The sequence below is a fragment of the Dendropsophus ebraccatus genome, chromosome 1 (assembly GCF_027789765.1).
Source record: "Dendropsophus ebraccatus isolate aDenEbr1 chromosome 1, aDenEbr1.pat, whole genome shotgun sequence".
Taxonomy (NCBI): Eukaryota; Metazoa; Chordata; class Amphibia; order Anura; family Hylidae; genus Dendropsophus; species Dendropsophus ebraccatus.
The window spans coordinates 89,712,490-89,834,385 of record NC_091454.1 but is presented as its reverse complement, the minus strand read 5'-3'; the positions used below and the strand labels follow the sequence as shown (position 1 = coordinate 89,834,385).

Genomic DNA, 121,896 nt, shown 5'->3' with positions numbered 1-121,896 from the left:
AGCCTGGGCCTGGTGGTACAGTCACTTTAAAAAAAAAAAAAAACGCCATAAGGCATTTCCAGCTAGCATTGGACCCCTGGTGTCTTTGAAAAAAAACCACCATGGTGGTTTTCCAAACATTTCTGGCAGTGTGAAGCCAGCCTAGGAAATCTATATAATAAAAATAAAAGTCAGTCTGTCTATCCCGTATAGACTTCCAAACGCCTAAACAGTTTGACCCCAAATTTGGCCCACGGATACATTGGGTGCCCGGGAAGGTTATTGCAAAGATCCTGTCCTCGCCAGAGGTACAGGAGGGGAGGGGGAGGAGCGGCGCCCCATAGAGATGAATGGGAAAATCTCCACACTGCAAACAGGTGATATAATTAGCTGCATGTCTCCAGCAGTAAACGGCTGGAATCTGAATGGTTGCTAGGGAAGCTGCTTCACACCAGATCCACAGAAATAACTGGTAGACCCCCTACTCCACCTATACAGTACATGTATACAGGGCCCCCTACTCCATCTATACAGTACATGTATACAGGGCCCCCTACTCCATCTATACAGTACATGTATACAGGACCCCCTACTCGATCTATACAGTACATGTATATACAGGGCCCCCTACTCCATCTATACAGTACATGTGCACAGGGCCCCCTATTCCATCTATACAGTACATGTATACAGGGCCCCCTACTCCATCTATATAGTACATGTATACAGGAACCCCTATTCCATCTATACAGTACATGTATACAGGGCAGCATTACCAGCTGCTGCTGCCCTAAGCACTAAACCTGAAGACGCCCCATCCTCACTCACCAATTAGCATCAGGATAGGTAGGTAATAGCTCCACACGTCACATTTAACACCGCCACACCAAGCCTGACCAATACCGCCATACTGTGACTGGATAACACTGTCATACCACACATGACCAATACCGCCATACTGTGACTGGATAACACTGTCATACCAGACCTGACCAATACCGCCATACTGTGACTGGATAACACTGCCACACCAGACCTGACCAATACCGCCATACTGTGACTGGATAACACTGTCATACCAGACCTGACCAATACCGCCATACTGTGACTGGATAACACTGCCACACCAGACCTGACCAATACCACCATACTGTGACTGGATAACACTGCCATACCAGACCTGACCAATACCGCCATACTGTGACTGGATAACACCACTATACCAGACCTGACCAATACCGCGTGAACGTGAGGGTACTGCCCCTCTGCAAGGTGCTACCCTACGCACCAGACCATAGGTGCCTAATGGTAAATACGACCCTTCAGGTATACAGGACCCCAAAACTATACACTACAGGTGCACGGGACCTCCACCAACTATATACTACAGGTATACAGGACCCCAAACGTTACACTACAGGTATACAGGACCTCCACCAACTATATACACTTCAGGTATACAGGACCTCCACCAACTATATACTACAGGTATACAGGACCCTAAAACTATACACTACAGGCATACAGGAACTCCACCAACTATATACTACAGGTATACAGGACCCCAAACTATACACTACAGGTTTACCGGAACCCAAAACTATACACTACAAATATACAGGACCTCCATCAACTATATAATACAGGTATACAGCACCCCCACCAACTCTATACTACAGGTATACAAGGCCCCAAAGCTATACACTACAGGTATACAGGAACTCCACCAACTATATACTACAGGTATATAGGACCGCAAACTATACACTACAGGTATACAGGACCCCAAAACTATACACTACAGGTGTACAGGACCTCCACCAACTCTATACTACAGTTATACAGGACCCTCAAACTATGCACTACAGGTATACAGGACCCCCGAACTATATACTACAGGTATACAAGACCTCCACCAATTATACACTACAGGTATCCAGGACCCTCAAACTATAAACTACAGGTATACAAGACCTCCACCAACTATACATTACAGGTATACAGCACCAACTATATACTACAGGTGTACAGGACCCCCGAACTATACAGTACAGGTATACAGGACCTTCACCAACTGTACACTGCAGGCATACAGGACTTCCCTCAACTATACACTACAGGTATACAGCCCCCCCCCCCAACTACACACTACAGGTATACAGCCCCCCCCAACTATGCACTACAGATATGCAAGACCCCTAAAAACTATACATTGTGGGTATACAGAACCCCTCCAACTATACACTACAGGTATACACTAATTCCACTGATTAACTCAGATGAAACAATACCTTTAGCTTGGCCTCCTGGGCACCTTAGAACAAATCTAATTAACACACTGACACTTTATACTCGGGCAGCGCCGGGTACATTTTCTAGTGCTTATATAAAAGCTGTGGCCTATCATCACCTGCACAAAATAAAGGCGCCAACCACAGTGTAGTATAACACCGCCAGTCCACCATGTCATCGTCTATGATGAAGCCACAGGGAGGACACTTGTAACCAGAAGTTTTATGGAAAGCCACAAGTACTACATACAAGGGACTAGCGCCCAACAACCTCAGGTCTATGAAGCTCTGCTGCATCTGAGCACAAGGAAATACGTGTCACAAGTGTCCTCATCCTCTAGGCTGTGCACAGGCCCGGCTGTACAATGCCGCCGCCGCCTGCTGGTCTCCTATTACTCTCTACTGCAGTCACGCTATCAGCACTTCACTGAAATGGAGTCACACTATCAGCACTAGGAATTACAGTGCTCCTATATACCATGTGTTACGGTAATAGCCAGGACTAGTTAGTTCCAGGCTCCAGAATGTGCCAGGAAGATCATAGGGTGACACCTACATGTGAGACTAACTAAAGAATGTCAACTCTTAACCCATTCAGGTCCATTCACCCACTGTTAACCCCTTCACATCCACTACTGTTCAATTCCCCCACTGTTAACCCCTTCACATCCACTACAATCTAATTCATCCACTGTTAACCCCTTTAGATCCACAACACTTCAATTCATCCACTTTTAACCCCTTCACATCCACCACAGTTTAATTCATATACTGTTAACCCCTTCAGCTCCAGAAATATTTTATTTTTTTCTAACTATATGTAATTTTTAACACCTGAAAACCAGGCTCATTTTAATTTATTTCTCTTATTTGTCTTAGATATAGAAAAATCATTTTTACTGTAGGGATTTGGAGTAATGTGATGGTAAAGTGTCTATTTGGGGCTATATGTCGCACTATTTGAAGTCCAATAAAATCACGAAATCAAATTGTTACCCAATCACACTACCATATCTTAGAAGAGCGCTTACTCTCATACAGGTTCTGTGATTTTCAGACATTTTTACTGTACGGATTCGGAGTAATGTGATGGTAAAGTGTCTATTTGGGGTTATATGTCGCACTATTAAAAGTCCAATAAAATCACGAAATCAAATTGTTACCCAATCACACTACCATATCTTAGAAGAGCGCTTACTCTCATACAGGTTCTGTGATGTTCAGACATTTTTACTGTACGGATTTGGAGTAATGTGATGGTAAAGTGTCTATTTGGGGCTATATGTCACACATTTTGAAGTCCAATAAAATCACGAAATCAAATTGTTATCCAATCTCGTTACCATATCCTAGAAGAGCGCTTACTATCGTACTGGTTCTGTGATTTTCAGACATTTTTACTGTAGGGATTTGTAGTAATGTGATGGTAAAGTGTCTATTTGGGGCTATATGTCGCACATTTTGAAGTCCAATAAAATCACGAAATCAAATTGTTATCCAATCACACTACCATATCCTAAAAGAGCGCTTACTCTCGTACAGGTTCTGTGATTTTCAGACATTTTTACTGTACAGATTCGGAGTAATGTGATGGTAAAGTGTCTATTTGGGGCTATATGTCGCACTATTTGAAGTCCAATAAAATCACAAAATCAAATTGTTATCCAATCTCGCTACCATATCCTAGAAGAGCGCTTACTCTCGTACAGGTTCTGTGATTTTTAGACATTTTTACTGTAGGGATTCGGAGTAATGTGATGGTAAAGTGTCTATTTGGGGCTATATGTCACACATTTTGAAGTCCAATAAAATCACAAAATCTAATTGTTATCCAATCAGACTACCATATCCTAAAAGAGCGCTTACTCTCGTACAGGTTCTGTGATTTTCAGACATTTTTACTGTACGGATTTGGAGTAATGTGATGGTAAAGTGTCTATTTGGGGCTATATGTCTCACATTTTGAAGTCCAATAAAATCACGAAATCAAATTGTTATCCAATCTCGCTACCATATCCTAGAAGAGCGCTTACTCTCGTACAGGTTCTGTGATTTTCAGACATTTTTACTGTACGGATTCGGAGTAATGTGATGGTAAAGTGTCTATTTGGGGCTATATATCGCATATTTTGAAGTCCAATAAAATCATGAAATCAAATTGTTATCCAATTTCGTTACCATATCCTAGAAGAGCGCTTACTTTCGTACAGGTTCTGTGATTTTCAGACATTTTTACTGTACGGATTCGGAGTAATGTGATGGTAAAGTGTCTATTTGGGGCTATATGTCTCATATTTTGAAGTCCAATAAAATCATGAAATCAAATTGTTATCCAATTTCGCTACCATATGCTAGAAGAGCGCTTACTCTTGTACAGGTTCTGTGATTTTCAGACATTTTTACTGTACGGATTCAGAGTAATGTGATGCTAAAATGTCTATATGGGGCTATATGTCGCACTATTTGAAGTCCAATAAAATCACGAAATCAAATTGTTATCCAATCTCGCTACCATATCCTAGAAGAGCGCTTACTCTCGTACAGGTTCTGAGATTTTCAGACATTTTTACTGTACGGATTCGGAGTAATGTGATGGTAAAATGTCTATTTGGGGCTATATGTCACATTTTGAAGTCCAATAAAATCACGAAATAAAATTGTTATCCAATCACACTACCATATCCTAGAAGAGCGCTTACTCTCGTACAGGTTCTGTGATGTTCAGACATTTTTACTGTACGGATTTGGAGTAATGTGATGGTAAAATGTCTATTTGGGGCTATACACCTGATAATTTGAAGTCCAATAAAATTACGAAATCAAATAGTTCTGCATATTGTTCTTGTTGTTGGACGCTCTTGGTAGACTACTTCCAATCCTCTCCGGCAGCCACAACCCGCACAGCTCTGGGAGTCGGGTCGTGACATCACCATATTATCCAGGAAGTGACCTCACCTTGTTATTCAGGAAGTGAAGCCCTGATGCAGTAGTAAGTGCAGAGAAAAAAGCCTTTCTAAGCATTTCCCGTAATAGGTGTATATTGGGGATTTGTATAACTTTTGGGTGACAATACAATAACAATACAAAAATGTTTTAGCCAGACTTCTTCTATAAAAGCATAGAAGTCGGCACAGGGGAGGGGCATCAGCAGGCACCAGCAGCTCACACAGGCCCCTCAGCACTCTTTATTAGGTGGCAGAGACAAGACCGCTAGGGCGGTAAGTAGCTGTCAGTCAGTGGCAGCTGCATGGCCCTATAATGCAATGGGGTAGAATAGTAAGGGTGCTTTCACACACTGCGGATTTGATGCAGATTTTCTACAGCAGATTTGAAACTTCAGGTTGACTTTGGTTTGGCAACAGACAATCTGCTGCAGAAAATCTGCCTAAAATCTGCAGCATGTGAAAGCAGCTTTAGTCTAGTGGGGCTCCTTGATGGCTCGATGTCCAATCTTCAATGAGGTATAAGTAGATATCTTTTACCGTTGAAAACTAGAAGAAAAAAAATAGGCAAGAAATATCGTAAGCTCGCAAGCCACATCAAGGGTCCTCATTCTCCGGCCAGTCCCAAACCTAAACCTAAAAGGAACAAAGACTTATTAAACTAGAATAGAAGAACAGTCCTGAAAAAAGTCTCTTAATGGTTATCTTCCATCAGCCATGAAGCTGGTCCCTCCTGGGATTGGAAGTCGTCTACCAAGAGCGTCCAACAAGAACAATATGGAGAACTATTTGATTTCGTAATTTTATTGGACTTCAAATTATCAGGTGTATAGCCCCCAAATAGACACTTTACCATCACATTACTCCAAATCCCTACAGTAAAAATGTCTGAAAATCACAGAATCTGTATGAGAGTAAGCGATCTTCTAGGATATGGTAGTGTAATTGGATAACAATTAGATTTTGTGATTTTATTGGACTTCAAAGTTAGCGATATATAGCCCCAAATAGACACTTTACCATCACATTACTCCGAATCCGTACAGTAAAAATGTCTGAAAATCACAGAACCTGTACGAGAGTAAGCGCTCTTCTAGGATATGGTAGTGTGATTGGATAACAATTTTATTATGTGATTTTATTGGACTTCAAAATGTGACATATAGCCCCAAATAGACATTTTGACATCACATTACTCCGAATCCGTACAGTAAAAATGTCTGAAAATCTCAGAACCTGTACGAGAGTAAGCGCTCTTCTAGGATATGGTAACGAGATTGGATAACAATTTGATTTCGTGATTTTATTGGACTTCAAATAGTGCGACATATAGCCCCAAATAGACACTTTACCATCACATTACTCCGAATCCGTACAGTAAAAATGTCTGAAAATCACAGAACCTGTACGAGAGTAAGCGCTCTTCTAGGATATGGTAGCGAGATTGGATAACAATTTGATTTCGTGATTTTATTGGACTTCAAATAGTGCTACATATAGCCCCAAATAGACACTTTACCATCACATTACTCCGAATCCGTACAGTAAAAATGTCTGAAAATCACAGATCCTATACGACAGTAAGTGCTCTTCTAGGATATGGTAGTGTGATTGGATAACAATTTGATTTCGTGATTTTATTGGACTTCAAATAGTGCGACATATAGCCCCAAATAGACACTTTACCATCACATTACTCCGAATCCGTACAGTAAAAATGTCTGAAAATCACAGAACCTGTACGAGAGTAAGCGCTCTTCTAGGATATGGTAGTATGATTGGATAACAATTTGATTTTGTGATTTTATTGGACTTCAAATAGTGCTACATATAGCCCCAAATAGACACTTTACCATCACATTACTCCGAATCCGTACAGTAAAAATGTCTGAAAATCACAGATCCTGTACGACAGTAAGCGCTCTTCTAGGATATGGTAGTGTGATTGGATAACAATTTTATTTCGTGATTTTATTGGACTTCAAATAGTGCTACATATAGCCCCAAATAGACACTTTACCATCACATTACTCCGAATCCGTACAGTAAAAATGTCTGAAAATCTCAGATCCTGTACGACAGTAAGCGCTCTTCTAGGATATGGTAGTGTGATTGGATAACAATTTTATTTCGTGATTTTATTGGACTTCAAAATGTGACATATAGCCCCAAATAGACATTTTACCATCACATTACTCCGAATCCGTACAGTAAAAATGTCTGAAAATCACAGAACCTGTACGAGAGTAAGCGCTCTTCTAGGATATGGTAGCGAGATTGGATAACAATTTGATTTCGTGATTTTATTGGACTTCAAAATATGCGACATATAGCCCCAAATAGACACTTTACCATCACATTACTCCGAATCCGTACAGTAAAAATGTCTGAAAATCTCAGAACCTGTACGAGAGTAAGCGCTCTTCTAGGATATGGTAGCGAGATTGGATAACAATTTGATTTCGTGATTTTATTGGACTTCAAAATATGCGACATATAGCCCCAAATAGACACTTTACCATCACATTACTCCGAATCCGTACAGTAAAAATGTCTGAAAATCACAGAACCTGTACGAGAGTAAGCGCTCTTCTAGGATATGGTAGCGAGATTGGATAACAATTTGATTTCGTGATTTTATTGGACTTCAAAATGTGAGACATATAGCCCCAAATAGACACTTTACCATCACATTACTCCAAATCCGTACAGTAAAAATGTCTGAAAATCACAGAACCTGTACGAGAGTAAGCGCTCTACTAGGATATGGTAACGAGATTGGATAACAATTTGATTTCGTGATTTTATTGGACTTCAAAATGTGAGACATATAGCCCCAAATAGACACTTTACCATCACATTACTCCAAATCCGTACAGTAAAAATGTCTGAAAATCACAGAACCTGTACGAGAGTAAGCGCTCTTCTAGGATATGGTAGTGTGATTGGATAACAATTTGATTTTGTGATTTTATTGGACTTCAAATAGTGCTACATATAGCCCCAAATAGACACTTTACTATCACATTACTCCGAATCCCTACAGTAAAAGTGTCTGAAAATCACAGAACCTGTACGAGAGTAAGCGCTCTTCTAGGATATGGTAGTGTGATTGGATAACAATTTTATTATGTGATTTTATTGGACTTCAAAATGTGACATATAGCCCCAAATAGACATTTTGACATCACATTACTCCGAATCCGTACAGTAAAAATGTCTGAAAATCTCAGAACCTGTACGAGAGTAAGCGCTCTTCCAGGATATGGTAACGAGATTGGATAACAATTTGATTTTGTGATTTTATTGGACTTCAAAGTGTGCAACATATAGCCCCAAATAGACACTTTACCATCACATTACTCCAAATCCCTACAGTAAAAATGTCTGAAAATCACAGAATCTGTATGAGAGTAAGCGCTCTTCTAGGATATGGTAGTGTGATTGGATAACAATTTGATTTTGTGATTTTATTGTACTTCAAAAATGCGACATATAGCCCCAAATAGACACTTTACCATCACATTACTCCGAATCCGTACAGTAACAATGATTCTTCTATATGTAAGACAAATGAGAGAAATAAATTAAAATGAGCCGGGTTTTCAGGTGTTAAATAATATGTGGGGAAATTTAATGCATCACAAGAACCGGAACCCGATTGACCTTCACAGTACAAGGATTCACAGCAAATTTCACTGCAAACTGGCAGCTACTCTAAGGCGGTTATACGTGCAGGAATGAAGCAAAATACATTTATTTTCTTATAGGTGTTAATAAAAATAATAATAATAATAATAGTAAATAATAATAATAATTTTTTATTTATATAGCACCAACAGATTCTGCAGCACTTTAAAATTTTAGGATTGTTTTACATATAGTTAGAAAAAAAAAAATATTCCCGGAGCTGAAGGGGTTAACAGTATATGAATTAGATTGTAGTGGATGTGAAGGGGTTAACAGTGGGTGAATGGATCTGAAGGGGTTAAGAGTTGACATTCTTTATTTAGTCTTACATGTAGATGTTACCCTATGATCTTCCTGGTACATTCTGAAGCCTGGAACTAACTAGTCCTGGCTATTACCGTAATATATGGTATATAAGAGCACTGCAATTCCTAGTGCTGATAGCGTGACTCCAGTTTTGTAAAGTGCTGATAGCGTGACTGCAGTTACTCTCTCTAGAGATCACTGTTTACCAGCGCACTCTCACTACAATCCCCCAGTCAGCAGACGCGTCCCCGGGTACACAGCCGTTACCAGCAGCAGCCGCCACCACACACCACTATAATCCCAAGGCACGGGGACGCCGGAAGACGCCCTGTGATTGGTGCCGCCACTCCCAGGGCTGTTAGCAGTGCGCAGGCGCGCTGAGAGCTGGACGCGGAGTGGCCTTTACCTAGGTAACGTGTTGTGTTTACAGGTCTGTGACACGACGGGCGGCGGTTCCAGCGCTGAGGAGACTACGGGGCTGCGGAGATGCCGGTCAGATTTAAGGTGCTGCCGGGTGGGACATGTTCACACTGCCTGACTCTACTGTCTGCTAGCTTTGTGCGGTATTACTCGTAGTTAGCTGTGTACACTGTGTAGCAGGTGCGGAAATGAGTAAGTGAAAGTATGATTGCTGCTGTCAGCTGTAAGATGGTGGGATAGGAGGGAAAGAAGGTGTACACCTATATAGTGACATCTTACATACAATATATAGTGTATAGGTGACTGCAGAACCACAGGGAGGATACCATACCATGGACAGAGGCAGCTGTGCCTATAGGAAGGATGCACCCAGTGCACTATAGTGGTGGTGCGTATGCTGAAGGAGGGCACTGTACACACAGGGCAGATTTATCGCATAATCACAGGATATGCCATAAATGTTGACAGAAAAGAGATCTCACCTCTCACATCTTGCTTTTTCCCTTGTTAGAAGTATACACCAGAAGTTGTCCCCTATGTATACCTCCCCTACAAGGCTGCACTTTATGACATATTTACAGATAACAGAATATGACAGGTCAGATGGTGCACATGTGTGTAAAAACACGCAGGCCTAAATTTAAAGGGACACTCCGGCGAAAATCTTTTTCCTTCAAATCAGCTGGTTTCAGAAAGTTATATAGATTTGTCATTTACTTCTGTTTAAAAAATCTACAGTCTTCCCGTACTTATCAGCTGCTGTATTCAGCCTGATACAGTGCTCTCTGCTGACAGCTCTGTCCCAGGAACTGTCCAGAGTAGGAGAGGTTTTCTGGTTCAATGTTTTTTAAGAACAAATTACAAAAGAGAAAATCTATAAGCACTGACTTTAGTGCCAACAGTATAGTTACAACAGGAATAACATTCGGTAGAGGTTTTCTATGGGCATTTGCTTCTGCTCTGGACAGTTCCTGTCATGGACAGAGGTGTCAGCAGAGAGCACTGTGTCAGACTGAAAAGAATACACCACTTCCTGCAGGACTTACAGCAGTACTGGATAACATGAGATTTTTAAATAGAAGTAAAATACTAATCTATATAACTTTCTGAAACCAGTTGATTTGAAAGAAAAAGATTTTCGCCGGAGTACACCTTTAACCCCTTAGCGACCCATGACGTATCTGATACGTCATGGTGCCGCTCGGGGTGTCTAGTGGGTCGGATCTCCCCCCCGCGATGCAATCGCGGGGGGGAGATCCGTTCTTCTGCCCGTGCCGGGCCTCAGTGTCGGAATGACGCTGATCCCGGCTCGGCAATAGATTGCTATGGCCTGCAGCAGGCCATAGTAATCTATGACCGATCTAATCGATCTTTGCTGTGTATATACACAGCATTGATCTCTATGAGAGATCAGTGCTGTCTATATACAAGTCCCCCAGGGGGGCTTCTAATTACAGTAAAAAAAAAAGTAAAAAAGTGTTTTTATTAATAAAAAATCCCCTCCCCTAATAAAAGTCCAAATCACCCCCCTTTTCCCATTTTATAAATATAAATTAATAAATAAATAAATAAACATATTTAGTATCGCCGCGCGCGTAATCGCCCGAACTATTAATTAATCACATTCCTGATCTCGCACGGTAAACGGCGTCAGCGCAAAAAAATTCCAAAGTGCAAAATTGCGCATTTTTGGTCGCATCAAATCCAGAAAAAATTTAATAAAAAACAATCAAAAAGTCGTATATGCGCAATCAAGGTACCGATAGAAAGAACACATCATGGCGCAAAAACTGACACCTCACACAGCCCCATAGACCAAAGGATAAAAGCGCTATAAGCCTGGGAATGGAGCGATTTTAAGGAACGTATATTTGTTAACAATGGTTTGAATTTTTTACAGGCCATCCGATACAATATAAGTTATACATGTTATATATCATAGTAATCGTAACGACTTGAGGAACATGCATAACAAGTCAGTTTTACCATAGGACGGACGACGTAAATGCAAAACTCCCCGAAATCAAAACAAATTCGGTTTTTTTTCAATTTGACAGCGCAAATGATTTTTTTCCGGGTTTCGCAGCATATGTTATGGAAAAATAATGCCTGTCATTGCAAAGTACAATTGGTTTCGCAAAAAATAAGCGCTCATATACGTCTCTAGGTGAAAAAATGCAAGCGCTATGGACTTTTAAACTTAAAATGGAATAAGCAAAAGCGCAAAAACGAAAATAGGCTTTGACCTTAAGGGGTTAACAAACTGTGTAAAATAGAAGCCGGTGTAAACTGACCACAAAAACCAATCATAGCTCAGCTTTAGTGCTGGTAAAATGAAAGCTAAGCTGTCATTGGCTGCTGTGCACAGCTTACACCAGTTTCTTTTGTACAGTTTGGTAAATTTCAACCAAAGTGGAAAACTCAGTCATGGAATATAATCACTTAGGCTACATACACATGTCTACAGTTTTGCGGACGTTACGGACAGGGAAGGTAAGTAATGGATTCCTTTCCCGCCCAGCATGATGTGTCAATATCATGCCAGCAGCGGGCAAACTCTTTGAATCGCTGCGGCACTGTAGTTACAGCCTCGGCGATACAAAGAGTTTCCCCGCTGTCGGCATGATATTGACACAAGGGCTGTGGAGTCAGAACTAGTTTTGGCAGGAGTCGGAAAAAATGTACCGACTCCAGCTTTAAAAGAAGTCTTAGAACAATTTAGAATTGAGTTTTGATATGAATTTTACAAGTTTTGCTTATTAATATATATTATGAGCAACATTCTAATAGGACACTGGCCGTATTACATAAGGGTGGTCAGGGAAAAGTTGTAGGTCACTATTTGGCAGTTTGTTTCTGAGCTGGAAGAGTCCATTGTGTGGAGGGAGATCTGTGCTGGTCTCTCCCTGGATGCTGGATGACTGTATATGAGCAGCAGTGTAATATTAAGATATCCTGTGTAATATAGAGGAGGAGAAGACATAAGTAATGCAGCAGTAACCTTTGTCCTCAGTGTGGTGTTTTTCTTTAGTTTTCTATGGCTGTAGCTGTGTTTGTGAATGCTATGGCTGCAGCAGGCTGTGTGTGTGTATGCTATGGCTGCAGCAGGCTGTGTGTGTGTGTGTGTGTGTGACTTTGTGTGCTATGGCTGCAGCAGGCTGTGTGTGTGTGTGTGTGTGCGCCCCGGCGTACCCCCACAACCCCCACACATCGTTCATGTCGGCCGATCGTTGCAGTCGTTTGTTTTTTAACATGTTGAAAAACAAGCGACTGATATAGCAGCGATCTGCTGCCATCGCTCCGTGGAATAGGGGCGGCGGCAGCAGACCTCCGCTATCCTCTATGGGCTGCCCGGACGATCTAGCGATCACCTGGGCAGCCCTTCGCAGCTCCTCGCAGCCCCTCCCGCACTCACCCGATCGCTGCTGCTGTGTGGAATAGTGGTGGCAGCGAGCAGGGAACGAGGAGCAAACTAGCACTTATAGCGCTCGTTTACTCCTCATAGTCGCCCTGTGGAATAGGGGCTTGAGCCATTCACTCCCCAGATCCCTGCAATCGGCAATGAAGGATCCTTTTTAGGAATGCTTCTTTACCCAATAATCAGCCCATGTAACAGAGCCAACAAGCCATCGGCTGAAAAAATCATTTGAGCAGCCATATAAATTATTGTTATCGGCCGCACATCTCTCTGTCTAAGCATGGGATGTGTAGCAGATAACAATGTGTTTTATCTTTCTATGTGGCCTGGGGTCTGTCATTTCCTGTCTCATTTCCTTCATTGTGCCATGTAATAGGCCCTAATATATCTGTGTAACCATTTAGCATGCATATCATACAGAATATGACCACAGCTTTATGCCTTTTGTTGGTCTTTTTTCCCAGTAACATCACATTATTTCAGATTATTTACAGATTTGGATTAAAATGTAATTTATGCGACATGGGGGTTTGTAACATTTGATTTAACTTTTTAATATAGGGTTTATCGGAGTATGACCGAAATTTCAAGTGGAAATCCTATGATGGAGCTCATACTGAAATCTCTCGATGGGCAGGCCTTCCTTCTGATGAACTTGGTGAGAAAAACAAAAACACCATATATTATAGATTATAACCTAAGATTAGGTTCACTTGGTCTAAAACCACCTCAAATTAGTGCAGAATCTGTTGCGTTGTTTATGGTGCTGATTTGGGCATGGTTTTAAATGTGGCTTTTGTGAATTTCCATTTAAAGGGGTTATCCAACGCTACAAGAACATGGCCACTTTCTTCTAGAGACAACACGACTCCTGTCTCCCGTTTGGTGGGGTTCTGTAATTCAGTTCGATTGAAGTGAATGGAGCTTAAAGGGGTTATCCAGCGCTACAAAAACATGGCCACTTTTCCCCCTACTGTTGTCTCCAGTTCAGGTGCAGTTTGCAATTAAGCTCCATTTACTTCAATAGAACTGAGTTTCAAAACCCCACCCAAACTGGAGACAACAGTAGGGGAAAAGTGGCCATGTTTTTGTAGCGCTGGATAACCCCTTTTTAATTGCAAACCACACCTTAACTGGAGACAGGAGTGGTGCTGTTGCTGGAAGAAAGTGGCCATGTTTTTGTAGTGCTGGATAACCCCTTTAAAGCTAATGAGCCATTAGGTACATTGCTTTGGGTTTTTTACATGAATAGACCAGTGTCGGGGCAGGAATGCCAGTTCCGCAGTCCTTTTTTAAGAACCACCGCCTTGTACACACGCACTACGCCAGTGTATTGCCAAGCACCTGCCCAGCATGAAGCACTGGAGGTGAGCCTTCCAGGCCCCAGTGTGACGAAATCCCCTCCCTTCTGTGAAGCGGCTCCATTAGAATCAATGGAGCCCCGTCTCAGAGGGAAGGGGAGATTGTCACACCGGGGGCCAGCAGGCCTGCCTCCACTGCTTAATGCCGGGCCGGTGCTCAGCAATACACTGGCGCTGTGAGTGGGAACCAGGCGGTGGTTCAAAAAAAAAGACTGTTGCACCGGCATCTCCAGGCCGGTCTATTCATGTAAGAAACCCAAAGCAATGTACCTAGTGGTTCATTTGCTTTAAGACTGATGTGAGAGCTGCTTTACATGTATTTTAGAGGAAATCCCTGAATCATCTATGCAGCTCTTCACTTATATCTCTGTTGGCTGGACATCCCCTGTTTACACAGGAGATATGTGGTGCCTGACTAACAATGATTTTCAAGAATTTCAACTATCAGATGGCAAATGAGCTGCTGATCGCTGGGTGTTCAGCAAAAGGTAATAATCGCCCTCTATAAAAGGCTCTTGGAAAACCTTGTTATGGGACTAAAAGCTGTGTCTCGGATGTTATCTATAATTGATGATCCACGTTCTGTTGAGTACAATACTGTGTACATTCTTATTAGGGATGAGCGAACTTTTGAAAACCTAAAACGAACCTTGCAATAACGGCTGAATAATTGCAGCTACAATAGTGGGAGTCTGATAGGGTATAGTTTTGTTTAAGTACAGTTTTTATTACAATAAAAAAGGGTAAAAAATCTAAGTGCAAAATAGTGAAAAAAAGTTAGCCAAGGTGTAATTGATTACACGGGAAATAGGACACAAAGTTCCTTGGACCCAGTAGGTGAAAAACAGACATTTGACAGTGGAACCAGCAGCAGTAATAGTACTGTATTGGACCCAGTGTGGAGGAGGGGGAGGAGGAGGCGGTAGCACTTGATTGCAAACAGCCCAGTATTGTTGAAAAGAGACTATTGGAGGAGGCGGCACCACTTGATTGCACCAAGCCCAGTATGATTGGGAACAGACTATTGGAGGAGGAGGAGGCAGTACCTGATTGCACCCAGGCCACTATGATTGCGAACAGAGTTTTCATGGAGGAGGATGGTCAGCCTTGGAGTGGTGGCCTGAGATTCCTCGCTCATGATGTTGGTTACCGCACTTTCCAGAATACAGACGAGTGGGATGATGTCCTTGATGCCTGCCCACAGAGTCGCTTCCTCAAAAGGGATCAACAATTGGCATGACATGTTCGAAGAAACCTGTGCATTATGAGGTTTATCACATGTGCCATACAAAGTGTATGACGCAGCCCTCCCTGCTGCACTGCAGAAACAATGTTCCTCCCTTTGAGGGCTACAACACTTCACTCGTTATATGAATGGCTGAGCCAAGGTCAACTATCTCCTACCTGATGGTCCGGAGGAGCTCCTGCCCACTGTGGCTTCGTTCACCCAGGCTCACAAAATGGATGACAGCCTGAGAGCGCCAGGCCTGACATCGTTGGTAAGACACCGGGGCAGGTTGGACTGCAGTCAAAGTGGTGGATGGTTGCAAGCTGGTGGAGGCAGAACTTGTGCAGAACTGGCCCCCTAAAACACCGGGGAGGTGACAGTGGCAAGAATGGGCTAACTTTCTGGTGGTCTTCTGGGGGAATGTTGACCCAATGGGCAGGAACAAACATGTACTGCCGTTGCCCATAATTAAAGGACCAGACATCAGCACTGGGGTGCACGGTCTTGGACACCAAGATACCCAATGAGTCGCCAACATTTTTCTACACAACTGTGCAGTGATGGGACAGACAATGGGACAGCTGATGGGACTTTTTTTTGGACTTTTTTTGTTTCTGGGACAGTGATGAGACTTTTTTTTGGACTTTTTCTGTTTCTCAGGATACAAACCCACACACCGTATACACAGCAGGTGCGCAACAAATACGCAGCAAATACGCAGCAGATTTGTTGGTACAGATTTGATGCTATGTTCAGTTATTTAGATCTAATCTGCTGCGTATTTGCTGCGTGTTTGCTGCGTATTTGCTGCGTATCGCAGCAGTAAATACGCTGCTTATACGGTGTGTGGGTTTATACCCTCAGACAAGGATGGGACTTTTTTTTGGACTTTTTTTTTAACTTTTTGTTGTTGCAGCTAAACGGGGTTCTTCTATTTTTTTAACCTGATTTTAAAGATGTGAACTGATGTTACCTTAATAAATTCGATAAGCTTGAACATTGAAGTTGCTTTCATGTGTCTTGGTTAATACTCACAGACAGCTGTCACATTACATTTTTGATTAGGCAGCACCCAGGTATATCTGAGGAGACTAATTTAAGCTCTCACCCTAACAGGGGTGACGTCACACATCTTGATATTCACAGAAAACCTGGATACAAGGTATTATAGGAGTAATAATCCCTTGTATCCTGGTCTATTCTGTGACAAAAGTACAATTTTGCATCACCTTTGTTATTTTTACCAGATTCGTAACAAACGGTCCCGAACCGAACTTTTCCCAAAGTTTGTAACGAAACTGGTTCGTAGCGGTTCGGTTCGCTTATCTCTACTTCTTATATTAGGTACAGTAACTTAATTCCTTAATATGTCAAATGTTGGATAACCAAAGAGAGCTTTGGTAATCATTTGTCTACTTTAATATTATATGTCCTTCCTTCTAAAGGTATTACAAGGGAGCCCAACTTTCCTTCAAAACGAAGAGTTCCATATTATAATCCCCAGATTGCAAAAACCTTTCATTGGAAAGAAAGGGATGACTTAAATGCAGAAAGGTCAAACTTGGATCAAGAAGAAAAGAAGTATTCCATAGATGAAGGGAAATTACACACACCCGATGCACCAAGGTTGCCAAGAAAATCTAGATCTCAGTCAGCAGTACCTAGGATGGTCACCGACAATGGCAGCTCTGTAGCTCCTGGCACTCAGTCAGTTGATGATATTGTAGCAGAGCCTGTACAGCAACCCACAAATGTAACTGCACCCAAGAACAGAGAAATGGAAAGAAGCAAAAGACAAACAGTGTCTGTTGATGTTAGTCAACCAAAAAACGCAAAAGGTGTAAGTAGAGAAAATCAGCATATCTTGACAATGATGTATATGATTGTCTCTGTTCTTAAATGTGAACCAGATGCATTATAGTGGTCCCAAATAGGGCAGCTGCAGTAAGGGGGCATTCACACGTCCACAATTTGCGGACCTTATGGACAGGGAAGGAATGTAGTGGTTTCGTTCCCCGCCCGGCATGACTTGTTAATATCATGTCAGCAGCGGGGAAATTCTTAATATCGCTGCAGCAAATTTGTGGACGTGTGAATTGCCCCTTAAGATCTGAGAGTTTGCCCAAAGTTCATTTATACAGAATACAAACTAAGGCTATGTTCACGCAACCTTTCTGTGTTTTCTGTCCACTCCTGGTTTTGGTTGCAAAATACTGCTCAAAATACTGAGCAAAAATACTGTGTGGGAACATAGCCTTATGCAGATCAATAAATCTGGGCCAGTATCTGTTTTAGGGCCCATGTACATAATCATATTTTGTATCTTCCTCTAAAGTATGGCTCCCATGTATAAGCCTTTACTAAACAAACATTTCTGCCATGTATGTGATCTCTGAATTTATTTTGAAATGGATTTTACTTGTAAATACTTTAAGAAGTGGACAGCATAAAGATTGATAAAGTTATGTTCTATGTAAAGTTTCACAGGGTTCTCCAGAAGAAGGCTGGTATGAATGTCGCACCTTCACATCATCCACTTAGGTTATCTGAGTATCGAAGGCAGTTTGAAAGAAAGAGTCCCACAGAAAACTCACCATTGCTTGCTGCGGAACAGGTACATATTTATTTCCGTATTTATTTGTTTGACTGTTAACAATACAGTGGCAAAGATATAACATATGCATGATAAACTTTGATATAAATGCATTGAATTTTTGGTTTTAATTCAGTGGGTAACTAGACAGCCTTCTTACCATATGTTATAACTATAGCATTTACTTAATGCCAACATTTTATTGCTAATTTATCCTAGTTTATCGATGTGTAATTAAAGAGGGTTAAGCAGATCTTTAAATGCATCCCCCCTTCTGTTTAACCACCTAGGTGGCATGGTCAACATTGACTGTGGCATTTAGGGGGTTAAGCAGACGTTCCATTACATAGATAGGCTATGTTCACATTACATTGTTTCTTCTCTATTTTAGAAAAGAAAAAATGTGTCCGTCATTTTGAGTTCAAAATGTCGTCCGTTACCTTGCTCTTTGACCACCCGTCATGACAGTGATGGCCGTTGGTACGTTATTCTAGTTTAGGTGAACTGATTGCCCTTTGAGTGGGTCTTTAATTGGAAAGTTCATTGAGTTGAATAGTAAAAACAGAGAAAGGGCGATGATGTCTTGATCTTTATTTTGACATCTGTGCAGACAACTTCCATTATTTAATACACTGTGTGCATTGGACGTCCGTCATTCTATTGACTTTGATGCATTGTATTGACATCACGGCAATAATGGACGTCTTTTCTAAATAGAAAAAGCAGACACATTTTCTGTATTTTAAATGTAGTGTGAACATATTACAAAAGTCAAAAAAGAAAAAAGAAGATACAGCTCAAGATCTGTGGAAACTCAGAAGTAACAACGAGGATTGTGGATGGAGGGTGCACAAGCTTCTGGGCGTTGGCCAGACGCCAAATGCATGAAAGAGCTGGAAAAAAAGGGGGTTGAAGCCGGCACTCCAGGACGTCTTGGCAGCTAAAACATAACTTTTATTTGTATGTTAAGGCTATGTTCACACTACGTAAGAGAACCGTCACGGAACGGCCGTCACGGAAACGTCACGGAACGGCCGGTCTCTGGCCGGATCATCTCGGGCATCAGATCTTGCCATAGCACACAGTGAAGCGAGCGGCTGGAGCCGCTCGCTTCACTGTGTGAACTGGCAGGTCTTTCTGCGGCCGGAATTCACTGAATTCCGGCCGCAGAAAACTGACATGTCAGTTGTTTGCGGCGGCGTATGGGATCCCAGCCAGAGTGCACACGATGTGTGTACGCTCCGGCCTGGATCCCATAGAACAACAGGCATTGTTCCACCGCGGTAAAAGTACGGCCGTTGTTGCCATCAGCAACAACGGCCGTACTTTTATGTAGTGTGAACATAGCCTAAAAACGTCTAAGATGCATAGTAGGACTTACGGGTTTCGCACAATGGAGCTTAATCATGGTCCATGGTCAAGGACCATGATTAAGCTCCATTGCGCGAAACGTGTAGGTCCTACTATGCATCTTAGAAATTTTTAATATACAAATAAAAGTTATGTTTTAGCTGCCAAGACATCCTAGAGTGCCGGCTTCAACTTCCTTTCTTCCAGCTCTTTCTAGTGTGAACATAGCCATATACTGTATAATGCATCTCTATGTATGCATGACACAAAGCCTGTGGAGGGAAGAGGGGACATCCGTGTATTGTGGCACACAAGTTCAAACACATTCAAAATTTAACATTATGAATAATATTATGTAATGTGTGAGAACCCACAAGTGCCACAATATATGCATGCTCCCACTCTCACTGGCACTGTGTTCTGCATGAAAAGTAAAATGTAGATCACTATAGATTAGTTGTAGACTATACAAGTGGAGCACTCTGATTTCCCCATCCCAAGTATCTCCAGCCCACTCAACCCTCTTTGAGTAGCTCCAGTGAATATTAAAAAATGCAGCACTATGCAGGATAGTGATTTCTAATGCTGGGTTTACACAAAGCGATAATTCGCCCGATCGTACGATTAACGATTTCGAAGTAACGATTTTTTTTATAACAAACAGCGTTTAGACGGAGCGATATATCGTACGGAAAAATCGTTTTGCGATCGCTTAAGCCTATCTCGCACATAGGTTAAATTGGTGAACGACTGTTTACACAGAACGATCTGCAAATTTTTAGTGAACGATTTGAGAACATGTTTAAAGATCTTAATGAACAATTTCTCGCTCGTCGCTTGATTGTTTGCTGCGTTTACACGTACGATTATCGTTCTAATTCGATCGTTATTGTGCAAATTCGCACAATAATCGTTCCGTGTAAACACAGCATAATATGCATCAATTTGAATTCTGTGCTGGAATATGTTTCCGAGTGCTGATGCTTCTTTTCCCTGTCCAAACTTTCAGCTTTGTATCTTAACAACATACACAGCTAAGCACAGCATTAAGTGCATGAGCATTACAAGGCCTGGCAGGCTTGGGCTGCTTAACCCCTTAAGGACCTATGCCTTACTGGTACATCATGGCAGCTTGTCACTTAAGGGCCCATGACATACCAATATGCGAGAGGGTCTGTGGGCTCTAAAAAGCTAGCTGAGGCGCTGATCTTGCTTCATAGAGGGTGAGTACCAGCTGCGATCGAGCTGCTGCCCTTTATATTAAGTGTCAGTGACAGGATCTTCTCATAGGGGGAGATTTATCAAAGGGTGTAAAATTTTGACTGGTGCAAACTGGCCACAACAACCAATCACAGCTCAGATTTAGGCAGTGCTGAAAGGAAAGCTGAGCTGTGATTGGTTGCTGTGGGCAGTTTGCACCAGTCTAAATTTTACACCCTTTGATAAATCTCCCCCATAGTGTCTGGCTCAGGCAGATTTGATGAGAGGATTGCAGATGACACTGGTCAATGCTATGCATTGATTGATTAAAGGTTTTTAAAAATATGAGATAGCCCCTCCCCAAATAAAAGTTTAAATTACCCCCTTTTACCATTTTATATAAAAATACATACCAATAAAAACTAGAGATTGTGGAGCAAAACATGACACCCAAACTGCCCTGTAGGTTGAAAAGTAAAAGCCCTATGGCTCTTAGAAGGCCAGAAGGAAAAAACAAAAGTTCAAAAATTAAAATTGGCCTGGTCCTCAAAGAAGTCGTTCAGATAAAAAAAAAATTCAAATCAACTGGGGAAAGAGATTTGTAATTTACTTCTATTAAGAAAAATCTTCTAGAACTTATCATCTGCTATATGTCCTGCAGGAAGTGGTGTATTATTTCCAGTCTGAAGAGCAGGAGAGTTTTGCTATGGGCATTTGCTACTGCTCTGCATAGTTCATGTCTCAGACAGAGATGTCAGCAGAGAGCACTGTGTCAGACTGGAAAGAATACACCACTTCCAGCAGGACATACAGCAGCTAATAAGTACTGGAAGTCTTGAGTTTTTTTTAAATAGAAGTAAATTACAAATCTCTGGCTCTTTCTGGCACCAGTAATTTAAAAGTTTTTTTTTTTGTGAGCTACCCATTTAAGGCCCTTAAAAGAGTCATCCAGTGCTACAGAAACATGGCCTTTTTCTGTCAGAGACAACACCACTCTTGTCTCCAGTTCAGGTGTGGTTTGCAATTAAGCTCCATTCCCTTCAATGAAACTGAGCAGCAAAACCCCACCCAAGCTGGAGACAAGAGTGGGGCTGTCTCTGGAAGAAAGTGGCCATGTTTTTGTAGCGCTAGATAACCCCTTTAGGGTGCCTTCACACCTACCGTATTGCAGTAGAAAATCCGCTGCGGATCCGCAGCGGATTTAGCTAAATGAATGGACACAGCACTAAATCCGCACTTACAAATCTGCTGCAGATCCGCAGCGGATTTGACAGTGCGTATTTAATGCTGTGTTCATTCATTTAGTTAAATCTGCTGCAGATCTGCTGCGGATCCGCAGCGGATTTTCTACTGCGATACGGTAGGTGTGAAGGCACCCTTAAGTAGTTAATGGCCCATGTCCTGTAGCCATTGCTATGGTGGTAGTTCTACCTCTGAGCGTGGTTTTTCTATGTGGTTAGGCTATTAGATGTAGTGCATGAAAGTAATGGCTGTTTGTTAGTGGAGTACCTGACATGATCTGAACATAAGGCCTGGGTGCTGTGGTTGTATTGCTGCTATATCGTTTATTTGAATGTGGCTTAGATGATACTTTTTTATATAAGGATTCCATATAACTCATATAAAATGGTGTGACAAACAAAATTCATACATAAGGCGAGCCATTTCAGAAGATTAAGAAGAGAGAATAGAGAGATTTCTTCTTTATGGGTGCCAAACTGGTTTTCATATGTTAAATGACTGCTATTATTTCCTTATAAGGTGATACATAATAGAAATCAAACAGTCCCCCCATTTAAGACCATTAAAGTCCAGACAGATACGGAATATAAAAGTCAGTTTAAAGGATCACCCCCTGCAAAAGGACCAAAGTTAAGAAAAAACTGGGAAGACAAACATATTTTACAGTATGACCAAGAACGTCATTCTACTAAGAGGAAGGTAAGGAGGATTTGTGGATGGGACTCAACTGCTTTTTAAAGAGTTTGTCCAAGAAAAGTAAAACTTTCCCCTATTCCAACCTCTGTACCCCCCGGCGATCTCCGTATCTGGCCCCCGGCTTTTCTATTATAAATAGAGCTATGGGTACGGCACGTGACCTGCAGCTTTATTTATTCCTACTGAGCTCCCGGAAAGAGCCGAGTAAACACTCTTCTGGCTTAAGGCCCTATTCCACGGAACGATTATCGTCCGTATTCGGCCGATATCGGCCGCTACGGACGATAATCGTCCCGTGGAATAGAGTGCAACGATCAGCCGACATCGTTCATGTCGGCTGATCGTTGCAGTCGCTTGTTTTTCAACATGTTGAAAAACAAGCGACTGATATAGCAGCGATCTGCTGCTGTCGCTCCGTTGAATAGGAGCATCGGCAGCAGACGCTGCTGTATCCTATGGGCTGCCTGGACGATCAGCGATCCTCCGAGCAGCCCCCCCGGAGCTCCCCGCTGCCCCTCCCGCACTCACCCGCTCATTGCAGCCGTGTTGAATAGCGGCGTCAGCGAGCGGGCAACGAGGAGCAAACGAGGGCTGAGAGCGCTCGTTTGCTCCTCTTAACGACCCGTGTAATAGGCCCTTTACTCGGCTCTCTCTCGGTTGCTCAAAAGGAATGAATAACAGAGAAGTTAGGGGCCAGATACAGATAGGTGAGGGGAGACAGAGGTCATTCTCTTTGACAATTGCTGGAGATAGCTAAATGCTTTACTTTGCAATCTCTGTCAGCTGAAAGTGAATGGGGCATGCATGAGTGCGACTCCAATGTGACAGGCGACTCTAGTCCATGTTCTTCACATGGGGGGAGGGGAGGGGGGGGCTAACTACTTTCCCCCCATCTTAAAGGGAACCTGTCACCCCCCGTGCCGGGGTGACAGGCTCCCGACCCCCCGTTAGAGCCCCATATACTTACCTAATCCCGCCGGGTCCCGCTTCTGGAGGTGGTCGGGTGACGGAGATCTCAGCCGCTGCAGCCCGGCGCGCGCGCTGAGAGATGAGTCCAACACCCATAGAGAATGACAGGAGAGTCCAGCGCTCCGTCATTCTCTATGAGTGTTGGACTCATCTCTCAGCACGCGCGCCGGGCTGCAGCGGCTGAGATCTCCGTCACCCGAAGGGATCCAGAAGCGGGACCCGGCGGGATTAGGTGAGTATATGGGGCTCTAAAGGGGGTCGGGAGCCTGTCACCCCGGCACGGGGGGTGACAGGTTCCCTTTAAGAACTGGGACCGGAGTCTCCGGTTAGATCAGACAGTGATCCCTTGTCCTGTGGACCAACCCCTTTACAAAGTTGTCTTTGATAATTTGACTGTAGACTGTTTTATAAGATATAAGCAGAATTTTAATTGAGATCTAATTGAAAGTGTCCCAGTTATTATAAAAAAACACTTTTCACTTGCCACAGATACATCAGTCAGGGTCAGACACAGTGTTCAGAGCAACAATCCCCCAGCTCCCTGCAATCTTTGTCTCGCTACAAGCAATATGCAATAAAAAAGTTTTATTTCTTCAAAGTGGTAAAACATTATATATATATATATATATATATATATATATATATATATATATATATATAGAAAATAAGAAAGTCCTGCAGCACTCCTCAATGTATAAGAAGGTAGGTGCCAAGCGGTCAGCACACGGGACCAATGGTGCGTAGTATATAAACAGGTAGACAACCGCAGCACTCGAAGTACAGTCAAAAAAGCGTTAAGTTTATTCCACCCAAAACTTGCGACGTTTCGCTCCCACACTGGGAGCTTTTTCAAGCATTATGTGTGTATATATACACACATAACTTTGTCATTGCTGTAATCATCATCATCAGAATAAAGTTAATATGTCAGTATTACTGCACAGTGGATGGTGTAGATGCTAACCCTCCACAAAAGAATAGTTTCTTGTGCATGTCATTGGGGGACACAGCACCAGTGGGTATAGGCTACTGCCACTAGGAGGCCACACTAGACAGGAAAAGAAGTGACTCCGCCTGGCAGGCTATACCCCTCCTACAGACACCAGGCTAACTCAGTTTTTAGTCTAGTGTCCGTAGGAGGTAGATACAGGTGCCATGCACCTCTTTATTATTTTAGTTTTATTTCTTTTTCTTCCTTCCTAGATTATCAGGGGGACCGTCAGCGTGGGCTGCCACACCAGACGTAGCTTCCCCCTGGGGGTGCACTGGAAGTTTTTCGCTTCCCATGCGCCGGTCACCAGTCCCCCAACACCCGCTCCCTACGGCAGGATACCGGTGCCCCACCAAGGTGCGAGGTGACCGAAGGGGTGACCCTGCGCGCACCTGAAGACGCCGGACAGGTGAGTACCCTCCTTTGGGTCTCTTAGTGGGGGGGGGGGGGATCATCCTACCAGGACACCCAAGTATTCTAGTATCCTCTTCCCTGCAGCACAGCTCTCCATCCCCCCCTGCCTCTCCCCTCCTTCCCTGCCTCTCTCCTCCTTCCCTGCCTCTCTCCCTCCCTGCCTTCCCTCTCATGCAGCTTGAGGCAAGCCCCTCTTTCTTCAGGGAGAGGGGGTGGAGGGCGTCTCTGTGAGCTCCTTAGGGGACGGCCAGGGGGTTTACCGGGTTCTTTTCTCTTCCTTTCTTCCGGCAGCCGCGTTTTTCGGCTCTCCGCGCCGCTGTCTCGTTGCCGCCGGCCTGCCCATAAATTTAGCCCCCTGTGACGTCACAGGGGCGGAACGCCCGCCCATTTTCGGCCCTTCCCGCCCGCTGGCTTGCCTCTCATTGGCTACTCCTGTAGCCCCCACCTTTCCTCTTTGTGCCCCCTCCTCCTCCTCTTCTCTGCAGCGCAGCAGCTCGTGGCCACCTGCTGTTCTCACTGTCTGTCACTGCCCCACACCAGTACAGCAGCCTCAGCTTCCTGTGCCACAGCAGCAGCTCAGCATCCAGTGCAGCAGCTCCAGCATCCAGTGCAGCTCCAGCATCCAGCGCAGCTCCAGCATCCAGTGCAGCTCCAGTGTGCTCCAGCATCCAGTGCAGCCCCAGCGTGCTCCAGCATCCAATGCGGCTCCAGCGTGCTCCAGCATCCAGTGCAGCAGCAGCTCCAGGGTCGGGTAGGCTCACCCAGTGGTTGATATCCCCCTCCTCCACTCCCCAGGCTAACAGCCCTAGCTACCATGTCTGGTCCCTGGGACAACCCCCCTAGGCAGCTCGCTCCCGCGGCTGTGGCGACACACTTTGCGTGTGCTCGTTGCAATAAGAAGTTCCCCTGCGGTCAGCCTGGCCCCCTCTGCCTACTGTGCCTTAAAACTGGTGCCACCTCCCAGGAGGCCCCCCCTCTAGGTTCAGATGTAGCCTCTCCTGACTGGGCTAGGTCCCTGTCCCAGGCAATCGGGGACCTCTCTAAGCTGTCTCAGGTCATGATTCATGCCATTGAGCGGTTGCCTTCCCAGGCACGTCCAGCAGCGGGACCCCCGAGGGTATCTCCTGACTCCCCTTCCAGAAGACGGTCTCATAAGAGATCTAGACTCTCTGTCTCACGGTTACCCTCTAGGTGTTCCTCAGACCTTTCTCCTCCCAGATCCACTGCAGGCGGTTTCGCTTCCCAGCGGCCCCTCTTCGCCACCTCGGGGGACTCCTCTGACTCTGCCTCAGAGTCTGACAGGGAGGATCAGCTGGCCTCTGCAGTGCAAGCCTTGATCCGTGCAGTGCGGGACACATTGCATATTGAGGAAGAGCCCCCTTCTACATCCAAGAGTGAAGTCTCCTTCAGTCGCCATATGCGACAGCCCTTGGTTTTTCCCAGCCATAAGGATGTTGAGGATCTTCTAGCCAAGGAGTGGAAACACACTGACAGGCGGATTCTATCCTCTAACGTTTCAATATATTTATTGAAGGGTTTTTTTTTTGTATTTTATCAACACAGACAAGTAACAGATAGCATGCCCCTTAATGGGGAAAAGGTAGCAATTAAACGAGTAGAGAATGCAGACATTATCAAATGTAACATGCAGTAGAGGTGCAAATAGTGATGCAAATAAGTGACAAACAACACACAACTTATCAACAAACAACAGACAATACACATGAATGCGTCCGACCGGGCCACTAGTAATGCATGTGGCTAATGAGATTGGTCTATGCAGGGCCAGAGATCTAGGCAAGTATGTTCAGGGGAGATACGCTATATATATAACCTGTTGCTCTTAAATCATGTGAAAGCTTGATAAAACCTGAGTGAGTCTAATATTATCTAGATATACCCGAACCTTACAGCTTTGAAAAAGGGTCTTGACGCTAAGCTATGAATACACATTATAGAATTATAAGCATAACTATATAATGCAAAAACATCTAAATAACAACATAAAAGGGACGCAAATGAGGTTATAGTAACTGTTGCACATAAGAAAACATAAAAGAACCTTTGATTTCACACGCATTAACATACGGTAATCATCACTGAGTAACATGGTAGTGAAAAGGTTAAGGAAAAGGCGTGACAAGATGGTACAAACGCGCCTATGGGGGGTTGGGGGGTACACAGTCCAGCCTATGTCAAGGGTCTAAAAGGAGATTCATAAGTGTAGGGGCTCAAGCAAAAGTCCAGGATTTTATTAGCTGGTGACCTTCATCCGGGGTGGCAATAAGGTGTTTTGTGTCCTGACGATAAATCAGCATACGAGCAGAAGACACCCACTTGTATGGGATACCTTTCCCCCTTAGAAATTTGGTAATGTCAGCAAATGTCCTGCGTCGTTTCAAAGTTTCAGAGGACAAGTCGGCAAACACTGCGATATTATGATGTCCATCAGAAGTTATTCCAGACCTCCACGTTGCTGCTAGAAATTGGGACTTCACCCGAAAACAGTGTATCCTGGCCACAACGTCTCTTGGTGCCTCTGAAGGTATATGGTTAGGCTTGGGAATCCGCTTCACCCAATCAATCACCAAATCGGTTTGCGTAGTGGTGGGCAATACCTGTTTAATAGTCTTTTGAATGTATGACGGCAGCTCTGCAGTGGTGATAGATTCAGGAACATTACGGAGCTTAATATTGTTGCGCCTGTTGTAGTCATCTGTCTCAGCAAGTCTATTCCGCTGTATACTGACTTCCTCTGTCAGTCGGTTATTAGCTTCAAAGAGAGCATTTTGGGCATCAATAACCTCGTTCATTTTCAATTCCAGCCTCAAAGCTCGGTCCTCCGCCACTGACACCGCTGAGGCAAGAGAGGTAAACAGATGTTCCATGCCCGTGAGAAGTGAATTCCTAATAGATAATACCATCTCTTTTACCAAGGCAGAGGAAAGCTGAGTGGAGTCGTTTAACAGAATATCAAGGTGGGTTTCAGAGTCTTTTTTCAGACGCGACATCAAAAAAGGGAGTGAAGGGAGAGGAAGCTGAGAGGTATGCTTTAAAGACTGTGGACGTGTTGATGGTATTGTAAGCGAGGCAGAGTCCCGAGAGGTAAAATCATGGCAGGGAGAGTCATTAAGCTGAGGATGAGAGTTGCTGGTAAATGCTGGAGCCGTGGGTGAGAGAGTGCTAAAGCCATGGGCTGCTCTGGTTGATGGCAGAGTCTGTGACTGTATATCGGCAATATCAGCTGCTTGATCAGCAACAGTCTCCAGTGAATCAGCAGGCAATTCGTCTGTGTATAGGTCCGGGAGACACAAGCTTGAGAGTGAGCTCGAGGCTCGAGATGCTGCTATAGAGAAGGGAGGGGGAGTCAGGGAGGGAGCTGCACCAGGAGAGAGAATAGTCTGTTCAGCTGTAGATTGTGCAGAACGCAGCCGATATGAATGTGTGCTATGCGCTCTGTTCTTCCTGCTCCTCCGTTTAAAAGCTTTAGTAGGCACGTAATTGTCAGTAGTGTCTACCTTCGGGTGATCCGCTTGTGCGGGCGCCGAGGTCTCCCACCACTCTTCCCCAGCGTCAGCGAAAAAGGCAGCCATGAGGCGGTCCTGAAGCGCGGCGGCGCCATCTTGTGCAGCCGCGGCCGTAGGGAGAGATGATTGTATCTTTCTCCGCGCTGCCGCCGTTGCTTTCTTAGATGTAGAACGCATACCGGCAGGTACAGGGAGGGTTCCGGTATCTTCTGGTGCCAATCAAGCAGAGTTACAGACCCGGTGGAAGGCTGTAGGTCGCTATGTGAACGGAGCTCCTCTGCCGCGCGTCTGGTCCCTTAGACTGCAGGCCACGCCCCCGGATTCTATCCTCTAAGCGTGCCGAGGCTTTGTTTCCCTTCTCACCTGACTTGGTCTCTACATGGACGGTGCCTCGATCTGTGGACCCTCCGGTTTCACGACTTTCCAAGTCTACTACTCTGACTCTGGCAGATGGTGCTTCACTCACTGACCCAGTAGATAGGAAAATCAACGCTTTTTCAAAGTCTGTCTTTATTGCAGCTGGTTCGGCCCTGCGTCCTACCTTTGCTGCATCCTGGGTCAGCAAGGCTTTTTTCTTTTGGGCCAGGCAGTCTCTAGCCTCGCAGATTTTGCATGCGTCCAAATACTTGTGCGACGCTTTTCAGGAAGCCGCTCGTTTGTCTGCGCAGGCCCTGGCAAACTCTGTAGCCATCCTTCGCTCTGTCTGGTTAAAATCCTGGTCAGCTGACGCCGCCTCCAAGAAGGCTCTGACTTCTCTTCCCTTTGCAGGAAACAGACTTTTTGGGGAGCGGCTGGATAAAATAATCTCGGATGCTACAGGGGGAAAGAGCTCCTTGCTCCCTCAAAACCGGTCCCGGCGCCCTCAGCCTCCTAGGCGTTCCAGCCGCTTTCGCTCCTTTGAGCCTCCGGAACATCATCGCCCGGCTAAGGATACGCCTCCAGCTCCTTCTAGGAAGCCCTCCTTCAAACCCCGTCCCTCCTGGCAACCCCGTTCTTGCCCTTCTAAGGGTCCTGCCCCCAAGTCCTCTTCCTGAGGGTCTTTCCCCACCCAGGCCTCTCCCTCAAGTAGGGGGTCGTCTGCTCTCCTTCAAGGAGATTTGGCTCGCCCATGTGTCCGATGTGTGGGTTTGGGAAGCGGTGTCTTCAGGATACAACATCCAGTTTGTGTCCATTCCGCCTCCTCGCTTTTTTCCATCAAATCTCCCACGCTCTTCGGCATGGCTTTCCGAGCTTTTTCGGGTGGTTCAGAGTCTCTTAGCTCAAGGAGTTGTGGTCCCAGTCCCTCCCTCCGAGCGCTTCCAGGGATTCTTTTCCAATCTGTTCACAGTTCTCAAAAAGGACGGTTCGGTCAGCCCTATCGTGGATTTGAAGTGGCTGAACAGGTTTGTTCGCCTTCGGTGGTTCCTCATGGAATCCTTACGATCGGTGGTCACGTCTCTAGAGCAGGACATAGACATCCGCGACGCTTATTTGCATGTTCCCATCGCAGCCAGTCATCAACGTTTCCTACGTTTCGCCGTTGGTTCTGGACATTTCCAGTTCATTGCCCTGGCCTTCGGGCTCGCCACGGCGCCTCGGGTCTTTACCAAGATCCTTGCACCTTTGATGGCTCTGCTTCGGTCAAAGGGGGTGGCTATCTTGCCATACCTGGATGACCTCTTGGTAAAGGGCCGCTCCAAACAGGACACTCTGTCCAGTCTCCAGATCACACTCGATCTCCTGATCAATTTCGGTTGGGTGATCAATTACCAAAAATCTTCCCTAATTCCCTCCCGCTCTATGGAGTTTCTCGGGATGCTATTCAACACCGAGTCGGCCCGCATTCTCCTTCCTCCCAACAAGGTTGCCTCCCAGTCGCTCAGGCTCCCCCTGTTCGATTCTCCTTTGCATGCGAGTCCTGTGCAAGATGGTCTCCTCCGAGGCGATCCTCTTTGCTCAGTTTCATTTGCGCCCTCTGCAGCGAGCAATTCTGTCTCAGTGGGACAGGTCCCCTCTGTCTCTCCACAAGAAGATCCTCCTGTCCCCTACTGTTCGCAGGGAGCTTCTTTGGTGGTTGACGTCTCTGGTGGTCCTTCTCGGCCACTCGTTTCTCCCCCTCAATTGGCTGGTCATCTCTACGGATGCCAGCCTGTCTAGGTGGGGGGCTGTCTTCGGGAGCCACACGGCTCAGGGCTCTTGATCGCTGATGGAAGCTTAGCTTCACATCAATATCCTGGAGCTCCGGGCCATCTTCCTCGCCCTGTCTCAGTGGACCGATCTCCTGAGGGGTTACCCGCTCTGTGTTCAGACCGACAACGTCACTGCCGTTGCTTATCTGAACCATCAAGGCGGCACCAGGAGCCGCTCTGTCATGACTGAGGCCGCTCGCATTCTCCATTGGGCGGAGTGGTTTGTTCCGGCTCTCTCGGCAGTCCACGTTCCTGGCAGCGCTCTCTTGTCGCTCACCTTATCTGGTCCTTCACAAGGACAAAGTTGTGCTTCGCCCTCTTTCTCCCTTCTTTTTGCCCTGCACCCTCCCATCCTAGGGAGCGATCCCTGCATTGTTTGGACCTTGTCCGGGCCATACGGATCTACTTGTCCGTCACTGCTTCCTTCCGCCGTTTGGATTCCCTGTTCGTGGTCCCGTCAGGTCCGCGCAAGGGGCTGGCTGCCTCCAAGACCACCATTGGGTGTTGGATCAGGGCGGCCATCGCAGAGGCCTACCGCGTTCGTGGCAGGGCTCCTCCTTTTCGGGTCACCGCTCATTCTTCTCGGGCTGTGGGGGCCTCTTGGGCCATTCACCATCAGGCCTCAGTGTCCCAGGTCTGCAAGGCTGCCACCTGGGCTTCAGTTCACACTTTTTCACAGTTTTATCAGGTCCATATGCTGGCTTCCTCTGACGCCAGTCTGGGCCGCAGGGTTCTGCAGGCCGCCACGCGTTAGGCAGGCCACATGGGGATTGTCATTTTTCTTCCCCACCCTCTAGGACTGCTTTTGCACGTCCCACTGGTGCTGTGTCCCCCAATGACAGGCACAAGAAAAGAGGTTTTTTTTGTACTCACCGTAAAATCCCTTTCTTGTGGCTTCATTGGGGGACACAGCTCCCACCATGTCGTTTTGAGGTTGTTGCTCCCGGGGATTGTTCCGTTCTTGGATTTTCGTTCCTGGGACCAGCCTGGTTTTTTGCCTGTTGTTTTCTTTACTTTTCCTACTGCTTGTGACTAAACTGAGTTAGCCTGGTGTCTGTAGGAGGGGTATAGCCTGCCAGGTGGAGTCACTTCTTCTTCTGTCTAGTGTCGCCTCCTAGTGGCAGTAGCCTATACCCACTAGTGCTGTGTCCCCCAATGAAGCCACAAGAAAGGGATTTTACGGTGAGTACAAAAAAACCTCTTCTTTTTTTTAATTCCATCCCACAATTGTTTTTTTTGTTTTGCGCTGCATTATATGGTAAAACAAGGGTGCCATTAAAAAGGACAGCTTGCCCTGCAGAAAGAAAAAAAATACTATAATTGCTTATATGGCTCTCTAAAAAATAGACTAATTGCTCTGTCCTTAGGCCTTTTTCACACAAGTTTTTGTAGAACATAATACTGCGCTAATGATAATCTATAGGGCTATTCACATGGACCCCTCCGTGTCCTTCCTAGAAGACAGCACCTGAGCATTTACTGTAATGATGCAATACTGATGAAATACAGATGCCTTGTATCTTTATAACCCCTTAATATGAATAATGATTTTATCTAGGATACAAAGAAAGACATTAGTACAGTGGAAAGTGGCGTTCCTGGCATGGAAACATCTGAGAACGCGCATGAAAAAATACTTAATAGAAAAATTCTTAAAGAAAAAATTGTTCAACAGCTCAAAACTTCCAAGTATTATAGGTATGAGTTACTTTTGTTATATAAGTATATAAAGTTATAAAGCTTTTTATTTCTGGAGTATTTAATATCTTGTATTTGCTTTCTTGTAGATTAGCCATTAATTCACTCTAAACTTGAACCATAATTCCTGACATCTGAATCCTAGAATCAAGATGACCTTTTGGGTCTCCTGACTTCTGAAATCTGCTATATTGTGCTGTCTAAGCCCTGCAGTTCCTGGACCCCTGCTCTAATCAAGCGCTGCCGCACAGTGATATACAGAACAGGGTCCCATCCTGTCCCTCTCACCCTCATGTATTGTATATACCTTTATATGAATTACCTGGGGGGGAAGGCTGCCATGCTAACTTATAGCGATGGGCAGCTTCCACAGTGAGCAAAGATTGCAAAGGGCAGCCTCCCCCGAGTACTGTATATAATAAAAGAATGCAGTTCATTGAACTGGGGACACCCTGCCCTATATAGTGCTCTGCTTAGACAGCAATTCCCGACGCAAACATTGGTGGCAGCAGCGCGGCCCTGGTCACCCATTACTACTGCCACTTAATGGAAGTATGTATAAACTCCTCTTTTTGTGCATTGCCTAAACAGTATTTTGTAAACGACTTTTCATGAACCACTTTTCTTACTTTTCCTAAATAGTAGTTGTCATAATGTATAATAACTAGCTATTATATACCATGCCTAGGGAAACTATATAGCATATTTAAATAAAACCATATTCATACTAAAAAATATCAGACATTCTATAGAATTTCTAGGCGTTTTCATTGCCTGCATTTAACACTTGACTGTAACCTATATAGAACATGTTAAATATATGTCTGATAACAATTTCTTGCTTTCTAGGAAAATAAAAACTGAGTATTCTGCAAACTTTTTATCACCTTCAGACTATAAATACAAGAATGGTGCATGGGTGAGGGCAAAAAGCCAAGAACTTGATCAGGTGAGTAACATTGATAAGGAAGAACAGTTGTTGTTCCTAATAAGGTTAAAAGAGAACTCCGGGCTTGGGTGATTTTTAGGAAGGAGGAGGAGGATGAAAGAAGTAATATGCTCTTACCTCCCCCGGTGCAGCACTGATGCCTGTATCCCGCAGCTCTGGTCCCCTGGTCTGAACACTTCTGGGTCTGTGTGGGGAACCTGGGACATGACGTTCCAGGCTGCTCAGCCAGTCAGTGGCCGTAGCGGTCCCACCTTGGCCGCTGACTGGTTGAGCAGGCCTAACACGTCACATTCCAGGTCCCCACCGGAGCTGTGGAATACTTGCGGCAGCACTGCATCCTCCCCCTCCCGAGCACTCAGCCAAAAATCACCCTAGGTGTTCTCCTTTAATATCTGCATGTTCATAAAAACTATTTGCAAAGAACTGTTTCTGTCATAAAACATTATAAACTTCAAGGAAATGGTTGGCACTAGCTGCTGCTGATAACCCCCACATGTTCCTTTTTTAGGAACATGAAAACATTTTTTTTATTTAGGACAAATTACATTTTTTGGATATTCCTGGTGTAATATTCTTAAACCACAGAGGATTATCATATAACATTTCACAGTGCACAGACTTGGTTAGGTGGTCTTGTAGGGTTTTATCAAAGATACAGTCGTCTGCTGATTATGCAGTAATTATGTCCCGTTCTCTATATATAAAGTTGTCTTCCTCTCTGACATGGGCACCAAAGATACGTAAGAGTGGAAAGTGTTGCTAGAACAACAGTGCTACTGTTATAATCAGGGATTTCTCTTTGCCCCCATTATTTATAATACCTCTAATTCCATTTATTCTCTACAGTGAGACCACAAGCTCTGTTTACCTTCAACAGTGAGGTATAGTTACACAAATATATCCACACAAGGTATAAAATCGCTAGCCCACCTGTAGCGTGTCTTCATACATGGAAAGGTGATGAACCACATCAGTAGTCATCCAGTAGTTCAAAAGAAAATAGATACAGCAAATAGGTATCCCATAATACTCTTTATTTTTTCATAGTAAAAACATGTCCAGGATATACAGTATTTTCTATTTAAAATGTTTCATTGTATTTATTAAAATTCACAAAAACATAAACTGAGTATCATGGCTACATGCCAATTCAATGTGACAGGGAACCTAGAAAGCATTATAGTAAACAGAAGAGCTCTAGTATGAATATTGTTATATTCATTACCCCATAGTGTAGAGTGAAAAAAAAAAAAGTTCACACTTGGCAACAAGTGTGTGCAGGATTGCAGAACATTGCTAGGGCTTATACTTTTCCTGTTTTTGAACAACTCCTGGTTTAGTTGAAAAATACTGAAAAACTGTACCAAACTGTACTGTGTGGACAAGAAGTAGGGAGTAGGGATGGTCCGAACCTGCCGAGGTTCGGGTTCGTATGAACCCGAACGCTCGGCAGCAGGTTCCCGCTGTCCGTGGAGCGGGCGGATACAGCGGTAGTAACGCCTGGAAAACTGGGATACAGCCTATGGCTATGGCTGTATCCCAGTTTTCCAGCCGGTCCTCCCGCTGGATCCACCCGCTCCACGGAGCGGGCAGACAGCGGGAATCATTACCAAGGGTTCAGGTTCGTACGAACCCGAGCCGAACTCGGTTCGGACCATCCCTAGTAAGGAGGTATCCTTATTTGGGACACCTATCGCATATCCACTGGAAATGCCATAAGTGTCCCTTTAGATGTGAATCCCACCTGCACCTATCTTTAGATCATCCGTAGTTAGGTAATGCTTATTGACTTTAAAGCGACTCTGTACCCACAATCTGACCCCCCCAAACTAGCTTCAGATAGCTGCTTTTAATCAAAGATCTGTCCTGGGGTCCGTTCGGCAGGTGATGCGCTTATTGTCCTAAAAAACTACTTTTAAACTTGCAGCCTGCGCCAAACAGGAGTATCTGTGCCCTAACTTTGCACCACCCCTCCATCCCTCCTCCCCACCCTCCTCATCATTAGGAATGCCACTGGAACATTTTCTCCATGCTGAACATTACACAGCTGTTTAATGATCCAGCCCATGTGCCGGGCTGGCACAGGTGGGAAATAGGAGGCAATCTGCCTGGAGCATTCCTAATGATGAAGAGGGTGGGGAGGAGGGACGGAGGAGTGGTGCAAAGTTATGGCACAGATACTCTCGTTTGGCACGGGCTGCAAGTTTAATGGTTGTTTTTTAGGACAATAACTGCATCACCTGCCAAACGGACCGCAGAATTAAAAGCAGCTATCCAAAGGTACAAGTGGTTTTGGGGGGTCAGATTGTGGGTACAGAGTCCCTTTAATTGGAGTTGCACAAATAGCATAACCCAACAAGCTATGCCATTTGTGTAGCTCCTGTAGTTACATAAACAGTGTAGCTCATGGGCTACGCCATTTGTGCAACTCCCATTACAGTCAATGAGAATTGTGCAAATTGCATAATCTCCAGATTCTGTAGCTTTTAGAGCACATTTAACTTGACGAGCCCTACAAGTTCAGCTATAGTGGTTGAGAAGGGAATACCTCTTTAGCTTATGCATTGTACAAGTTACTTTTAATTTCACCTAGTATTACAGGTGCCAGAATTTGCTATTTAGAAGGAATTCAGTATAGTAGTACAGTTTGTTACAGTATAGTAGGAACAAGTCTGATCGCGGCCAATTTGTTGTGTGAGCGTAATATATTGTGTTTGTTCACGCTGCCAAAAGTGGTTCTATGTGCTCAGACAGTCCTCAAGGCTTCCAGTTTAGCCTCTTTCACTTATGCGATTACTACCATATCCTGGAGCACACGATAATACTTATTTCCATACGATGGTATGCCCAAGTAGATACAAACATAAATCATCAGAGATAGACTCACTTTTTTAATAAATTCCACTTGATACATGTTCCAGTTTCTGTGATCGCAGCCATCAACATGCTATAAGTGACAGATATAGAGAAGAACGATACATTTGGTGTACAAAAGATTCATTACAGCTTTGTTATTTACTTTATTTAAACAGAATGATTGATTGTTTTAACAGTCAGTTCTTACAGATGTATGGAAAAAAATAATAGTTCAAAAATTCTGTGTGTGCTTTTGTCCAACCACACTAACCACACATTACAGTAGTTCAGGTGTGTGTGTTAGGGGGGGGTGTAGTAATGATAAAAGGGTGGATGATAAAAGATTTTTTAAAATACTTTATGGAATAAAGTTTTATTTTTGCTGTGTTATTGAATTTACATGAACAGCTAGGTGGCAGCAATAAACTGTTTTGTTGTTTTCACCATGAATTATGTTATAGCATATTATATATTGACTTGTTTTCTGTTCCTCTTCTTAGGGTTCCTCTCTCAGTGTAGGCTCCATGTGGGTTGCTGAGGTTGGTTCCTAAGCACTATTTATTCATCGAACATTGCCTAATTGCATTTGTAGTATTGACACTTACTGCAAAGTAGTGCAAATGCATTGTCTCTACAAGCTAGAGACAAGCTAGACTTTTACATATAGGATACAGTCTTAAACAAAGCACCACCCCCTTTTTCCCGGCCTCCACCTTTTACAAACCATTTAGGTGCCTGTTTTAGGGCGTAAAATGGCTGGTTTTGGTGTTATCTCTTATCATTGCAGCAGGGGGGGTCAAATGTAATTTACATAGGTACAGCTCCTGAGTCTGTGTCGCACATTTACAGAACTGGATTCTACCAAACACCTAAATTTATGGCATAGGGCATGTTTAGTGAAAGTTGTCTGCAAATCACTTTTATTTAAAGAAGCACTGTTATTTATTGGCTCCCAATGCACGCTTGCATGTATGCTCACCCATGATGATTGCTTTCCCAATCATCATGTTATTCTGGTGCTATGGCGTGGCACCTCCTTAGTCAAACACCGCTTTATGCGTTAATATTTTTACATATTGTAAAGCAAGTTATTTATATATAATAGAAGATTATCTTGCAACTGTTTTTAATCCAACTAGGTAAAAGAATTGCGAGAAAAAGCTGAGTACTATAGACGTCGTGCAGAGGGAACTCACTTCTCCCGTGATCATCTAAATCAAATAATCTCTAATAGCAACAGACTGTGGGAGGTGTCTACAAACTCTAGCAGTGAGGAAGATCTAAGCAGGAATATCAAAGCTCTAGATCTGGCTGGGTAAGTTTTATATTATTGATTCTTAAAAAAAACATTTAAAACCTGATTTTGTTCAAATTCGGTGTACCTCAATTGGAGTGGCTTGCGCAGATTTGTGCTTATAATTCAGTACCCCAGAACCTCAGTGACCTGAGACCTGCCCTTCAAGAAGATTGGGATGCCTCAGCAGACAAAAAGTGGTGTGTAAATAGCATGAGTCATTGTTGTAAAGCTAGAACTGGTGTTCAAGGGATGCTCAAGGACAAGACACTGACATTTTTTGTTGGGATATACCCACCACTGCTGTTGGTTTTTATTTCAATAACCACTGCATGCTTCTACTTAAAGGGAACCAATCAGCACGGTATATGCAGCAAACTGCGCTCCTACACAGCTCCCCTACCATATGTGGCGTGTTCGTCCGTAACTGTAGTTAGTCGTAAAACATCTTTTATTCCGACATGCGAAGAGGGGAGAGCCAGCTACTAGTCATCTAGGAGGTGCACAACTAGTAATGGCTCTCTGCCTGTCAGTGTGCTTTGCAGGGGTGATTGACAGGAAGAGAGAGACTTGTTAGTTGTCTCTCTGCTTGTCAATCACCCCTGTCTTGTGCGCCGGAGTAAAAAAAGTTTTCAGAATAACTAGAGTTACGGGTGAAAACACCACACATATGCCAGGGGAGTAGCCACTGTATGTATATATATATATATATATATATATTCCACTGAAAAAATAGAAATTTTTAGATTTAAAAATTACCTTTTATTTTCTTACGTTAAAAAATATTGTTTCAAAAAATCACCAGATGCTTAAGTATTTAATTTCTAATTACATGGCCATCACCAATAATTTAGCTTTGTACAAAAAATTTAAAAAAGTTCTTTTTACTTTTTTTACAATAAATATCCGTATTCTTTTATTTATTATATTCAGTCCTCTTGTATTATTTTGTATTTTTATGTGTCCCTTTCTTTGTGTGTCCTTTTTTGTCCTTTTTGTAATGTGAGTATTCAGATCACTGCGTGTTGTACACAGACATTTGTTTGCAAAAAAGAAGTGAAGATTTACTTTCCTTGTTTCTTTTCTCGGACTCTCTTCACATCACATAACTTGCAGCCCAACGCGTTTCCTGTTACCACACATCTTCAGGGGCTATGGGGTTAAACTCACATGTTACCAGGGACGTTGATTTTCTCCTCTGTACAGCTCTGGTGATGGCCGTACCATATATATATGAAATCAGAATGAACGCAGCACTCAAGTAGCAGTAGATGTGATGCCAGGCAGTATATACCGGTGACCACCTGGTATATGGTAATATAAAAATCTGAAGAATACCACAGCACTCATAGGGTAGAATTCAACACAACGTGTTTATTTCCCCAATCCGCTGGCAGATTGGGGAAATAAACACGTTGTGTTGAATTCTCTACCCTATGAGTGCTGCAGTATTCTTCTGATATATAAATAAATATTTATGTACGCACAGATGATTTGATGGAGGGGGTGGGGCCTAGGGTGCCGATGTGGCTGGGTGTGTTAAGCCCCACTGCTACAACGCTGTCCACCAACAATAACATGCATTTTTGAGGGGAGAATATATGCTTAAGAAGGGTGCTTATATGAAAGGGGGTGACAATATCACTTTAAAGAGAACCAATCACGGAAGATTTTTTTTTTTTTTATTCCTTAATTCTATTTAAATTACTTTTTTATTAATATTTGTAAATAGAATTAATGAATTTTCTGTCCGCGTTTTTAATTTATTCATGTCTCTCTTCACTGTCACGCGCCGGCTCTTTTCAAAAGAGCCGGCGCGTGACAGGAAGCTCCCGGCATGCAGAGCGGCAGGAAGAGCTCCCATGAGCCCTTGCCCGCCGCTCTGTAAATACACAGCGATCTCGCGCTATACAGCGCGAGATCGCTGTGTATATCTGTCCTAATTAAACCTATTAGTTTTCTCATGAAGATACAGACTGCATTTGCAGTCTGTATCTTATACTTTACCTAATCCTATGTAGCAGTGTAGTAAGCCGGGCGCCATCTTGATGACTGGAACGCACCGCTGGAACGCAAATGACGTCATCAAGGTGGCGCCCGGCATTACTGCACCGCTACAAAGGAGTAGGTAAAGTATAAGATACAGACTGCAAAGGCAGTCTGTATCTTTATAAGTAGACTTTATGGAGATACAGACTGCCTTTGCAGTCTGTATCTTTTACTTTACCTACTCCTTTGTAGCGGTGCAGTATTCCCGGGCACCGCCATCTTCATGACGTCAGTTGCGTTCCACTGCTGGAACGCACCGCTGGAATGCAAGTGACGTCATCAAGATGGCGGCGCCCAGCAATACTTACACTACTATACAGGATTGGGTACAGTATAAGATACAGACTGTAAATGCAGTCTGTATCTTCAGGAATAGACTTAGGCTAGGTTCACACTGCGTTTTCAGCATCCGTTTAACGGATCCGTTTTTTTTAACGTCCAGAAAAATAGGGTCATCAACGTTTTTTTGTCCGTTTTGGTCCGTCAAAAAAAACGGATCCGTTTTTTTTAATAATGGAAGTCAATGGAAAAACGGATGCACACAAATGAATGCGTTTTTTGCAATCCGTTTTTCATGCGTTTTTTGCAAAAAACGGATGCGTTAAACGGATGCTGAAAACGCAGTGTGAACCTAGCCTTAGGGAGAGAGAAACTTTTATTATAGGGACAGTTAATTTTAGGTGATTGTTTGAGATAAGGGAATAACCACTGTGTGCCTAAAGAGAACCAGTCTATTGAAATAAAAACCAACAGCAGTGGTGGGTATATCAAAAAATGTCACTGCCTTGTCATGGGCATCAATTATATGTCTCATGCTGTTCACGCATTATTTATATATATATATATATATATATATATATATATATACAGTGGTACCTTGGTTTAAGAGTAACTTGGTTTAAGAGCGTTTTGCAAGAAGAGCTCACAGTTTTTCAAAATTGTGACTTGCTTTAAGAGCATTGCTTTGGTTTAAGAGCTCCTGGTATTGGGTGAGAGCGTGAGTGGGGGAGGGGCATGGCCTGCATAGCGGGGTCTACAGCCCTGTACTCTGACCCAGGAAGTCTCTCTCACCTTCCAATTTATAGCAGATCCACTTCAGGCTGGGGCTTGCATCAGGGGACAGAACTGTGGGGGTAATCTCTTTATAGCTGTAACCCCTCTCTCCCCGGACAGAGAGTGCTGCTATACTGTGTCCACATCTGCCCTGCTCATTCCTTCATACTCCCTGCAGTCTCTGTCAGTCCTTGTGTTTCCCATCCTCTCCATTCCTGCTATAATGTGCTTGCACTCACACTCAGCTATACACACTGCTGCTATAATGATTATAAAATGATTTTTGGGGTGTGGAACCAATTGTCTACATTTCAATGATTTCTTATGGGAAAATTTGCTTTGGTATAAGAGTGGATTTGGATTACAAGCACAGTCCCGGAACAAATTATGTTCGTAATCCAAGGCACCACTGTATATATATATATATATATATATATATATATATATATATATATATATATATATATATATATATACAATATTACAAACAGACATTTTTATAATTCTTTTATTACTTGATTTTTTTTGCACTGGTTATATAGATTGCAAACTTCTTCGATAAAAGAAAAGTTACCAGCAAGAGTTAAAATGCCATTTGATTCTGGGAATGGAGGAGTTGCAGATGCTTCCACACTGCCAGTTAGAAGAAAATTAGTTTGGGATGAATATGATGATGATGTTGCACCAATAGAAAACATAGAACCTTTGAGAATTGAGGATGAAGCTGATGAAAATGAAGAGCGAGACCATGACAAAGAAGAAGAAGAAAACACAACGGAACAGCCCTTAGAAAACAACGCAGCAAGTACACAGAAGTAGGTGTTTATTAGTTGTGTTACCGATGTATATTTGAAAGTTGTTCTTGTATGTTGTATAATTTGATGAGTGACAGATTTGGTACTTGACGGTACGGTTTTACGATTGAAGGAGTCTGCAGAATGCAAATGGAGGAATTAATTTACTACAAAGAATCATTTATTTATTTATTTATTTTTTCTCCTCTTTATTTTTGTAACAGTTTTTGCACATTTTATGTACTGTGCTTTATTTCTTTGTGTTATTTTGTAACTGTTAAGTATTAAACCTCTCTAAAATTGTAAGACTTTAAAGGGAATCTATCTTCTTTGAAATTGTCTAAAACTTCTTTAAAAAAATTGTCTAAAACTTCTCTAAAATTGTAAGACTTTAAAGGGATTCTATCATCAGGTTAATTGGGTAGGGGACTGGGAGGCTGCATGTATACTACTTTTATTACCTTGGTGCACTGTGGTGTTATTGAGAAGTCTTAACTATAAGTCTTTACTATAAAATGTGAATGAAGGCATTTGGTGCATTGTTGGCGGTCCTATAGCCCTCTGCAGTAAAGTCACTTTACTCAGCCGTTCACTGCAGAAGGCTAGATGTATATTTATAAGTAAGCGTTCTTCAGGAGCCAGTGTGTGGATGAATTGGTGCACAGATGGCTAATAGCCCGCCACCAGAGCACCAAACACACTCATTTAAATATTAGTTAAGATGATTATATCCTCTGCTGCAACATTATTGAGTGAAGGTACGTGCAGCCTCCCTGTCTCCTGCCCTATTAGAATCTATCAGCAGGTTAGGATCATTTTACTTGCCAATATATTGCCTTTAACCCCTTAAGGACCAGGCTAATTTTCGTTTTTGCATTTTAGTTTTTTCCTCCTTCTGTATAAAAGGCCATAGCAGTTGCATTTTTACAACTACGGACCCAAATGAGCCCTTATTTTTTGCGTCACTAATTGTACTTTGCAATGACAGGCTGAATTTTTGCATAAAATATACTGCGAAACCAGAAAAAATTACATGCGCAGTGAAATTGAAAAAAAACACCTCAATTATTTTTCTTTGGGGGGGCTTCGTTTTTACGCCAAGTGTCCTATGGAAAAACTGGTTGGTATACATGTTCCTCAAGTCAGTACGATTAAAAAGATATGTAACATGTATAACTTTCTTATTGATTGATGGCTCGTAAAATTTTTTAACCTTTTACAGAAAATAAACGTTCCTTAAAATCGCCAAAAATCGCCAAATTCCCATGCTTATAGCGCTTTTATCCTTGGGTCTGTGGGGCTGTATGAGGTGTCATTTTTTGCGCCATGATCTGTATTTTCTATCAGTACCTTGATTGCGCATATGCGATTTTATACTGGATTTGATGCGACCAAAAATGCGCAATTGTGCACTTTTGAATTTGCTTGCGCTTACGCCATTTACCTTGAGGGATCATGAATTAAATAAATTAACATGTAATAGAGGTAAAGATGATGCGGCACACGTCCAGTACTTGCTAGTGGTTGTTTATTGTTCACATGCTCGTGGATACAAACAAGAAATAGGCTACGATCGCTCGCGCTCTCACCGCGCTTCCTCCTGGCCCATACGTCATCCACTACACCCACCCCCTCTATATATGTGAGTGCAGTTAAAGGGACAGTATAGTTATTTACAACAACTATATACAAACACCATAAATAGTGATAATGTAAAAACAATGATAATGCAAACATTAGGATATAATAGAAAAAGCAATTACACTAAACATTACATCATAAAGTGCCGTCATAGAGTCCATTCATAATATTGCTTGTAAATCTGTACGGTCATTCAGACCCAGCGGGCCCAAGGCTCCTGTGCGTAGGATGAATTCCATCTCTTTTTTCAATAATAAAGCATGTTTATCTCCACCTGTTTTAGGATTATTAACCCGCAATAAACCCATAAATTTCATGTGTGATACATCACCCTGATGTTTTTCACGGAAGTGTTGAATCAATTTGGGACATCCCTTCCCCGTTCTGATTGAACGCAGGCGTTCCGAAAAACGTTTAAATAAAGGTCTAATCGTTTTACCTATGTAAAAAAATTTACAGTTACAGGTGATAGTATACACAACATAGGGTGTTCTGCACGTTATAAAATCATTTATAAAAATATCATGACCACCCAAACGGATCCATTGAGTATTATTTATGTAGCTACAATAACTGCAGCTACCACATTTGTGGTTACCTTTTGGGAGGTCACGATTCAGCCAAGTACTGGGATTACTGTCTACTGTTACACGTCCGTGAACCAATTCATCCCTAAGGTTAGTACATCTTTTAAAAGCCACTATAGGACGTTCACCTGTAACACCTTCCAAGAGTTCATCATCACACAAAACATGCCAGTTCTTATTAATCGCTGTTTTAATGATGTTGTTCATAGGACTATGTCTAAAACTGAACACCGTCCTATTAGGTTGATCCTTTTTATTCTTTCTCGAGTAAATCAATTTCCTACGTGTTAGACCTCTTGCTCGCTCCAAGGCCCTATGTTGTGTATACTATCACCTGTAACTGTAAATTTTTTTATATAGGTAAAACGATTAGACCTTTATTTAAACGTTTTTCGGAACATCTGTGTTCAATCAGAACGGGGAAGGGATGTCCCAAATTGATTCAACACTTCCGTGAAAAACATCAGGGTGATGTATCACACATGAAATTTATGGGTATATTGCGGGTTAATAATCCTAAAACAGGTGGAGATAAACATGCTTTATTATTGAAAAAAGAGATGGAATTCATCCTACGCACAGGAGCCTTGGGCCCGCTGGGTCTGAATGACCGTACAGATTTACAAGCAATATTATGAATGGACTCTATGACGGCACTTTATGATGTAATGTTTAGTGTAATTGCTTTTTCTATTATATCCTAATGTTTGCATTATCATTGTTTTTACATTATCACTATTTATGGTGTTTGTATATAGTTGTTGTAAATAACTATACTGTCCCTTTAACTGCACTCACATATATAGAGGGGGTGGGTGTAGTGGATGACGTATGGGCCAGGAGGAAGCGCGGTGAGAGCGCGAGCGATCGTAGCCTATTTCTTGTTTGTATCCACGAGCATGTGAACAATAAACAACCACTAGCAAGTACTGGACGTGTGCCGCATCATCTTTACCTCTATTACATGATATTCAGAGACTTTTTCTGAGTTTGCTGAGCACCGTCTATATGTGTCCGGTGGCAGGATTAAGCCAACCAGCTAACCCCCGAGTTGATTAAGCCGTGTTCGGGCAGGTCTCATTGGAGTTATTAAATAAATTAATATTTCGATTACGCACGCAGCGATACCAAACATGTTTGTTTATTTATTTATTTATAAAATGGGAAAAGGGGGGTGATTTGGACTTTTATTAGGGGAGGGGCTTTTTATTAATAAAAACACTTTATTTTTTTACATACAGTTATTAGAAGCCCTCAGGGGGACTTCTATATACACAGCACTGATCTCCCATTGAGATCAATGCTGTGTATATAACAGAGCACCGATCCATCAGATCGGTGCTCTATTATAATGGTCTGCTGCAGACCATCTGAATGGATTGCCGAGTCGGGATCAGCGTCATTCCGACGCTGAGCCCTGGCCGGCTCAACGGATCTCCCCTCCGCGATCGCATCGCGGCGGGGGGGAGATCCCACACTAGACACCAGGGACAGGGGGCACAGATACTATACAAATGCAGCTGTCAGCTTTGACAGTTGCATTTGAATAGTTAATTAGACGTCCACGGCGATCGGCCTCGCCGGCTAATACCTGCGTTCCCTGGCTGCACATAGCAACCGGAGACCGCGGGCGGCAGAGAGGGCTCACGTCGGGAGCCCTCTCTAATCCCCCTTTACGGCCGCATGACGGGTACTCCCGTCATGCGTCGTTAAGGGGTTAAAGTATTATCATTTTATACAAAAAGGTGGAACACTAAAATCTTACAAAAATAAAGCATCCTATAGCCTTGAAGATTTTCCTATTAGCCATAAAGAAACCTAAGCATTAAAGAGGTTGTCCAGGCAAAATTAACTTTTCCCCTATCCAAAGCATAGGGCATAATTAAGAGATTATGGGGGGGTCCAACCTCCGTATGGAGCCGCCAGAAAGAGCTGAGCAAGCACTTTCTGGCGGCTCCATAGGATTGAATAGAGTCGGGGGTCACGTGCCATACTCGTGTCTTTGTACATAACAAAGAAGCCGGGGCCTGGTACATAAGTCGGACTCCCCTGTCAATAGTGGACAAGTTAATTTTGCCCGGAAAACCTCTTTTAAGACTTGGAACTTTTCTACATTACTTGTTTAATGTGCAGTTGGTATCTGTGTGTATACTGTGTGTGGTGTTGGGACTTATTGGCCACATTTATGCTTAGTTTGTAGTGATGGGTGAGTGTCAGATGGAGCAATGAGGCAGTGTTTACCCCTTATGATTGCACCCAATGATGATTGGGTATGATTTAGGTGGTGAAGTGGCCTTTTCTGTGACACGTCTGTCCTATGGTTTAGTTATGCCTATCTATAACTTAAGTGGAATGAAGTAATTGATTTTCCTTTGCTGAGACAAAGATGCAGAAAGCCAAGGGGCATTCTTAATTGTTCTCACAATTTCCAACAATCACCATAGCGTAACCTTTACTTTGCCAGTATCAGTGTTACTGTGCACAGCTAGTATAACAGCATTCTTGGAGTGGAGCAGAGAAGTGACTCAGCAGGAAGTTGTGAGCTCAGCATTCACCATAACACGTAGTGGAACAGGTCTTCTAGCCACAAACGTTTCTCTAGTGTCATAAGGAATCTGGAGGTTTTTTTTTTTCTTTTGTGAGTTCCACGTTTCTTTGGTTAGCAAGATATGAGGTCAGTATTCTCCATGATACGTAGAGAAACAGCCCTTTTGACCACATTACTCTATTGTATTTTTTTTTCTTATTTCTAGGTATCTAAAGTGTGTGGAATGCTGTTAAGTCTAAGGACGAATGAGAGTTTATTATTTATTTTTTTCCCCCTGGGTGTTTGCTTATTACTCAGTTGAAATATTAAAGTGTAGAACCCTTCAGCTCACTTCCTTTCACATTCTTACATACAAACTATAAGTATAGGTAGACTATTTTAGGCTATATTCACACGTTGTAATACAATGGCCGTTGTATTACAGTGCTGGGACCGTTTGGCATGTAGCATGTTCCTACGGTTAATATTGCAGTATCAGACGTAAGAACATTATCTTTTACCATCTGGGTTGCAGGCACCTTTGGGTGTGCCTGCAATCCAATTAACTGTTGACCACAGTGTAAAGTACAGCCTGGAGCCGTACTTTACACTGTGTGCATGGACTGTTTTCTATGTCAGCTGTTCACCGCACTGTGGCTATAGAAAATAGACATGTCAACTATTTTCTGCGGCCGCAGTGAACAACGGCCACAGTGTATATAGTGTGTATATACACAACAGCCATTGTCTTATTGATATAAGATTGTGTTCATTTTATTTACAAGGGCTGTTGTTAATGAAATTAGTACATTGTGTGAACTGACTTTGTCTAATAAAATATATAAGTTATTTTTATTGTCATGTAATTTTGAAAAATATTATTCTTCAGTTATGTAGTAGTACTGTCTTACATTGCATTAACATTTTTAAAGCACTTACAGGTTATACTGTTCAGACACAGTAAAATAGAAGCAAAATATACGGTCATATTTTTAATCTAATAATGTGCAATAAAATCTATAAAAAAAAAAAGTCAGTTCACAGCCTGACATATTCCCTTATTTTACCTTTGTATTTTGCTTTTATTTTACTGTTGTTAATAATAATAATGCTTTTATTTGTATGACACCTACTGATCTCGCAGCATGGACCCTGTCCCCATTAGGGCTCACAATCTAGATTCGCCTATCTGTATGTTTTGGGTGTGGAGCAAACCAGAGTATCTGAGGAAACCCATGCAAATGGAATGTGGCTTTTAGTGGGATTTGAACCCAGGACTTCATCGCTGCAAGGCTACACTTGACATATTAAAAACTTTTGACATATAATAGAGTTTTGATCAATTGGGGTCTGGGTGGGCAGAACAAGCTTTAAAGTGAAACTGTCACCCCCTATTTGCATTTTGACTGCTCTCCACAGGTATAAAGTGTAAATGTTACATCTTTTATTACTTATTTTATATCACACCTCATGGTGCTTGTTCTGGTAAAAAGTCATTTTAATCACCTGTGGATTGGTATATGTGGGCGGGGCCTCGCAGCCTTTGTGCCACATCGCTCCGCCACTTAGCCACGCCCCATCCGTGATATCATCGCCCCCTCAGCAGCCATTGGAAGGGCCAGTCTAAAGCTCTAGGCCCCACCCCCCTAGATCGTCCCACACCAATGGCCGCTGAGGGGGCGGGCGATGACGTCACGGATGGGGACGGGGCTAATTGGCAGTAGGGGCGGAGCGATGTGGTACAAAGGCCGTGAGGCCCTGCCCACATATAACAATCCACAGGTGATAAAAACGACTTTTTACCAGAACAAGCACCATGAGGTGTGATATAAAATAAGTAATGAAAGCTGTAACATTTACCCTTTACACCTGTGGAGAGCAGTCAAAAGGCAAATAGGGGGTGACAGTGTCACTATAACCCCTTAGTGACCGCCGATACGGCTTTCTACGGCGGTCATTAATGGTCCTTATTCTGCTGCCATCAGTTTTTTACGGCGATGGCAGAGAATAAGGCTGCGGGGCCGGGACGGCCCCCACCCCATCCCCCCGGCTACCGGAGGTAGCTGAGGGGTTGGGGCAGTGTGTGGGGTCCGTCCCGGCCCCCCCCCTTACCGACGATCGCCGCTATTAACGTTATAGCGGCGACCGTCGGTAAAGGAGATTACCGGTGCCGCCGCCGCCTTTCATCTCCCCCCGCCGTGAATCTACGGCGGGGGGAGATGAAATAAGTGTCCCCCAGACCTCAGATCAGCCCCCCCTAGTGCCCCAATAACTAACCCCCCTCCCCCGGCGACCATCATTTCCAAGATGGCCGCCGCCATCGCTGTGAACCGACTAATGTCGGTTCACAGCGATGTAAAAGTTAAAATGAATGAAAGCCCCCTGCTCTCCGCCACCGGAGGTAGCGGAGAGCATGGGGCAGTCATCGGGGACCCCCCTGTTTGGTCCCGGTACAAGCGATCAGCGGTATATACTATATACCGCTGATCGCTTGTGCCATGTGCTCCCGGCACTTTTTATCCCCTGTCACCATGAATGATTAATGACAGGGGATAAAAAGTGATGTCCCCCCACCCCCCAAGTCGCCCCCCATCCCCCCTGTCACCCCCGTCCCCCAGTCACCCCCCCTTCCCCATATACTCACCGGATCCACGGAGCTCCTTCCTCCTCGACGTCCTGGCTGGTTATGAAGTGCGCATGCGCTTCACAACCAGCCAACTCTGAAAATTTAAAGTGACAGAGACCAATTTGGTCTCTGTCACTGAACTATGATTACTGAGATAGAAAATATCACAGTAATCATAGTAATACAGTGAAAATGAATATGTAAAGTACAAAAAGTGACAAACAAAAAAGTAATAATTGCAGTTTACTCCCAAATTACCCCTAACCCCTCCCCAGATTACCCGTAACCACCGCACGTTGCCCGTAACCACCGCACATTGCCCGTAACCACCGCACGTTGCCCGTACCACCGCACGTTGCCCGTAACCACCACAAATTGCCAGTGACCCCCTCCCGATTGCCCGTAACCACCCCAAATTACATGTACCCACCCCAGATTACCTATAAGCACTTCAGTTTATCAGTAACAATCCCAGATTGTCTGTAACCCTTCCAGGTTGCACATAACCCCCCAGGTTCCCCGTAATCATGCCAGATTACATGTAACCCCCCCCAGATTGCACGTAACCACCGCGTGTTGCCTCTGACCACGCCACGATGCCTCTGACCACGCCACGATGCCTCTGACCACCGCACGTCGCCTCTGACCACCGCATGTCGCCTCTGACCACCGCACGTTGCCTCTGACCACCACACGTCGCCTCTAACCACGCCACAGCGCCTCTGACCACCCCAAATTGCCAATGACCCCCTCCAGATTGCGGTGCCCATGCCAGATAACAGGTATCCACCCCAGATTGCCTATAAGAACTTCAGTTTATCCGTAACCACCCCACATTGCCCGTAACCACCCCACGTTGCCCGTAACCACCCCAGATTGTCAGTAAGCACTGCAGGTTGCCCGTAACCACCCCACGTTGCCCGTAACCACCCCAGATTGGCACTGCAGGTTGCCCGTAACCACCCCACGTTGCCCGTAACCACCCCAGATTGTCTGTAAGCACTGCAGGTTGCCCGTAACCACCCCACGTTGCCCGTATCCACCCCAGATTGTCTGTAAGCACTGCAGGTTGCCCGTAACCACCCCACGTTTCCTGTAACCATCCCAGATTGTCTGTAAGCACAGCAGATTGCCCGTAACCAGCCCACGTTGCCTGTAACCAGCCCACGTTGCCTGTAACCAGCCCACGTTGCCTGTAACCACCCCACGTTGCCGTAACCACAGCAGGTTGCCCGTGACCACCACACGTTGCCCATAACCACCCCTCGTTGCCCGTAACCACCCCACGTTGCCTGTAACCACCCCAGGTTGCCGTAACCACAGCAGGTTGCCCGTGACCACCCCATGTTGTCCGTAACCACCCCAGATTACCTGTAACCACCTCAGGTTGCCCATAACCACCCCTGGTTGCCCGTAACCACCCCACATTACCTGTAATCTCATTTTTTTTATTCTATTTTAGTAACTGCGCTATTCTAATAACCATTACTAGCTGCAATTTTGCTCCTGTAAATTGGCGCTCCTTCCCTTCTGAGCCCTGCTGTGTGCCCATACAGTGGTTTATGCCCACATATGGGGTACCGTTGTACTCAGGAGAACCTGCGTTACAGATTTTGGGGTACGTTTTCTCTCCTGTTCCTCGTCAAATTGAGAAATTTCAAACTAAACCAACATATTATTGGAAAAATTAGAGTTTTTCATTTTTACTGGCCAATTTTGAATACTTTCCTCTAATACCTGTGGGGTAAAAATGGTCACCACACCCCAAGATGAATTCTTTGAGGGGTGCACTTTCCAAAATGGGGTGACTTTTGGGGGGAATCTATTCTGCTGACACTACAGGGGCTCTGCAAACGCACCTGGCGCTCAGAAACTTCTTCAGAAAAATCTGCACTGAAAATGCTAATTGGCGCTCCTTCCCTTCTGAGCCCGGCTGTGTGCCCATGCAGTGGTTTATGCCCACATATGGGGTACCGTTCTACTCAGGAGAACCTGCTTTACATATATTGGGGTGACATTTCTCTCCTGTTCCTCGAGAAATTGAGAAATTTCAAACTAAAGGAACATATTATTGGAAAAAATCGAGTTTTTCATTTTTACTGTCTACTTTTGAATACTTTCCTCAAACCCCTGTGGGGTCAAAATGCTCACCACACCCCAAAATAAATTCTTTGAGGGGTGCACTTTCTAAAATGGGGTGACTTATTGGGAGATTTTACTCTGCGGACACTACAGGGGCTCTGCAAACGCACCTGGCGCTCGGAAACTTCTTCAGCAAAATCTGCATTGAAAAAGCTAATTGGCGCTCCTTTCCTTCTGAGCCCTCCTATGTGCCCATGCAGTGGTTTATGCCCACATATGGGGTACCATTGTACTCAGGAGAACCTGCGTTACAAATATTGGGGTACTTTTTTCCTCTTGTTCCTCGTGAAATTGAGAAATTTCAAACTAAACGAACATATTATTGGAAGAATTCGAGTTTTTCATTTTTACTGTCTTCTTTTGAATACTTTCCTGTAATACCTGTGGGGTCAAAATGGTCACCACACACCAAGATGAATTCTTTGAGGGGTGTACTTTCCAAAATGGGGTGACTTATGGGGTTTTTTCTCTCTGCTGACACTACAGGGGCACTGCAAACGCACCTGGCGCTCAGAAACTTCTTCAGCAAAATTTGCATTGGAAAAGCTAATTGGCGCTCCCTTCCTTCTGAGCCCTGCTGTGTGCCCATACAGTGGTTTACGCCCACATATGGGGTACCGTTGTACTCAAGAGAACCTGCATTACAAATTTTGGGGTGCTTTTTGTCTCATATTCCTTTTGAAAATGAGAAACTTTAAGCTAACCGTATATATTATAAATTTTTTCAATTTTTCATGATATTTTGATGTTTTTCACAAAAAACACACAAAATAGTGACCAAATTTTGCCACTAACATAAAGTGCCATATGTCACGAAAAAACAATCTCAGAATCGCTAGCATACGTTAAAGCATCACTGAGCTATAAGAGCATAAAGTGAGACAGGTCAGATTTTGAAAAATTAGCCTGGTCATTAAGGCCCAAACTAGCTGCAGCACGAAGGAGTTAAGCAAAACATAGCTAAAAGCTTCTCTCCCTGTCTCACCAGTCGCTGCAGACATAGACTCTATAGTTATTGGTGATTGGTAGGGGTATGAGCACCCAGACCAATCTAAACTTCTGACATGTGATATCAAACATGTTTTAAGTGTGTGTTTTTTTCCCACCAGTTTTCCCTCTGTAGGCCCCAACTCTAATTTTCATCTGTCCCTGAGCAACTGGGTGGAACTCAGCCTTTATGATGTCTTCCATACACTGTACACCCTCTCAAAGAGAGTGTGCAGAATATCTCCAAATGTATTACTCTATGTTTTTGTTTAATTAAATGCATTAATTAGTTTTACTTAACCTTTTATTTTTATAGAGGGCTTGATCCAAAGTATAATCATCCTGAAGATCAGTCTGATCAGTCCTCAGTATCAGTGGTTGAGGGAAGACTTCCTACTCCAAAACTAAAATCATATGGGCTAGAAAAGAGGACTCACCATGACCGAACTACACCAACCACAGGTAACACAGAAAAAAAAAAACATTTCTGCTACACATTTGGAGGAATTTCATTTAACCAGATAACCAGTTTACAAAAGTTGCTGTAAATTTTTGTGCAGTGCTCTAAACTTGTGTTTTTGCAACACATAGAAAAAATTTGCAAAGAAAAGTAAAAACCAATTTTAGAGCCCGTTCACACTGAACACACTGAGCTCTTCGCCTTGGAATCCTGCCTGCCTCCGTGTCAAACAGTGTGTCTATGGGAGGGCTCGCACACCTCTTCTCTCCGGTCACAGCGAAGAGTCGAGGCAGGCAAGCCCTTCCATAGGCACTGAGGCAGAATTCCGCCGAATTTGCTCAGTGTGAACAGACCCTTACACTTAAACCTGCACAAAACCACTAATAAATTCCCCCAATTGTGTATTTTTTGTGTCTTTTATCCCTACAACTGTAGATTGTTAGTCATGGACTATGTAGATGTTTCAAGACCTAATGAAAGGCCAGTAAGAAAGGAAGCTTTTACTGGCTACCACCAGATGCCTGAAGTGGCAGATGTTAAGAAACCCTTGAGTGTTTGCAAAAGACTTGCAGCGAGATTTGCTGGCAGCAGGCACAGAGGTTTAACATTTGTACAGAAAGGTGCATACTAAACCCAAGAAGATATTCATGTCTGAACTTCACATCTACTGAGGCAAAAGCAAAAGAAAAATTGTCCCCAATATGCTTAAAACCGTATAAATAAACCACAGAAATTGTGGACCAGTGGAAAATTTTTTTATCTTTTTTGGGCCTGTGGATACATGTTATATCTGGAGCAGAAAAAGTGAAGCATACACTGAAAAGAATATCCTGCCTACAGTTAAGCATGGCGCTGGGTTGATGATGTTCTGGGTCTGCTCTGTTTTAGACATTTATAGGATGTCCCATGGATGTAAGTTGGAAAGTCATGTAGGTAATTTGTATACACTTGCATAAAGTAGATCACTGGAGGCCATACTATGATGCTTTGCTTTAAAGAAGAACTGTTACCAACCTGGCAATGGCTGGTCATCTCCTAACTACCTTTACACCAAATGTCCACTTATTTTTACTTCGTTCTAGAATAGTAGGTTTTAATGTGTTAAAAATTATTATTTTTCTTTAGGTGGAGCTCTTTTAGTGTCCCCAAGTAAAACTCAAGACAGTTCAGAACTTAAACATAAAATATTCACAAAAAAAGATTGCTCTCTAAAGAAAAATGTTTCCAACAGTTTACATGAAAAAAAATCTAATAGGGTAAGTAAATAAAAATATACATGGATATATTATTATATTTAACATCTGGTAGTAATGTATAACATTTTTTACTATTATTTTTCACTCCCACAGAGGCTCCAGTATTTTGGGCCAAATGGAAAAATACCAATCATGTACAGGCTTTTACATCATCTGCATCATCCTGCACAATTCTGTACACATAATTTATTGTGAATTGGCATGATCAACACACTGGGCCACATTTATCAAAATTGTGCCCCTGGTATTAACCACAGAAAAGGCGTAGATTTTTACATTTTCTGTGGTGTACACCAGCAGCAAAGCGTGGCCTTCTCCAATGCCTTGGCGTGGCCTCCTATCAACTTATCATGGTTTATGTCTGCAAACAGGCGTAAACCATGAATAAATCTACCCTTGCTCCTGGGCAGGTATAGATTTGTGCAACAGGTTCTGTGACAGTTGGCTTTACTAAGAGCCATGCATCTTTTAAATGAGTATGCCAGTCTTGATAAATTTCCCCTACTGTGTTAATGTGCTCATAGTTCATCTGGTTGTTATAATTAAGGGAGGTACTGAACCGATCATCTGGCTTGAATTACTTGTTAAAAAACAATGCTGCTGAGGGCTCCAGCATAAGTCTATTTCCTGATACATTACTGTAAAAACAACTCATTTTTATTGCAAAAATTCATTGAAAGCATCTTGATGTGCACATTGTTTGAAAAATGACCGACTTTCAAGCGCGACTAAGCACCATTTCCATCTGAGCACCACTTCCATTTTAATATTACCATCAAGATATTATACCCAGCCAAACTCATTTGAACAGATACCTTTACAGTTGACACATTCAAAAAACAAGCGCAAGCTGCAACTTACCAGGTTTAGCTTTGAATGGCCACATTGTAAAAATTACGGCCATACTTCAGCCTCAAAATGACAGTCTTCCAAAAATATGGCAGAAAAAAATGTTGTTGAGCATAGCCATACTGTACTAACTTTTTTCTTAAGTCTCCTTTATCAATTACTAACTTTGTCACTACTTTAAGTTCCAGGATGAGGATGACTCCTTTGTAAACTCTCCCCCTGTTGCTGGTCTGAGGACTGTTGATCCATTGCCACTTAGGGAGGATCCATGGCCAAGTTCACATATTTCCAGCAAAACCTCTCCAGCCGCTATGTCATATCCAGTCATCAAGCCTGTAGAGAAACGTCTTGTGCTATCACCTCAGCAGTGGAATCCATCATGTCGAATACATGGATCATTGCGAAATCCTGAATTTCAGCACAATGGTAAGATTAAAGAAATCCTTAGTAGCACACTATAAGTGATCAAATAGCACAAGGAAAATCACAATGCATTTACCCAACAACTGTGGTGGAGTTCCAAGGTAGTGCTAGCCCTTATGGGCATTTTTGGGGCGAAAGAACAAGGCATAACCTTGTTAGGAAATAATAGAGATGTTATTTTGTCACACACGCATGGATTCTCAAGATGTGTTAGGCTCCAAGCGAATTGTTACAAACTTCTGAAAAGGCGGTATAAGACACTGGGATTCCTACACACAGCAGGTTTATCAACCGATAATAGATGCTGGAGATGCCATTTTTTACTGCATTTCTTTTGCATGTTTGATGTAATTGTCATTGTAAATATGCTTATTTCTAGTAAGATGTAATTTCTGAGATCTTCATCTCCAGCATATGGTTCATCCAGATCTTTGATACTCACACACCTAATTACAGCAACCAAATGTTTGATACCCCTGCTGTGACTGCAACAATCCTCACGTATGCTGGCTAAATTTAATTAACAAAGTCAATAGAATTTACAGACTAAAGGCCCTATTACACAAAGCGATTATCGGCCGTTACAGGCGATAATCGTCTTGAGTAATAGAAGACAACGATCAGCCGAGATGAACGATCTCGGCTGATCGTTGTCTGTCATTGTCTTTCAACATGTTGAAAGACAAACGACTTAGGTAGCAATGATCTGCTGCTGTCACTCTATGGAACAGGAGCGGCGGCAGCAGACAGCTGCTATCTTCCATGGGCTGTCTGGACAATCTAGCGATCTCCCAGGCATCCCCCCGCAGCTCCCCATGGCCCTCCTGGTTCTCACCCGCTCGCTGCCGATGCATTTTTTTGCAGAAATCAATAGTCCAGGCGATTTTAAGAAACTTTGTAATTGGGTTTATTAGTCAAATATGCCATTATCTGCATTTAAAAAGCCTTTTCCCAGGTCCCCCCTCCCTCCTCTTTTCCATCCACTGCAAAAAAATCAGGAAATTGTGACTTTTTGCATCCGACATACCCTGTCTGGTCTATAGAGAGGGGAGAGGGGGGAGGAGGAAGGAGGGAGTTATCCGACAGCAGAAAGCAGATAACAGAGGAATACAGGCACAGAGCTGGGGGAACGCTGTAATCAGAGCTCAGAGAGGTCAGTGCTGACTGTCAGAGGAGATAAAGGGCGATGTATTTGTAGATGAACTCTTTGTTGTCCTGTTTTGGTGTTTTATTTAGCTCTCTCCATAGGAGAACAATGATGACGGGGGGAGAGCTTCAAACTGTTTTTTCATGATAAAAATGCATTTTTCGGCTAATAAACCCAATTACAAAGTTTCTTAAAATCGCCTGGACTATTGATTTCTGCAAAAAAAAAAAAATTTCACGAAAGTGACACTTTACGAGAACTAGTTGTCAGGAAGGCAAACATAAGTACTTTGCTACAACCTGGAGCCCATGGATAATTATGAATCTTCCCTCTATTCATAAAAAATACTCTACTCACTTAGTAAAGGCATAAAGATCAAATCAGTAATCTGTATTTTTTAGGGGGACTCTGTCACCTCAGTACCTCATATTGAGCTGCAGACACCTGTACTTAGCTGAGATTGAGCAAAAACAAACTATGCCTTTGTTTAACGAGATGGCAGATTATTAAAGGGGTTTTCCTGGCAAAAATTGACCGATGAGCTAACCAGAGGATAGCTCAACAGTCCCTGATCAGCAGGATGCTGACAACCAGCACCCCCACTGATTATTAGTTCAGCACCCACACTACCCAGTCTGTGGACATGTCAAAAGTTATTTCAAGTGATAGCAACTCTTTAAATGTTTGATAATAAGATTGTGTTAGGCTACATTCACATTAGCATTTGACCATCCGTCACCATATATTAGTGTGCTCCGTTTGCATGCAATCCGTTCGAGTTCCGCTTTTTTTGAACGGAGAAAAAAAATGTGTTTGTAGTATTTTTTGTCTGTTTCAAAAAACGGAACACAAAAGGAAAGTGCACTTGTTTTTTTTTATATTAGAAACAATGAGGACGGCTCTAAACAGAAGGTCTTTCCGTTTACATCCATTTGCAAATTAACCGTTTTCATCTGTTTTTTCACTGAGCATGAGCAGAAGAAGCAAGAAGAAAAAGTAACCTCATATGAAAATGGATGCTGACTTATGCAAACTGATGTTGACTGATGCAAACTGATGGACAAACGTTAGTTTTTTGAAGCCAAAATACAAACGGACCATTAAAAAAAAGAACATTTTGCAATCAGTTTGCATCAGTCTCCTCATCAGTTTATGCTCATCTGTTCAATTAACATTGACGGATCCGTTAGCAAATAAGAAAAACGCTAGTGTGAACCTAGCCTTATGGAATTGCACTTTATTCATGTTAATGAATAGGTTTAATGCTTTCTTTTAAATGGATCCATGGTGGCACACTACTTAAATAGAAATCATTTTTTTCTTTTACATTACCATTTATTGTGGGCTTTTATTGCAAAACTGTATTTCTTCTTTTTTACAGGAAAGTTTAACAATTACAGCTTTTACAATGCAGCACCTAATGAGGACACTAGCATTGAAGGTATGACGTATGATAAAATATGTACTTGTTTTCATAAAGTGGCGTTACACCTTAATATCCGTCGGCCAAATGTTATCTCAGTGATTTTTCCATCACACCTGACCTCTGTGGGTGGAGTCTCAGGAGAACCCCATACACTTTTTCTGAGGGCCAAACCCACCACAAGCAGACAGAAGTATGAATTTAATTTTTTTAAGTTATCATGCTTTAAAGCAGGGGTGGGCAACCTCCGGGCCGCATCCGGCCCCTGACACCTCCGGATGCGGCCCACGGCTCCCCTGTGATGTGCGGCGCTCTGGAGGAGAAGGAGCCGCATCCTCCTGTGTCTGTGACAGTTGCCAGGATGATGCTGTGAGTGCTGGCTCCTTCCCCAGCAGAGCGGCGCACATCTTCTGTCTCCTGCAGTTTGCGGCTCTCCTGTGATGTGCGCCGTGCTGGTGAGGCAGGAGCCGGCATACACAACATCTTCCTGTGTCTGTGCCGGCTCCTTCCCCAGCAGAGCGGCGCACGCCTTCTGACTCCTGCGTGCCGCGCGCAATTACGTCATTTCATCGCGCGCCGCCTGCAGGAGAAGGCCGGCACAGAAGAGAGGAGGGAGAAGAGGACTTGGACAGCGTGGGAGCGGAGGAAAGGTGAGTGGGATGTTTATTTTTTTTATTTGGGGCAGGCACTGGGGGTTAACTAGGCCACCAGGGTCATGACTGAGGGGCTTAACTAGTCTACCAGGGACATGACTGGGGGGATTAATTAGGCTACCAGGGACATGACTGAGGGGGTTAACTTGGCTACCAGGGATTTGACTGGGGGGTTAACTAGGTCACCAGGGACATGACTGAGGGGTTAACTAGGCCACCAGGGACATGACTGAGGGGGTTAGCTAGGCTACCAGGGACATGACTGGGGGGGGGATTAACTAGGCTACCAGGGACATGACTGAGGGGGTTAACTAGGCTACCAGGGGCATGACTGGGGGGCTAACTAGGCCACCAGGGACATGTCTGAGGGGGTTAGCTAGGCTACCAGGGACATGACTGGGGGGGTTAACTAGGCCACCAGGGACATGACTGAGGGGCTCAACTAGTCTACCAGGGACATGACTGAGGGACTTAACTAGTCTACCAGGGACATGACTGGGGGGTTAACTAGGCTACCAGGGACATGACTAAGGGGGTTAGCTAGGCTACCAGGGACATGACTGGGGGGTTAACTAGGCTACCAGGGACATGACTGGGGGGTTAACTAGGCCACCAGGGACATGACTGAGGGGTTAACTAGGCCACCAGGGACATGACTGAGGGGGTTAGCTAGGCTACCAGGGACATGACTGGGGGGGTCAACTAGGCCACCAGGGACATGACTGAGGGGCTCTACTAGTCTACCAGGGACATGACTGAGGGACTTAACTAGTCTACCAGGGACATGACTGGGGGGTTAACTAGGCTACCAGGGATATGACTGGGGGGTTAACTAGGCTACCAGGGACATGACTGAGGGGGTTAACTAGGCCACCAGGGACATAACTGAGGGGGTTAACTAGGCTACCAGGGACATGACTGGGGGGTTAATTAGGCTACCAGGGGCATCACTGGGAGTTAACTCTGGCTACTGGGCATCACTAAGGATTCACATCAGGTACAAAGGGCATCACAGAGGGTTAAGTACAATAGCAGGGGCACTAGGGGAACAATACTTTGCCTTGCCCCGGGTGCTGCAAACCCACGCTACTAACTGCCACTGCGGCCCTCAAATGATTTTAATGCCCGACCGACCGGCCCTCGACATGGAAAAGGTTCCCCACCCCTGCTTTAAAGCATAGCTATACTGAAATCTAGGTCCAGACTCCTGAAGGCAACCTTTTAGTCTTGTGAAAAAAAAAGACTAAATACATGATGTATGGCCAGTACAGAGTTTCACAGCTCATTGTCTCCGCAGATGTCCTGGGTAACATGAAAAGAATCGAAACACAGGGAGTGCCATGTTTTCTATGATAACTTTAAAAAAAAGAATGTAAATTAAAGAATAGTATGGCTTCCTCTAGAGTATACAGCAGCTGATAAGTACTTGAAGGCTGGAAGTTTATTTTTTTTTTTTTTTACATATAAGTAATTTCCGAATCTCTCTAACTTTTTGCTAACAGTTGGTTTAAAAAATTCTATGACTTACCCCTTTAAGAATGCAGATCAGGACCATGACGTAATGTGCAACTACCAGGCCCTTTTTTTAACTGATTATGTGCCAAAATAGGCGCTGACATGTCAGAAGTCTTGATCAGTGGGGTACAAGTGCTGAAATGCTTGCTAAATCAAATAGGCAGAAGTGCTTGACTGACCAATGATTTTAACTGCAATTTTTACCACCTTTAGTGTCACAGGGTGAATCCACATCAAAATCGGCATATGATATCAGCTTACTTTAAAAACAGCCTAATACTTAGGCTGTACATCAGGAGCAGCTACTTCCACATCAATGAATGATTGGAACTAATAACCATAAAGTCCAGTGAACAGTTTAAGGTTATGTTCCCACACAGTATTTTTGCTCAGGATTTTGGTCAGCATTTTTCAACCAAAACCAAGAGTGGATTGAAAACACAGAGAGGCTCTGTTCACACACTGTTGAATTTGAGTGGATGGCCATCATTTAACGGCAAACAATGGCCACTATTTCAAGACACGGTAATAATTTGTCATGAAAAGGCGGCCATCCACTAAATTTAACAGTGTGTGAATATAGCCTTTCTGTGCTTTCATTCCACTCCTGGTTTTAGTTGAAAAGTACTGACTAAAATCCTGAGCAAAAATACTGTGTGGGAACATAGCCTAATACTTTTAATAAACCTTTTCATACTGGTCTCTAACAGCAGATAGTAGGATGTGGGTCTCCAGCTTCTTAAAAATTTGTATCTTTATTGTGGCATAAACATCTAAAACAACAAACAGATAAAAACCTGCCGAAGCGTTGCGAGGTACTCCCTTTTAATCAGGGCCATGATTAACTGTTAGACGACCCTGGGCGTACCGGTACGTCCCGAGCTATGAAGCGCGCTCCGGAGCAGGGCGCACTTCATAACAGGTGGGGGCCGCCTGCATTGAGCAGCTGGCGCCTCACCGTTAATGACAGGCTGCAGCGATCGCACTGCAGCATGTCATTAACTCCTTAGGGCCCTATTCCACCCGACGATTATCGTTTGCATAATCGTTAACGATTAACAATTTCAAACGACCGCTATTGCGAAAGACCTGAAAACGTTCAGTCATTTCCATGGAACGATAATCGTTACTTATGATTGTAATTGCGATCGTTTTACTTCGCTATTTATTCGCTATTGCGTTCATATCTATTGCGAACGACCGAATGATGTCTTATTCAATGCGAACGATTTGCGAACGTTTTGCGAACGAGCAACGATAAAAATAGGTCCAGGTCTTATAAAGCGATCAACGATTTCTCGTTCGGTCGTTAATCGTTAACTGCATTTCAACCGAACGATTATCGATTAGATTCGAACGATTTAAGGATAATCTGAACGATAATCGGCCGGTGGAATAGGGCCCTTAAACGACGCGATCGCGTTAAAATGGAATGCCGGAGGTCTCTCACCTGCCTCCGTGTGGTCTGATCGGCAATCTGCTCACTAAGCCTGCACAGGCAGGCTTAATGAGCAGATCGCCTATCACACTGATTAATGCTATGCCCATGGCATAGCAGTGATCAGTGTAAATAATCGCACAAGTGTATATAAAAGTCCCCCAAAGAGACTTCAAATGTGTAAAAAAAAAAAAAAAAAGGAAAAATAATTATTACACTACCCCAAAGCCGCTCCCCCAATAAAAGTTCAAATCACCCCCCTTTCCCATTATATAAATAAAACATATAAAGATAAATAAATAAATAAATAAACAAACATATAATATACCGTAGCGTGCGTAATTGTTTGATCTATTAAAATATAACAAGCGTCATTGCGAACGGTGTACACGAAAAGAGGGAAAAAAGTGTGCGGATTACCGATTTTATGTTACATTATATATAAAAAAAATTAATAAAAAGTGATCAAAACGTCCGATCTTCACAAATATGGTGTTAATAAAAACTAGAGATCATGGCAGAAGTAATGAGACCCCATACAGCCCAGTAGGTGGAAAAATAAAACTGTTATAAGCGTCACAATAGGCCCATTTTATTTATAATTAATTGCAAAAAAAAAAAGGATTTCATAAAAAGATATATATATAACATTAGAGAATCTGTGTAAACCTGTATATGGTTGTGTTCGGACTGACCTATAGAGTAATAGTATCATGTCGCTGTTACCATATAGTGCATTACGTAGACACAGGAACCCCCCAAACGTTACCATATTGCATTCTTTTTTACGATTTCACCTATTTATATCTTCATAAATAATAACTTTGGGATTCCGTCATACATGTTATGGTAAAATGAAAGACGCCATTACAAAGTGCTAGAGCTCTTAGAAGGGGAGGAGGAAAAAACGAAAGTGCAAAGATCAACATTTAAGCGGTCCACTGGGTCATTTTGGGCCTGGTCCTCAAAGGGTTAAGAGGGTGTACCTCGCAATGCGTCGGCGGGTTTTTTAAGCTGTTTGTTGTTTTAACATTTTATTTGTTGTTTGGACATTTACGAGTCGCAGTTTTTTTGGTCTCACATTCTTTATGAATAGAGGACCTGTGAACTTATCCAAGTAAGAGTGCGGAAGAAAGTGTCTAACAGCAGATGTTTGCTTTTTCCCCCCAGATGACCGACTGTCACAAATATCTGCTAGGTCAGCAGCCTCAAGTTCTCTGGCATCTCAAATCTTGGAGCGTGCACAGAAAAGACAAGAGTATTTCTGGGGAAAAAACTGACAGACCAAATCAGCTGCTGGATGCTGCATACATTAAATAGTTTTGAAAGTGTGCTAATGCTTTTGTATTTTCATACCTAAAATTATATATTTTTACATTGCTATCTGGTAGTCCTGAACTGAAAGTATGACCACAGAGATGCTGTGAATCTCCTGAGATCAACTTTTAAAATTGCACATGTTCTAGAACATTGAAACTTTTAAAACATTGAAATACAACTTTAGGCTATGTTCACACTACGTGAACACCCGGCTGTTCCGTGACCCCGGCCGGGTCACAGAACGGCCGGTCTCAGCCCGGATCATCCCGGCCGATACTTAAGTACCGGCCGGATGATCTTTCCGGCCGCAGAGCTCTATGCGGGCGCATCAGCGCGCGCCCGCATCAGAGCTTCCCATAGCACACAGTGAAGAAAGCGGCTGGAGCCGCTTGCTTCACTGTGTGAACTGACAAGTATTTCTGCGGCTGTAATTCACTGAATTCCGGCCGAAGAAAACTGACAAGTCAGTTTTTTCCTGCGCCGCATGGGATCCCGGCCGGAGCGCATACGATGTGTGTACGCTCCGGCCGGGATCCCATTAAAAATAAGGCTATGTTCCACCGCTCAAAACTATGGCCGTAGTTCTGCGGTGAGAACTATGGCCGTAGTTTTAAGTAGTGTGAACATAGCCTTATAAATTATTCAAATTACCTTGTAATAACGGCATGGAAAACAACCATCTTTCTTTGTGTATAAGGGGTCATCGATACATTTATACTTTTTTTTAACATTTAAACAAGTAAAAAAACAACAACTTTGTCCCCACAGATGACTTTATTTACAGTTTATCTTATCTTATTGCTTGCTTACTGTAATTACCATGTCTTAAGGTGCCTATACACCTTTAACAACCGAAATATCTCTTTTCCTCCCTATAAATATGAGCGTTCAGCACAGCCAAACCTTCATGAGTTCCCTATAGGAAGAAGTCAGCTGTGTCCAGACAGCTCTGGTGCTGGCTTATCCCTCTGAGAACAAAAGGATGGGGCATAGAAAATCCATCATGCCCGACCCTTTTCTTCACCAACATCATTTGTCGGTGGAGAGTGAGGAGGACCCTATATACCTTACACTGTGGCCTAACCTGCCACCAGCAGCGGGTTTGGACAAAGTATTTGGGCATCTTTAGGTGTTCGTAGAGATAGCTCTTCATCTTGAGTATGGTTCTTGATTTCTTGATCTGCCATACTGTGATGCAAGAAACGTAGTAAGACATATTCTTCCTAAAATATAACACATAGCACAGCATTTACAAAATTTAAAAGGATTATGTTACTAGGTTTTTACTGCCTTAAAGGATATGTGTCATCAGAAAATGGCCTTTTATTTTTAAAATGTTTTAATTTAATCTACATTATAAAACAATCCTGAGGTCTTTCAGTTTTTATTCTCACCACTGGCACTAAAACTAAGCCAAGACTTCCTGTTCTGTCTGTAGTGATAAGAGGAGGCTGCTGTAAAGTGATCATTACAGCATTGCAGCGACATGTGACACCAGTAGATAGAGGAGACAATAGCAGCTCCCTGTGGAATGACCTTTTCAAAGGTCACTGAGAATGCTCAATGATGTTTTACATTCATTTCAAGGGGACAGACTTTGTCTATTGTCGTCCATGAGGCTTGCTGTAAAGCATGTCACTAAATGCTGTTAAGAACAGCCCATGCAATATGGCAGCCCCCATAACAATGTGCAAAAAGTGAAATAAAAAAAATTACAGTCAGAAAATAGAAACAGATTAGAATAAAAGATCAGTTTTGGTATTTGACTCTAATCAGTAAAAGAAAATTTAGGTGACACATTCCACAGCATAAAATAGTGACAGAAATGCTTAACAGATTGGTTTATTACTTACATAATTTTGTTCAGCTGTCCTCCTAATATGCAGGAGAATGGGATTCTTGTCGCACCCCTCCCCCACCCTCCATCTGCTGATTGACAGTTGACTGCCTATACCCAGCATGAATAGATAACTGCCAATCAGAAGCTGGTGGATGGAGTTTTCTGGAGCTCATAAATATCCAGGACTACTGAGCTCATGCACATTAATAATGGAGAGGACTACTTATTGTCCATGTTATTCAGGAGGATAGCTCTGAATTGGTTGCACAGAACGATGTAAGTGATACCTCATACTATTCAGCTTCTCTGTCTCTAGTTTATGGTACCCTTACATGGGGCAGTATAAACCAACTGAGAGTCTCTTTAAGCACATATTAATAATCAAGACGTAGGAGTGCTAGGTGCTCATATGAAATGAATATTAGGTTTAATGTGACAACTTACAAAAGCTGAATTCCAGCATTCTACTCCCAATCCCATTGTCTAGTTTACAGCCTATCAGATATTTTGCAGATATCACTAATCTATGAGTCTTGTCCTAAAAGTGCATATACACCTTCATTAACTGTTGGTCAAACAATTTCCAGCCTGCCACCTGCAGCAGGGTCTGCTGACTTTAGTATAAAGTGTATGCGGGAACTTTAGGGTAAACCCTGCTAAAAATCATCTGCACCCACCAATAATTACATGATTGGCAAATGTTCTCCTAATGGCAGATGTCTTGGGAAAAAAGGATAGGGCTTGTTTAATTTCTGCCTGCTTAATCTTTTGTTCTTGCAGGAGATATGCTACAACCAGACACGTAAATATTTTCTTAACATTTATATATATTTATGCTCTCTTTTATTCATTCGCCTTATCTAAAGAAAGACTCTCTAAATTCACAATACTTTTACTACATGATCGGAAATATTGGTTGGCTTAAAGAGGACCTGTCACCCCCCGTGCCGGCTCAGGAAGCGGGATCACGTGAGTATAGGGGGATCTAATGGGGGTTGGGAGCCTTTCATCCCCGGCATGGGGGGTGACAGGTGTCCTTTAAAGGAAATGTATCACTAGGTGCATCGCTTTGGGATTTTTACATGAATAAACCGCCGCGGCCATGCCGGTGGTGCAGTCCTTCTTTTGAACTGCTGCCCAGTTCCTGCACACGGCGCCGGTCTTATCCCGACCCCGTTGTCCCCCAGTGTGATGATCTCTCCTCTGTGTTGCGGCTCCATTAGAATCAATGGTGCTGCATCACAGAGGGGAGGGGGTTTCATCACATTGGGGGCCGGCGGGCCCGCCTCCAGTGCTTCATGCCGGGCCAGTACTCGGCAATAGACTGGCGCTGTGCACGGGAACTCAGCGGCAGTTCAAAAAAGACAGTGCCAGGCGCATCCCTACCCTGGTCTGGTCTGTACCACCAAGTACATTACAAAGTGATGTACTTGGTGGTACATTCACTTTAAATCTTGCTGAGTGAATAGTACCTGCAATGTAGTTCATATGCTTGTGTTTTCTATGTATTTTGCTTGTGTTTTATATGTATTAACATATTACAGATAGAAGTGCTACATTGACTGTTGCTATTAAATTAAGAGAGAGTGTGTGTGTGTTTTATGTGACATTGTAAATCTTTCTTTGAACAAATTATTTTTTTATATGTGTGACATATTTTATATATTTTTTTTATTTTTGATGGAATCTTTGTAATTCATATTTCTAGTAGATATTTATTGATTTGTGAAGTAGTAGTAGTCCTTTTGTGAAAAAAAAACTTCCCCTTAGACGTGTTAATTAAATTGATCTGCCCATTTACTGGATGTGTTAACTTTACATGCACTTGTACCTAGAACATAAAGATATTTCTTGTGAAAACCATAGCTCCCCACAAGCTGAGATGAAACCAATGAAAAGAAACAACTCATTCAAATAAATGTGGTCAATCAAAAATTTGTATGTGCTGCTTGTACACAATTTTCCTGATTACAAAGATAGAAACCTGTCATATGGTAACTGTGGCTTTACTTTTCTTGACCAGGCATCCTTGTAAACCAAATTGTGTTAAAATCATCTTGAATATACTGTATTCTGTTTGGGTTTAGATAAGTCTAGTGATGTATGTCTTCGTGTGATTTTCAGTATTCTTTTTTTATGTTGTATTACTGTTTTAATTAAATTTCTCTGTTCTATATAGAACTTGTGTATAACATTCTATGGACAGCATAATGCTCATCTTCAAACTCCATTTTACAGTGTATGGCTATGTTCACACATAGAAACATAGAAGATTGTCGGCAGAAAAAGACCACTGGGTCCATCTAGTCTGCCCTTTTAGTATTTTCTTTCTTATTTTCTTAGGGTAGATGTATGTTTATCCCAGGTGTGTTTAAATTCTGTTATTGTAGATTTACCAACCACCTCTGCTGGAAGTTTGTTCCAGGTATCTACTACTCTTTCAGTAAAATAATATTTTCTCACATTGCTTCTGACCTTTCCCCCAACTAACCTCTCACTGTGTCCTCTTGTTCTTGAGCTCAGTTTTTTACTAAAAACACTTCCCTCCTGAACCTTATTTAGTCCTTTAACATACTTAAAGGTTTCAATCATGTCCCCCCTTTCCCGTCTTTCCTCCAGACTATACAGATTCAAATCCTTAAGTCTTTCCTGATATGGTTTATGCCTTACACCCTCCACCATTTTTGTAGCCCGTCTTTGGACCCGTTTTATTTTATCAATGTCCTTTTTTAGATGAGGTCTCCAGAACTGGACACAGTATTCCAGATGTGGTCTCACCAGAGCTCTATACAGCGGGATCACAATCTCTCTCTTCATACTGGTTATACCTCTAGCTATACACCCCAGCATACGATTAGCTTTCCCCACTGCCTGGTTGCACTGGTGACTCATTTTAAGGCTGTCAGATATCACTACCCCTAAATCCTTCTCTTTTGAAGTCTTTTCCAACACAGTACTGCCAATGTGATACTCGGATAGAGGATTCCTCCTCCCCAAGTGCATTATTTTACATTTGGAAACGTTGAACTTCAATTTCCAATGTTTGGACCACTTATCTAGCAAAGCTAAATCGTTTTCCATATTACTGACACCTCCAGGAATATCAACCCTATTGCACACTTTTGTGTCGTCAGCAAACAGGAGAAGGGTTGGTAGGTAAAGTTTGTCTATGTCACTTACAAACATATTAAAAAGAATAGGACCCAGAACAGACCCTTGTGGCACACCACTTGTAACCAGTCTCTGCTCGGAATATACACCATTAACAACAACCCTCTGATATCTATCCTTCAGCCAACCACAAATCCACTGAACTTACACACTATGTAAGTTTCATAATAATCACGGCCATTGTAACAACGGCCTTGATTACTACGGAACTTGCTGCCTTCTTAGGAATCCCGCTTGGAATGTGTACACATGGTATACACTCCGGCCGAGATCCCTAGCGGTGCCGCAAGAAACTGGCATGTAAGTTTTCAGTCACAAGTGGCTGCAGAAAACTTTTCAGTTCATACAATAGATTATGCGGCCGAATCCATTGTGTGCAGCGGAGTATACGGATGCAGGATAATCTTCTCTGACACCAGCCGTTCAGTGACCCGGCCGCAGAATGGCCGGTGTCTTACACAGTGGGAACATGGCCTATTTGAAGATATATGTACATCTTTAGTAAGGACATGTCTCAGAGAGACATTTCATTACTGAAGTCTAACACATCTTTGCTGCGGTACATCAGGCTAAGTCTCGGGTAAAGCTCTATTACACTGGTCCATTATTGGATAAGTGAGCTTTCATAGGAATTCTTGTTCACAACAATTGGCTCTTGTAAAAAGGCCAGCAGTCAGCCAACAAACTATCAAATGGTTGGTCGTCTGCTGATTGAATCTTTAGGGCCCTATTACACGGGACGATTATCGTGCGAAAAAACGTTATATCGTTCGAATTTAAACACTAATCGTTCTGTGTAATTGCAGGCAACGATCGAAAAATTGTTTGTGTGTCATTGATTGTTTATTTAGATCTGAACCTAAAATCATCATTATTTGTTCGCTAATCGTTTGCTGTAATTCCACATTTGTTCACTGAAATTCCGCATTTTTTCACTAATCGTTCAGTGTACAAATTGTATATTGTTCATTGTTTTGCTTGGATTAGATGGAGTAAACGATCACAATAACGATTGTAGTAACAATCGTAACTAACGACCATCGCTCTGTGTAATTTGGTGAACGATTTCAGGTTAACAATAAACAATCTCGTTTGCGATAGTTTATCATTAGTCGTTAATCGTTAAAAATCGATCTGTGTAATAGGAACCTTATGCTGCGTGTACACGAAGAGTTAATTCGCCCAATCGATGGTTTAACAATTTTGAAGCAACAATCTGGTTTTTATAATGATCAGCGTTTAGACGAATAAATCGTTCGAAAAATTGTTAGAAGATTCATAAGAAAAATCGTTATTGTGATTGTTTTTAAAATCGCTTAAGCCCATCTTTCACATCTTAGGGTGAATCTTTGAAAGACTGTTTACACGAAGTGATCTGCGAATTTTTAGCGAACGACAATTTGAGAACATGTTGAAAGATCGATGAACGATTTCACTCGTCGCTTGATTGTTTGCTGTGTTTACACGGAACAATTATCGCTCAAATGCGATCATTATTGCAAAAATTCGAACGATAATCATTGCGTCTTAATGCAGCATTAGTTTGACCAATAAAATTGTTATCGGCTGTATAATGATGATACCAATGGCCACACGAATGTTCAAGAAATTTGCTGATCTAATCACTTAGGGATGAGCAAATTTACAGTATGAACACTATTAATCTGTTGGCGCTATACAAATAAATAGTAGTATTATAGGAATGAAGTGAAGCGCTTCGCTAGGATCGGCCAGCAGCTTGTAAGGCTGATGGCTTTGAAGCCTGTGCCTCTCTGCCCCTGGTGCCAGTTTCTCAGGACTGGATCCAGCTTTTCCTGGCACCGAGGAGTAGCAGCACAGACTTCAAAGTCATCAGCCTGACAAGCTACTAGCAAATCCTAGCAAAGCACTTTGCTTCTTTCTTACTATAAATTCACTCATCCCTGCTAATCACCCTTCTGTGCATGTATAGCCATTTATGGACCCAATGACCTAGACATTTAACAGTTGTTGTTTTGTGGCATTAGATACATTGCAAGAACACACACATCAATAAATGTAACACTAGCCTACAATTTGCCACTTGCATGAGTTTAGGTTTGGAGATTTGTGATTATTGATAGTCGGTTAGTGTTTATTATTATTATGATATACATATATAATTCCCAATTTAATTTGTAGAAAAAAATAGTACATTTCTTATGTTTTGGCATTCTTTAATACAAACAGTTGTAGGTATAGATATACAGTACTACTATCGAAAAGTTAGGGATGTCTGGCTTTTGGGTAAAGTTTCTGAAAAATGTAAAAAGCTCAGGCTGCAGTAATATTATGTCATGAAAGTAGGGCATTTAACCATGCAGCGGTGATTTCCTCATCTGAAACAATGGATTGAAACAAAAACTAACAGTGGTGGGTATATCCCAACAAAAAATGTCTGTCTCAATAACTTGTCCTGTGCTTGTGAGCATCAAATACGGCTTGACAATGACATCTCTTGCTCCTAGAAGCCTCAATGACTATGCCTGTACTTGAGCTTTTGACAGCTCAGACATGCCCTAGAGACACCCATAAAAAGATTTTAGATGTACTAAGCATGGTTTGAAGGACAATCACACAGGGTTTAATCTCAGGAGGCATAGTTGAAAGTAAAGCCTAGTGAATGTCAAGTATCTGAAAGTGGGTAGAAAGAGCAGAGTAGTGTTGCAGGCAAGTGCTGTGATTTACATAGCTGGGCTTTTTGCATCCAGGGGGCATACCCCCTGGGCTTTTGGATCTAATCTTGGGACTGTCAACCTGATTGATCACCTGCACAGATAAGTGATCGTGGTGCTCATTTTGTACCACATGGATAACCAGGAAGGTTTGGTTTGCATTTGTACTTTCACATTGTACCTTTAATAAAATAATGAAGCTGTGTCGGTGTCTCATTGCTTAACCCATTTTAACATCCAGGGAAGTCATCATGGGTGAAGGGATGCCCTCTTTGTACAGCACAGCCCGATCACTGCACTGCACAATGGCACTAATCCTGGCTTAATGCTCAATTAATTTGGGCTCCAGCAGCCCGTAGTAATGGAGGATTGAGGAGAACACTAGGAGAGGTCAGTACAGTTATCATAGAAGTTCCCCAGGGGGACCTCAAGTTACTGTTAAAAAAAAAAAAACACAAAACTTTTTTTCATTAATAAAAAAAATCCCATCCCATAATAAAAGTTCACCCTCCTTTTCCCATTTTATAAAAATGTGAAAAAAAATAGAAAAATGACAGCTCAAATAGCCCCATAGACTACATAGAGATCAATTTTAAGAACTTTTTTTTTAAGATAAAGAAGTTGATCATTCTAATCAACATAGATAACATGTTAGTTTTACCACAGAGTAAATAATGTAAACACAACACCTCCCGAAATAAATTAAAAAAAATAGCCGGTTTTCAATTTCACTTCGCAAATAATTTTTATCCGGTTTCACAGCATATTTTATATAAAAATTAAGTCTGTCATTGCAAAGTACAATTGATTTAGCAAAAAATAAGGGCTCATATGGGTCTGTAGGTGAGAAAATGCAAGAGCTATGGCTTTGTAAACACAAGGACAAAACAAAAGTGCAAAAATCAAAAGTGGCGGGGGGAGGAGTTAAGGCTGATAACTGGCTAGAAGTGTGGCTCCTTCGGGCAATATTCGGTCTTATTTTACTCAGTAAGGCTATGTTCACACTAAGTATCTTTCCGGCCGTAGTGCGAACCGCGAATGTACGCACGTAGTTTTGAGGTTGATGCGTTCGCTTGAAAGTATACGATATACGCCTGCACAGTGCACACTACGTATGAGCTTACGGCCGGATCGTATACAGCGCCGTGAAAAATTAACACAACCATTGTTTGAGGACGGAAATGTTGAAACTCACGGCCATGGATTTCCATGCGGTCCCGTACGAAGTACTTATTTCAGCCAAATTGAACGTGATTTTTAGATCCAAAAGGTCCTGTGTGGTTTATGGGGCTGGGCGAAGATTTCCAATTAAATGACCTGTTTCAGATCGCTTCAAAACAAGCTAGGGAAGCATAACTGTACTACGGGCGTATGTTCGCGGTTCGCCCGCATGTTCGCAATCCGGCCGCATGTTTATTTTTCCCACGGCCGTACTTTCAGCCGCGTATGTACGGCTGCGTACGAACTACAGCCGGACTCATACGTAGCCTAAAAGTGTTAATCAGCCCAAGTATGGAAAAACGCACAGTAAGGCTATGTTCACAAGCTGTGAATGACCGGCCGGGTCACGGAACGTCCGGTCTCTGCCCAGTTCATCCCGGATGATCTCTCCGGCCACAGGCTTCTGATGCGGGCTCACGTCCGGAGCTGCTCGCTTCATTGTGTGAACTGACAGGGTTTCCTACGGCCGCAATTCATTAAATTGCGGCCGCAGAAAACTGACATGTCAGTTATTTGCGGGTCCGCACGGGATCCCGGCCGGAGCGTATACAATGTGTAAACTCTCCGGCCGGGATCCCATAGAAATGTAGGCAATGTTCCACACTGTATTAAGTACGGCCGTTGTTGCCGATGGCATTTATTGTGTTTTTAAATAATTAATCTAAAATCAGTTTCAGTCTCTACAGTTTCAGAAATACCAGTGAACAAACCAAGTTTTGCATTTTTTACCACACTGGTTGCAAATGGGATACTGGTTGCAACCTCACATTTTTTATGTATCTAGGACATGATACAAAATCAAGCGTACATTGCAAATGCATACAATATGGATTGGTAACAGAAGACTTGTTTGCATATACATCTGTTTCATCAAAACTACCTCTACATGTTCATAACGTGTCCACTATAAAGCAGCCTAGTGCTTAGTTCCCAACAATGTGGAAAATATTTTTAGATTGTAAAATTGGATATTCTTTCTATTTATTGTTACATTAAACATAGGTTTTTAAAGTGTGTTAACTGCTGTAATATGCAGAATATTAGATATTACGATATTGAAGGAGTTGTTTCTGCATGAATATTTTTGGCATACAGCTAGAATTTGCCACTGGTGTCCAGGGGTCTGAATGGTTTATTCCTAAATACTTTGTTTCCTGACATCTCTGCTCGGCTTTTATCATGGGCTCACCATGTGGCCTCCACAACAAGTAGAGTGACAGCCAACTTTCCTAGCACTGCAGTCATTATATTCCAGAGATTGTTAGGGATTAGAGATAACCGAATTGGTCTCTCTGCCTGTCAGCGTGCAGTGTGGGGATGATTGACAGGCAGAGAGAGCTGTGACTAGTCATGGGCAGCTCCTTTCCCAGATGACTAGTTGCTGCCCCTCTCCTGGCCTTGTGCAGCATAATAAAACATCTTTTTGTAAAGATACTGCTGCAGCCACGGCTGGTATGCTCCACGAGCTGCACAGTAGATCTATACTGTGCTGCTGGGAACCATATCAGCACAATCCTTCTGATTGGTTACCTTTAACTTAAGTAGTGAAAAACTTACTTAAAACATCACTTTTATTTACTCAAAAAAAAAAAAAAAAAAACAGTGCATAAATAATAAACATTTTACAAAACTATTCGTCCGCTATCACTATTGCTAATCTGAGCCGTTTCGAACAACCGTATAATGTAAACAGTTCATCATAACAAAGTCTATTTGTGTATTTTCTTGTGCAAAACAAGAACTATGAACAATGAACTACATGTCCCAGTAGAACTATTGATTCCTCATGTACTGTACTCTGGGTTCCTGTGCACAGATAGTATTGTACTCAGCATGTCCTACCTCATTGCAGCATAAAAAGGCATATAGACAGTAAACATAGACACTCATATGTGCAAGCACTACTTCCCTTGTTTTCTTAGGTGCTGTCTCCATAGTGTCACCCTACGCATTTCCAAAGCCACTTCTTTTTTTTCCAGGTGTCCTCCTTTGGCACAATTCTTAAATTTCCACAGTTATAAATGGTGTGATATTCCATGCGTGTACTGCTCTGATGGTGGCTGTAACCATTGCTATGGCACCTAGGAAGTTAAGTGGCAGTAATCAGGGTTACATCTGATCCGGGCTGCTAATAGAGAGTATGGGGCCTATTCCACAGGAGCGATAATCCCGATTTTTGCTCCGTGGAATAGAGAGAACGATCAGCCGATGATCGTGTCATCGGCTGATCGTTCATTTAGGTTCAGACGTTCGCCACCAGTTCTCAACAGCGTATAAGGCATTAACATTTATTAAGAGTAAAATGCCATTATGTGATAACATCACCAGACATTCTCCACATAGCAAATTCTCCACCTACATCATCAAGACTAGGTATACACTCAGTCTGTTAAGGTAATGCATTACTGTGCTTAATCACATAGCTGGGGAAATACTGATTACTAAACAGGCTCCCACTTTCTGAAAATGTTTCATGTCATTGAATGTGGCTTCCTGCCATTAGTCTTAATTTGAGTCATACAATTGTTAGAGAAAAGCTGTTGCTAACATTGAAACATCAGTCTCGCACTTATACCGCCTGATGACTGTCTGGACATTTTTCAACATGATGGAAATATAAAGAAAACAGACTTGTGGAACAATGAAAGCCAGTCTAAATACATAATTAGGCTATGTTCACACTACGTAAAAAAACGGCTGTAATTGATAAAACCGGCCGTAATTGCGCAAACAATGGCCGTTTGCGCAATTATGGACGATTTTATGAATTACAGACGTTTTTTTTACGTAGTGTGAACCCGGCCTTAAAGCCTAAGACAAAAGTGAAATACTATAATTTCTCTACCAAACTACCTGTGGATGAATTCCTTTATTTTATTACATTTGTATAACAGATGGAAAAGCAGTAAGGATAAAAAATAAGGTGTGTCTGAAGTGACACCAACCACACTGCTCATAATAGTATTCTTATCAGTGTCCCCTTGACAGTAATAACACATTTACCTCTTTTACTGTGCACTAATGATATCCTTCTGCACTATGGGGATGTTATTTGTAAGCAGGTGTTGAATCCAGCTGTTACTCTTTGGTTCTCCCAAACCTGCTAAAAAGCAGCCAGCTAAGGACATCAGAAAGAAGAGGGATCCAAACGGAAGGAAACACGTAGAGAGATCTCAATTCAGTTTAAGACTTTCTATGAATCCTTGCATTGCACACCCAACTCTTCACCAATCAGGAACAAATAGACACAGCGTTTAGCTGAGCCCTTCTGCCTCAATCAGTGGGGTGCTCAGCATCTGCATGACCAATGTTTGCTGCAATCATCTGGATACTGATATCTTAAAATCAAAAGGGAAAAACACACAAAATGACTGGAGCAGAACACCCATCATTTTCACAGGTTTTCTGCACCTTACAAGTATACAGCATCTTGCCAGATGCTGCTTACAGTCTGGCATACAAGAGGTTAAGTGAGAATGCATGGCACCTACACTTAACCCCCTGAGGGCCAGATTGATCTCACACTGTACCCATTCCATCATGAAAGGGAGTTAAGTGCTCCCCTTGCTTGCTGGAATGGTGCAGTGCTGGGGGGAAGGGGGGAGTCTTCATATTCACCACCAATTTCTTCATTCTCCACCAGAGCCTGGCACACTGAGCTAGAAGTGTGCTGGGCTCTGGCTCTTCAAAAATGTCATCAGCAAATGAGCGACTGCAACCAGGACATTGCTGCAGCTGCTGATTGGCTGAGATGGCAATGCCTTCCCCTAGCTGCCCCCCTCTCCCATAACGTAGCACAGTCTGGCCCCCAAGGGGTTTATTTAACACCCTGGGAACAAGATTGTCACCACCTGGACCATCTTGTAACCCCTTAGGAACCACAGTCTGGCCCACAGGTGGTTAAGTTAAACCCTGAACACCAGAATGCATAGGCCAGTGCTTCTCAACTCCAGTGCTCAGGCCTCACCAACAGGTCAAGTTTTGAGGCTATCCCATACAAAGAACACCTGTGCTAATACCTAATGCACTGAGTATAATTATATCACCTGTGCAATACTAAGGAAATCCTCAAAACATGACCTGTTGGTGAGGCCTTAGGCCTGGAATTGAGAAGCAATGGCATAGGCTATGGCGTTTTTGAGTGAAGCAGAAGACTTCCATTGAAGTATATGAGAGAAAAATACCACAGTTTGCTGAAAAAAACACCACACCTGCAGCATGCAGCCGAAAAAACACTGAGGAGGAGAGAAAAACTACCCCCCCCCCTTCCCAAAAAGCCATGTGTGCAAGGCAAAATCGTTAACTGCACATCACCCAGGTAATAAAAGTGTGGCCAAAGGGTAATTGCAGCATTGGGCCACATGATTAACAAGCCATACAATAGCCTCTGTAAATCAGTTTGGATCTATGAGATCAGTGCTTGTTTATTTAGCAACTTTGGCCATGTAATACAGCATTAAGTGGTGCTGTGTAGCAAGGTCTGCAGCCACAGTGATATATACCAGTGGAGTGGATATATATACTACACCATGGGTCTCCAAACTGCGGCCCTCCAGCTGTTACAAAACTACATTTCCCATCATGCCTAGACAGCCAAATCCATAGCTTTAGCTGTCCAGGCATGATGGGAGTTGTAGTTTCACAACAGCTGGAGGGTCGCAGTCTGGAGACCCATGGACTACACCTTAGGACCCTAAGTGCTGCTGAGCAGCAAGTAGACCTTTTAAAGAGGATGTACTGTACCATCAGGTACATCCTCTTTAATATGACCCACGGATAGAACAGCACCATCACGGGAAAGCCGGTGCCGTGGTCTGTTTTTTTAACCGTGGCCCGATTCCCGTGTACGGCTCGGTTCTATCCACGGGTACCCTCTATGACGCGGCTCATAGACGGGAGGGAATTCCTTCCCACTGGGGGTGGCCCGGCCTGCCTTCAGTGCTTTAGCCCTGGCCCGATACCCGTAGATAGAACGGCGCCGTAAGCAGTAAGCGAGCCACAGTTCAAATAAAACCCACCGTGGCACCGGCTTTCCTGTGACAGCGCCATTCTATCCGTGGGTCATATTAAAGAGGATGTACCTGATGGTACATCCTCTTTAAGTCACTATTGGGTTGGTGTGGCTGTGGATACACTTGAGTTAGAATGTCCAGATGGAAGGAGACTAGTTGCCCAAATGCCTACTGAATGGTCCATCCATTCAAGTCTAGCAGTGTTATTGGACTGTTGAAATTCCTAAAGAGAAATAATAATAAGCCAAGTGTGTTACTGAAGGACAAGGATGAGGAAAAGTAAGTTTTACCTCAACAGAGGCCTAAAGGATACTCTTTTTACTTCCATTGGTTACATTAATCATACGGAACTTCTTGTACTGCATACCTCAAATGTATATTGATACTATTGGAGTGTTGCTCCCCACAGAGGAGCTATTCAGTATTAACATCAGATCTTAGGCTGGGTTCACACTGCGTTTTTGCAATCCGTTTAACGGATCCGTTTTTCTTTTATGGACAAAAAAAATAGTGTCAGCAACATTTTTGTGTCTGTCAAAAAAAACGGATCAGTTTTTTTAATAATGGAAGTCAATGGAAAAACGGATCAAAACGGATGCACACAACTGCATCCGTTTTTGCAATCCGTTTTTCATCCGTTTTTTTTTCAAAAAACAGATGAAAAAAACGGATTGCAAAAAAGCAGTGTGAACCCAGCCTTACTCTCTTCATTTTTTTAATTTAAACTGCTGGCTGACGGGCTGCATTCAGCACGTTCCTGCAGCCGATACCTCTGTATCGCCTGCAGGAATGTTAAAATAACAATGTGTGAACACAGTGGGCGCCATTGCATTGACTTCAATGCAATGCCACCCCTGCAGTAAAGAACAGACGCTGATTTCATTGCAATTAGCATGCGTTCTTTACTGAAATATAACGTTGTGTGAACATAGCCTAATAGTTACCTATTATGTGAGCATTGGGTAGATACTAGAGATGAGCGAACCGGGTTCGGGTTCGAGTCCATCCGAACCCGAACGTTCGGCATTTAATTGGCAGGGGATGCTGAACTTGGATAAAGCTCTAAGGTTGTCTGGAAAACATGGATACCGCCACGGATGACTATATCCATGTTTTCCACATAGCCTTAGGGCTTTGTCCAAGTTAAGCAGCCACCGCTAATCAAATGCCGAACGTTCGGGTTCGGATGGACTCGAACCCGAACCCGGTTCGCTCATCTCTAGTAGATTCCTTTCTCTTACTGTATGATCTGGCATGTTGTTAAAAAAAAATCATTATTTTATGCTGACAGCTTCACAGAAGTGGGTTTGTGACAGTCTTTGCACTCGCCCTATTCTCTAGCCACCGTTCTCTCTCCAGACTGCCCTGGCTTCTCCTAGAATGAGTGAGAGCCAGCTAATCTTTGGCTACACCTTATTCAATGTGAGGCAGGTATCTATGCAATGCTCACATTATAGATAAGAGTCCTTCAGGGGGTACAAACAAGGCTAAGCATTAAACCTTAATCAGTGGGCTAACTGTAATAATCAAAGGAAAGATGGCTCTACTGGAGGAGGAGGGGGATCTGAGAAAAGAAGGTTTTAAGGATATTATTTAGATTGCTAATTCAATTTGGAACTCTGATTCTGGTTTCTAAAATTTAAGATTACATATAATACAGATATCTTCAATGCAAGTCAATACTTGACTCATTTAACTCCTTCCTGTCTTGGGTTGTGTTGAGCCCTATTGTCTGCAGGTGACACTAGCCATCAGTGGCTGGAATTGGAGATAACTCTAATGCCATTCCTTAACCCCCTAGATACTGTGGCCAATGGCTGCTGTGGCATCTAGGTAGTTGTCTGATAGTTGCAAGTTCTGTCAGGGTTCTTATTTCTGCAAAACAAATGTGGGGTGCTGATCTGTTGTCATAGCAGCCAGGGGCCTTCTAAGAAACCCCTGGCTGCCATATTAGATCTCTTATGACAGCTGTACAAGAAGATCATATAAATAACAGTACACTTCAATATAATAGTATTGCAGTGTAGTGAAAGTGAATGCATGATTGTTTGTACAAATCCTCTAACTTTGCCACTACACTCTGAGACCACAACTTCCTCTCCTTTATGGTCACAAATTCTCATCCTCCTCCTGACACCCCAACCTCTTACATACAGGAACCTATGTCCTATAGCCCCCCCCCCCCACACACACACACACTGTACAGTCATCACTGCCCCCCATCTCTTCCTTCTCCTGTCATAATCTGGCTGCCAACCAATACCATGACACCCTTAAAACCACCCTGGAAAAACTTGCACCCCCTGTACCCCAAACAGCCCGACACAGACACCCACAACCCTGGAACACATCCAGAACTTGTTTTCTTAGACGGTGTTCCAGGTGTGCAGAACGCCTGGGGAGGAAATCCAAGACAACAGCCAACCTTCTACATTATGAGTTCATGCTTAGAAGCTACGAATCCTCCTTCACCTCTCTCATCTCTTCTCTTTCCCATAACCCAAAACGCCTCTTTGATACCCTCAACTCTCTCCTTAAACCCAAAGTTCAGACACCTATCACTAACCTCTGCGCTGAAGACATAGCCTACTACTTCAAGGAAAAGATAGATACTATCCGTCAGGAGATCATCTCCCAGCCCTCAAGTAATGTTGATCCTATTCCTTCTCACTGTTCCTCCTCTTCCCTCTCAGCCTTTGAACCAGTTACAGAGGAGGAAGTCCCCAGACTCCTCTCGTCCCACCACCTGCCCTAGTGACCCTATTCCTTCGCACCTTGTCCAGTCACTCCATTACTGAAAAAACCCTCCCTAGACCCATCCTGTCCAGCCAACTATCGACCTATCTCTAATCTGCCTTTTATCTCTAAACTCCTAGAACGTCTGGTCTATTCCCTTCTAACCTGCTACCTCTCTGAAAACTCTCTTCTTGACCCCCTTCAGTCCAGCTTCTGTCCTCTGCACTCTACAGAAACTGCCCTTACTAAAGTCTCTAATGATCTTCTCACTGCCAAAACTAAAAGTTACCATTCTTTGCTCATTCTCCTGGATCTATCTGCAGCTTTTGACACTGTGGACTACCAACTCCTCCTGTTCTCCTGGTTTTCCTCCTATCTCTCTGACTGCTCCTTTAGTATATCATTTACTGCTCCACCTAATCTTCTCTCCCCCTTAATGTTGGGGTTCCCCAGGGATCATTCCTGGGCCCTCTCCTTTTCTCACTTTACACTTTACCCATCGGACAAATCATCAGCAAGTTTGGTTTGCAGTACCATCTCTATGCTGATGATACCCAGCTATATACCTCCTCTTGTGATATCACCTCCGCACTCCTACAGAACACCAGTAACTGTCTGTCTGCCGTCTCTAACGTTATGTCCTCCCTATTCCTAAAACCCAATCTTGCTAAAACTAAGCTGCTTGTATTCCCTCCCTCTGCTAACCGCCCCTACCTGACATCTCCATATCTGTCTGTGGTGCGACCATAAGCCCTAGACAACAAGCCCGCTGCCTTGGGGTTATGTTTGACTCGGATCTCTCCTTTACTCCCCATATTCAACCCCTCTCACGTTCCTGTCACCTGCATCTTAAAAACATCTCTAAACATCTGTCCTTTCCTTACTGTCGAATCTGCTAAAACTCTCATTAAAGGGGTTATCCAGCGTTACAAAAACATGGCCACTTTCCCCCTACTGTTGTCTCCAGTTTAGGTGGGGTTTTGAAACTCAGTTCCATTGAAGTAAATGGAGCTTAATTGCAAACCGCACCTGAACTGGAGACAACAGTAGGGGGAAAAGTGGCCATGTTTTTGTAGCGCTGGATAACCCCTTTAACTGCACTGGTTCTCTATTAAACACAAGATACAATACAAAGTCCTCCTGCTCACCAATTAAGTGTTCCACAGTGCTGCACCTCCCTACATCTCCTCCCTCATCTGTCTACCGCCCTACCCGTGCCTTACGCTCCTCTAATGACTTAAGACTAACAACCACCTCAATCCGCACCTCTCACTTCACCCGAGCTGCACCAGTTCTATGGAATGCATTACCCAAGACTGTCAGACTCACCTCCAATACCCAAAGCTTCAAACGTGCCCTTAAAACACATCTGTTTAGGCAGGCTTACCAGGTTCCCTAATTTGACCGCTACCCTCAACCCCCCTCACATAAACACACACATACATACATACATAGTTACTTACATACATACATACACATGCAGGCATTGGTTGGTCACTGGTTCATCCACCTTTACCTGCACTGCCTTATTTATAAGATGTCTGGACCATTGTAACAATGAAGCACTTTTCCCCTCTGCCATTTTGTCTCGCACCCCCTCCTAATAGTCTGTAAGCTGATGCATGCGAGCAGGGACCTCACTCCTCATGTATGGATAGCAATATGTGTATCTCTGTAATGTGTCTGATTTTTGTCTTAGAAAGATTGATAAATCTGGGCCGTTGCGAATATGTATTACCCATATGGAGTTGGAAACTAAGACCATGTAGCAGGAATGCTACTAAAGCACATTACATGGAAAAGCCCCCTCGTAAATATATAGTATTTTCTCCACCGTAACAGATTTTTTGCTACATGAAAGGTACAATATAAACAAGTCATGTAATAAAGATTTTATGAAGAACTGTGTTATCAGGAATATCACTGGTAAATAAGTATATAATGTTATACTCATACATTAGCTCATTTGTGGAAAAATCCCCTAGAAGGGCAAGTTATTTTATAAATAAGGTTTTACTATACCTAGATAGATTGTCATGAATCTTGAAGTCTTTGGCTATACTAATTAGGCATGTGACAAATTCCACCCCATTGAACTAATTTAAATGATATCAATAAAATTGTGAGGGATACTCGTTAAGGCGTTGCTCCTAATGAACATGATCATTATTCGTGACCGTGATTATAACAAGACAGCCACCTTTTCCCAATATGTCCCTAAAGTGGGAACATAGCCTTAAACTAATTCTGTGAGGAAAAAGAATTGGGATGTATCTTACAATGCAAAATACTGATTTTTTTTTTGTAGACTAGACAAGTTCAAACTTGTGCAGAAGTTGTCATAAAAACTTAGAAAGTGTATTGTACAGAATATGGCCAAGGATTCTACTTCATTTTCTCTTCTTTTTCTCAAAGAGTCAGAAAACAGGAAGTCCTGTGTATCCCAGGCCATCTGAGCGCTCACAGAGAAGGCAGTCATGTGATTCATGGACACATTGACGGACAATTTTTTTTCAACCAGCACAAGTCTAAAAATATGCCTTTGGCTATGTTCACACAACGCCAACAAAAGAGAAATGGTGTTCACTTTTTCTATTTAAAAAGACATCCATTATTCTCCCAATTTAACTGACTGTAATGCATTGAAGTCAATGGAATGACGGACGTCCAATGCACACAGTGTGTAAAATGACGGACATTATCTCCACGAACGTCAAAATAATGATTATGTCAATTATTTTTGGATGTTATTTGCAAACAGTGGATGTTAATTTTTAGTCGTTCACACAGTTTTTCTTTTTTCACTATCCTTTTACTGTTTTTACAAATAAATTCAATGGATTTTTCAATTAAAAACACACCCAAAGACCAATTAGTCCACATAGACTAGAATAATGTACCAAAAGCTGTTATTGCACTGAAGGGTGACCAGTTCTCAAAATAACGGACGTCATTTTGGACTCAAAATTACAGGCATCATTTTAAACATTATAAATGGACAAGAAAAAATGTGGTGTTAACATAGCCTTCAGGAGACTGGACCTGGATTTCTGGTAAGTTCAGTTTTGTTTTAAAGCATGATAACAACAAAAAAAAATAAGGAATTTATATTGCAAACTTGCTTTATATCACATGTTGATTTAGATTTTGAAAGTTATTACAACAGTGACACATCAAGGTTAAGATCTCTACATTACTTAAACAATATGGTGTGTGCTATTCTTAAAAAACAGGACCTTCTCATAAAACAGGTAAAAGTTTACCTTCTAGGAAATAAAAGTGCTATATGAAATAATATTTTGGTTAAAAGTGAAACAAAATGGAATAATTTTTAAATGGTTAAGTACTTATGGTAATATATGTTGCATTATCAGCAATATAGATTTTCTCATGCAGTTTAGCGTGTATGAAACCACATAGGTTTTTGTTAAATAATCCCCAAACCACTTTACAAAATATTAACTGGACAGTTAAAGTAGTTTAAGTGTATTAATTTTAAATTAAAGGGAAATTTTCAAAAGTATTTAGTGGTCATTAGTTTGTGATGTCATATTAGGACCAGTATTCTGTGAGTACAAATAGCCTGCTGCTATTAAAACAGAAAGGATCTTCAAGACCATCATTCCAAAGAGAACTTTGTGAGTATATTTATTATGTTGAGTGCTTTATATATTTGGGCTTATTTTCACATAACAATACTAAAAAAAAATCTTTACTTATTTTACAGTGTGACACCTCTTGCACCTAGCATTTGGTCCTACTACAACATGATTCAGTTGCAGACTTATATTAAGTACTGTATGCCCTGTTGGGTTCTTCTGTTCTGCTACTTCCCTTGCTCACTTTTTGCTATTCCTTTAGAATTTCAAGGAAGCAAGGACATAACCAGGCATTCTCAATGTACTCTTAAACTATCATATTTCCTACAGACGGTGCTGAAGAGGAATATATTTAGTCTGGCAGAACAGGTAAATAATGTGTTTGTTGCTGGCAGCCAATATTTTATCATTTAACTCTTTGGCTATGTTCACACAACAAAAATTACGTACGTTATTTTGCGTCTAAAATAACGGACGTCATTTAGCTGTCTAGCCTCCCCTTAGTGCAATGACTGGTGTTTGTACATTATTCTAGTTTGGGTTACTAATTGGCTTTTGGGTTCGACTTGATTGAAAAGTCCATTGAATTTAATGCTAAAAACGGAGAAAGAACAGTGAAAAAAGAAATAAGGTGTGTGAACAACTAATAAAAAACGTCCGTTGTTTACAAAAGATGTCTGAAAGTAATTGTCATCATCATTATTTTGACGTCCACGCTGATAACATCTGTTATTCAATACATTGTGTGCAATGGGCGCCTGTCTTTCCATTGACTTCAATGCATTGCATTGCTGTCAGTTAAATCACCTTTTCTCTATTTTTGACGTTGTGTGAACATAGCTTTTATCTGTTCAGGCAATTTGATTAATGCAGAGTTTGGTCTTGTATTTTTATTGTGCATCTCATAATCTTAAGGTCTCCATACATTTTATAGTTTTGTCGGCTGTACCCACCTCTCATTGGATGGTATAAGGTGTATGGGGCTGTCCGGACTGTCCACAGACGAATGATATCGGGTACAGTGTGATCGAATATCACTGTCTTACCCTTTTGTTTTTAGGGAGATAAGCCTCTGCGGTCTGGCTGGGGTTTACCTCTCCCCATAGAAAACACAGTAACACTCAGCAGTGTTGAACAGTCAAGTGTATGGAAAGGACAGGGGGCGGATGAGAGAGATAACTGTTGGCTGGACGATCGTTTAGCCATCTACTTGGTGTAGTTGTACCCACTGGTATGATTTGGTAGTGGACACTGATGTCCTTATTTTAATATGTTTTTGGTGGAAGTGGGATCCAGAGATGACCTCATTAAGGTTCAGTTTTTGTTTTTTTGTTTTCCCTATATATTTTTCAACTAGTTAAATTTTTTTTGTATTAACAATTGGATAGAAAGTTTAGATTTGTATGTGATGCAACTAGGTCAAAAGATTATAATCTAACCACATTATTGTAATCTTTACCACAGGCACGTTTGCTAGATAGAGACAACGACAATAAGATTTTTGGAAGTTACCTTTTCAATAACATTAAGGTAATAAAAAGAAAATACATAATCCTGATTTGTTAACTGTAAAACAAATGCTGAGAATCTGCTTGGTAATAAATTGCTTATTAGATTCTATATTAGGTTACCAGCTAGCATATAAGATCAAATGTACATTTAAAATGGGTGTGTGGTCAGAATGGAAATGGATGACAGAATCTGCCCATGCATAGAATGGAGTCTATGACACGGGCGGAGGCAGGCGCGCCAGCCACAGTCCGAGAGCGGGTGCGAGCTGCGGAATTCGCAACAGGTTTTCTGTCACCATTCCGTAGTGTGCACGTACCCTAACTGTGGAATATTTGATAACAGCTGACATCCTCAGAGTTTATAAGCCTTACTCATGCACACCCTCCTTACCTCTGCTGTATATATGCTATAGATGTTAGAAAGTGGTTCATAGCCTTATCAGTGGTACATTCCAAAATCAAATATGTTATCCCAGAATAACAGAACGTAACACATTTGACTAAACTGGTCAGTTCAGATAACTTTATTTGGACTTTATTATTATAGGGTGATGATCACTGCTTCTTGATGGGCAAAGTAGTAGGTTATGTAATGGAGAATGTGCTGTTTGATGAATTCATTCAAGGCTATGCCCACATGGAAGATGCTATTGCCTTCCTTGGAACCGTGGATAGAGCTCTGGAGGGTTGTGTAAGTACCTGATTATTGTATTTTATTTACCTGCAATCTTAGCCTTGTACTCAATGAACAGACATAACACTATGTTTTTGCTATGTTTTTCTGTAGAACTCAGAAAATGAAGAACAAGTTGTAAGAAATGTTGAGTCCATGAAAAACAAAATGAAAATGGTATGTGAAAAAAAATGTCTAGCAATATTATAGACTTTCCTGTAACTCTGTAATTGCAGCCTTCCCCTCCCCGTTTTTTTTCTGGTCAACTCAAGCTGTCTGTGTACCTCATAGAGAACCATTCAGCTAAATGGTCACCATGTAATACTACAAGAAAAAACTCACTTCAGTAAAATCAGCCTTTTGTCAGAGGTGCTGGCAGCTTCACTCTGGAAGAGGTTGGCTCCTGACGTAAGGAATAAAGGGGTTGACTGGTGTAAAAAACTAAACAACAACAAAAAAACTTCTCACCTACCTCTTTCCTGTCTCTATTGATCTTACTAGAGATGAGTGAACTTTTCAAAAGTATATCTAAGTACTTGCTTGTTAGCTATTCTAGGCTATTACTAATCTGTAAGTTAAAAAAAGGGTCTAAATCATGGATCTATAGAACAAACCATAAGGAGTTTTCATGTATAATAATTATGATACAACAGAAAGTGAAAAAAAATTATAAGGGTAAGTAATAGAGATGAGCAAATCAGATTAGTTTTGCTTTGTACAAAGCAGGCTGCAGGCTCCGTTCAGAGGGAGGATATCGCCCAGGGAACATAGCTGTATCCAGGTTTTCCAAGCATTTTCCAGGTGGTCCCCAGGCAGTATCCCCCCTCTGCATAGAGTGGGCAGCCTGAGGGAGATGAGCGCAGATCAGTTTTGCTTTGTATAAAGCAAAACGAATCTGATTTTTGGAAAGTAGTTAAGATGCAGGTATGCTCCACATATTTGGGGGAACGTACCAAAACAGAATATTTTGTGTTATGTAAACTTCCCATCCCAACTGCACTTCATCTTCACCGATTTAGTGCTGTCCCCTTAATAGATCTGCCTGTGCAGTACTGGCCATACAAGGTAACCTATGCCAGCCCAGAGCTGGCATAAATTTCCTCTATGATTTACGCCAGACTACTAGCATAAATAATAGTAAATCTGTTGGAGGCCCATGGTGGCCATGCCCCTATTATGCCACACTCAGCCCACTCTGTATAAAGTCACCCAAGGCGTGACAAAAAAATTACGGTAAATTCCCTCCATTGGTCCTATGCTCTGAAAATCTTCATAAAAGGTCATAAATATTGTATAGAAATGTTGCATGATTGTACAATTGATATAAATCCTATTATTTTGTATATCTGTCCTGCATAAAAGCAGATATGGACACTTACTTAATCATTTAGCATGTACATAGTGGAAAAACTAATCAATAGATGTTATACTAAGTAACATAAAAAAATATCAATGGCAAATTTAAATTCTAACCGTAGCCATGGAACTATATTTAATAAAATGTTTAGAGTCTCACTAGCTAGTAGCTAGTACTGTATATTTACCCCCTGCTGACTGAAATTTTTAAAACAGCTAATCAAATAAATCTTTTTTTTCATATAGCTCGGTGCAGAGGGAAAGAATAAAGCGATTGGAGAACTGGATTTATTATTTGGCTACCTAAGAAAATGTGCATTCTTTTTACAAAGACTCTGACAATGCAAGCAACATGAAGGAATAACATTAATTTAAATTAATTAAAGATATTAATTTAAAAAAAAACAAAAAAAAAAAACATTAATGCGGACTTCTTCTTCCTAAGATTCCTCACACTGAATGTGTCATGCCAAATCTCCCGGAAAATAATTTAGTTGTTTTAATTATAATTTATTGTTTGAGTATTAAACTGTGATTATCAATGATTGTAGCAATACATCCATTACATAAAAAACAAGACTAGACTAATCCTGAGATGCTGTTTTGGTCCCAGAGTGCTAATTTATGTACCACAAATGCAGACTGCCAAAATTGGTTCTGCATCTCATCCATATGGCTGCTACCATCCTAACTGCGGTCTGAAATATGCATATGAGCAAGTGCATTGCTTTTCCTTCCCTCCCATAACGCTGCCCAATGAATATACAAGATGATGAAGTGGTGATTGCAATCCTGGCCTTGGAATTTCCCGCCTATCTGCAATTAGAACAGTGTCAGATGCATACTGGTCTGTACATCCAGAAGAGGCTGGGATCAAGCTCACTGCTTCATTCTGTTGCATATTCATTAGGCAGTGTCATCGATAGTAAAGCAAAACTGCAGTGGGTTTAAAAAGTGGGCAAATCTCAAGAACTGTACAACAGATTTTAAAAAGAAGGACAGTGCTGGATTTAGTGTGGCAGCACCGATCAGAGAATACAAAAAAAGAGAACAACATGTCTTTAAGGTTGGTGCTAGATTCGTAGTTCACCATCTTTTATATTTACCAAGCCAGGATCATGCTTGGGCACAATAAAAAAAAAGTTATAGTCTTAAATTTCCTCAACAATATTGTGTCTCTCCTGGGTGTGTTTAAAGGAAATATGTCACTAGGTTTATTATGCCTTACATGAGGGTAGTAGTAACTAGAGACAGAAATGCTGAGCAGATCAGGGTTTTACATACATCATTCTGTTCAGCAGTTCTCCTAATATGCAGGAGAATCAGGTTCATTCTGTGATAAGCCCTCTACCCTCCAGCTGCTGATTGACAGCTGTCTGCCTAAACACAGTGTTCATAATGCCAGTGCTCATAAATATTTAGGATTACTGAGCACATGCATTTAATGGAGAGGACTAATGTGGGGAGCTCAGAGTTCACTTTATTCAAGAGGATTTTGTTTGACTACACTTAGGGCAGTGTAAACCTACTTACAGAGTCTCTTTAAAATCATTAAATTTTTTAACTTTCTACTACATCAACAGGAAGTTTGTTCCTAGTTGTTAATCCTATATGAATGAAAAATACTTTCTAATGTTACAGGTAATCTTTTTAGAAGTTTCAATCTGAATCCTATTCAAACTCAACTTATTTAAAGCGACTCTGTACCCACAATCTGACCCCCCCCAAACCGCTTGTACCTTCAGATAGCTGCTTTTAATCCAAGATCTGTCATGCGGTCTGTTCGGCAGGTGATGCAGTTATTGTCCTAAAAAACAACTTTTAAACTGGCAGCCCCGTGCCCTACGGGAGTGGCCTAGATTGTGTATGCATTAGGCTGGCACAACTTCTCTGTCCCTCCTCCCCGCCCTCCTCATCATTAGGAATGCTCCAGGCAGATTGCCTCCTATTCCCCACCTGTGGCAGCACGGCACATGGGCTAGATTGTTAAGGCACCTCTGCAAATGTTCAGCATGGAGAAAATGTTTCAGTGGCATTCCTAATGATGAAGAGGGTGGGGAGGAGGGATGAAGAGGGTGGGGAGGAGGGACGAAGGGGTGGTGCAAAGTTAGAGCACAGATATTCTAAGCCACGCCCGTAGGGCACGGGTCTGTAAGTTTAAAAGTTCTTTTTAGGACAATAACTGCATCACCTGCTGAACGGACCCCAGGACAATTTTTGGATTAAAAGCAGCTATCCGAAGGTACAAGTGGTTTGGGGGGGTCGGATTGTGGGTACAGAGTCGCTTTAATGTTTTTATTATATAACACTTCCCTGCATCCAATAAAGTGGGTGCCGTTCTTTGCATTTTTCCCAGGTGTGGGGTATGCCTGTAGTTTTATCTTGAAGCTGCCAATTACAATTCCTGTCCTACAAGAAACGAGGAGCAGTGTTAAACACAAAACTGACCATCCAAGCTATAGAAACAGGCCCACTCTGTTGAACACTGTCTTCTGCATGCTTGTCCCAGCAGATTACCTAAAATAGCAACTTCTGTAAAGAAACTATATCGCAAATTTACTTATTTTTTAATTGTTATATTAGGGGTGAATATATCCTCTTTATGGTGCGTTTACACAGACAGATTTATCTGACAGATTTTTGAAGCCAAATCCAGGAATGGATTTGAAAAGAGGAGAGATCCCAGTTTTTCCTTTATGACTTGATCCCTGTTTATATTCTGTTCCTGGCTTTGGCTTCAAAGATCTGTCAGATAAATCTCTCTGTCTAAACGCACCATTATGCTAAGTTTACACAGAGCGATAATTGGCCCGATCGCACGATTAACGATTTCGAAGTAACATTTTTTTTTTATAATGATCAGCGATTAGATTGTACGATATATCGTATGGAAAAATCGTGTTGCGATCATGCGCCCGCAGCCCGGCCCGCCCGCAGCCCGCCCCCCCGCTCAACCGCAGCCCCCTGCGCTGCCCCGATCGCTGCCGACACCGCTCCGATCGCCACCCCGGCCGCTCCGATCGCCACCCCTGCCGTTCCGATCGCCACCCCCGCCGCCGCTCCGATTGCCCCCCCGTTCCGATCACCGCCGCTCCGATCGCCCCCGCCGCCCCGGCCACAAGCATACGTTACCTGCTCCGCGTCGCAGGTCTTCAAAATCCCCGACTCCCCTCTTCAGCACATTGATTGGCTGAAGAGGTGAGCCGGGAATTTCAAACTGCTCCTCTTCAGCCAATCAGTGCTCCTCTTCAGCACTGATTGGCTGAAGGGGAGCAGTTTGAAATTCCCGGCTCCCCTCTTCAGCCAATCAATGCACTGAAGAGGGGAGTCGGGGATTTTGAAGACCTGCGCCGCGGAGCAGGTAACGTATGTTCTTGGCCGGGGCGGCGGGGGCGATCGGAGCGGCGGGCGGGCGCGCGGGGGGTGGCGATCGGAGCGCTGGCGGCGGGGGTGGAGATCGGAGCGCTGGCGGCGGGGGTGGCGATCAGGGCGGCGGGGGTAGCTATCGAGCCGGCGCAGGGGACTGCAGATGAGCGGGGGGCCGGGCTGCGAGCGGGGGGGCGGACTTTGGCGGCGGGCGGCAGGACTTTCGCGCAACGACTGTTTCCACGGAACGATCGGCGAATTTTTTGCGAACGACGAACGACGATTTAAGAACAAGTTAAAAGATCAAAATGAACGTTTTCTTGCTCGTCGTGCGATCGTTCGCTGCGTTTACACGTACGATTATCGTTCGAATTCGATCGTTATCGTGCAAATTTGCACGATAATCGTTCCATGTAAACCCAGCATTAGGCTCAAGTATTTTCTTGACCTGTTTTGCCCCTGCATTACTGATGTTCACTTGATATCAAATGTACAATAGTGCATTGTATATTCTATAAACTGATAGTTTTACTGCTTACAAAGTAAAATGTGATGATCTGTATGTCAAATATTACAAATGATTTCACCACTGTAAATCTCTCTCCAGTGTAAAGTGATATTTTATGTAGTTGAGATACACTGAAAAGTTATTTATTTAAACAATTTATAATTTGATATAAAACTACATGTAGAGGGACATTTATTGCACTGCCTTACAGCGAGATTCTCTTTGTTGCCTAGGGCAACCAATCACAGTTACGCTGACATTTTACAAGAGCAATATAAGAAATAAAAGTAGAGCTCTGATTGGTTAAATCAGAGAGAATGTTAATCTCCCCTTGTAGTATTTACAAATTTTATAATAAAATTGATTTATATTTATGACTTTTGCAGTGTTTTTTTAAAAATGGATACCATTACATAATGATAAAAAATGTAACAAATAAGTATAATAGGCAATGAATACTCCACTTCTTTTTGCCTCTAATGACATGCCAACCCTGCAGGAACTGCAAACTTAGCCAATTCGAGGAAGGTCACCATTGCAGCCATTGATTGGCTGAGTGAGAATGTCATAAATATGCAGCATAGATCAATAAGATAGGCACATCGAATACTTCCGGCTGCTGCAGCCGAAAGCAATCGAGTGCTGAATCGGGATCAGCGCCATTACAGCGCTGACCCCGGACGGTGTAAGATGTGGGGATCGCTCCTCTGGGACAACGTCCCGGAGGAGCGATCCTCCCCACTAGACACCAGGGAAGTGCTGCACTTTGACAGCTGCGTCGGATTACTTTACTAGCGGGCACGGTGATCAGACCGTGCTCGCTAATAGCCGCGGTCCCTGGCTACAAGCGGCACCGTAACCGTGGCGGTGCAGAGCGCGGCTGCCGCACGGCCCCGCTCTGAACGTGTGGAGGCGGCCCTGCACGTACGGGTATGTCCAGGGTCGCCTAGGGGTTAAAGGAGATGTCTGGCGAAAAGTTTTTTATTAAAGTATTGTATTGCCCCCCAAAAGTTATACACATTACCCATACACACTTATTACAGGAAATGCTAATAAAGTGCTTTTTTTCCCTGCATTTACTACTGCATCAAGGCTTCACTTTCTGGATAAAATGGTGATGTCACGACCAGACTCCCAGAGCTGTGCGGGCTGTGGCTGCTGGAGAGGATGATGGCAGGGGGATGCTTAGTGTCCCTCCAGTGTACTGTGTCCCTCAGTGTCCCCCTCCCATCATCTTCTCCAGCAGCCACAGCCCACACAGCTCTGGGACTCCAGACATCACCATTTTATCCAGGAAGTAAAGGCTTGATGCAGTAGTAAGTGCAGGGAAAAAAGCACTTTATGTGCATTTCCTGTAATAAGTGTATATTGGTAATTTGTATAACTTTTGGGGGGGGGGGGCAATACAATACTTAAATAAAAAGTTTCGACGGACTTCTCCTTTAATCATAAATCTAGACAGGGACAGTGGGTGTGGGACTGCATCAGGGTTGCACTTGTTTCTGTATCTTCTGTGTGTAATGACCTGTCCCAACATAAGAATCTTAATTTCTGTATAATGTATCGGTGGAGTATTTTTACATTTTACTAAGCTTATGAATATGCTACTATATTTGGTTATACTACCCATACCTCCCAACCGTCCCAGTTTTAGCGGGACGGTCCCGATTTGGGTGTGATGTCCCGCTGTCCCGGGAAGGTTCCCCTGTGTCCAGCCGCCCCCCTGTGTCCCGCAGGCATCACTGAAGCCATCTGACAGTGTGAGCGGCTCCTGCGGCTGCTGACACTGTCAGATGGCTTCAGGGACGCGGTTTGCATAATCAGGGAGCTTGTGGAGCAGACAGCCAGCCTCACACACAGCTCAGCTGCTTCGGAAGCTCTCTGCTCCAGCCCCGCGGTACCTGCTTTCCTCTTCTCTCCTGTTATCTCCTGTCTGCTGCCGCGGCTGCTGCTGGTGACGTCACAGATCAGGGACAGGTCGGAGAGAAGAGGAAAGCAGATACCGCGGGGCTGGAGCTGTGAGCTGCAGGGGCAGGGAGCTGTGTGTCAGGCTGCCTGCTCCTCTCCTGCAGTGTCCCTGACCTGTGACCAGCTGGGAGAAGACAGACAGCCAGCTGGGATCTGACTGCTCCTGACTAGGTGAGTATATGTAGTTTTTATTATTTTCTGTCAGGGATGGGTTTGCAGTGGGATTACTACATTGGGATGAACTGGGATTACTACTATAGGATTAACTGGGGAGGGGGATTACTACAATAGGATTAACTGGGGAGGGGGATTATTACCATAGGATTAACTGGGGAGGGGGATTACTACATTGGGATGAACTGGGATTACTACTATAGGATTAACTGGGGAGGGGGATTACTACAATAGGATTAACTGGGGATGGGGATTACTACCATAGGATTAACTGGGAAGGAGGATTACTACCATAGGATTACCTGGGGAGGGGGATTACTACAGTGGGATTAACTGGGGAGGGGGATTACTACAGTGGGATTAACTGGGGAGGGGGATTACTACAATAGGATTAACTGGGGAGGGGTGTTACTACAGTGTGTCCTAGGGGGAGGTGGGTTACTATATTGTGTTCTATGGGGAGATGGGGGTTATTACAATGAGATATGGAGGCACAGAGGGGTCTGTACCATATGGGGGCATAGAGGGGTCTGTACCATATGGGGGCACAGAGGGGTCTGTACCATATGGGGGCACAGAGTTACTGTGAAGCAGATGAGGATGATACTGGAGACAGGAGCCTAAAATATTTGTCTCGCAGATGGCCGGGAGGTTTTCAAGATGGCCGTGCATGATGGCGAAGAAACACAAAAGTGATCAACAAGAGAAGACGTCCCCTGTGAGTCACTGAATAACTGCACTATAATCACCTGTAAGGTCTGTAGGTGTACGGTCTAATCTACCGCTATATGGTCAGTGCTGAGGGAGAGAACTGCTTTGTGTATAGTGGATGTTATGCAGTAATAGTATGGGGGGGATAAGTCACTATGCGGTGAAGATCTGGTGGGAATATTTGTTTCCTATATAATGGTAATAGGTAATGCGGGCGTGGCTATGGTGGCGTGACCATAGGGGCGTGGCACATTGCCGTGACTGTCCCTCTTTCCTCCGAGCAAAAGTTGGGAGGTATGATACTACCTGGTTGGGGAACACATGCTTTACCCCAGGGCCAAGCTTCCAAATTAAGGCTATGTTCACACTACGTAAATCTACAGCCGTAGTTCTTGCCGCAGAACTACAGCCATAGATTTGCGGGGTGGAACAAAGCATTATTTGCTATGGGATCCCGGCCGGAGCGTACGCACATCGTATACGCTCCGGCCGGATCCCATGCGGCGCCGCAAACAACTGACAGGTCCATTATTTGCGGACGGAATTCAATGAATTCCGCCCGCAGAAGGACCTGTCAGTTCACACAGTGAAGCGAGCGGCTCCGGCCGCTTGCTTCACTCTGTGCTATGGGAAGCTCTGATGCGGGCGCGTGCTGATGCGCCCGCATCAGAGCTCCACGAAGGAAAGATCATCCGGCCGTGATGATCCGGGCTGAGACTGGCCGTTCCGTGACCCGGCCGGACTCACGGAACGGCCGGTCTCATCCGTAGTGTGAACATAGCCTAAAATTGTTGAGTAACATAACAATGATCATATTGGTCTGCTTATAGGTCATACTGGAAAAATACTGTACTTCATTTTCACTTTAAACGCTGGTGTGTGACAGGTGGCTAAACATATACTGCTACAGATGAAAACCACTTGACCCACTTATAATAGTTAAACATTTTTATGAGTTTTGTTTTGATTCATGGTTTAAAACTGTATAACCACACCATCAATCAATACAGTCATAGCTTGCTTAGTTGCTGTAAATGAATTTATAACCAGAAACCGACATGAATAAATGAAGGCGAAACTCTCTTGTGCTTTCTTTTCTGTTATAATGTATTGATAAGACACAGCAAGTGGAGATGTGGCATTCATGGATCATGGATATTTCTGTAAGATAGGTGACAAAAGTGGGATAAGCTGTTCAGTGATGGTTCTGTTATCACTGCTTTGAGCAATTTTAGGCAGCTGCATAACAAGACCATGGTACTACCATGTGTCAGCCATTTTTAGATGCAATACTTTACAGCTTTCTTCCAGTAAAGATCATTCATAAATTGGATTTAATGATTAGACTTCGAAGATATTTTACTGTTAGTTCAGCTATTGTTTTTATATTCCCAGGCAATCAGTATGGCACATGAGGTTGTCCGGTACTACATAGAGTCAAATGGTATGATCAAATTAACTGGTGTCAGAAGGTTATACTGATTTGTAAATTACTTCTAGTTTTTTTTAAAAGAAGTAATTTACAAATTTATATAACTAAAAACAACTTTTTTTTTTTTTTTAACTATTTAATGGTAGTACCCATTTTATTGGTAGTAAGGGGAGGCAATTATGTTCCTATTTGAAATTGTCACAATAATTTTAGAATGGCTTATGGACTTTTCTATGCTTTTCGTAAAAATTAAATATTTTCTCTTCCTTTTCTACGCAAAAATTTTAAAAAGAAGTAATTGTTTTAGAACACAATTGTAACCAAAGCAGCATAGAAAACACAAATAGCTCAATTGAATTATAATTTTGGTGTGCTTTGTCATAGAGGCATATGAAAATTTTTGATTGATGGAGGTCTGACCCATCAGGAGAACGACACACTTGGCACACTTAGCGCATTCTTCCCCACGTTCACTGAGAAAACTGATTGAGATGGTAGCATAAAGTAAATACATGTGGCTCCTCATTCACACAGACACATCTTGACCTGCTGTGATCAGTTGTGGCTTAAAGCGAATGTACTATAAGGTACATTGCTTTTTTATGTACAATAGCAGATTGGCGTCTGCGCCAGTATCCCATTGGCGCAGTCCTTTCTTTGAAACGCTGCTCGGTTCCCGTGCTAGGCACAGTTCTTTGGCCATGCACCGGCCCGGCTCTATGCACTGGGGGTGGGCCCACCACCACCCAGTGGGACCATATCCCCTCCCCTCAGTGACACATAACCATTGATTCTAATTGATCCACATCACAGAGGGGAGGGGATATCATCACACTGGGGGGAGCCTGCCCCCAGTGCATATAGCCGGGCTTTTAAACAGCAGGTATGCTTAAAGTAATATTAAAAAGAAAGAACTTATAATCTATTTAAACTTATTAGTTATGGCCTTAGAAGTTTCTTTGACAGCAATGCTTTTGACACATGCTGTTTTTAAACAGTGTGCACCATTCTTTTCCCATAAAATTCTATAGAATCCAATAGCATCCATGGGACATCCCATTCTAAATGGAATTCCCTCTCCCCCTCTTTCCAGTAATAACAGCTTCTACCCTTAGAAGACTTCCTACAAGATTGTGCAGTGTGTCTGTCAAAATTCTTGTCTATTCATCCAGAGGTCAGTCATTTAGGATGCTCCAGAGTCCTATGGAGATATACTTTACATTATAAACTTACAGTAGATTGGCAAGGCTTGTTCAGTCATGATAAGCCATGATAAGCCATGAAACTACTGGCATGCAGTTTTTATGCTGATATTAATGTCAGAATAGGTTTACAAATCAGTAGTTATTTAGTCAGCAGAGCTTTAGTGACTTTTTTGCACCTCAGCAACTGGTGACCCCTCTCTGTGGTCAACTTTTTGTGGTATCCACTCCATGGCTAAGCTGCTGTGGTTCCTAATCAATTTCAGTAATATCATTCACAGATGAAACTGGAACGGGGAAAGTTTCACACTATCACTTATTTATATTAACGCCACCATTAGGGATGCACAATCACTTGTCATCACTTTAGGGGTACCACTGGCCCTGATGGAAATGGCAGCAGAAGGAGTCTCAGACCTACACTTCACCTCTCCCATCTATCTCTTCTTTCCTTTAATATTTCTGATGGATTTTGTACTTCTGTTGTTGCAATTTATTATCATAATTAGAAATAAGCGAACCAGGTTCGGGTTCGAGTCCATCCGACCCCGAACGTTCGGCATTTGATTAGCTGGGGCTGCTGAACTTGGATAAAGCTCTAAGGTTGTCTGGAAAACATGAATATAGCCAATGACTATATCCATGATTTCCACATAGCCTTAGGGCTTTATCCAAGTTTAGCAGATACCGCTAATCAAATGCCGAAAGTTAGGGTTCGGATCGACTCGAGCATGCTCGAGGTTCGCTCATCTCTAATCATAATACTTCGCACCATACTGATGGTTAAGATCTTTCTATCTCAGGTTCCATATTGAATTTCAGGACTGGGAAGGGTACCTACTAATTTGTTCAGACCTTATTATTATATTTTCCCCCATTTGAATAGTTTTTACACCATGGCCCAGATTTTTTCAATCTGTGTAAGGGTGCACTCACACATACAGGATCTGTTATTTGTATGCTAAATTCTTGTCTGATTTGGATACTATATGATATACTGTACTATATGGTTGTATTATAAAGATTAGCAAGAAATAACTACAATAGAAAGAATGTTAGACAGGTGTATACTTTTTACATTCCTATTGCTACTACTAAAGTCATATTCTGCTTACATCTTGGACAGCAAGTATGTATGATCATGAGGCAAGCAGAAAAAATAATCACAATAATTTTAAGGAAAAGATTCAAAAACTTGTTTGAGGGTTTTCCTGACCACTTTAATTGAACCAAAGCCACAAGTAAAGTCATGTAGTCTGGTAGCCACAAATGAAACATTTGCTGTGGTAAGTAAGGTCATAGTTCTTAGAAGCTTACCTATTTTCTGCCGGTAAACTTGTGTAGGTCTGTTAAACAACGTCACAAGCGATGACGGGGAATTTTGGTGAGAACCTTAGGAAGGTGTATAAAAAAGGACAACAAACTTGACCGAGAGAACTCCGCAAAGTGCTTTCTCATCTTTTGTAGCAAGCCGATCTACCGGGTCACGTACTTTAGGTCAAAGGCTCACCTGAAACCTATCAAGATGAAAATCAGTTGTATCTTCAAACAAGCGGTTTGCCTTATGAGCTTATTTTTTCTAACATGTCATAGCAAAGTTGCACCGAAGAGAATTTGTTCTCCTGCATTAGTAACCATAGAACATATGAACCTCCTTAATAAGACAGCAGAGTTCAAAAAGCTTTTTCCAGTAAGTAAATACTTAGCAAAGTCATTCAGAAAGTTTCTAGGAGGGTTGAGGATGTATATAAACCTAGTTTACAAATGTCAAATGTGTGACATACCTTATATTCTGTTTCACCAGGATGACATAACCAACATAAAGCTATTGACTTCTGCACTTAAAGAAGACTTTAAGGTAAGCATTGCATTTTAATGATGTATCACATACAATACTAAGATTTATGGTAACTAAAACGTCGCTGTTCTTTTCTTGCAGGTGAACTGCAGTACTAGACTTCATCTGCTTTCCTTTTATACGGATGATGTACTATCTGCAGACATGGTCCTTCCTAAGGCACAGAAATCTGGCATTCGTGAAGCCTTTATGAAAATTGATGATATGATCAGGAGATGTGTGAGTAAAATCTGCTCAAGTCATTATTGAACTTTAAAGAGTGAAAGCAGAGATTTTAGGAGGTGTTCTCTAACAAACGTGTTCTAACAGTTTACTGTGTCACTTTCACTTGGTGTGAATTCTATATTTTGTTACACCTACCAGGACCTCTACATTACTTTTTTTTTTTTTTGCAGTGCTTCAGTTTTCAGAATATATATCATGTCTAATGTCACAGGGCCTCAACAATATTTATCATAGGCTCTGTTCACTTTACAGTCATGGCTTCTGTGTTTTCTAGAGCCATGACTGGTATGACAGATCTATCGTCAAACAGATCTTAACGTATTCTAATAGATCCTATTAATTTATAGTCAAAGCCTCAATGTTTTTGATGAAGAATTGTATGGCAGACTATGATGCGTTCTGCTGTTTTTTTTTTATAGCAACAATAGCAGAGTAGAAAATATAACAATGTTAATTGGGAATTTTTGGAAGTAAAGAGTGACAGCTGAGAATTACTGCTTGCGCCGTTTACATTGTTATGAGTGAAAAAATGTATCAGTATAGAAAACCTGTAATAGGAATGATAAGGAGGCATATAATGCAGTAATATATTTTACTGGTGTTTGAGGGTATTTTGTAGACAGATGTATATGTGTTTTAGCTATAAGTCAGTTTTTTCTAGTGTCTACAATTTAGACAGCATTTTAAGTGTTTATTTTTTATGTAATTGAATTTTCTAAGCCCCTTGCTCCTTCTCGTATTTCCATGGTATCCTCCCAAACTATGTAACATTTCTATTTTTCCATCGACATATGATATAATAAGCCATATGAGGGCTTATTATTAGCGAGACAAGTAGTACTTTTTATTGGTACCATTTTGGAATACTTATAGCTTTTTACATTTTTTGGGGGAGGCAGATAAATAAAATACAGCAATCACATTGGGTTTTTTGAGGGTTTCTTCGCAGCTTTTATTATGTGGGGTAAAATATACATAATTTTATTGTTCAGGTTGTAATGGACTTGGTGATACATAATATGTATATTTTTAATGTTTTATATAAAAAAAAAGGAAAGGAAAGAATTTTTTTATGGGTGGTGGTGGAGCAAGGGTATTTTTTTTTATTACATGTTATTTCATGCACATTTTTTTTTCATATCCCACTGGAGGACTTTTCCAGTAAATATCAGATCACAACTATAAGACACTGCACTAGTCATCTAGTGCAGCCTAGTACAGCCTGTATTCAGCCAGTCAGCGATATGCTGAAAGGCAATGTGCCCGACCGTGCTGCAGACATGGTTAGTTACTCTGGCATCCATAGCAGCCCTAGGGCCCTTTACGAGAGGGCCCCCCTTCTCCCCGACAGCCATAAAGACCCAACAGCATTGGAGATGCCGATAGGCAAGTACGGAACTGTGTACAGCTGAGCTTCCATTAACCCAGAGATTCCCAGATGCAAAACAGCCTAAACTCACTAAACTGTTATATTATAACAGTTTATGATTAGATATATTTTTTCAGTTTATAAACCTCTAATGGTCGGAGATCAAACAGGAAAGGTTACTAAAATCAGGAAGAGACTCCTGCCTAATGTCAATTGTACTTAAAAATGTCTTAATAAAGCATCATATTTCAAAAATACAATTAAATGATAGCACAATATGATTATTATATAAGAACATTCAAAGTTGAAGGTTTTTTTTTTCTTTATTTGTGTTGTTCAAATATATATGCATGCAAAATGTAGTACAAGAATGTAAATGGGATAGTGTGAGTAATCTTTACTTACAGTTTTACCTTTCATTTCTTATAGCAAACAGTATACAGTAAATGCCCCTCGAGTAAACCAACTGAAGAAACTGAAGAAATAAAAGATTTCAGGAGAAAGATTAACAAGGTGAGATATTGACTAGTCTAGAATTAGACTTATGTAAGACAATTCTGTGTATTGTGTGTAACAATACAGAATTAATGCTAACATAAAAGAAATGCTATAGTACAGCTACTACTGTAACAATGAATGTCACACAATATGTATTTAATCTTACTCCCCAATTGAGAAAGCATGTCTGTGTCTCTAATATTACTCATTCACAGAAGAGAGAGTTGTGTTGTGGCTGGTGACATAAAGGACCAGGTTGTCTACATAACAGCTTAACACTGAGACCCAGAGTACTGCTTTCTGTATTAAGTTTTGTTTAGAACATTTGTAAGGGTCTACAACATGAGTGACTGTTAATTAGCATCTTGTCCCATTGTAAGGCTATGTTCCCATACAGTATTGTTGCTCAGTATTTTGCAACCAAAACCAGGAGTGGATTGAAAACACAGAAAGTCTATATTCACACACTGTTGAAATTAAGTGGATGGCCGTCATTTAATGGCAAATAATGGCTGTTATTTTAAAACAACCACCATTGTTTTAAAATAATGGCAATTATTTGACATTGAATAGCGGCCATCCACTCAATTTCAGCAGTGTGTGAACATAGACTTTTTGTGTTTTCAATCCACTCCTGGTTTTGGTTGCAAAATACTGAGCAAAATACTGTGTGGGAAAACATAGCCTTACTCTGCTTACCTTACCTTACTTTCTAGTATGCCATTTGTGTGGACCCATGCTGTAGGTTATTGATCAATGAGATAAGTCTAAAGTTAGTTTTTCCCCCAGTTTCAGTAGGACCAAATTATGAACCTAGAGTGATTGGGAGATGAAAGGTCGGATGTTGAAGCAGAGTTGAATAGCATATTATTATTAAAACACAATACTATTCTTAATGTAATGCTTGCAGCTTTCTAGGAATTATAAATGCAGCTGTAATTTAACAGTTGCTTGCTCTGGTTAACACTTTCTTTATGACACCTACTCATAGCCTGTATACAATTGTATACAATGTATCTTTAAACTTACATTGTAGGTTCATGTCCTCACACCAGAGATTTACACAAATTTTAACTTATATAGTGGACATTTAATAAAATCAACAACTGTATATACATTTATTTTAAATTGTGACATCATCATGTGTCATTGCAATGCCTGAAACTCAGTGGGCTATTTATACATTTGGGCTATGTTCACACAACATCAAAAAGAAGAGAAAAGATGGCCGCCTTTTCTGTTAAAAAATACATCTATTATTGCTGCGATGTTACTGACTTTAATGCAATGCATTGAAGTCAATGGATTAACAGACATCCAATGGGTAGTGTATAAAATGACAGACATTATCTGTGCTTCGAAATAATGATCATGTAATGATCAATTATTTTCGCCCGTCTTTTGCAAACAGCGGACGTTATTTTTTAGTTGCTCACACACAGTATTTCTTTTTTCACTATCCTTAACTGTTTTTACTATTAAATTCAATGGACTTCTTAATTAAAGACACACTCAAAGGCCAATTAGTCCACCTGAGGGTCCATTTACACAGAAAGATTATCACACACACATTATCTGCTAAAGATTTGAAGCCAAAGTCAGGAACAGACTATAAACAGAGATCAGGTCATAAAGGAAAGACTGAGATTTCTCCTCTTTTCAAATCCATTCCTGGCTTTGGCTTCAAAACTTTGGCAGATAATCAGTCAGATAATCTTTCTGTATAAATAAACCCTAACCTAGAATAATGTACCAGCAACTGTTATTGGTGGCCAATCAGTGAAATGACAGACATCATTTTTAACGGAGAGGAAAAAATTTTATGTGAACATAGTCTTGCAGTAAATAGCCTTGATAAAAAGTTTCCCTTCATTTTGCATTTACAGCTCTAACAAAGGGCCCGGAACTCTATGTTACACATGATGGGGGAGATTTATCAAACATAGTGTAAAGTGAAACTGGCTCAGTTGCCCCTAGCAACCAATCAGATTCCACCTTTCATTTTCCAAAGAGTGTGTGGGGAATGAAAGGTGGAATCTGATTGGTTGCTAGGGGCAACTGAGCCAGTTTCACTTCACACCATGTTTGATAACTCTCCCCCATGGTTTCTTTGTTGTATATTACCATAGACATAATGTAAATAAGGTTTACTTAGCAGCTGTGGAAACAAAATAAAATAAAATGTAAATCTAGACTGTCTGAAAAAGTTCATAATTTTTTATTTTAACCCCTAGACGACCCTGGACGTAGGGTTACGTCATGGAAGTCTGTCCCCAGACGACCCATGACGTAACTCTATGTCCTGAGTGTTTCTCCCGCTATGAAGCGCGCTCCGGAGCGGAGCGCGCTTCATAGCAGGTGGGGGCCGGCTGCAGTGAGCAGCCGGGACCTCACCGGTAATGACACGCTGCAGCGGCGCGACCGCGGCGTTTAAGTGTGAGTGACAGGGGGAGTCCCCTGTCACTTACCGATCGGGACCCCCGCAGTCACACCCGATCGGACCGCCGGAGGTCTCTCACCTGCTCAATGAGCAGATTGCCGATAACACTGATCAATGCTATGCCTATGGCATAGCAATGGTCAGTGTAAAAATCAAAGTAGTGTATGTAAAAGTCCCCCAAAGGGACTTCAAATGTGTAAAATAAAAAAAGTTCAAAACACTATTACACTACCCCAAAACCCCTCCCCCAATAAAAGTTGAAATCACCCCCCTTTCCCATTATATAAATAAAACATATAAAAATAAATAAATAGATAAACATATAATATACCGTAGCGTGCATAATTGTCCGATCTATTAAAATATAACAAGCGTCATTGTGATCGGTGAACGGCGTACACGAAAAGAGGGGAAAAAGTGCGCAGATTACCGATTTTATGTTACATTATATATTTAAAAAAATCAATAAAAAGTGATCAAAACGTCCGATCTTCACAAATATGGTATTAATAAAAACTACAGATCATGGTGGAAAAAATGACACCCCATACAGCCCCCTGGTGAAAAAATAAAACCGTTATAAGCGTCACAATAGGCCCATTTTATTAATATTTAATTGCCCAAAAAAAGGATTTCATAAAAAAATATATATATAACATTAGAGAATCTGTGTAACCTGCATATGGTTGTGTTCGGGCTGACCTATAGAGTAATAGTATCATGTCGCTGTTACCATATAGTGCATTACGTAGACACAGGAACCCCCCAAACGTTACCATATTGCATTCTTTTTTACGATTTCACCTATTTATATCTTCATAAATAATATATTTGGAATTCCATCATATATGTTATGGAAAAATGAATGACGCCATTACACAGTACAACTATTCCTGTAACAAACAAGCCCTTACATGGCCCTGTAGATAGAAAACTGAGAGTGCTAGAGCTCTTAGAAGGGGAGGAGGGAAAAACAAAAACACTAAGATCAAAATTTGCGCGGTCCACTGGGTCATTTTGGGCCTGGTCCTCAAAGGGTTAAATTCTGTGGTACAAGGAGAAAAAAAAACGGATTAGGAAAGTAAATGAAGACTTTATAATTTCAACTTAAAGGAGTTGGTCACTTTATCAATGACAGTGCTGTATCTGTAATGGTGTAATTCAATTAGCTTATATACACACAACCCACCCTGCTCTGCCATGAATGCGTCAGTCCTGTCCATAATATGGCGGAGCATAGAGGAGCTTGCGACCATACTCCTCCCTTAGCATCCTCTTTAGGCATCTACAGCCACAGTGGAGGACAGGAAGGAAGAAGAATGGTTACAAGCTCTTCCTTGCTCAGACATATTATGGTTGGGACCACCACATTCATGACAGAGCAGCATGGGGCAGCATGGAGGCAGGGCTTCTGTGTAGAGAAAGTTAGGCACAGCAGGAGGGTGTGTATGTAAGCTAATAGCACACCATTACAGATGCAGTGCTTTCATAAAATCAGTGACAAAGTGGCCAATCCCTTTCATGTATATCATATTGTTGATAATCGTTGCCTTTCAAGATGTTCTACTACACAGAACGATTATCAATCTGAATGGTCGGTAATCGGCCATGTAAGGCTGATAATGGTCCAGTGTAATAGGCCCTTAACTCTAGTAATATATACAGTAGATAACATCACATGTCCCTGGTAAAATGGCCAAAGGTTATTTGTCTATCTAGGTCGAAAAATGCAGATATTGTATGAGATACTTTAATTCAGCTACTAGTATGTTATCTAATATTAATTGTATGCACAATATTTTATTTTTGTAGATTACTTTAAAGGAGAAACTGCATAAAGCCATCAGTGAAATAGATGATCTTCTTATGTTGATGAATTCATTCATGACAAGATTAAAAAGCAATAAAACCTCTCGAGCGACCCTATTTAAATAATCTAGAAAGATGTAATAGAAAATAATGTAACCTTATACTATTGTTAACTAATTGAAACTTATCTTCAAACAATTTTAAAACTTGACTTTTTTTTTACTTGAAACATTTACTTGATAATATATATTTATATGAAAAAAGACGTATATGCAAGTAATATAATGGTATGTAATGTCACACACATGTATGGACATAGGAACATCTACTATTATTTCTTCACTATGGTTTAGTATATCATTTTATTTATTTTATTATATATTATTTATCATTAGAAAATGCATTTCCTTTTTGAATATTTTTTTTCCACTAAAAATAAGATGTTAGAGATTAATATGTGTACATATTATAGTATAGCTGTCATCTCATGTAACCTTTTAGGAGATGCTGCCCTGTGTACGTGTTTACATGAGGTGTAGCACTATTTCTGTCTAATATATATATATATATATATATATATATATATATATATATATATATAAATATAGTGTTTGTAAGCTCCATCTCTGCATAGTGGATGCAGACTAGCCTGAGTGATGGCTCCATACAATTCATACACACAAAAAATTGTGAACCATCTTACTTGTAAAGGTACACTTTAAATGTATAGATATGGTAAGTTACATTTAAACTGTTGTTTTAAGTTATTTAAATGTGTGGATTATAAAGTATTCGAAAGTAACAGGTCAAATATCATTATTTATTAATGTATTTTATTTAAGTATTACAATTATTTATTTTTGACTAATATGATCTGCTATGAGGTTGTTTATTTATTACTTCCTTGTAATTATTAATAATAAATATTTATCCTTGACTACAAATTGTTTTCTCAGTGGTTCTAAATAGAAAATACACCCCAAAAAAGGAATAATCCTAAAAATGTTTGGACTGATTGTTAAAAAGGGGTTTAGCTAGGTTATCCTGCACCCAGGGCAAAAATTCACATTGGTGCCCCTGGTTCCCCACAACTCTGTTTTTGTTTTTTAAACCATATAATTTAATAAAAGGACATGGGGGGCGGTAGTTAAGTGGTAACAATTTTATAGAGACCGGGCAGAGGGAGAGAGGGAGCTCCTGTGTGGCCAAACATTTACATTTAAACAAAATAAATATCTCACATGTGGTCTCTAGAGATGAGCGAACATGCTCGGCCAAGCTTGGTACAGGTTCGCGTATTAGGGTACTTGAAGGTGCTCGGTACTTGGACGAGCATCTCGCGATACTCGAGACAATGGTATCTTCCTCTTCCTACATGTTTGATGGCTTTTTTTCAGCCAATCATCATGCAGGACAGTCTTTGGGAGCTTGTAGCATCACGTGGGAACCCTACATGTTGATAGCAGCAATTGGCTGGCCAGATCAGATGACCTGGGCATATAAGAATCAGGTCCCGCGATGCTTACTTCAGATGCAGGCTGGATGAGCATAACGCGAGAGCTGCTGTCTCTCAGGGAGAGTGTTAGGCAGAAAATTAGTGTGTGGTTAGGCAGGAATCCGACACGAAGAACCCAACAGTACTTCTAAGGGCTAATCGTAATGTTGCGATTAGCCAGCCCTAAAGGTGTCCATGTGCGATGCCCTGGCCCCTGGGGGCCACTTCCGCAGTGCTGGTGTTATGAGCGGGCAATGACCGGGGCAGCTGCAGGGGTTATACTTGTCACGGTATAGGCCTGAGGGCGGCACAGCTGTAGGGCCGGTCTGTGGAATCTGCGGGTGATGATGGGCATGCGATTCTTCGCTGCACTTAGTCAGGGCACCAGTTAGTGGACACCAATGCCAGGGTTCAGTAACAGCGGTTTTATTATAGATGAGGTAACCAGTAGCAACAGTTCTGTCCGGATGCAACCGGGTATATAGCAGGCTTTGACAAATAAAGCAGGAGTGGTGCTGCATAGGCTGTGAGAATACGTGCCGGATGATGGGAGTAGGAGTATGAGAGAAATAGCGTTGCTGGGTGGATTAGCTTGAGAGTAATACTTGCTGTGAATCCTTGTAGCGATGATGAGAGATAACGGAATGACACCCAGATGAGAGAGAAGACTCCGGACACTTGAGCAGGCAGATACAGCCGAAGACTTGAATATAGCAGAGCACCGGATCCACACTTCTAGTGGTGAAGTGGGAGCTGCAGAGAAGAAGCCCAACTCCTCTGAGGCAGGAGAGGGACGACACACATCCTCCTTGCTTGGAAGCAGGGGGAAGACTAACTTGTTAGGAGGAAGTGGGAGGTCACATGGTTGTTCCTGGCCAGAGCTAGTCGGCCATTGGAGGAACCATGGTTACAGGTCACGTGATCAACAGCCTTGCATACCACTGTACAATGCAATAACACACAGGAATACATGAGAATACACATGAGAATGCACATTACCAGAGAATACTAGGGGAAAACCAGCAGCAGTTGCAGTGCAAACACTTACCAGAACAGGCATTGACACAGCAAGAGAAATGGCCATAATAGGAGTAGTAGTCTGCATGTTCTGGGACACTGCACATGCATGCTGCCCCTGTTTCCTGTAAATTTCTGTGGTGTTTCCATAATTTTCTGAGGTTTCCAGGTTTTCACGCAACCTTCCCTGTGCAGAGCTTGGTCCCCTGCAAAAATGCTCAAGTTTCCCATTGACTTCAATGGGGTTCGTTACTCAAAACGAGCACCCGAGCATCAGGAAATATTAGTCTCGAGTATCTAGCACCCGAGCATTTTAGTACTCGATCTGTCTCTTTCCTGGTGATGTCTGGAGTGTGATGCCTCTTTGACTTACTTTCACAGCAAATACTGTAATCATCTTCTAAACTAACAAAAGTTCCTTAGTGTCATATACTGCACCCTCCGAATATAATGTTCATATAAGCTAGTATTTGAAATCTATACTATAAACAGACATTATTCCACTATACAGTGACCTTATACTGTATTAGTATGTTGGTAGATATCAGGGGTACATATTGTCTGCCGACTGTACAAAAGATGACATTGTACTCATCCATCCACCCGATTGCATCTGAACCACCAGCCCAGTCTGGTGCAGCGAGGGGGGGGAGGAAACGCTTCTTAGATACCATCATCTATCCTGGTCTCTGCCTCCTCTCTCCTGCCCCGTTTAGCCCTGTCCTGTGCAGTGGGGTGAACGCTCCTTAGCTACTATACTGTGCCCCCTGCTGGACCCTTCAGGTATAGACCAGGTCGTGACGTCACATTTTTTCTTTAAAGAAATTGAATCCTCCCTGATCTACTAAATTGAAGGAAATAGCACTAGAATATAACTTTTAATAAATGCATTAAAAACATACAATCTAAACACAAAACATTTAATGATGGTCAAACTGGACCTAAAAATGGAGTATAACTCCAGAAATAGTGTAACCACTTAAACAACCATGCACATGGCAGTGCAGCCTTGCAATAGATATACAACCATTCCCCTCACCCGCTCATGATGGTTGTTGCATGGTGTTCTTATTTCAATTCTGCGATGCAGGACTAACACCCGAACTCCACATAGCGCTATAAACAGGAGGGAGATGATAACTCTATTACACCCTGTGGTGACAGTAGGCCGCCTCTCTCTACATGCACAGGGTGCTGACGGGGCACCCATCCTAACAAGGACAGCCCTTACCCTCATACCCTGAACTACCCCTTTGAGTTTACCCTATTATAAAAAAATCACATAAGACCTTTACAAATAGTCCCGCTCCAAAGTACGTTTCCACCAAATCGCTGGTATCATCAGGGAGGGAAACTGATTTGGGGACAAAAATACAGCAAGAAAAGTATCTGATTCTAAATATAACAATATCTGATTCTAAATATATCACATTGTGATAGGGTCAGAAAAGTCGTACCTCCGCAGTGACGGGGGTTAACGACAACTCACAGACAGACATCCGGAGCTAACCCCATGTAGGTTAAAAACCTCTAGGTGAATGGTAGGCACCGGCAGTGGTATTGGGGCTTCAAATATGTAGTGGCCAGTGCCCCTCACCTTTGCCCCAGACAACTGTAGGATATAGATGAGGCCCCACTGCCACTGCAGGCAGTGTGCCATGGTTAATTGAGTGGTTACCCTATTTCTGGAGTTATACCCCATTTTTAGGCCCAGTTTGACCATCATTGTAAGTTTTTTGGAGAGACTGTATGTTTTAAATGCATTTATTAAAAGTTATACTTTAGATGTAACCCCCTCTTAACCCCTTTGTTCTCTTTCAGGCTACTTTGAAGCAACATTTAAAATAAAATAGGTTATAGCCTGAGTTGTCCTTTCAAGGGGTAGTGCGGTATAAAACCTTTTTTCATTAAATAACACACATTACAAAGTTATACAGCATTGTAATGTGTGTTATTTATGTGACTGGCCCCCTACCCCATGTTTCCACCCCCCGACCGTGGACCTGGAAGTGTGATATTGTATACTTATGGAATCCCTGTCGACCCCGGACGCCATCTTGGATCAATCACGTCACTCTTCAGGAGGCCAGCCTGACTGCTCCAGCCCTCCCTCATGCCGGCCCCCCTCCAGCACGTCATTAGCTACTCAGCCGCGATTGATTGAGCATAACAGAAGACGTCTGGGATAAAGTGTTTGCGAACACTAGGAGTGTGAACTATCCATGAAGGGTAAAGAACGCACAGCAAAGAGCAACTGAATCACGGTAACCCCTGTATTGCATACAGATATGGCATTAGGATACATGAATGCTCATCAGATAAAATGCATAAAGGGACTGGCTGCTCTTTCATTGTAGCTGCTCAGGTGGCGCTACCCTGTGTTGGACTTTAAGTGTGTTGCCCCTATTGGTACAGCATTGCACCTAAGGGTGCGCACTATGTATATTGTACAGTGGACGGTGTGTGTTTTAGGGCCCTATTCCACCGGACGATTATCGTCCAGATTATCGTTAAATCGTTCGAATCTAAACGATAATCGTTCGGTTGAAATGCAGTTAATGATTAACGACCGAACGAGAAATCGTTGATCGCTTTATAAGACTTGGACCTATTTTTATCGTTGCTCGTTCGCAAATTGTTCGCATTGAATAAGACATCGTTCGGTCGTTCGCAATAGATACGAACGCAATACCAAATAAATAGTGAAGTAAAAACGATCGCAAGTACGATCATAAGTAACGATTATCGTTCCATGGAAATGAGTGAACGTTTTCAGGTCTTTCGTAATAGCGGTCGTTTGAGATTGTTAATCGTTAACGATTATGCAAACGATAATCGTCCGGTGGAATAGGGCCCTTAGACACTGTAAATAAAATATCACCTGTTTGAAGCATAAAAAGTTTTCATCTACCACATTTTTTTGAAACATATGAACTATATGAAAACAAAACTATTTATCATTCCTATATATATATGCATCAATCACTAAAGTACAGCGCAGAGCTCAGTGAAGCAGTCATTACAGCTGCTGCATAGAAGACATCGCTGGCTGTCGTGTGTGCTGCTCTGTAATTCTTTGGATCGGTGATCGGACAGCAGGGGGGTAGATAAGATCTGATGGGGGAGCTGCCGGAATGTCTAAAAACAGGTATCAATCACTTAAGTGCAGTGCAGCACTCACTGAAGCAGGGCTAACATTGGGTGCATGGAAGATGCTTCGCTGCTTCAATATGTGCTCCGCTGAATGTAATCTTATGAATTGCTTCCACACTGAACTACCGTTAATATTCAATTATCGTTTACATCGTATATTCCATTCACTTAAGTCATACTGTCCACAAACATTTATCCATAACGGACAGGTTACATCTCAATTTTTGTTCTTACCCATTTTTATTCGATTCGTTACGGTTCGGTTCGCTCATCCCTACTCAGGAGGGAAGGGGTTCAAAAAACTTAACAAAAAGTGATCAAAACTTCTGATCTACACATAGATGATAGTAATAAAAACTAGAGATCTGGTGCAAAATTACATCCCATACAGCCCCATAGGTGAAAAAAATAAAGTCATTATAAGAGTCACAATAGGGCAATTTTAATCATACAAAAAAGCCCTTACATGGCCCTGAAGATGGAGAAATAAAAGGACTATAGCTCTTAGAAGGCGAGAAGGAGTCATGAAGGAGTTAAAGAAAAAAAATAAAGAAAAAAACAAAAACAATACTTTGTCTCCATCTAATGGTAAAAGTTAATAATACCAGCAGTTAAAGATGCACTACCATAACCAACTTGTAAGCTGACAACAGAATACTGAGAATACAGTGGGTACTAACACACCAAAACTATACCGTTAAAGATTAGAAACATTTCCTCTGTTCTGGATAATTTTCCTTTCTAATGCAAAATGAAGGTCACATGACCATATCATCTTGGTGGTGGTGGTGGTGGTAGTAATAAACATTCTACATGAAGATGGTTTACTCATCTTTAAATAGCTACCACCACATGCCATCTGTATCTGGTTCTAGCACCACAAGAATTGTCCCAGTGTACTTCAGTTGCCAAAATAAAAAATTATGTAGTCAATTATGCAGAACTCGCATCATGCACTTGCGATCTCCCTGGAATGTTTATAGTTCCTTTTAAGGCCCTTATTACATGGAACGATTATCATGCAGAAAATCGTTATATCGTTCGAATTAAAACGATAGTCGTCCTGTGTAATTGCAGGCAACTATCGAAAAATCGTTTGTGTCTTGATCGTTGGTTTAGATCTAACCCTAAAATCATTGTTAATCGTTTGCTTTAATTCCCCATTCGTTTGCTGTAGTTCGGCATTCGTTCACTAATCACTCAGTGTAATTGCACATTGTTCCTTCTTTTGCTGAGAGCAGATGGAGTAAATTACCGTAGTAACAACAGTTGTAACTAACAACTATCATTCTGTGTATTGGTGCGTTTACACAGAGAGATTTATCTGGCAGATTATTGAAGGCAAAGCCAGAAATGGATTTGAAAAGAGGAGAAATCTTAGTCTTTCTTTTATGACCTGTTCCCTGTTTATAGTCTGTTCCTGGCTTTGGCTTAAAAAAATCTGTCAAATAAATCTCTGTGTACAGGCACCTTTAAGGCCCTATTACATGAAACCATTATAGTCCGATAATCGTCTCGAGTAATAGAAGACAACAATCTACCGACATGAACGATGTCGTCTGACGTTGTCTTTCAACCTGTTGAAAGACAAACGACTAAGATAGCAAAGATCTGCTGCTATCTTCTATGGGCTGCCCAGACGATCTAGTGATCACCTGGGCAGCCCCCCCGGCAGCTCCCTGTGGCCCCCTGGCTCTTACCTGCTTGTCACCAACGAATGTAATACCGGCGGCGGAACTCTCCCAGGTTCCTGTGTAGTGCTGCTCTTTTTTGCAGTGTATACCTAACTGCTGCAGCAAAGCAAGGATTAAAGCGGTTACATTTTTAGAAATATGGCTGGAGAAAGAAAAGAAAATTGCACTCACCTATTAAACTCTCCCACAGCTCCTGGGCTGACATCATCCAGTCCCTCACTTCTCACTGATTCTTCCTGCCTCTGTGATGAGAGGGCAAGTGGGCATATCCTTCTAACTAGAGAAGAGCGCAACTGAAACATGCTCGAGTACGATCATTCAGCATTTGAATACTGGTGGCCAAAGAAGTTTAATGCAGCCCTAGGGAGTCTGGGGAAACATGGATAGAGGCATGCATTTCCTATTGTTATGCAGACAAGTTTTTCTTTTTAAATATGGATCGTAAAAAGAGGGTTATGTGCTTTTCCCCATAGAACTCAATAGCATATATATATATATATATATATATATATATATATATATATATATATATACTGTATATTAATATATATATATATATATATATATATATATATATATATATATATATAGTTCCTGTTTGTGGATGTTGGGCTAATATGGTGTCCCACCACTGGTGTTTCTTTCTCTCCTGTGCACCTGTCAAAAAGCTTTTTTCTCTCAGATTAAGTGGTGAAGTATCAAGTTTCCCCAATAGGTGCCAGTGTTTTGTATTCGTCTATGTATTGCACAGCTGAAGTAAGTCATGGGTTAATGTTTATGTGTGTACCATGTGTTTTATGCTGACCAATAGGAGGTGCCCTTTTCTTCTCTACCTATACCCTCTTTTCTTTCTCCTGCACACACTCATCCCCACCACTCACAGGCAGACATACAGAAGGCCCCTGTAGAAGGAGTTTCACTGGTGGAGGAAGTACAATTAGTGTTATCCAGATTCTTATCCAGTGGTTAGACAGTGTCTAAATGTGAGTACGAGTATCACTTTACTCAAGATATCTCAAGGTTCCGGCAGAGTACAAAGCTACACTGGTTTAGGGGTCCTCTGGCAAACTCCTCTACAGCACCGCTACAACTACCTCTCTTACTTCTCTTAAGCACCTCCCTCGAGCACTAAAGGTCAAGCACTAAAGTCTGTGTCAAGATTTACTACTTTTGAGACTGTGTACTGTAACCTGTAAAGTTCTGCGGTAAAGCTGTTATATTTTTATATAAATGCATGGGACACTGTCATCTTCTGTTTGCACCTATACATACACCACTGCACACCACCTTGGGTTATTTTTCCCCCTTCTGTGGGTGGTGGAACTGACAGTCCAGGTGTGTCAGTTGCCGCTCAGGACTGCCGTGACAAGAGCCCAAGGGACCCACAACAACCCGGCAGGTTACCGACCATTTGGGGAATACAGCTAACCATACAAAACAAATGGTATCATCATCACTAGAGATGAGCGAACCTCGAGCATGCTCGAGTCGATCTGAACCTGAACTTTCGGCATTTGATTAGCGGTGGCTGCTAAACTTGGATAAAGCCCTAAGGCTATGTGGAAAACATGGATGTAGTCATTGGCTGTATCCATGTTTTCCAGACAATGTTAGAGCTTTATCCAAGTTCAGCAGCCCCAGCTAATCAAATACCGAACGTTCAGATTCGGATCGACTCGAACCCGGTTCGCTCATCTCTAATCATCACACTTGTGTGCTGGTCTAGTACTGACGTCACAACATATGACACATCTGGCTGAGCAACCACCAGAGTTATATTTATTACCATGCTCTAACACTGCTCTTACCACTCTGGCTGCTAGTAACCATCTGTTGGTTGTTATGCTGCTCTTTCCATGCTGGCTGTGATTGTAGCATTTAAGTGGTTTCCGGGCATGTGTCACCCCATAGCTGTAATACAAATGCCTTTCCATGGCAAAAAAAGAACCTACACAAACTCCCTTCATAAAATTATCTTTTATATAAAATAAAAGCATATACATATTTGGTGGTATTGTCACATCTGTAATAACCTAAGCTATAACATTTTTTTTGTCTATTTATACCACCATGGTGAATGTTGCAAAAAATAAAAATAAAAACTTATGCCAGAATTGCTATCAATCTCAAAGTCATAAGTACTCCAAGTTATGGCACTTGGATTCCTTCCTCAACTCTGGATTCCCATCTGAAGAATTGTCTTAGCTATGGATAGCCCAAAACCCTTCTAATAGTCCTGTTTCCTGTTTTGCTGCTTGCATAGCTGCTCTTACCTCTATGACATCTCCCCATCTGTGGCTCAGCCACGTGTCTCATGATTTACAATATAGGGTGAATTTATCAATCTTGCACTCGGTGTACTTCAGAAAAAACAAGTTTGTGCAAGAATTTGTGCTTTTCCCCAAAGTATGACATGCTTGCCTGATAGGCCACTACTGCACCTGATTTATCATGATATCTTGAAATCATGGTGAAAATCAACACCATCTCAAGAGCTGGCGTACATTTCTGCACCTGCTAAGCGGCAGCCTCAGATTTAAAGAGAGGCGTATACCTCTTAGTAAATCCACCGTGGGGCCTGGGGGTGGGTCTTTATGTTAGATTGGTGAACTTATACATTGGTCTTGCTATATTCCTCCCAGAGTTTGTCTTTAGTGAATTTGCTGTTTGCTCTCATCTCGGAAAATCATTCATTAAGTTATAGGGGCTTAAAGGGGTTATCCAGCGCTACAGAAATATGGCCACTTTTTTCCAGAGACAGCACCACTCTTGTCTCCAGTTCAAGTGTGGTTTGCAATTAAGCTCCATTCAAAAGCCCGTTTACAAAACTGTTACAAAACCACACCCAAACTGGAGACAAGAGTGGTGCTGTCTCTGGAAAAAAGTGGCCATGTTTTTGTAGCACTGGGTAACTCCTTTAATTCCAGATACCAGAAAGACATTACCACAAAGATCCCACCTTGTTGAATCTAAGGGGATAAAAGTCTAAACAAAAATTGCACTTTCCAAAAATTTGCTTAATAGTTGAAATTTGAATACTTGAATTGTGGGCACTCTGGACAAATGATCAATTTCAATTTATATTGTTTATCATGTACTGCTTAAAAAATTGTGAGAGAACCCGGGACCTTAATGGAATACAGGGGCAGACAGTCAGGCGTTAGGCCCCCAAGACTGTCCCTGCCTACTTGCTAAACCGACCCTAGCCAGTCTCCGACAATTGGGTGACATTCCCTATACTAGGTAAGTAAAGCACAGAATAGGATAAGACAGGACATACAGTAGTTAGGCAGATGCAGGTGAAACCAGAGATAGCACAACAGTGCAAAAACAGCAGGTCAAAAGGACAGGCAAAGAGGTCAGAATACCAAGCAATCCAATCTAATAACCCTGGTCCAGGACATGATTGGACTAGCCAGACATCCAGAGCACCCAGAACACAGACTGGCAGAGAAGGGAGATAAGTGGAGAAGGCAATTGTCCATCACTACTCAGTCTAAATCATCTGCAGCCCAGCAGAAGAAACCAGACAGGTGTGGTAGAAGCTGTCAATTACCATGCAGCAAATGTTGGAATAAGACAGACTTCAAACTAGTAGAAACCATGCACACTGAATCATGGCCAAAAGTGCAGTCTTGGCCATACTATATGGGCAGAAGATTGCACTTGGTATGAACAGCCGTGAAAGTAATGCCGTGACCAGTGGTTGCTAGGTGTTCTTAGCAGGGGGCTAATGTGGTGGTATCACTTAGGCACTTATCATGGTGCCCAGGAGTGGTGATGCCCACCCATGGGTACACAAGCACTGGGCTTTGAAAAGGGTAGAACCAGGTGCGTAAGTGCAGGTGCAACAGAGTAATAAAAACAGCACCTAACCAAAAACAAAAGATGACTTTACTTGAGAACTTCAGTGACTTCAGTGCAATACAGGTGAACAACTTTACGGGGTACAGGTACAGATGTTGGTAGTGCTTTAGGTAGTAGCTGAGTAAGTAGAAGTATTGCTTGATTTAGGGGAGATTCAGGGACTGTCTTGGGGACGTTGCCTAATTAGTGCAGTGCTCTGTCGGAATAGAGTGAAGAGTGACTTGGTGTAGAAGAAGACCTTGTACTCACAGTTAGAATAAGTAGAATAAGCCTTTAGCCAAACAAGTCCAGCTAGTGTCAGGTTTGGTAACATGAGGTAGCACGAGATCCGAAAAGGCTGAGCAAGTAACAGTGAAATACCACAGCTTAGGCAGTAGAAGGCTCTCTTCAAAAAACGAAGAGTGGTCAGCACTCACAACAAAAAAGTCCCTTTAGATGGAATGTGGTGTTCTTATTATGGCTGTATGCCTCTCCACGAGCACGCGAGAAAAAACCCCCGGACCCAAGGGCATCCAACAAGGTATAAGCACGAAAGTACTCTCCAGCTCGCTTGATTACTTTTAAACCTTTATTGTATAATGTTTAAAAGGCCGACGCGTTTCGGGCTCTCTTGCCCTTATTCATGGCTCTAAACAACATGGAATACGGTGTGTTAGAACATACATATCTGCATATACAACCATGTAAGTAACAAAACAGATAAAAGAAAAAACCCACATATAAAGCATATATACATACAGAAATGTGAATGACATGCACAAAAACAAATACATGAAATTAGTAATGTTAATATTAAAACATGCAATGTCACGTATGAATTGAAAAAAGTACTGGGATGAAAAGAAAACTGGAATGAAAATGCTAGGATAGGAAAAAAAACAAAAAAAACAAAAAAAACAAACAAACAAAAAAACACAAAAAAACACAAAACACCCTCTTATATGATGTGTCCTGAATGTGCCTATCTGGTTCCTACTTCATAGAAATATGTCTAGGTACTAATTGAACATGGGTTTACCTTATACCTATAGACATGTGTATGTAAAGACTGCCCGAATACACTGGTATGATGAACTTATTATATGTACAAGAGAAAACCTTGTTTGACTATCGGTTCAAATGATACCAAATGTTATTTAAAATAGCATACCTCTGTCAGGAGGTCCCGAGACGACCCATGAATTAAGAAGTCGTCACCCAAAATATAAGGGGGGACTATTCTAGACAAGATAAGATACAAACAAAAATATATATATATGAGAGCCATGATGCAGTTATAAACAAACAATAACATGAATAAAGATGGCAAATGTTTGTTCGATGTGTGATGATAAGATAGACTTACCCCTGTCCATGCCCTACAATGATAAAGGAGAAAGGTGAGCAGAGTGGCGTCAGTAGCCCCGCCACAAGAACTGCCTGCTCACCACTGTGTATCCTTAAATAGCTGCACATGAGGGCGGGACCCATGAACGATCACGTGCTGAAAGCAGCTGGTCTCCAGAAAGGTCATGTGATGCGCTCCAAACTGGAACACAGATGATCACATGCCGGAGAGCAGCTGGTCAAGGGGAAGTCATGTGATGCGTTCCGAATTGGAACGCAGCATCAGAAAGTAGAAAAAAAGAAAAGAAAGATGTGTGGGGCATATCGGATGAAGAGAAACCAAATTGAGATGTAAGAAACTAATAATAATGGTGGAAACTGTATGGACACAAATAAGTCTAAGCTTATGTATGTAGGGCAGAGTGGAAATGATAAAGTTGTGTGTGGGATGAAAAAAAAAAAAAAAAAACAAAACCACCCTCTTATATGATGTGTCCTGAATGTGCCTATCTGGTTCCTACTTCATAGAAATATGTCTAGGTACTACTTGAACATGGGTTTATCTTATACCTATAGACATGTGTATGTGAAGACTGCCCGAATACACTGGTATGATGAACTTATTATATGTACAAGAGAAAACCTTGTTTGACTATCGGTTCAAATAATACCAAATGTTATTTAAAATAGCATACCTCTGTCAGGAGGTCCCAAGACGACCCATGAATTAAGAAGTCGTCACCCAAAATATAAGGGGGGACTATTCTAGACAAGATAAGATACAAACAAAAATATATATATATGAGAGCCATAATGCAGTTATAAACAAACAATAACATGAATAAAGATGGCAAATGTTTGTTCAATGTGTGATGATAAGATAGACTTACCCCTGTCCATGCCCTACAATGATAAAGGAGAAAGGTGAGCAGAGTGGCGTCAGTAGCCCCGCCACAAGAACTGCCTGCTCACCACTGTGTATCCTTAAATAGCTGCAGATGAGGGCGGGACCCATGAACGATCACGTGCTGAAAGCAGCTGGTCTCCAGAGAGGTCATGTGATGCGCTCCAAACTGGAACACAGATGATCACATGCTAGAGAGCAGCTGGTCAAGGGGAAGTCATGTGATGCGTTCCGATTTGGAACGCAGCATCAGAAAGTAGAAAAAAAGAAAAGAAAAATGTGTGGGGCATATCAGATGAAGAGAAACCGAATTGGGATGTAAGAAACTCATAATAATGGTGGAAACTGTATGGACACAAATAAGTCTAAGCTTATGTATGTAGGGCAGAGTGGAAATAATAAAGTTGTGTGTGAGATGAAAAAAAAAAAAAAAAAAAAAAAAAAAAATAAAAAAAAAAAAAAAAAAAAATGAAAAAAAAAAAAAAAAAATGAGATGAATGTGAAAAATAAAATGGAATGGATGAAAATAAGTGTGAAGGAAGGGGAAAGTTCAAAGGAAACACCAAACTTTGAAGCAACATCAATGAAAAAAACTCAAATCGTTTTTAATATTTAAACCGTTAGGGGACCTTGTGTCTAATCTAAATATCCATTCAGCTTCTCTTTTCAGGAGAATTCTTCTCCAGTCGCCCCCTCTAGTGGGTTTATTGACTCGGTCTATCGCATAACATTCAAGCGACCTAATGTCTCCACTGTGTTGAGTAATGAAATGTCTGGCTGCTCCTGATAATTGGACACTGTTGTTTTTTATACTGAGTACATGTTCCGCAATGCGTGTTCTCATTTTTCTAATGGAGCAGCCTACATATTTCAAGTTGCAAATTTTGCACATGATGAGATATACAATATGGTCAGAATCGCAGGTTAAATCATGGTTAATTTTAAACATTTTCCTGGAATCACTGGATTCAAAAGTGGTGTGGACACCCGTATATTTACATACACTACATCTTGGGGCCCCACATGGATGAAATCCTTTGAATTTCTTGTTCCTCATTTCACGACTGCATTTGGGGTCAGTGTACAGACTGGGTGATAAAAGTTGGCCCAAAGATGAGCCCCTTTTGGAGACACAGTGGAAGCCCTCATCCAGGATTTCCGCTATGTCCTTATCTTGGCGTAAAATGCCTAGATTTCTATATATGATGTTCCTAACACCCTGGTATTCGCTACTGAAGGCCGTACTGAAGAAAGTCCCTGTTTTCTGTATAGGGCTAATAGGTCTCTGTTTGACGGCAAGAAGATCTCTTCTCTGTTTTTTGGAGACTATGTTCCTGGCTCTCTCAAGCATCCACGACGGATACCCTCTTTGTTTGAGTCGAGACTCGGTTTGATCAATGGCTTCTTTGGCTGTTAGAGGGTCAGAGCATGCTCTAGAGGTGCGTATGAATTCCCCAACAGGGATGGATTTGACTGTGTGGAGGGGATGTTGGCTCGTAGCATGCAAGATCGTATTACCCGCTGTGGGTTTTCTGTATAAAGTCGTAACGACTTTATTAAGCATGGCATCTCCCTTAAGACCAATGTCCAGGAAGGGTAACCCATCCCTGGAGGTCTCAAAGGTGAAACGCAAATTGTATGGATTATCATTGATCATGTTAAGAAAGGATGGTATGGACGACACATCAGACGACCAAACAATGAGTATGTCGTCGATGTATCGCCCATACCATCCAATGGAATCCATGAACATGTTGGTTTCTGAATAGATTGTTTTCTCTTCCCACCATGACATGACCAGATTGGCCAGTGATGGTGAGAAGCGTGCGCCCATCGGGGCTCCTGTTGTCTGGAGAAAAAACTTTTCATCAAACATGAAGTAATTATGCTCCAGAAGGAATCTGGTAGATTCCAGAATGTATTCACAAAGGTCCTCTGTGTACTTGCTGTATTTATATAGGTGATGTGACAAGGCAATGATAGCAACATCATGTGGAATGGATGAATATAAGGCTGTAACATCACACGTAAGCCAAGTGTATTCTTTTTTCCATTTAAAATTGTCAAAAATTCTGAGGAGCTCTTTGCTATCCCTTATATATCCTGGAGTACGTGAAACCAGTGGTTGTAGCAAGTTATCTATCCAGACACATAGTCTCTCATTGAGGGATCCTATGCCCGATATGATGGGTCTCAGGGGTAAAGGAAGGGTATTTTTATGGACCTTGGGAAGGCCGTGAAAAATGGGAATCACTGGGTTGTCAGGTACAAGGTATTTTGCTTCCCTCTCTGTAAAAAAGCCTTCATTGACCCCCATGGTTATTAGATCTCTTAAGGCTATTTTGAAATTTTCCGTGGGGTTGTAGGTGATTTTACTATAGGTAGTTTTATCATTAAGGATGTTGAGTACACTTTCCTTATAGGTTGTCTTGTCCAAGACCACTACCTTCCCCCCCTTATCCGCATTTTTGATGACAATATTGTCATTGTTCATGAGTTCTTTAATGGCCGCCCACTGTTTCTGGTTAGTGTTAAAACCTCTATTTGTATGTTTCTTGCTGTCATGGAGTTTTATTAAATCACGCTCTACTGTAGTTTGAAACATATCCATAAAATTGTTTCTGGAATTCGTGGGATAAAACGAAGGATTGCTAGTTTTAACATTCACCTTGTCAATATGCTTGGGATTACTATCAGATTCTAGTTGTAAGCTATTCAGCGATACCAGGGTGCATTGTTCTTTAAAGGGAAGGTCTATGAATTCATTGGTCATATAGTCCACTTGTGAACTTTCTCCCTCAATTTCATCTGCCATGCTGTTTTTAAAGAACTTTTTTACGGTCAATGTTCTAATCATTTTATTCACATCTAAGATGGTTTGAAAAACATCGAAATGCTTAGAGGGAACATAGTTTAAACCCCGTGTAAGTATCTCCAATTGTTCAACACTCAGAATACATGACGACAAGTTAACAACATTGTTAGAATCCAACAAAGATGGGCAAAGAGGGGAAGGATTAGTGTCTATACTTCCAACCAAGACATTAGTTATTTCTTTTTGGATCTCGTTGTTTTTTCTCGATTTATGGTGTTTGTGCTTCCTCCCTGCCCTTCTACCCCGTTTTTTGATTGTGATTGTGTGTTTTGTTTCTTGTTGTTGTTTCCTGTGTATCTTCTATGTCCTGTTTGGTTTGATGGTGGTCTCTGTTCTACTGCTATTGTGTCATGATCTGATAGGACTCTATCTGAGTCCGAAAAATCAGAGGATTCCACCTCTGTGGTCGAGAAGGTTACACGAGTGTGTTCCTTTTTTTGGGGGGCGCCCCGCCTTTTCTTTTTCATAATTGACCTAAGTGGTTGACCTTCCCGGTCCTCCTGCCAGTCATACACCTTGTTATTTTTGTAATCACTTTGGTCCCTTAAATATTTTGATTTTTTGATGGACACAATTGTATCCTCTAGTTCACCAAGAGACTTCTTCATTCTATTGTTTAAATCCTCATAACCCTGCAATGTTTGAAATGTAGTTACTTCTGACCATGTTGTTTCCAACTCTCTTTTTATATCCTCCAATCTGATCTCCTCAAATTCAACTATGAGGGACATAATTTTATTGGAGCACTCCGTAAGGGCTGCTTCCCATCTTCTAATGAACTCATCGTTGAATATAAATGTGGGTTTCTTTTTGATTCTAAGGCCTCTTGGTATCATTTGTTTACTCAAATATTTATTTAAAGAATTGGCATCCCACCAGGTCCTTAGTTCAGAGATCGATAGTTTTTCTAATTTTTTGAAAAGATCTGTCATTTTAATAATGTCTTGGTTGTCAGTGGAATTGAACACTTCCTCCATCCGAACATTTCTTTGTGCATATAAGTTTGATTCGCTACCTTCGCTTAGTCCCTCCATAATTCCCGTACTGATTTCAATAGAAAAAGTGCTTGTGAAAAAAAAAAAAAAAAAAAAAAAATAATAATTTTTTTTTTGCTGTTAAGATTGGGTAAAAACAAATCTGATAAATCACTGTAGGAGGAATGAGATATATATGTAAAGAACACCATATGATTGGCACATATAATTTCACACAAACGTTGACCATGGGTATCCTGTCGATAAATATAGGTCAAATTAGAGTGGATATATTCCACAATGTTGATTGCCAGGTTTGCATGGTACAACTGATGATGCAGAAATACAATATTTCACAAAGTCCATGAGCAATATATTGATGAGGGAACCTTAAGTGTGGTGCACGTCCAGGTCCCAAATAGTGCATGCAAAAAACGAAGAGTGGTCAGCACTCACAACAAAAAAGTCCCTTTAGATGGAATGTGGTGTTCTTATTATGGCTGTATGCCTCTCCACGAGCACGCGAGAAAAAACCCCCGGACCCAAGGGCATCCAACAAGGTATAAGCACGAAAGTACTCTCCAGCTCGCTTGATTACTTTTAAACCTTTATTGTATAATGTTTAAAAGGCCGACGCGTTTCGGGCTCTCTTGCCCTTATTCATGGCTCTAAACAACATGGAATACGGTGTGTTAGAACATACATATCTGCATATACAACCATGTAAGTAACAAAACAGATAAAAGA

General features: G+C 42.1%; 2 protein-coding genes across 4 annotated transcripts; both read left to right on the top strand.

Moving 5' to 3' along the window:
• The first annotated feature begins 9,561 nt into the window (after positions 1-9,561).
• On the top strand, positions 9,562-64,397 carry MDM1 (Mdm1 nuclear protein). 3 transcript variants are annotated; one of them, XM_069974900.1, is made up of 15 exons: positions 9,562-9,700; positions 13,608-13,704; positions 17,081-17,475; positions 18,115-18,249; positions 22,540-22,719; positions 32,344-32,483; positions 33,333-33,432; positions 36,789-36,827; positions 37,428-37,603; positions 41,227-41,499; positions 52,305-52,450; positions 53,574-53,704; positions 54,736-54,979; positions 57,505-57,564; positions 62,323-64,397. In XM_069974900.1, exons 1-15 carry the CDS (start codon positions 9,695-9,697, stop codon positions 62,430-62,432), a joined length of 2,232 nt encoding a protein of 743 aa, XP_069831001.1. In that variant the 5' UTR covers positions 9,562-9,694; the 3' UTR covers positions 62,433-64,397. The 3 variants fall into 3 exon arrangements, with proteins under 3 accessions (XP_069831001.1, XP_069830993.1, XP_069831010.1); XM_069974892.1 differs by having other exon boundaries at positions 9,563-9,712; XM_069974909.1 differs by lacking the exon at positions 36,789-36,827 and having other exon boundaries at positions 9,563-9,712.
• Positions 64,398-76,584: 12,187 nt separating this feature from the next.
• On the top strand, positions 76,585-86,623 carry IL22 (interleukin 22). Its single transcript, XM_069957375.1, has 7 exons — positions 76,585-76,688; positions 78,792-79,054; positions 83,007-83,113; positions 84,209-84,274; positions 84,803-84,946; positions 85,043-85,105; positions 86,531-86,623. The coding sequence occupies exons 1-7, from the start codon at positions 76,585-76,587 to the stop codon at positions 86,621-86,623; spliced, it is 840 nt and encodes a 279-aa protein (XP_069813476.1).
• The last annotated feature ends 35,273 nt before the right edge of the window (positions 86,624-121,896 follow it).

Bases quoted from the DNA above. Each gene is read 5' to 3' on its own strand.
- IL22 (XM_069957375.1), top strand. From the start codon at position 76,585: ATGGTCCATCCATTCAAGTCTAGCAGTGTTATTGGACTGTTGAAATTC. The intron at 76,689-78,791 runs GTAAGTTTTACC...ACGGTGTTCCAG, and splicing joins AAGGACAAGGATGAGGAAAA to GTGTGCAGAACGCCTGGGGA. The intron at 79,055-83,006 runs GTAATGTTGATC...CTATTCCTTTAG, and splicing joins GATCATCTCCCAGCCCTCAA to AATTTCAAGGAAGCAAGGAC.
- MDM1 (XM_069974892.1), top strand. The intron at 13,705-17,080 runs GTGAGAAAAACA...TTCCTTCTAAAG, and splicing joins CCTTCCTTCTGATGAACTTG to GTATTACAAGGGAGCCCAAC. The intron at 18,250-22,539 runs GTACATATTTAT...TTTCCTTATAAG, and splicing joins CATTGCTTGCTGCGGAACAG to GTGATACATAATAGAAATCA.